The 144,179-nt window shown below is 34.2% G+C and overlaps 1 protein-coding gene across 1 annotated transcript; it reads left to right on the top strand.

The window, feature by feature from the left end:
- The first annotated feature begins 52,880 nt into the window (after nucleotides 1-52,880).
- Nucleotides 52,881-121,119, top strand: LOC139863897 (uncharacterized). The gene is made up of 8 exons (XM_071852499.1): nucleotides 52,881-52,992; nucleotides 53,091-53,170; nucleotides 53,388-53,507; nucleotides 53,677-53,772; nucleotides 119,826-119,915; nucleotides 120,450-120,620; nucleotides 120,705-120,779; nucleotides 120,868-121,119. The coding sequence occupies exons 1-8, from the start codon at nucleotides 52,881-52,883 to the stop codon at nucleotides 121,117-121,119; spliced, it is 996 nt and encodes a 331-aa protein (XP_071708600.1).
- Nucleotides 121,120-144,179: the final 23,060 nt, after the last annotated feature.

Raw genomic sequence — 144,179 nt, 5'->3', positions numbered from 1 at the left:
TCTCCTGGTTCGGGCAATTTCTAATAATGTGGCCCGGTTTTCCACATTTATAACAAACTACATTGGCATAACTTGCTCCGACACTACTTGCTCTGCCATTACTCGTTCCGACACCATTTGTTCCTTTCGTTCTATTAACCCCTGGTCCGTAGACCTCACACTTCACTGCTGTAGTGACCCGAACTTTTCCATGTTTATATATATGAATTGAGATTGATATTACATGATTAAATGTTTCCAACATGTTAAGCAATCAAACTTTTTAAGACTTGATTAATTGAAATATGTTTCATATAGACAATTGACCACCCAAGTTGATCGGTGATTCACGAACGTTAAAACTTGTAAAAACTATATGATGACATATATATGGATATATATATATATATATATAGTTAACATGATACTATGATAAGAAAACATATCATAAAGTATATTAACAATGAACTACATATGTAAAAACAAGACTACTAACTTAATGATTTTAAACGAGACATATATGTAACGATTATCGTTGTAAAGACATTTAATGTATATATATCATATTAAGAGATATTCATACATGATAATATCATGATAATATAATAATTTAAAATCTCATTTGATATTATAAACATTGGGTTAACAACATTTAACAAGATCGTTAACCTAAAGGTTTCAAAACAACACTTACATGTAACGACTAACGATGACTTAACGACTCAGTTAAAATGTATATACATGTAGTGTTTTAATATGTATTTATACACTTTTGAAAGACTTCAATACACTTATCAAAATACTTCTACTTAACAAAAATGCTTACAATTACATCCTCGTTCAGTTTCATCAACAATTCTACTCGTATGCACCCGTATTCGTACTCGTACAATACACAGCTTTTAGATGTATGTACTATTGGTATATACACTCCAATGATCAGCTCTTAGCAGCCCATGTGAGTCACCTAACACATGTGGGAACCATCATTTGGCAACTAGCATGAAATATCTCATAAAATTACAAAAATATGAGTAATCATTCATGACTTATTTACATGAAAACAAAATTACATATCCTTTATATCTAATCCATACACCAACGACCAAAAACACCTACAAACACTTTCATTCTTCAATTTTCTTCATCTAATTGATCTCTCTCAAGTTCTATCTTCAAGTTCTAAGTGTTCTTCATAAATTCCAAAAGTTCTAGTTTCATAAAATCAAGAATACTTTCAAGTTTGCTAGCTCACTTCCAATCTTGTAAGGTGATCATCCAACCTCAAGAAATCTTTGTTTCTTACAGTAGGTTATCATTCTAATACAAGGTAATAATCATATTCAAACTTTGGTTCAATTTCTATAACTATAACAATCTTATTTCAAGTGATGATCTTACTTGAACTTGTTTTCGTGTCATGATTCTGCTTCAAGAACTTCGAGCCATCCAAGGATCCATTGAAGCTAGATCCATTTTTCTCTTTTCCAGTAGGTTTATCCAAGGAAATTAAGGTAGTAATGATGTTCATAACATCATTCGATTCATACATATAAAGCTATCTTATTCGAAGGTTTAAACTTGTAATCACTAGAACATAGTTTAGTTAATTCTAAACTTGTTCGCAAACAAAAGTTAATCCTTCTAACTTGACTTTTAAAATTAACTAAACACATGTTCTATATCTATATGATATGCTAACTTAATGATTTAAAACCTGGAAACACGAAAAACACCGTAAAACCGGATTTACGCCGTCGTAGTAACACCGCGGGCTGTTTTGGGTTAGTTAATTAAAAACTATGATAAACTTTGATTTAAAAGTTGTTATTCTGGGAAAATGATTTTTATTATGAACATGAAACTATATCCAAAAATTATGGTTAAACTCAAAGTGGAAGTATGTTTTCTAAAATGGTCATCTAGACGTCGTTCTTTCGACTGAAATGACTACCTTTACAAAAACGACTTGTAACTTATTTTTCCGACTATAAACCTATACTTTTTCTGTTTAGATTCATAAAATAGAGTTCAATATGAAACCATAGCAATTTGATTCACTCAAAACGGATTTAAAATGAAGAAGTTATGGGTAAAACAAGATTGGATAATTTTTCTCATTTTAGCTACGTGAAAATTGGTAACAAATCTATTCCAACCATAACTTAATCAACTTGTATTGTATATTATGTAATCTTGAGATACCATAGACACGTATACAATGTTTCGACCTATCATGTCGACACATCTATATATATTTCGGAACAACCATAGACACTCTATATGTGAATGTTGGAGTTAGCTATACAGGGTTGAGGTTGATTCCAAAATATATATAGTTTGAGTTGTGATCAATACTGAGATACGTATACACTGGGTCGTGGATTGATTCAAGATAATATTTATTGATTTATTTCTGTACATCTAACTGTGGACAACTAGTTATAGGTTACTAACGAGGACAGCTGACTTAATAAACTTAAAACATCAAAATATATTAAAAGTGTTGTAAATATATTTTGAACATACTTTAATATATATGTATATATTGTTATAGGTTCGTGAATCAACAGTGGCCAAGTCTTACTTCCCGACGAAGTAAAAATCTGTGAAAGTGAGTTATAGTCCCACTTTTAAAATCTAATATTTTTGGGATGAGAATACATGCAGGTTTTATAAATGATTTACAAAATAGACACAAGTACGTGAAACTACATTCTATGGTTGAATTATCGAAATCGAATATGCCCCTTTTTATTAAGTCTGGTAATCTAAGAATTAGGGAACAGACACCCTAATTGACGCGAATCCTAAAGATAGATCTATTGGGCCTAACAAACCCCATCCAAAGTACCGGATGCTTTAGTACTTCGAAATTTATATCATATCCGAAGGGTGTCCCGGAATGATGGGGATATTCTTATATATGCATCTTGTTATTGTCGGTTACCAGGTGTTCACCATATGAATGATTTTTATCTCTATGTATGGGATGTGTATTGAAATATGAAATCTTGTGGTCTATTGTTACGATTTGATATATATAGGTTAAACCTATAACTCACCAACATTTTTGTTGACGTTTAAAGCATGTTTATTCTCAGGTGAATATTAAGAGCTTCCGCTGTTGCATACTAAAATAAGGACAAGATTTGGAGTCCATGTTTGTATGATATTGTGTAAAAATTGCATTCAAGAAACTGATTTCGATGTAACATATTTGTATTGTAAACCATTATGTAATGGTCGTGTGTAAACAGGATATTTTAGATTATCATTATTTGATAATCTACGTAAAGCTTTTTAAACCTTTATTTATGAAATAAAGGTTATGGTTTGTTTTAAAAATGAATGCAGTCTTTGAAAAACGTCTCATATAGAGGTCAAAACCTCGCAACGAAATCAATTAATATGGAAAGTTTTTAATCAATAAGAACGGGACATTTCAGTTGGTATCCGAGCGTTGGTCTTAGAGAACCAGAAAATTTGCATTAGTGTGTCTTATCGAGTTTGTTAGGATGCATTAGTGAGTCTGGACTTCGACCGTGTTTTCTTTAAAAATGATTGCTTAACATTTTTGTTGGAAACTATATATTTTTAACATATGAATATTATGTGATATATTAATCTCTTAACGTGTTTGATATTATGTGATAGATGTCTACCTCTAGAACAAGTTCCATTGACTCACCTAATAATAATGAAGAGTCAAATGTAAATTGGAATGATTTGTGGACTGATTCACAAGTTCCCGAAGAAGAACCGGAAGAAGAGTCGGAACCGGAAGAAGAATCGGAACCGGAAGAAGAATCGGAACCGGATGAAGAAATAGAACCGGTGGGGGAAATAATAAAACGGTTAAGTAAAAGAAAATCCTCAACCAACCGACCAAAGTTAATTATGGTCAATGGTGTTTCCGCCAAGGAAGCAAAATATTGGGAGGATTACCAATTCTCCGATGAATCGGATTCCGATGAGAATTCCGATGATGTTATAGAAATTACCCCAACTGAATTTAAAAAGGCAAAAGAAAATAATAAGGGAAAGGGCATAAAAATAGAGAAATCTAATTCCAACCCCGATGAACTTTATATGTATCGTCAACCCCCGAAGTCCTTAAGTTGTAACAATGACCCGGGAACCTCTAAACCACCAGGTTTTTCTAAACCAATGTGGACAACGACGGCTCGTATTAGGGGAACATCATATATCCCTAGAAACTTGGCAAAACGAACCAAAACCGAAGAAGAAGAAACGAGCGAGTCGGAATAAGATAGTTGTATTCGTGTGGTGTAATATATGTAATATAGTGTTCTTATGCTTTATGATATATGTAAAAATTGCTTGTATTAATAAGTATTTTTTTTATGAATCTAACTCTTGTCTATTTTACAGTTTAAAAACACAAAATGGATAGACAACCCAATATTTTAAGAGACCTACCCGGAGACATGATTGATGAAATCTTGTCTAGAGTCGGCCAGAATTCTTCGGCACAACTATTTAAGGCGAGATCAGTTTGTAAGACATTCGAAGAACGTTCCAAGAATGTCTTGGTTTATAAGAGACTTTCGTTTGAAAGATGGGGGATATCACATTGGGAAACCCATAAGTTACGATGTGTTTACTTTGACGCATATATTGCGGGGAACCCAAATGCTATTTTACGCAACGGGTTAAGAAATTATTTTGACTCAATATATCCGAATATTGGACTTCGTGATTTAGAAAAAGCGGCTAACATGCAACATAAAGAAGCATGTTATGCTTACGGATTAGTAATGTTCGCTTCTCACCAAAGTGAGAACAAGAACATCGGGCTACAACTATTAAACAAAAAGTTTCCACAAGTGACGGAGTCGGTAATTGGGGTAAGAAATGAGGTTTTTAGATTATTACGGGACTGTTGGACATTACGTAACCCTCGTCCCTTTGATGACGTTACAACACGCTGTCTTATCAACGGCCATAACGGTTATGTTGCACAAGACCAAGGATGGGAAGTAGTCCTAGTAAAACCAGAATGCATGACTTGTTTCTGGACGTATGAATTACGTGTCTTTATTGCCTTTGCTGAACGACTTGTGTACTAGCTAGAATTGTCTTCACAACTATCTTGTATCAAAGTTATTGTGTGCTATATTTCATGCTTTATGTAAAATAAGCGGTATTGTAAGTTTGTAAAATATTGTATAAAAGTTTGAACGCGAAATATTATTATAATCAGTTTTTCATATAGAATTGTAGTAGTTGAATTGTATATTAGCTACTAAGTATGAACTTAACGGGTAGGTACTACCCGAATTTAAACTTATAAAACGCTAATATGAAGAAAAAGCTTTTATAAATGAGTTCATATTATGCTACGAAATACTATTAACTACTCTTAATATTCTGTATGATTAACTTGTTCCATTTAACTATTTTGAAGGAAATGGCACCGACTACTCGACACACCGTGAATATGAATGAAGAGGAATTCCGTACTTTTCTAGCTTCAAACATAGCCGCAGTACAGGCTGCGCTACATACCAACAATAACCTTGGATCTAGCAGTACAGGAAATCGTGTAGGATGCACCTACAAAGAATTCACTGCCTGCAAACCTTTGGAATTTGATGGAACCGAAGGACCGATCGGATTGAAACGGTGGACCGAGAAGGTTGAATCGGTGTTTGCCATAAGTAAGTGTACTGAAGAGGACAAAGTGAAGTACGCTACGCATACATTCACAGGTTCTGCGTTAACATGGTGGAATACCTATCTAGAGCAAGTGGGACAAGATGATGCGTACGCGCTACCGTGGTCAGCATTCAAGCACTTGATGAACGAGAAGTACCGTCCCAGAACCGAGGTCAATAAGCTCAAGACAGAACTTAGAGGGTTACGAACCCAAGGATTTGATATTACCACGTACGAAAGACGATTCACAGAATTGTGCCTATTGTGTCCGGGAGCATTCGAAGATGAGGAAGAGAAGATCGACGCGTTTGTGAAAGGATTACCGGAAAGAATCCAAGAAGATATAAGTTCACACGAGCCCTCCTCCATACAACAGGCATGTAGAATGGCTCACAAACTAGTGAACCAGATTGAAGAAAGAATTAAAGAACAGACTGCTGAAGAGGCCAATGTGAAGCAAGTCAAAAGAAAGTGGGAGGAAAACGGTGATAAGAATCACCAATACAACAACAACAACAACAACAACAGCAATTACAACAATAATCGCAACAATTATCCCAACAATCGCAGCATCAATCGCAACAACCACAAACGGCCCAACAACAACAACAACAACAACAGCAACTACAACAATCATCCCAACAACAATAATAACCGCAACAACAACAACAATCAGAAGCAGCTATGCCAAAGGTGTGAAAAGAATCACTCGGGGTTCTGCACCAAATTTTGCAACAAGTGTAAAAGAAATGGTCATAGCGCGGCGAAGTGTGAGGTCTACGGACCAGGGGTTAATAGAACGAAAGGAACAAATGGTGTCGGAACGAGTAATGGCGGAGCAAGTAGTGTCGGAGCAAGTTATGCCAATGTAGTTTGTTATAAATGTGGAAAACCAGGCCACATTATTAGAAATTGCCCGAACCAGGAGAACACGAATGGACAAGGCCGTGGAAGAGTTTTCAATATTAATGCGGTAGAGGCACAGGAAGACCCGGAGCTTGTTACGGGTACGTTTCTTATTGACAATAAATCTGCTTACGTTTTATTTGATTCGGGTGCGGATAGAAGCTATATGAGTAGAGATTTTTGTGCTAAATTAAGTTGTCCATTGATGCCTTTGGATAGTAAATTTTTACTCGAATTAGCAAATGGTAAATTAATTTCAGCAGATAATATATGTCGGAATCGAGAAATTAAACTGGTTAGCGAAACATTTAAGATTGATTTGATACCAGTAGAATTAGGGAGTTTTGATGTGATAATCGGTATGGACTGGTTGAAAGAAGTGAAAGCGGAGATCGTTTGTTACAAAAATGCAATTCGCATTATACGAGAAAAAGGAAAACCCTTAATGGTGTACGGAGAAAAGGGCAACACGAAGCTACATCTTATTAGTAATTTGAAGGCACAAAAACTAATAAGAAAAGGTTGCTATGCTGTTCTAGCACACGTCGAGAAAGTACAAACTGAAGAAAAGAGCATCAATGATGTTCCCATTGCAAAAGAATTTCCCGATGTATTTCCGAAAGAATTACCGGGATTACCCCCACATCGATCCGTTGAATTTCAAATAGATCTTGTACCAGGAGCTGCACCAATAGCTCGTGCTCCTTACAGACTCGCACCCAGCAAGATGAAAGAACTGCAAAGCCAATTACAAGAACTTTTAGAGCGTGGTTTCATTCGACCAAGCACATCACCGTGGGGAGCTCCTGTTTTGTTTGTCAAGAAGAAAGATGGTACATTCAGGTTGTGTATCGACTACCGAGAGTTGAACAAACTTACCATCAAGAACCGCTACCCACTACCGAGAATCGACGACTTATTTGATCAACTACAAGGCTCGTCTGTTTATTCAAAGATTGACTTACGTTCCGGGTATCATCAAATGCGGGTGAAAGAAGATGATATTCCAAAGACTGCTTTCAGAACACGTTACGGTCATTACGAGTTTATGGTCATGCCGTTTGGTTTAACTAATGCACCAGCTGTGTTCATGGACCTTATGAACCGAGTGTGTGGACCATACCTTGACAAGTTTGTCATTGTTTTCATTGATGACATACTTATTTACTCAAAGAATGACCAAGAACACGGTGAACATTTGAGAAAGGTGTTAGAAGTATTGAGGAAGGAAGAATTGTACGCTAAGTTTTCAAAGTGTGCATTTTGGTTGGAAGAAGTTCAATTCCTCGGTCACATAGTGAACAAAGAAGGTATTAAGGTGGATCCGGCAAAGATAGAAACTGTTGAAAAGTGGGAAACCCCGAAAACTCCGAAACACATACGCCAGTTTTTAGGACTAGCTGGTTACTACAGAAGGTTCATCCAAGACTTTTCCAGAATAGCAAAACCCTTGACTGCATTAACGCATAAAGGGAAGAAATTTGAATGGAATGATGAACAAGAGAAAGCGTTTCAGTTATTGAAGAAAAAGCTAACTACGGCACCTATATTGTCATTGCCTGAAGGGAATGATGATTTTGTGATTTATTGTGATGCATCAAAGCAAGGTCTCGGTTGTGTATTAATGCAACGAACGAAGGTGATTGCTTATGCGTCTAGACAATTGAAGATTCACGAACAAAATTATACGACGCATGATTTGGAATTAGGCGCGGTTGTTTTTGCATTAAAGACTTGGAGGCACTACTTATATGGGGTCAAAAGTATTATATATACCGACCACAAAAGTCTTCAACACATATTTAATCAGAAACAACTGAATATGAGGCAGCGTAGGTGGATTGAATTATTGAATGATTACGACTTTGAGATTCGTTACCACCCGGGGAAGGCAAATGTGGTAGCCGATGCCTTGAGCAGGAAGGACAGAGAACCCATTCGAGTAAAATCTATGAATATAATGATTCATAATAACATTACTACTCAAATAAAGGAGGCGCAACAAGGAGTTTTAAAAGAGGGAAATTTAAAGGATGAAATACCCAAAGGATCGGAGAAGCATCTTAATATTCGGGAAGACGGAACCCGGTATAGGGCTGAAAGGATTTGGGTACCAAAATTTGGAGATATGAGAGAAATGGTACTTAGAGAAGCTCATAAAACCAGATACTCAATACATCCTGGAACGGGGAAGATGTACAAGGATCTCAAGAAACATTTTTGGTGGCCGGGTATGAAAGCTGATGTTGCTAAATACGTAGGAGAATGTTTGACGTGTTCTAAGGTCAAAGCTGAGCATCAGAAACCATCAGGTCTACTTCAACAACCCGAAATCCCGGAATGGAAATGGGAAAACATTACCATGGATTTCATCACTAAATTGCCAAGGACTGCAAGTGGTTTTGATACTATTTGGGTAATAGTTGATCGTCTCACCAAATCAGCACACTTCCTACCAATAAGAGAAGATGACAAGATGGAGAAGTTAGCACGACTGTATTTGAAGGAAGTAGTCTCCAGACATGGAATACCAATCTCTATTATCTCTGATAGGGATGGCAGATTTATTTCAAGATTCTGGCAGACATTACAGCAAGCATTAGGAACTCGTCTAGACATGAGTACTGCCTATCATCCACAAACTGATGGGCAGAGCGAAAGGACGATACAAACGCTTGAAGACATGCTACGAGCATGTGTTATTGATTTCGGAAACAGTTGGGATCGACATCTACCGTTAGCAGAATTTTCCTACAACAACAGCTACCATTCAAGCATTGAGATGGCGCCGTTTGAAGCACTTTATGGTAGAAAGTGCAGGTCTCCGATTTGTTGGAGTGAAGTGGGGGATAGACAGATTACGGGTCCGGAGATTATACAAGAAACTACCGAGAAGATCATCCAAATTCAACAACGGTTGAAAACCGCCCAAAGTCGACAAAAGAGCTACGCTGACATTAAAAGAAAAGATATAGAATTTGAAATTGGAGAGATGGTCATGCTCAAAGTTGCACCTTGGAAAGGCGTTGTTCGATTTGGTAAACGAGGGAAATTAAATCCAAGGTATATTGGACCATTCAAGATTATTGATCGTGTCGGACCAGTAGCTTACCGACTAGAGTTACCTCAACAACTCGCGGCTGTACATAACACTTTCCACGTCTCGAATTTAAAGAAATGTTTTGCTAAAGAAGATCTCACTATTCCGTTAGATGAAATCCAAATCAACGAAAAACTTCAATTCATCGAAGAACCCGTCGAAATAATGGATCGTGAGGTTAAAAGACTTAAGCAAAACAAGATACCAATTGTTAAGGTTCGATGGAATGCTCGTAGAGGACCCGAGTTCACCTGGGAGTGTGAAGATCAGATGAAGAAGAAATACCCGCATCTATTTCCAGAAGATTCGTCAACACCTTCAACAGCTTAAAATTTCGGGACGAAATTTATTTAACGGGTAGGTACTGTAGTGACCCGAACTTTTCCATGTTTATATATATGAATTGAGATTGATATTACATGATTAAATGTTTCCAACATGTTAAGCAATCAAACTTTTTAAGACTTTATTAATTGAAATATGTTTCATATAGACAATTGACCACCCAAGTTGATCGGTGATTCACGAACGTTAAAACTTGTAAAAACTATATGATGACATATATATGGATATATATATATATATATAGTTAACATGATACTATGATAAGAAAACATATCATAAAGTATATTTACAATGAACTACATATGTAAAAACAAGACTACTAACTTAATGATTTTTAAACGAGACATATATGTAACGATTATCGTTGTAAAGACATTTAATGTATATATATCATATTAAGAGATATTCATACATGATAATATCATGATAATATAATAATTTAAAATCTCATTTGATATTATAAACATTGGGTTAACAACATTTAACAAGATCGTTAACCTAAAGGTTTCAAAACAACACTTACATGTAACGACTAACGATGACTTAACGACTCAGTTAAAATGTATATACATGTAGTGTTTTAATATGTATTTATACACTTTTGAAAGACTTCAATACACTTATCAAAATACTTCTACTTAACAAAAATGCTTACAATTACATCCTCGTTCAGTTTCATCAACAATTCTACTCGTATGCACCCGTATTCGTACTCGTACAATACACAGCTTTTAGATGTATGTACTATTGGTATATACACTCCAATGATCAGCTCTTAGCAGCCCATGTGAGTCACCTAACACATGTGGGAACCATCATTTGGCAACTAGCATGAAATATCTCATAAAATTACAAAAATATGAGTAATCATTCATGACTTATTTACATGAAAACAAAATTACATATCCTTTATATCTAATCCATACACCAACGACCAAAAACACCTACAAACACTTTCATTCTTCAATTTTCTTCATCTAATTGATCTCTCTCAAGTTCTATCTTCAAGTTCTAAGTGTTCTTCATAAATTCCAAAAGTTCTAGTTTCATAAAATCAAGAATACTTTCAAGTTTGCTAGCTCACTTCCAATCTTGTAAGGTGATCATCCAACCTCAAGAAATCTTTGTTTCTTACAGTAGGTTATCATTCTAATACAAGGTAATAATCATATTCAAACTTTGGTTCAATTTCTATAACTATAACAATCTTATTTCAAGTGATGATCTTACTTGAACTTGTTTTCGTGTCATGATTCTGCTTCAAGAACTTCGAGCCATCCAAGGATCCATTGAAGCTAGATCCATTTTTCTCTTTTCCAGTAGGTTTATCCAAGGAAATTAAGGTAGTAATGATGTTCATAACATCATTCGATTCATACATATAAAGCTATCTTATTCGAAGGTTTAAACTTGTAATCACTAGAACATAGTTTAGTTAATTCTAAACTTGTTCGCAAACAAAAGTTAATCCTTCTAACTTGACTTTTAAAATTAACTAAACACATGTTCTATATCTATATGATATGCTAACTTAATGATTTAAAACCTGGAAACACGAAAAACACCGTAAAACCGGATTTACGCCGTCGTAGTAACACCGCGGGCTGTTTTGGGTTAGTTAATTAAAAACTATGATAAACTTTGATTTAAAAGTTGTTATTCTGGGAAAATGATTTTTATTATGAACATGAAACTATATCCAAAAATTATGGTTAAACTCAAAGTGGAAGTATGTTTTCTAAAATGGTCATCTAGACGTCGTTCTTTCGACTGAAATGACTACCTTTACAAAAACGACTTGTAACTTATTTTTCCGACTATAAACCTATACTTTTTCTGTTTAGATTCATAAAATAGAGTTCAATATGAAACCATAGCAATTTGATTCACTCAAAACGGATTTAAAATGAAGAAGTTATGGGTAAAACAAGATTGGATAATTTTTCTCATTTTAGCTACGTGAAAATTGGTAACAAATCTATTCCAACCATAACTTAATCAACTTGTATTGTATATTATGTAATCTTGAGATACCATAGACACGTATACAATGTTTCGACCTATCATGTCGACACATCTATATATATTTCGGAACAACCATAGACACTCTATATGTGAATGTTGGGGTTAGCTATACAGGGTTGAGGTTGATTCCAAAATATATATAGTTTGAGTTGTGATCAATACTGAGATACGTATACACTGGGTCGTGGATTGATTCAAGATAATATTTATTGATTTATTTCTGTACATCTAACTGTGGACAACTAGTTATAGGTTACTAACGAGGACAGCTGACTTAATAAACTTAAAACATCAAAATATATTAAAAGTGTTGTAAATATATTTTGAACATACTTTAATATATATGTATATATTGTTATAGGTTCGTGAATCAACAGTGGCCAAGTCTTACTTCCCGACGAAGTAAAAATCTGTGAAAGTGAGTTATAGTCCCACTTTTAAAATCTAATATTTTTGGGATGAGAATACATGCAGGTTTTATAAATGATTTACAAAATAGACACAAGTACGTGAAACTACATTCTATGGTTGAATTATCGAAATCGAATATGCCCCTTTTTATTAAGTCTGGTAATCTAAGAATTAGGGAACAGACACCCTAATTGACGCGAATCCTAAAGATAGATCTATTGGGCCTAACAAACCCCATCCAAAGTACCGGATGCTTTAGTACTTCGAAATTTATATCATATCCGAAGGGTGTCCCGGAATGATGGGGATATTCTTATATATGCATCTTGTTATTGTCGGTTACCAGGTGTTCACCATATGAATGATTTTTATCTCTATGTATGGGATGTGTATTGAAATATGAAATCTTGTGGTCTATTGTTACGATTTGATATATATAGGTTAAACCTATAACTCACCAACATTTTTGTTGACGTTTAAAGCATGTTTATTCTCAGGTGAATATTAAGAGCTTCCGCTGTTGCATACTAAAATAAGGACAAGATTTGGAGTCCATGTTTGTATGATATTGTGTAAAAATTGCATTCAAGAAACTGATTTCGATGTAACATATTTGTATTGTAAACCATTATGTAATGGTCGTGTGTAAACAGGATATTTTAGATTATCATTATTTGATAATCTACGTAAAGCTTTTTAAACCTTTATTTATGAAATAAAGGTTATGGTTTGTTTTAAAAATGAATACAGTCTTTGAAAAACGTCTCATATAGAGGTCAAAACCTCGCAACGAAATCAATTAATATGGAACGTTTTTAATCAATAAGAACGGGACATTTCAACTGCGCTATGACCATTTCTTTTACACTTGTTGCAAAATTTGGTGCAGAACCCCGAGTGATACTTTTCACACCTTTGGCATAGCTGCTTCTGATTGTTGTTGTTGTTGCGGTTGTTATTATTGTTGGGATGATCGTTGTAGTTGCTGTTGTTGTTGTTGTTGTTGTTGGGCCGTTTGTTGTAGTTGCGATTGATGTTGCGATTGTTGGGATAATTGTTGCGATTATTATTGTAATTGCTGTTGTTGTTGTATTGGTGATTCTTATCACCGTTTTCCTCCCACTTTCTTTTAACTTGCTTCACATTGGCCTCTTCAGCCGTCTGTTCTTTAATTCTTTCCTCAATCTGGTTCACTAGTTTGGGTGCCATTCGACATGCCTGTTGTATGGAGGCGGGCTCGTGTGAACTTATATCTTCTTGGATTCTTTCCGGTAATCCTTTCACAAACGCGTCGATCTTCTCTTCCTCATCTTCGAACGCTCCCGGACACAATATGCACAATTCTGTGAATCGTCTTTCGTACGTGGTAATATCAAATCCTTGGGTTCGTAACCCTCTAAGTTCTGTCTTGAGCTTATTGACCTCGGTTCTGGGACGGTATTCTCGTTCATCAAGTGCTTGAATGCTGACCACGGTAGTGCGTACGCATCATCTTGTCCCACTTGCTCTAGATAGGTATTCCACCATGTTAACGCAGAACCTGTGAAGGTATGCGTAGCGTACTTCACTTTGTCCTCTTCAGTACACTTACTTATGGCAAACACCGATTCGACCTTCTCGGTCCACCGTTTCAATCCGATCGGTCCTTCGGTTCTATCAAATTCCAAAGGTTTGCAGGCAGTGAATTCTTTGTAGGTGCATCCTACACGATTTCCTGTACTGCTAGATCCAAGGTTATTGTTGGTATGTAGCGCAGCCTGTACTGCGGCTATGTTTGAAGCTAGAAAATTATGGAATTCCTCTTCATTCATATTCACGGTGTGTCGAGTAGTCGGTGCCATTTCCTTCAAAATAGTCAAATGGAACAAGTTAATCATACAGAATATTAAGAGTAGTTAATAGTATTTCGTAGCATAATATGAACTCATTTATAAAAGCTTTTTCTTCATATTAGAGTTTTATAAGTTTAAATTCGGGTAGTACCTACCCGTTAAGTTCATACTTAGTAGCTAATATACAATTCAACTACTACAATTCTATATGAAAAACTGATTATAATAATATTTCACGTTCAAACTTTTACACAATATTTTACAAACTTACAATACCGCTTATTTTACATATAGCATGAAATATAGCACACAATAAATTTGATACAAGATGGTTGTGAAGATAATTCTAGCTAGTACACAAGTCGTTCAGCAAAGGCAATAAAGACACGTAATTCATACGTCCAGAAACAAGTCATGCATTCTGGTTTTACTAGGATTACTTCCCATCCTTGGTCTTGTGGAACATAACCGTTATGGCCGTTGATAAGACAGCGTGTTGTAACGTCGTCAAAGGGACGAGGGTTACGTAATGCCCAACAGTCCCGTAACAATCTAAAAACCTCATTTCTTACCCCAATTACCGACTCCGTCACTTGTGGAAACGTTTTGTTTAATAGTTGTAGCCCGATGTTCTTGTTCTCACTTTGGTGAGAAGCGAACATTACTAATCCGTAAGCATAACATGCTTCTTTATGTTGCATGTTACCCGCTTTTTCTAAATCACGAAGTCCAATATTCGGATATATTGAGTCAAAATAATTTCTTAACCCATTGCGTAAAATAGCATTTGGGTCCCCCGCAATATATGCGTCAAAGTAAACACATCGTAACTTATGGATTTCCCAATGTGATATCCCCCATATTTTGAACGAAAGCCTTTTATAAACCAAGGTATTCTTGGAACGTTCTTCGAATGTCTTACAAACTGATCTCGCCTTAAATAGTTGTGCCGAAGAATTTTGACCGACTCTAGACAAGATTTCTTCAATCATGTCTCCGGGTAGGTCTCTTAAAATATTGGGTTGTCTATCCATTTTGTATTTTTATACTGTAAAATAGACAAGAGTTAGATTCATAAAAAAAAAATACTTATTAATACAAACAATTTTTACATATATCATAAAGCATAAGCACAATATATTACATATATTACACCACACGAATACAACTATCTTATTCCGACTCGCTTGTTTCTTCTTCTTCGGTTTTGGTTCGTTTTGCCAAGTTTCTAGGGATATATGATGTTCCCCTAATACGAGCCGTCGTTTTCCACATTGGTTTAGAAAAACCTGGTGGTTTAGAGGTTCCCGGGTCATTGTTACAACTTAAGGACTTCGGGGGTTGACGATACAAATAAAGTTCATCGGTGTTGGAATTAGATTTCTCTATTTTTATGCCCTTTCCCTTATTATTTTCTTTTGCCTTTTTAAATTCAGTTGGGCTAATTTCTATAACATCATCGGAATTCTCGTCGGAATCCGATTCATCGGAGAATTGGTAATCCTCCCAATATTTTGCTTCCTTGGCGGAAACATCATTGACCATAATTAACCTTGGTCGGTTGGTTGAGGATTTTTTTTACTTAACCGTTTTATTATTTCCCCCACCGGTTCTATTTCTTCATCCGGTTCCAATTCTTCTTCCGGTTCCGATTCTTCTTCCGGTTCCGACTCTTCTTCCGATTCCTCTTCGGGAACTTGTGAATCAGTCCACGAATCATTCCAATTTACATTTGACTCTTCATTATTATTAGGTGAGTCAATGGGACTTGTTCTAGAGGTAGACATCTATCACATAATATCAAACGCATTAAGAGATTAATATATCACATAATATTCACATGTTAAAAATATATAGTTTCCAACAAAATTTGTTAAGCAATCATTTTTTTAAGTAAACACGGTCGAAGTCCAGACTCACTAATGCATCCTAACAAACTCGATAAGACACACTAATGCAAAATTCTGGTTCTCTAAGACCAACACTCGGATACCAACTGAAATGTCCCGTTCTTATTGATTAAAAACGTTCCATATTAATTGATTTCGTTGCGAGGTTTTGACCTCTATATGAGACGTTTTTCAAAGACTGCATTCATTTTTAAACAAACCATAACCTTTATTTCATAAATAAAGGTTTAAAAAGCTTTACGTAGATTATCAAATAATGATAATCTAAAATATCCTGTTTACACACGACCATTACATAATGGTTTACAATACAAATATGTTACATCGAAATCAGTTTCTTGAATGCAGTTTTTACACAATATCATACAAACATGGACTCCAAATCTTGTCCTTATTTTAGTATGCAACAGCGGAAGCTCTTAGTATTCACCTGAGAATAAACATGCTTTAAACGTCAACAAAAATGTTGGTGAGTTATAGGTTTAACCTATATATATCAAATCGTAACAATAGACCACAAGATTTCATATTTCAATACACATCCCATACATAGAGATAAAAATCATTCATATGGTGAACACCTGGTAACCGACATTAAGAAGATGCATATATAAGAATATCCCCATCATTCCGGGACACCCTTCGGATATGATATAAATTTTGAAGTACTAAAGTATCCGGTACTTTGGATGGGGTTTGTTAGGCCCAATAGATCTATCTTTTAGATTCGCGTCAATTAGGGTGTATGTTCCCTAATTCTTAGATTACCAGACTTAATAAAAAGGGGCATATTCGATTTAGATAATTCAACCATAGAATGTAGTTTCACGTACTTGTGTCTATTTTGTAAATCATTTATAAAACCCGCATGTATTCTCATCCCATAAATATTAGATTTTAAAAGTGGGACTATAACTCACTTTCACAGATTTTTACTTCGTCGGGAAGTAAGACTTGGCCACTGGTTGATTCACGAACCTCAAGTTCCTTGGATAAACCTACTGGAAATGAGAAAAATAGATCTAGCTTCAAAGGATCCTGGGATGGCTTGAAAGTTCTTGTATTATAAAGATAACCTACTTTAAGTAACAAAGGTTTCTTGATCTTGGATGATTACTTGGAATGGATTTAGAAAACTTGGAAGTAAACTTGCAATCTTGGAAGTATTCTTGATTTTATGAAACTAGAACTTTTGGAATTTATGAAGAACACTTAGAACTTGAAGATAGAACTTGAGAGAGATCAATTAGATGAAGAAAATTGAAGAATGAAAGTGTTTTTAGGTGTTTTTGGTCGTTGGTGTATGGATTAGATATAAAGGATATGTAATTTTGTTTTCATGTAAATAAGTCATGAATGATTACTCATATTTTTGTAATTTTATGAGATATTTCATGCTAGTTGCCAAATGATGGTTCCCACATGTGTTAGGTGACTCACATGGGCTGCTAAGAGCTGATCATTGGAGTGTACATACCAATAGTACATACATCTAAAAGCTGTGTATTGTACGAGTACGAATACGGGTTCATACGAGTAGAATTGTTGATGAAACTGAACGAGGATGTAATTGTAAGCATTTTTGTTAAGTAGAAGTATTTTGATAATTGTCTTGAAGTCTTTCAAAAGTGTGTGAATACATATTAAAACACTACATGTATATACATTTTAACTGAGTCGTTAAGTCATCGTTAGTCGTTACATGTAAATGTTGTTTTGAAACCTTTAGGTTAACGATCTTGTTGAATGTTGTTAACCCATTGTTTATTATAAAAAATGAGATGTTAAATTGTTATATTATCATGATATTATGATATATAATATATCTTAGTATGATATATATACAGTTAAATGTCGTTACAACGATAATCGTTACATATATGTCTCGTTTCGAAATCATTAAGTTAGTAGTCTTATTTTTACATATATATTTCATTGTTAATACACTTAATAATATATTTACTTATCATTTAACATAATTAAACAAGTGTATCAATATCTTAATATGATTCATATGTACCTAGTAAGACGTTGTTATAACGATAATCGTTATATATATCGTTTTCGAGTTTCTTAAATTAATAGTCTCATTTTTATGTATATAACTCATTGTTAAAATACCTAATGAGATACATACTTATAATAAAATCATGTTAACTATATATATAACCATATATATGTCATCGTATAGTTTTTACAAGTTTTAACGTTCGTGAATCACCGGTCAACTTGGGTGGTCAATTGTCTATATGAAACATATTTCAATTAATCAAGTCTTAACAAGTTTGATTGCTTAACATGTTGGAAACATTTAATCATGTAAATATCAATCTCAAGTAATATATATAAACATGGAAAAGTTCGGATCACTACAGTGTACATTACTAAGCTCAGAGGGTAGTTCTAATCGATAAGCCACGGGACCAATTCTTTCAGTAATCTTGAAAGGCCCAACAAAACGCGGACTTAGTTTGATTCGTTTACCAAAACGAATGACACCTTTCCAAGGGGATACTTTCAACATGAATTTATCACCAACTTGAAATTCTAAATCTTTCCGACGATTATCAGCATAGCTCTTCTGTCGGCTGCGGGCAGTTTCTAATCGTTTCTTAATCTGAACGATCTTTTCAGTAGTTTCATGAATGATTTCAGCACCAGTTAATTGTCTGTCCTCTAGTTCATCCCAGCACATTGAGGATCTACATTTTTGTTCGTACAAGGCTTTAAAAGGTGCAGCCTTAATACTCGAATGATAACTGTTATTGTAAGAAAATTCAGCTAAAGGCAAGTGTCTATCCCAACCTTTGCCGAAATCGATAACACAAGCACGAAGCATATATTTTTACGTTTGAATGGTTCGTTCACTTTGACCATGTGTTTGCGGGTGATAAGCAGTACTCATGTCGAGTTGAGTTCCAAGAGCAGATTGTAAAGTTTTCCAAAATCTAGAAATGAATCGACTGTCGCGATCAGAAATGATTGATATAGGGACTCCGTGACGAGAGACAATCTCTTTGATATAAAGTTGTGATAATTTCTCCATCTTGTCGGTTTCTTTTATCGGTAAGAAGTGTGCAGATTTAGTAAGACGATCCACTATGACCCAAATAGTATCGTTGTCATTTGAAGTCTTGGGCAACTTAGTAATAAAATTCATAGTGATACATTCCCACTTCCACTGCAGAATATCCGGCTGTTGAATTAAACCAGACGGCTTTTGATGCTCGGCCTTAACTTTCAAACAAGTAAGGCACTTGCTCACATAATTAGCAATGTCAGATTTCAAATTAGGGCACCAATAAAATTCTTTCACATCGTGATACATTTTACTAGAGCCTGGGTGAATAGAATACCTAGTCTTATGTGCTTCATCCAAGACTAGTTCTCGAAGATTTCTGAATATTGGGATCCAGATTCGGTTATTGAAATACCTTATTCCTTTTCCCTTGAGTTCAAGTTGCTTTTCGAGACCTTTAAGTCGCTCGAGTTGGACATTCTCTTCCTTCAATGCCTCAAGTTGTGCTTCACGGATTTGAGATGTAAGATTAGTACGAATACGTATATTTAAAGCTCGGACTCGGATCGGTTTGGCACGATCCTTTCTACTAAGGGCATCAGCAACTACATTAGCCTTACCAGGATGATATCTAAGCTCACAGTCATAGTCATTTAATAACTCGACCCAACACCTTTATCTCATGTTCAGTTGCTTCTGGTCAAATATATGTTGAAGGCTCTTATGATCGGTAAACACCATGAATTTTATCCCGTAGAGATAATGTCTCCACATCTTCAGTGCAAATACCACAGCTCCTAACTCCAGATCATGCGTGGTATAGTTCTTCTCATGTTTCTTCAATTGTCTAGATGCATAAGCTATGACTTTGTTACGTTGCATTAAGACACATCCTAAACCTTGATTCGAGGCATCACAATAGACTACAAAATCGTCGGTGCCATCGGGTAGTAATAGAATCCGGGTTGTGGTTAATTTATCCTTTAGAACCTTAAAAGCAGATTCCTGTTCTTCAGACCACTCAAATTTCTTCCCCTTATGAGTTAGCTTGGTGATAGGTTTGGCTAGAATAGAAAAGTCTTTGATAAACCTTCGGTAATAACCTGCAAGTCCCAAAAATTGGCGAATATGTTTTGCACTCTTAGGCACTTCTCAATTTCGAATAGTAGTGATTTTCGTCGGATCGACATGTATTCCTTCACTATCAACTACATGTCCGAGAAATTATACGGTTAAGAGCTCTAAAATCAATTGCAAGTGTTGCTCATGCTCTTTCTCGTTCTTGGAATAGATTAGAATATCGATGAAAACGATCACGAATTTATCAAGATAAGGTTTGCATACACAATTCATAAGATCCATGAATACAGCAGGAGCATTGGTTAATCCAAAAGGCATGACAAGAAACTCATAATGTCCGTAACGAGTTCAGAAAGCAGTCTTAGAAACATCAGCTTCCTTGACTCTTAGTTGATGATAACCCGACCTAAGATCAATCTTTGAATAAATACTTGACCCTTGCAATTGGTCAAATAGGTCATCAATACGCGGGAGTGGATAACGATTCTTGATGGTTAGCTTGTTGAGTTCACGGTAATCAATACACATTCTCAACGTGCCATCTTTCTTATTAACAAATAGAACAGGTGCTCCCCACAGTGACGAGCTAGGACAAATGAAACCTTTCTCCAAAAGTTCTTGGAATTGGTTGGATAATTCCTTCATTTTGGATGGAGTTAATCGGTATGGTGCCTTTGTAATAGGTGCAGTACCGGGAGTCGAATCAATTTGAAACTCAACCTCTCATTGGGGAGGGAGTCCAGGGAGTTCTTCGGGAAATACTTCAGGAAAGTCTCTAACCACCGGTACATCTTCAATGCGTTTCTCTTTCGGTTCGAATTTCTTAACATGAGCCAAGATGGGTTGATATCTCTTCATTAGATACTTGCGGGTTTTGATACAAGAGATGATATTAAGTTTAGAACCACTCGTCTCTCCTTGAACGATTAGGTTTTCACCATTTTCAAGAGGAATATTAACGGTTTTCTCATAGCACATGATTGCAGCTCTTAATGGACGTAACCAATCCATCCCTACGACTACATCAAAGCTTCCTAACTCAACTGGCAATAGGTCGATCTTAAAGTGTTTGTCGGCTAGAATCAGATCACAGTTTTTATACACGTTGTCCACTTTCATAACCTTACCATTTGCTACTTCTACAAGACGCTTAATTTTTAAGGATTGTGGCTTTTCAGTGAATAAGGCACAAAATTCAGTAGACACATAACTTCTATCAGCACTAGAATCGAATAAAACAGTAGCATAGAAGTTGTTAACAAGAAATGTACCCGTTATCACTTCATCATCCTCACGGGCTTCTTCAGCAGTCATCACAAAGGCACGGCTCTTAGCATTACCATTATTACCCTTGTTCTTTGGACACTGATTGCGGAAATGTCCTACTTCTCCACAACCATAGCAAGTTGGAGTAATCGTGTTTGACTTTGTAGCAGGATTGACGGGAACTCTACAATACTTAGCTATATGACCCACCTTCTTGCACTTGGTGCACTCGGCCATACACTTCCCATAATGATGCCTATCACAGCAACTACATTGTGGTTTTGTCCCAGCATAACCACTTCTAGAACTATCAGCAGCTTTCTAATTTGAACCCTGGTTTGAACCTTGAGCTGGTTCAAACTTTCTCTTTCCCTCACTAGACTTAACCTCGGCTTGTTTATTAGCCGTGGTCTTTCTCCTCTTAGCCATCTTCAAGTTTTGAGCTATAAGTATCACCCCATCTAAGGTCTCTTTACTAGCAGCAATAACATTTCCCTGAATCTCGTCAGGAAGTCCTTCTATGTACCTCTCAATCTTCTTTTGTTCATTTGGTACCATATCCGGGCACAATGAAACCAACTCTATAAATTTGTTGGTATAAGCTTCAATATTGGTACCTTTGACCTTCAATTCCAAAAACTCTACTTCTTGCTTTTGGATTTGGTTCCTCGGGCAGAACTTATCAGTCATCATCCGTTTTACAACAGCCCATGGAATAGCATTAGCAGCATCTAGCCCCACAGTTTGGGCATAAGCATGCCACCAAGTCAAAGCAAGACCACTTAGTGTGTGAGTGGCATACTTCACTCGGTTGACATTCGCACAGTTACAGATACGAAAGATTGATTCGAGTTTTTCGAACCAACGAGTTAATTCGACTGCTTCCTCCTTTCTGTTGAAGGTTGGAGGCTTACAGTTCATAAACTCCTTGTAGGTACATGATGTAGGTGGATTTCCTCAGTTGTTCCCTTGGTTATTGTTGCTTTGAGCAGCAGCAAGCAGTTGTTGAAATTGTACGGGAGTGAAAGTAACATATGGAAGAGCGTTATCACCATGAGTTGATTGACCCATTGATCTTCAATACACAAAAAAGTATTAGTTAAAGAGTTTATGATGTTACTAAGTTATAAGTTTGCTTAATAAATGCACAAATTTCACACAACGTGTAAAAAGGAACATAGATATGAGAAAACAACGAGATGTATTAAAAACACTTCAATTTTATTAAACATCACCAAGATAACTAACATATTTTATTAAACATGAAACGAAACTAGAATAAACACGATACGAAACAAGAATAGTAGTTTTAGGCAAAGCCTTTACAATGAATGGAAAACACTAATACGAAAATGGAAAACATATGCTAGGAGAACAAGTATCTAAAGACTCCATTCGATGAAATCTTCAAAGTCTTTATTCTTCTTATCTTGAAGCGCCTTCATGTCGGCCACCGTCTTCCCCAATTTGTCTTGACTCTCCTCGACCTTAGCCAATCGGGCATGAACAGATGCTTGCTCCTTATCCCAACGGATATCTTGAGCAAACTTCATAAACCCTTCAATCACTTTATTCTTTTGCTTTTGGTCCTTGATAAAAATAGACACGGCATCAAATATGCTCTCTTGTTCCTTTGCCAACCTATCTTGGCGTTCAATGAACATTGCCAAGTCGGGGGTGTCTTGTTTCTTGGAAGGACCGGGAGCATCATCAGTGGGGGTCTCGGGCTCTTTTCTCTTTAAAGAGGGGGGTAAGACAACAGAGGACTCGAATTTGGATTCTTCCTCGGGTTCTTCCTCGAAAGGCTCCTCCTCCACTTCTTCCTCAATCATCTCTTCCACAAACTCTTCCTCCTCGTCATCCCCATCATAGTTAACATTAGTGTGGGATTCTTCCATAGGAGGGGAGTGTGGTGGAGTAGCGGGCATGTAGACCGGTGATGCAGGTGGAGTAGCGGGTGCATAAACCGGTGAGTTAACGGATCCTTCGAACTCGTTATCGGAGATGATGATCGGGTTAAGGCGATACATCCTAAAAGACACGAAAGAAAGAAGTTAGGTAGGTTCTAAGGAAGACGCAAAAGTACGAATAAGATGTAAAGGAAAAGTGCTTAAAAATCGAGACAGGAAAGGTTATAGACCTAAAGATCGCTAAGGCACCCTAACTAACACATAAGGCACACATAAAATGCAATCCTGGTTCTCTATAACAACCTAGTTCTGATACCAATCTGTCACACCCCCTAAATGGGACCGGGGGTCATATGTGACTAACCAATATCAAAACACAAGTGTAAAGTGAGAACGACTCTAAATGAGACGTTTTTATTAAAAACCAAAGTATTTTAAAGCAGCGGAACTAAATAGTCATTACAAATGTAAATCCAAAATGTAAATGTAAATATAAATGTTTTAGTGCAATAAACTAAAATGCGGACTCTAAAGCATCAAAGTCCAAATAGTAAACAATCTCTAGCAATCTTCACCTAAGATAAAACATGCTTAAAGTGTCAACAAAAAAATGGTTGAGTGAACAACATAGGTTTATAATTGTTTTTACATCACAAGATTTAGTTATCAAGTTTGATGTAGCAACATCGTTCAAAAGTAGTGCTGAAGTTATGATATTGAACTAAACAAAGTTACCCTATGACACCTTGAACTGTCAGTGTCGTTGAAATCATTATTATGTAACCAAAGACCAACGGTCAACTGGTTAGAGACGTGCTCTCAATAGGCCTACTCATAATAACTAAGTTTGTGTTTCAAAGTAGTAATTAACGATATCATGGCAGGGATTTAGCATGAAACAAAGCATGGTAGCACAGTTATACCTTTTCGAGTACTTGTGTCTAAGCGTAAAACAGTTTTAAAAGCAAGCATGTGTCTCACCCCAAAGTTTAAAATAAGTAAATAGATAAAGTTAAAAAGTGGGGCTATGAAGTTCACCTTAGTAGCAACTAAGTTATTCCACGCAAGAAGTATGCACGGAGTATGTAATCGGAGATCTCAACCTAGAGATATAATCTTTGATTAGTTAATATCTAACAGACATAATGTATGTTTATTAATATAGCAACTATATTTACAGTGACGGTTTTCGAGAAAAGTTCCTATTTCTCAAAAGTTTCTAATTTCAAAAACTTACTATTTATGGAGAGCTTCCACTTAAAGTAAGTTTCTAGTTTTAGTATGTTCGGGTTATAATCCTTCACAAAGACGTTGTACAACCTTTCCCAAACCTCGTTGCTATCAGATAAGTCAGTCTAATGATCTGTTGTTACCGGGCGCCCAGGACTCTTGAACAGAATCTAAGTCTTGGCATTTGAGATCCACAAGCGAGTCCCATATGGCAACAAGGACCACCCTAGGCCGTAAGTAGCGGTGAGGTTCGTAATAAGTGCATGTTATCTTTCGATTATAACCTTCACGTTATAAGTTTATACACACAACGAATTATTAATGTACTTAATAATTATATATATGTTAATATAACTTAATGTACTTAAGGTGTAACCATATAGATAAGTTTACATGTTATAGTAATAATATTATTACCCTAATTACTTTTAATCAATCAATCTTAATGAAATTTTATCATGTTTTGTACATACCTATACTTATACATGTAATATATATATATATATATATATATATATATATATATATATATATATATATATATATATATATATATATATACACACACATACTTACATGATACATACATATATTCTTTATTATTACCATTCATGTATAAGTTCATAACTATATGATATATATGTATATATTCTATGTATGTGTTACATATAAATAAAAAGGTGATACATATATATACACATACTGTTACTTATCAACTTTTATAATTACCTATAATATATTTACGATACATATACACATGCTCATACATACACACACACGTACATATACATACATATATACACATGCATATACACGCATGTATATATATACATATATACACACGAATATATCTACAACATATACGTGTACATACGTACGCATGTATGCATGCATGCATGCACGTGTATTATTATCATTATTATCTTCGAAACCACTTTCAAATATTACTAAACATATTCAAGTTCATAACCTCTTTAATCACAATAATTAATCATAATCTAATAACTTTTTAACCTATATCATAATCATTATTAATATTCATAATCTTTTAACATTAACATCTTCATACACAATATTCATAATCATACTTAATCTTGTTAACTAGTTCATAACTTTTTAATTATTCATACAACATAAACTTTTTAACCATGGTAATTAAAATAATTAAAGAGTATAATTAACTAGGGTTTAGGGATACCTTAAGAAGATTATAACCAAGAAAAAAAAAAGTGGCGATGGAGACCCAAAACATAAACTGATTTTACAGCAGCAAAAATGATCCAAACCAAGGGTTTTTGGGACTGTTTTCGTTGCACAGGAACAGCAGAAAACAAGTAGCAATAAGAGCACTTTGGGGGGGCTGTTTTGATGGTGAATTGCAGCAAGAAAAAGTGATGATGATTGACTGAAATCAACAGCAAAGAAACTGCAAAAATAGACGACAAATGGGCTGTTAGTGGTATCGACTTAAAGCAGGATAAAGGCTGTAAAAAGTGGCGAATAAGGGCTGTTTGGGCTACTGCAGAAGCTACAGGAGGAAGCAGTTTAAATGGCTGTGATGGGTGGTCAAATTGCAGCAAGAGAGGGGCTGTTTTGGATGGTGTTTGAGTGTCGATGGTTGTGGTTTAATGTGTGATGCCAATTATGGAAAAACATGAGGCCTTTTATAGTTGAGTTTTAGAGTCCTAATTACAATATAGTTACTTGGAGATTAAGGATTAAGAGTTAGGATTAGGCTAGAATTAATAGTTACTTAGGGATCAAGTTTGTTTTCTTTTCTTTTTTTATTAAACAAGGCCGATTTTTTTTTATAAATATTGTTGGTACCTTGATAAACAACATGAGTATTGTAGAGGGGGGAGGGTGAATACAATTCGTTTTAATTAACTTAACAGTTAAACACAATTTAGTAGTCAAACAAGTAAATTAAATAGAGTCAAAGGTAATTTTTCAACGGTTATTCTTTATTGATTAAATCACAAAGAATTACAACTATCCTTGGCAGAATGATAGTTGGTTGATACAGATTTACCTAAGTATAGCTACAGAGTGTGTTCAAAGCTTTTACACATTTTGGACTCTAAAAAAAAAACTCACACCACTAGTTGTTACAATAGTGGATACATCAATTTATACTAGTCCTATTATCCGTGTAATTGTTCTATTATCCACTGGTACATAGGATGTCTGTACTTGTGGAGACAACTGCATCAAAGAGCGTGCTCTCCTCTTTCCTCTTTGGTAGCTGATAATGCTAAAAACGAACATATATTTCATAGCATTATTCCTCAAGAAAGACAAGCTTTTAGTTGCAATTGTTCTATTTACAAGTGATATTCGTTTAAATAATAAAATGTGAAGACAAAAGACAGATTCGACGAATTGAAGACGCAAACGACCAAAAAGCTCAAAAGAACAAAAGACAATCAAAAAGGTTCCAATTATTGATAAGAAACGTCTCGAAATCACAAGAGTACAAGATTCAAAACGCAAAGTACAAGATATTAAATTGTACGCGAGGACGTTCGAAAAACCGGAACCGGGACCAGAGTCAACTCTTAACGCTCGACGCAACGGACTAAAAATTACAAGTTAACTATATATATAAATATAATATAATATATAATTAATTATATTAATTATATATATATTATATATATATATTTAAAACCGTCGGCAGCAGGAAACTCCAAGGGTGTAAACTGAAAATACCTCTCCGCGACTCGCGGAGTTTGAAGGCCATTTTGCCGCGAGTCGCGGAGCCCCAAAATTCACTTCTGGCTATAAAGCCAACCGAATTCTGATCGAATTTTACATCATATTTTCATCTCTCTCTCAATATATACGAGTAATATATATTTATATTTATATTTTAATTTTAATTATAATTCTAATAATAAGGGTATGTTAGCGAATGTTGTAAGGGTGTAAGTCGAAATTCTGTCCGTGTAACGCTACGCTATTTTTAATCATTGTAAGTTATGTTCAACCTTTTTACATTAATGTCTCGTAGCTAAGTTATTATTATGCTTATTTAAAACGAAGTAATCATGATGTTGGGCTAATTACTAAAATTGGGTAATTGGGCTTTGTACCATAATTGGGGTTTGGACAAAAGAACGACACTTGTGGAAACTAGACTATGGGCTATTAATGGGCTTTATATTTGTTTAACTAAATGAAAGTTTGTTAATGTTAATATAAAGATTTACAATTGGGCGTCCCTATAAATTACCATATACACTCGATCGGACACGATGGGCGGGGTATTTATATGTACGAATAATCGTTCATTTAACCGGACACGGGAATGGATTAATAGCCACTAGAATAATTAAAACAGGGGTGAAATTACATTCAAGGGTAATTGGTGTAATTGTTAACAAAGTAGTAAAACCTTGGTTTACACGCAGTCGATAACCTGGTGTATTCATTAAACAAAGTATTAAAACCTTGTTACAATTCGAATCCCCAATTAGTTGGAATATTTATCTTCGGGTATAATAATAATTTGACAAGGACACTTGCAATTTATATTTATGACTGATGGACTGTTATGGACAAAAACCAGACGGACATATTGAATAATCCAGGACAAAGGACAATTAACCCATGGGCATAAAACTAAAATCAACACGTCAAACATCATGATTACGGAAGTTTAAATAAGCATAATTCTTTTATTTCATAGTTAATTTTCTTTATTTTATATTTAATTGCACTTCTAATTATCGCACTTTTATTTATTGTTATTTTATTTAATCGCACTTTTAATTATCGTACTTTTAATTATCGCAATTTAATTTTATCGCATTTTTATTATTCGCAATTTCATTATCGTTATTTACTTTACGCTTTAATTTAAAGTCTTGTATTTATTTTATATTTTACATTAGGTTTTAACTGCGACTAAAGTTTTAAAATCGACAAACCGGTCATTAAACGGTAAAAACCCCCCTTTATAATAATAATATCACTTATATATATATTTGTATTTTTATAAAAGTAAACTAATATAGCGTTGAGCTTTGTTTAAAGATTTCCCTGTGGAACGAACCGGACTTACTAAAAACTACACTACTGTACGATTAGGTACACTGCCTATAAGTGTTGTAGCAAGGTTTAAGTATATCCATTCTATAAATAAATAAATATCTTGTGTAAAATTGTATCGTATTTAATAGTATTTTCTGCTAAAATTTAATAGTATTTTATACCCCTCTGCTTTGACATCAAGTATTTTTGGCGCCGCTGCCGGGGAAATAATATCTTAAAAGCCGGAAGCGCAACGCTAATATAAAAAAAAAAAAAAAAAATTTTAGTTACTTTTATTAAAAATTCGCTCTTGTAAAAATACGTTTTAATTATTCAAAAATATAAAAAGAAAAACAAAAATATTAGTATTTTTAAGATTTTGTAAATATTTAAGTTTTATAAGTTTCTTTATTTTTATTTTAGTTTATAAAAATATAAGTTTTAATTTTAATATCTTTTAATTATTTTAAAAAAACAGAAAACAGAAAAAAAAAAAAAAAAAAAAATAAAGAAAAACGCGTAAAAACAAAAGCTGTCAACTGAATTCCTGAACCCCGCGACTCGCGGGGTTTTCCTCTTTATTTGCCGCGACTCGCGGAGACCCTCTGACACACGGACAAAACCCTAATCACGGGTTATAATTTATTATTATTATTATTAAAACCTAATTATTATTATTATTATTATTAGTTTTATTTTACTTTTTACTTTTTATTTATATATTTTAGTTAAATTAGTTTTTATTAAATTGTAAAATTAATAGTTTAGTAAAATAAATAATATAAAAATAATATTTTTATAAAAATTGTACTTTTTACAACTTTTTGTATATTTTTATAATTTGTACCTTTTTAATCGTTGTAGCGTAACTTTTGTATTTTTAGCTCATAATTAATTTTAAACTTAGTTTTTGCTATAGTTATTTTTACTCCTATATTTTTAGGCTTTGCCGTAGAATTCCTTAAGTGCCTTTTCTTTAGACTAAGATTTAGGTGCTTTAGAATTTTGCGACGCCTTTTTAAGTTTTAGTTTCTTTTTAAGTTATTTCCATTTGGGATTTAGTTTTTCCTGTAAGCTTTAATATTTTTAGACCTTTTACTATGTATCAATTATCATTCCAATTAGTAATTTCAATTTGCGATTATAATTTTAAGTTAGTTGTAGTAATAAGGTTAAATTAGTTAAGTATTTTTAAGTTTTGATAAGTTTCTTTTATTTTTCCGTCACCTTTTATTTTTCAACCATTTTTTTTTTTTTTCTTTTTCGACATTTTTCGACGCGCAATCTTTTTCTCTCTTATTTCTCGCTATTCTAGTTTTAGGACATAGAATTTTTATTCTACTTCTTATCTAAATTTCTAAAAATTACGAAAATTTATTTTGAGTGGTTAAATTGATAGACATCAAAATTTTCTGGTTCGTAGTAATAGTTGGATTTGTACGTGGACCGGGTTATTGGAGCCAAACAGTCCTCAATTATATTGAGACCAAACGAATCCTGCCCCTCTGCTGCATCTTTTGGCTATTCGAAACGTGGGCAAAATCAGAAAAGTCTATTGATTGGATAACTTATTATAATTTTTCTTTCCTTTTAAAAACTAATAGAATATTCAGTGAATGCACCGAGCAAGACGTTCACCACCTTTTGTACGTTCACCACCTGTAACTCGATCAAGACATCGTTTAACAAATATAACCGCCGTTGATTTTTCTTTAGAATCGTCATCCAGTCGACCAAGTACTTCAGTTCAAATTTCCGATAATCCATTTTTTGAACCCGACCTCACAATTGAGAATCCAGAAAATATTCAGGAACGGTTCATAGATCCTGAACCATTAAACTTTCCTCCGGAACCACCAATCATTCAAACAGAGATTGTTGAGGAACGAACCATTAAATCAGAATCATCTAGTGATACCGATTCAACAAATTCAATTATGGAGAATCTGGAACCTTTAAGTATGGAAGACCGAATGAGAGCTAAACGCACTGGCCAAGGTCACGCAATTACTCATCCAGACATTAATGCGCCAGATTATGAAATCAAAGGACAAATTCTACACATGGTGACTAATCAATGCCAATTTAGTGGTGCGCCGAAGGAAGATCCAAATGAACATCTACGTACCTTTAATAGGATCTGCACACTATTTAAAATCCGAGAAGTGGAGGATGAACAGATATATCTCATGTTATTTCCCTGGACTTTAAAGGGAGAAGCCAAAGATTGGTTGGAATCGTTACCCGAAGGGGCGATTGATACATGGGACGTTTTAATTGACAAATTTCTTAAACAATTCTTTCCTGCATCTAAAGCCGTAAGACTTCAAGCAGAAATTGTTACGTTCACACAAAAGCCAAATGAAACTCTATATGAGGCGTGGACAAGATATGGAAAGTTATTAAGAGGATGTCCGCAACATGGTTTAGACACTTGTCAAATAGTACAAATATTCTACCAAGGATGCGACATCACTACAAGAAAAGACATAGATATAGCAGCTGGTGGTTCGATTATGAAGAAAACCGAAACTGATGCTTACAAAATTATTGATAATACTGCTTCCCACTCACATGAGTGGCACCAAGAAAAAGATATCATTAGATCATCTAAAGCAGCTAGAGCCGATTCTAGCCATGACTTAGATTCCATTTCCGCAAAGATAGATGCTTTCGAGAGACGAATGGAAAAGATGACTAAGGATATTCATGCTATACGAATTAGTTGTGAGCAGTGTGGAGGACCACATTTGACAAAAGATTGTCTCAGTATTGAATTAACAATGGAACAAAGAGAGAATATTTCATACATAAACCAAAGGCCTGGAAATAATTATCAGAATAATTATCAACCGCCAAGACCGATTTACAATCAAAACCAGAATTATAACCGAAATATTCCATACAACAACCAACAAGGTCCTAGCAATCAACAAGTATCCAATAATACTTATAATCAGCAAAGACCGAATTTTCAAAACAAACCACCACAACAAACCGATGATAAAAAGCCGAATTTAGAAGATATGATGACGAAGCTAGTTGAAACTCAAACGCAGTTTTTCACATCTCAAAAACAAACAAATGAACAAAATGCTCAAGCATTTAGAAATCAACAAGCTTCTATTCAAAATCTGGAACAAGAAGTAAGTAACCTAGCAAGGTTAATAGGTGAAAGAAAACCGGGAAGTCTACCAAGTGATACAAATGCTAACCCCCGGAATGAAACAGCTAAAGCTATTACCACAAGAAGTGGTACAACACTTAAACCACCTGAAATACCTGTAACTTCTGATGAAACTATTCCTACTCCACAAGAACCACAACCTGATCAGGATAAGGAAAAAGAACCGGTAGTTGAAAAGGTTAATAAAGATAACACAGTTAAGGATAAACCTTATGTTAAACCATACCAACCACCACTTCCTTACCCGAGTAAAATGAAGAAAGAAAAACTTGAAGCCGAGCAATCCAAATTCTTGGATATGTTTAAACAGATAAATGTAAATCTTCCTTTCATTGATGTGATTTCAGGAATGCCAAGGTATGCTAAATTCTTGAAAGATCTAATCACGAATAGAAAGAAAATGGAAGAACTCTCGGCTGTTACTATGAATGCTAATTGTTCAGCAGTGCTGTTGAATAAGATACCAGAAAAACTATCTGATCCAGGAAGTTTCACAATTCCATGTTTTCTGGGTAGCCTTAGTTCAATAGAAGCATTGGCAGATTTAGGTGCTAGTATAAATCTAATGCCGTATTCACTATACGCTAAACTAGACCTTGGAAAATTGAAACCAACAAGAATAAGCATACAACTAGCCGATAGATCAATAAAATATCCTAGAGGGATAATGGAGAACATGCTAGTTAAAGTTGGTACTTTAGTATTTCCAGTAGATTTTGTTGTTTTAGACATGGAAGAAGATTCTCAAGTTCCTCTCATATTAGGAAGACCATTCTTAAACACGGCTAAAGCAATGATAGACGTGTTCGGTAAGAAACTGACCCTAAGTATAGAGGATGAGAGTGTTACCTTTTCAGTTGATAGAGCAATGCAACAACCACAATCTGCAGATGATACATGTTATTATATTCAAACTATAGATGCACATGCAGAATTATTAGAAGAATTTCCAGAATTACAAGGAACAGGAGAATGTTCTTTAGGAGAAGGAAATGAACCAATTGATGAAGCTGAAATGTTAGCTACACTTATAGCTAATGGATATGAACCAACAACAGAAGAAATTCAAATGCTAAAAGAAGAAGACAGATATCGATATAAATCATCAATAGAAGAACCTCCGAAATTAGAGTTAAAGCCACTTCCAAACCATTTGGAATACGCTTATTTACATGGTGAATCTGAATTACCTGTAATAATATCGTCTTCTCTTACTGAAAATGAGAAATCACAACTCATTTCTGTGTTGAAAGCTCATAAATCAGCCATTGCATGGAAGATTCATGATATTAAAGGAATAAGTCCTTCGTATTGCACACATAAAATCCTTATGGAAGAAGGTCATAAAACGTATGTGCAACGCCAACGAAGACTAAATCCTAATATGCAAGATGTAGTTAAGAAAGAGATTATTAAGCTGCTAGATGCAGGTTTGATATATCCAATTTCTGATAGTCCATGGGTAAGCCCAGTTCAATGCGTGCCTAAGAAGGGTGGCATGACTGTCATCACAAATGAGAAAAATGAGCTTATTCCTACTAGGACTGTAACAGGATGGCGTGTGTGTATTGATTATAGAAAATTAAATGACGCCACCAGAAAAGATCACTTTCCCTTACCTTTCATAGATCAAATGTTGGAAAGATTAGCCGGAAATAGTTACTATTGTTTTCTAGATGGATTTTCCGGATATTTTCAAATTCCAATAGCACCCGAAGACCAAGAGAAAACCACATTCACGTGCCCTTATGGTACTTTTGCTTACAAACGCATGCCATTTGGACTTTGTAACGCCCCTGCAACCTTTCAAAGGTGTATGATGGCGATTTTTCATGACATGATAGAAGAATGCATGGAAGTATTCATGGATGACTTTTCAGTCTTCGGTGATACATTTAAATCATGTCTAGTTAATCTGGAACGAATGCTAATTAGATGCGAAAAATCAAATCTAGTACTTAATTGGGAGAAATGCCATTTTATGGTTAAAGAAGGCATCGTTCTTGGACATAAAATTTCAAAAGAAGGAATTGAAGTGGATAGAGCTAAAGTAGATGTAATTGCTAAACTTCCACATCCCACCAATGTTAGAGGAGTTAGGAGTTTTCTAGGGCATGCCGGTTTTTACCGACGTTTCATAAAAGATTTTTCTAAAATTGCCACTCCTATGAATAAACTCCTAGAAAAGGATGCGCCATTCATCTTTTCAGATGAATGTATCAAATCTTTTAATATTCTTAAAGAAAAACTCACTAATGCGCCGATCATGATAACACCAAATTGGAATCTACCATTTGAACTAATGTGCGATGCAAGTGATTTTGCAATGGGAGCCGTTTTAGGACAAAGGATTGAAAAACGATTTCAACCTATATATTATGCTAGTAAGACATTACAAGGAGCACAAACAAACTATACAACTACTGAAAAAGAACTCCTTGCTATTGTCTTTGCTTTTGACAAATTTCGATCATATCTCGTTCTAGCAAAAACGGTGGTCTATACCGACCATTCTGCTCTTAGATACCTATTTTCAAAACAAGATGCTAAACCAAGATTAATCCGTTGGATCTTACTCTTACAAGAGTTTGATATTGAAATCCGAGATAAAAAAGGAGCAGAAAATCTCGCCGCTGATCATCTTTCTCGTCTTGAAAATCCCGAATTAGAAGTTCTGAATGAATCGGCCATACAAGACAACTTTCCTGATGAATATCTATTGAAGATAGATTATAAAGAAATCCCATGGTTTGCAGACTATGCAAACTACTTAGTTTGTGGATTCCTTGAAAAAGGATTATCGTACCAAAGACGAAAGAAATTCTTCAGTGATATAAAACACTATTTCTGGGAAGATCCACATCTGTTTAAAAGTTGTCCCGATGGAATAATACGCCGATGTGTATTTGGAGATGAAGCTAGTAAAATTTTAAACCATTGTCACACAGGACCAACAGGAGGGCATTATGGGCCTCAACTAACAGCAAGAAAAGTTTATGAGGCTGGATTCTATTGGCCTACAATTTACAAAGACGCACACCTTCTTTGCAAATCCTGTGATGCATGTCAAAGGGCCGGAAAAATAAGTCAACGTGATGAAATGCCACAAAATGTCATCCAAGTATGTGAAGTATTTGACATTTGGGGTATTGACTTTATGGGTCCATTTCCAAAATCTCATAATAATCTATATATACTCGTAGCCATTGATTATGTATCTAAATGGGCGGAAGCACAAGCTCTTCCAACTAACGATGCACGAGTTGTAGTCAACTTTTTAAAACGTCTTTTTGCAAGGTTTGGAACACCGAAAGCTTTAATAAGTGATCGGGGTACTCATTTCTGTAATAATCAACTTGAGAAAGTTCTTAAAAGATATGGAGTAACTCATAAAATCTCCACCGCATATCATCCACAAACAAGTGGACAAGTTGAAAATACCAACCGAACTTTAAAACGTATTCTAGAGAAAACCGTAGGATCAAATCCGAAGGAATGGTCCATTAAATTGGAGGATGCACTCTGGGCTTTTAGAACAGCCTACAAAACTCCAATTGGAACCACACCTTTTAGACTTGTGTATGGAAAAGCATGTCATCTTCCAGTAGAAATTGAACACAAAGCATTTTGGGCTTTGAAGACATGTAATCTTGATTTACATGAAGCCGGACGTCTACGATTAAGTCAACTAAACGAATTAGAAGAATTAAGACATGAAGCATACGAGAATTCGTTAATCTATAAAGAAAAAACGAAGAAATGGCATGATAAAAAAATCAGAAGTTCAAAAGAATTTAAAGAAGGAGACAGAGTTCTTCTTTTCAATTCAAGATTCAAGCTATTTCCTGGAAAATTGAAATCAAGATGGTCTGGACCATTCATAGTCAAAAGAGTTTTCCCATACGGAACGATAGAATTGATAAATTCAAATGGGATTGAATTTAAAGTTAATGGTCACAGAGTTAAACATTACATACATGGTCCGATGGAAGTCGACAACGAAGTTAATCACAATTTCGACACCACAGCTAACTAAGTGTGGGGAGAATCAAGTCTTTAAAGGATAATATGTATTTCTGTTAGAGTTAGATTGTCTGTTTTCGTGTAGTTCTCGAAAATGGAACACATATGGTCTTTCCCTAGCAGACCCTAAAGAACTAGTCTTCTCCCCCCATTCTGAATTTTTATTTTTTTTAGGTTTTTACGAAATGAAGACTGCCTGTGAACTAAACCATGGTCTAATGCTACACGCTTTGATCACTAAACGTAATAATGACATACTCCCGAGTGAAATAGTATCAGTAATCAGAGAAAGAATGGACGGAGTTAGAAAAGGATCCAGATGCGAAGATAATAAGTTACAATTTGGTAAAGGAAAATCAAAATCCGCAGCGAAAAGAAGAGCACGACACCTAGAAAAATGTCACAAATGCGGAAAATGGTCACATGGAGGTAAATGTTCAAATAATCAAACCTATTCAAATACCGAATTTGTTACTTTATGCAGAGACGGACCGTTCATATGTTTAGAAGAAAAGACAATGAATGCTCGAGGTTACGCCTATGCAGCCATGGAAGACCAATTAAACCGACTATCTTATGAATATAATAGATCATATAACTAAGAAATCTATTTCACAGGTATGTCTGTATAGTTTTTATTTTTATTTTTATTTTTAACCTTTTGATAATAAACGCTAATTTGTTCGCTAAAAAGTATTAAATTGGTATTAAATAAAATTAGGTTTGGCGACCGAAATTATTGATATCCTTAAAAAAATTTATTACATCACTGCGAAATTTAACGTTTATTCTTAAGGTATAAATATCTTTAATCAATCAACCCAAAATATTTCAAAAATTCGTCATGAGTTAAATTAGGTCTTGGAACCGAAATTACTTTACCGAAAAGAGGGGCGCATATTTTTGATAATATTTGATTGATTAAAGTGGGATAAAAAGACAAAAAGATTTTTAATTTTATTTTTACCATGTTTTTAAAAATTAATATTTAAATCTTAAATTAATGTTGTAAACTTTGTAAAAACAACATATTTAAAATTGTAAATATTTGAAAAATTAAATTAAGTTTGGTGTGAATTTTTAATTTTTAAAATATGAATTTTAATTTTATGCATTTTAAATTTTGAGTTTGGTGTGAATTTTTAATTTTAATTTTGAATTTTATATTTATGTTGTGTGAATTTAAAAACAAAAATTTACTTTATCTCATTAAGTTAAGAATATGATTTTTAAAATTCGTCGTAAGTTGAAGACTAGGTCTTTGAACCGAAATTGCTTTACCCGAGGGAGGGACGAGAACTTTTATTATCATTATTTTTAATCTTATTGAATTAAAGTATGCCAAAAACATTGAAAAAACCCAAAAATCTTAGCTTTTAAAACAATCGCTACAAAAAGACAAATTTTAAAATTTTGTCGAGGGACGGACTAGGACATTGATCCGAAACGACCTCGTCCTAAATAACAAGGGAAACAAAATTTTAAAATTAATTTCTTAATTGTTTTATAAGTTAAGGTTTACAAAAAAAAAAAAAAAAAAAAAAAAAAAAAAAAAAAAGGGTAACTCCGCGACTCGCGGAGTTTTCAGTGAAAACCTCCGCGACTCGCGGAGGGACCAAAATACAAAAAAAAAAAAATAAAAGGAACGAGCTGGAACAGAAAAACACACACACATACTGCACTTCGAAAAAAAAACCCGAGAAAACCCACGAAAATCATCCCAAAAACTCGATTTTTCACCGTTAATCTTCAAATTTTTCACTACAATCATGTTAAGGAGGATCTTATCTAAGAATTACTCAAGAAAACAGGTACAATTACACCCCAAATCACCTTTAAATCCGAATTTTAGTGTGTTCTTGAGCATATTTTCATAATTTGAATTTTGTTAATTTTTAGTGTAATTAGTGTTAAATTGTTAGTATATTATGCATGTATAACCTAGATTGATGCTTGTTAACATGATTTGAAGCCAAAAACTTCAAAATCTTTAGAATCTAGGGTTTGTGTTCTTGAGCAATTTGGGGCTTTTTGATATAAACAGGTTATGGCCGATTTTTGTCATGAATTGTTGCTAAATTGAGTAGTGTAACATGTCTAGGTAGTTAAATGATCCAAACTTTGGGCCTAAACATGATTTTGAGAATTAAAGTGGACTTTTTCAAGTCCAAAATTCATGAACTTGATTTTTGAAAGATAATGCCATTTGAGACTTGTTTGATTGCTAGTAATGATTATTTTGACATATTATTTGAGTTGAATGCTTATGAACTTGGCGAAAATTTTCGTATATGCTTATTTGAAAAAGTGTAGATTTGATAAAAATGTGGAAATAAGCTTAAGTTTGATATAAATTGATAATGTCATTGTAATTATTTTGATTGATGATTTTGCTGACACTAATGCATATTTGGATGCACAAAATTTGTGTTTGATGTGTTTTGCAGAATGAAAGGGGTGAATCTTCATCCCAAGCCCGTCATGCTCCTGCTGAGAACTTGGAACAACAGGAGGTAGATAACTACTACAAGCAGGATGTACCTCATCCAGTCATGACCTTTTCAGATATGCACTTGGAACAGTTGCACCCGAACCTGCGATTTGACAGACTTTGGATAGATTATCCAAAATATCAACGGGGTTTGCATACTCTTCACTCTAAGGTTGTTGAGGTACCGAGGGTCATAGAATGGGGACCCTTGGAAGCTGTAGAATTGGCCGGGCCAATTAGGGAATTACTGGTACAGAGGTATGGTAATTCTTATTTTAATGACTGGATATGTTTATTCACCATACGCAGACCTGTATATAAAGTATGGTGTGAAGAGTTGTTATGTAGTATAGAGTTGAATGATCGGGTAGCTAGTTTAACCGATCGTTCTTTTATTAGATTTTTGTTAGGCGGTTCGATGCGCCACATGTCTTTACTGGACATGGCTCAGGCTTTACGTATATATACGCCTGAGGAATTAGCGTCTGCCGATTGTAGAGGATTGATACTAAACGGTAGGAAAATAGATGAGAATTTTGATACACACGGTGTGTGGAGTCAAATGACAAGCCATCACCGTTTCAAAGGGGGAAACTACTCTTATTTGGATATAGATAGAGCCGAATTAAGAGTAATACATAGGTTTTTAGCTAATTCGATTACACAAAGGGGTAAAAACAAAGAAAAGGTAAATGAACAAGATTTGTTTTACCATATGTGTATTCGAGACCCACACAGCGCTGTAAGTATACCATATTGTGTGGGTTATTATTTATCAGCTATGGTTCGAGGGATGCGTCCACATAGCATAATAGGAGGTGGTATTTTTATTACTTTGATTGGTGAATATCTCGGTGTGGATATAAGTCGGGGGGGATTATTAGTAGAAGAGCCGGAACCCCGCGACACTATAGGTTTAAATGTATACCATGGTGCGAAAGTGTTGAAGCGGCGAAATAACGCCGCAGTACGATACAATGGTAGACATCCACAGGTAGAGAGAAACCAGGAACAAGGTAATGTAGGAGGGGGGAATGAGATGCATAGGTTTATAGCTTCTCAGGAATACGAAAATGCTAGACAGAGAGCATTTGAAGATTGGCAAGTTCATCAGAACCAGATCATAGCGCATTGCCAACATATAGGTAGAAACTATATTCCTACACCGAAGCCCGTCTTCCCTCCTTGGTCGATAGAGATGCAGCCACCATATCCTACGTATGACCCTGCCGAAGCATTCTATAGCACTTATGGTTATGCGTGGAACCCCTATTGGTACCAATATCATCCTTAGTTTACTTATTTTTTTTTATTATTATGTAATTTGTAATTATTGATGTATTTAATATTTTTGTTAATATTGTAATCATTTTTATAATCATCTAACTTTTATTCTTAGATTTTAATAATTTTTGAATGTGGGGTAATAAACCAAACTTCAAAAATATGTATATATGTTTGCAGTTTATCTTATGTAAACAACAGGGTAAAACAACGCATTTTCAAAGACTGGCATTAAGTTCAGCAAAAGCAAGTAATTTTGACGACAATGATGCAAAATATATGTGAAATAACAACAAGACGGAATGAACAAATGATGTGCACCATTTATCATTCAGCAAACAAACGCCAATATATTTGGAAACTTTGGTAAAAATTTACTCATTTTCACACTAATCACCCTCAATAATTTAAATTGTTACTGATTTCTTGCAAATGAGGGCATTGCAAGATCTTAAGTGTGGGAAGGGATTAAATTCTTTCGGATTTTAAAATTTTTTTACTTTATACACTTGGTTACCATTAAGAAAAAATACTAGTAAAGCAGTAGTTGTATTAGAATCTAGTGCTCTCTGATAAAAAAAGAACAGCCCTAGTCTTATATACTGACTATCCAATTCTAGTAAAATTTTTCAAAATTTTCAATTAAATGAATTCAAATCATGTTTATACATATTTATGAACGATAAAACTAGGTTTTAACACCGAAATTATTGTTACCTCGGAAAGGACATAAATTGAGAAACAAACTAAAATGTTAAAATTCATTTAAAATGGAATAGAGGACGATAAAAAGAAAAATAAAAAGCCAAGTGTGGGAAAATTTACCAAGTTATTTTAAACATATGTCACATATATCTGTAACAAATAACTGAAAATACTTTTGCTTTGAACTAAACTAAACTGTTTTACCCGATGAAAGAAAAGAAGAGATGGATCTACACGATGAATCAATTCCATCATTAAAAGGAAGTAAAGTCTTCCGAAAAAGACACGCGCTTCTTGATTTAGGTCATGAAGTTGTCGTTCAGACCAGCTGTAGGTTGACGAAAAATCTAGAAAAGTCATCACTAAAATCAGCAGAAAATCCACGGACCTCAGCATTAAACAGGGTCGTCAAGTGGTCAGATTTATCCTAACCATGAGAAGGATTTATCTCGTACAATGGGGAGGCACCGTGCAATTTAGCTGGATAAGACTAATGAATCAGATCCCCAGAAAGGATAATCTCCTTAAAGATTAAAAATCAGCTTTTAAGACTGATATTACTCAATCCTAGAGATTGACCTTAAAGATTGAGAATTCAAACTCATGGAATTCAATGATATCTAAACTCGAGCTTAAACGAAAAAATATTTTGATCAAAATTATAAACCGATTTGTTTTCTGAAAACCCTATTTTCAATGCGTTCATTACCATTGAACGTAAAATCCTAGGAATTCACCTGGAATTCATTAGGTCACCTGAATCAAATCGGGTGTCAACCGTAAGAACGGTGGTTGCATAGCATGGTCAAAGACAGGACCTTGTGCCAGACCGACAAATTATAAGGGTGAGCTTTACTATTGCTCCTACCAAGGATAGTAATTGCGTCCGACACGTTATAGACCATAATCAAAAGCATGTCACGGGACATTGCCTTAAACAGTTGCTTGTTCAACGCTTTCCTTTACAACCGGACGGTAGTTTGCCGAAAGGTAATATACGGAACAAGTAAACTGGACGTGTTGCTTTCCAAATACAAGGTTAGCAAGTGGGTGACACAAAACCGCAAGTTTTGAGCTAAAATTTTCAAATCTGAAACCCACCAAACCCACAAAAATATTTTGCAAACACCGGTAAAGGGTTATTCCGGAAAACTTATCTAGGGTAAAAACTAGATTTAATTTTCAAAAGATCAAATGTTTTCATAAAGATCCAATTTCCTTAATGGATCTAAATTTTTATAGTCATGTGGGACTGTAAACCATATCGTTACTACCATTGTTTATACCGCCGTATAGAAATCACTGATGTACAAAGTGTGAAGAATAAAGAAGTGATTCTAGTATTTCAAGACAATATTGCTTGAGGACAAGCAACGCTCAAGTGTGGGAATATTTGATAATGCTAAAAACGAACATATATTTCATAGCATTATTCCTCAAGAAAGACAAGCTTTTAGTTGCAATTGTTCTATTTACAAGTGATATTCGTTTAAATAATAAAAGGTGAAGACAAAAGACAGATTCGACGAATTGAAGACGCAAACGACCAAAAAGCTCAAAAGAACAAAAGACAATCAAAAAGGTTCCAATTATTGATAAGAAACGTCTCGAAATCACAAGAGTACAAGATTCAAAACGCAAAGTACAAGATATTAAATTGTACGCGAGGACGTTCGAAAAACCGGAACCGGGACCAGAGTCAACTCTTAACGCTCGACGCAACGGACTAAAAATTACAAGTTAACTATATATATAAATATAATATAATATATAATTAATTATATTAATTATATATATATTATATATATATATTTAAAACCGTCGGCAGCAGGAAACTCCAAGGGTGTAAACTGAAAATACCTCTCCGCGACTCGCGGAGTTTGAAGGCCATTTTGCCGCGAGTCGCGGAGCCCCAAAATTCACTTCTGGCTATAAAGCCAACCGAATTCTGATCGAATTTTACATCATATTTTCATCTCTCTCTCAATATATACGAGTAATATATATTTATATTTATATTTTAATTTTAATTATAATTCTAATAATAAGGGTATGTTAGCGAATGTTGTAAGGGTGTAAGTCGAAATTCTGTCCGTGTAACGCTACGCTATTTTTAATCATTGTAAGTTATGTTCAACCTTTTTACATTAATGTCTCGTAGCTAAGTTATTATTATGCTTATTTAAAACGAAGTAATCATGATGTTGGGCTAATTACTAAAATTGGGTAATTGGGCTTTGTACCATAATTGGGGTTTGGACAAAAGAACGACACTTGTGGAAACTAGACTATGGGCTATTAATGGGCTTTATATTTGTTTAACTAAATGAAAGTTTGTTAATGTTAATATAAAGATTTACAATTGGGCGTCCCTATAAATTACCATATACACTCGATCGGACACGATGGGCGGGGTATTTATATGTACGAATAATCGTTCATTTAACCGGACACGGGAATGGATTAATAGCCACTAGAATAATTAAAACAGGGGTGAAATTACATTCAAGGGTAATTGGTGTAATTGTTAACAAAGTAGTAAAACCTTGGTTTACACGCAGTCGATAACCTGGTGTATTCATTAAACAAAGTATTAAAACCTTGTTACAATTCGAATCCCCAATTAGTTGGAATATTTATCTTCGGGTATAATAATAATTTGACAAGGACACTTGCAATTTATATTTATGACTGATGGACTGTTATGGACAAAAACTAGACGGACATATTGAATAATCCAAGACAAAGGACAATTAACCCATGGGCATAAAACTAAAATCAACACGTCAAACATCATGATTACGGAAGTTTAAATAAGCATAATTCTTTTATTTCATAGTTAATTTTCTTTATTTTATATTTAATTGCACTTCTAATTATCGCACTTTTATTTATTGTTATTTTATTTAATCGCACTTTTAATTATCGTACTTTTAATTATCGCAATTTAATTTTATCGCATTTTTATTATTCGCAATTTCATTATCGTTATTTACTTTACGCTTTAATTTAAAGTCTTGTATTTATTTTATATTTTACATTAGGTTTTAACTGCGACTAAAGTTTTAAAATCGACAAACCGGTCATTAAACGGTAAAAACCCCCCTTTATAATAATAATATCACTTATATATATATTTGTATTTTTATAAAAGTAAACTAATATAGCGTTGAGCTTTGTTTAAAGATTTCCCTGTGGAACGAACCGGACTTACTAAAAACTACACTACTGTACGATTAGGTACACTGCCTATAAGTGTTGTAGCAAGGTTTAAGTATATCCATTCTATAAATAAATAAATATCTTGTGTAAAATTGTATCGTATTTAATAGTATTTTCTGCTAAAATTTAATAGTATTTTATACCCCTCTGCTTTGACATCAGTAGCCACTATAAGAAAACTGTTATCTTAGGACCCCTCGTCTGGGACCCTACTGAAAAAGCATTCTAAGAAAGCATAAATTGGGATGGGGCAATTCTGGGAATCCCATAAGATATATGCAAAAGTAGTGGTGTCCTAAGCCACATTACGCTTATAAAGTGGGGTCCTAAAAAGTTATAGAATAAGACATATGAATTTTGGGTCATATTATTAGATACGCTCATAATCTTGGTTCTAAAAAGTTATTTAATATGACACATTATTTGTTGGGGTCCTATTATTCAAACGTTTTATAGGACACTTAGAAGGTGAGTCACACTATGATATGATTGTATAAACTGGTGTAATAAAATCTATATTATAGGACACATAATTTTTTGGTCATATTATAATAGGACACTTGAGTCATTTATTTGATATAGATGTTCATAATAATAGGACGCTCGGTACTTAAGGTCCTAATTATCATAGGATCCTTAAATTATGGTTGCATAAAAATGTACTTATTAGGACATTATCTTGTTGGCGTCTCATAATAAGTGACCAACAAGATAATAAGGTTATAACAATACAACGCTTGGGCATTTAAGGTATTAATGATTATAGGACCCTTAATATGTGGTTGCATAAAAATCGACTTCTTAGGACATTATCTTGTTGGTGTCGCACAATAAGTGACCAACAAGATATAAGGTCATAAGACTAGGACGCTTGGGTATTTAAGGTCATAATTATCATAGGACCCTTAAATTGTGGTTGCATAAAATTGGACTTATTAGGACATTATCTTGTTAGTGTCTTAAAATGAATGACCAACAAGATATATGATCATAACAATACGACGCTTGGGTTATTTAGCTCTTAATTATCACAGGACCCTTAAATTTTGGTTGCATAAAAATGGAATAATTAGGACGTTATCTTGTTGGTGTCTCATAATGAGTGACCAACAAGATATAAAGTCATAATAATAGGTCACTTGGGTATCTAAAGTCGTAACTATCATAGGACACTTAAATTGTGGTTGTGAAAAAAAATACGTATTAGGACATTATCTTGTTGGTGTCTCATAATGAGTGACTAACAAGATAATAAGGTCATAAAAATAGGACGCTTGGGTATTTAAGGTCTAAATTGTCATAGTACCCTTAAATTGTGGTTGCGAACAAATGGAGTTATTATGACATTATCGTGTTGGTGTCTCATAATGAGTGACCAACAAGATAATAAGGTCATAAAAATAGAACGCTTGAGAATTTAAGGTCCTAATTAGCATAAGACCCTTAAATTGTGGTTGCGCAAATATGAACTTATGACATTTACTATTTAAGTCGTATTATTTCACTTTTGTTAAAAAAATGATTCAACTTATATAATTGAACTTCCATTCAATAATCAAAAGCATTGATAGTCTAGTCGTTTATGTGTGACCTTTTCAACTGATATACCTGGGTTCAAATCCCTTTTTTGTCATTTTTGTTTCAAAAATTAAAAATTTTTGTATAACAGATCGGACTTTCAGCTGGGAACTGTGGTTGGGCCATATTTAATGAAATAATTATTTACTTGTTTGGCCCAAACAACATGGCCCAAAAACATGATCGTCGATCAATAGTTAAAGCAATTGTTATCTTTTTTTATTTACTCAGTACTTATCAAACCTAGCTAACTCAAGTCTCAACACGAATCCATTGCCAGGAAGAAAATATTGTGATTGTGGGTATCAAGTATATCATATAATGATGGACTTGCATGGACTCGAGCAAACCCAAGAAGAAGATTCGTCGGGTGTCCAGTATTTGTAAGTGCTCAATTTGCCCTAATTTTAAGTTTTTAATTTTTTCCTCAATTGATTGTTTCTTTTGGACTTGCATGGACTCGAGCAAACCCAGGAGGAGGATTCGTCGGGTGTCCAGTATTTGTAAGTGCTCATTTTGCCCTAATTTTAAGTTTTTAATTTTTTCCCCCAATTTATTGTTTCTTTTGCAGGATAAACAAAGAGAGTGTAAATTTTTTATGTTTTTTGATGATGAGATTCCAAACCAACATTACAAAGATATGCTATACAAAATGCATTTGGAAATTAATAAATTGAACCCTCGAATTCATGATCTTGAGATTCGAAACTCACAGAAGACTTAGCTATTTCCAAGAAAAAGCTGTAAGTTTATGATAAGTTGTTTTTAACTATGATAGTAATTGTGGTTGTCTTGTGTGTATTAGTTGCTATTTTGATAGTTAGATGAATGTATGTCACTGTTCTTTTTATGTCTTTTGGCTTCAAATTAAGTGTTTCAATTTGACAATTAGTGCAGAAATTGGTTACAACAAGATGAAACTAAGATAAGGTTTGCAATTCTTTCAATGCGTATTTATTGTATATTCAGTTTACATTGCAAAGTAACTCACCCAAAATTTTAACTATGATAGCAATTGTGGTTGTCTTGTGTGTATTAGTTGCTATTTTGATAGTTAGATGAATGTATGTGACTGTTATTTTTATGTCTTTTGGCTTCAAATTATGTGTTTCAATTTGACAATTATTGCAGAAATTGGTTACAACAAGATGAACTAAGATAAGGTTTGCGATTCTTTCAATGCGTATTCATTGTACATTCAGTTTACATTGCAAAGAAACTTACCCAAACAATACAGAAAAGTAACTCACCCATATTTAATGATGTATTTGATGATGTTAGTTAATGATCTAATGATTCAAATTGAATACTACCCATTATCACATTACTTAATTTTGATAGAATTAATTACCATATTGAACTCTGCATTTTTAGAAAATAAAAAATACTGTATTACGTACTATAGTAGACTGAACATAAACAAATAAAACAAATGGAATCCTTCCTTTTAAGGTTGTTAAAGTTTCGATCAGAAGAAAGTGTTCTCCATCATATATCAAAATATAGAAAGGGACTAATGGTGACAGTTTTAAGCAACATCGAGTCAACAGCAAAGTGCAGACCAACATACAACCACATAATACAAAGGAAAAATGGAAGCAATATAATCAACTGATCATAAGTAATAGCAATTACTACTAACATTTACATTAATTAACTGGGTAACATTTATTCAAAATCTAAAAAATACCAACATAAATCTAGGTTTTTTTTCTACTAATATTTACATTAACCGGGTAACATACCCAAATCGGTATGCAAAAACACCCAACTCGTAGGCCCAAAAACACGACATGCATTCTGGTATCCTCATTTCAAACCCACTCCCTCGGATGTGTGGAAAATAACCTTTATGGCCGGAGATAGGGCAACGCGTTGCCAAGTCATCAAAAGGACGGCGGTTATGTAACCATAATTCATGCAACAAATGAAAAACCTTGGTTCTCACCGCAACCACCAAGTCCGGCACTAGTGGGAATGTTTTATTCAAAACTTGTAATCCGACATGCTTTGCTTCTATTTGGTGAGAGGCAAACATGATCAAACCATAAACATAAACCGCCTCTATAATTTGGCTATTCGCAGCTTCTTCTAAAAGACGAAGCCCTAACTCGGTGTAAGATTTATCAAAATAATTTATCAAACCCATGCGAAAAATCGCATTAGGGTTTCCAAAAAAATAACAACGTTCGATAATATGTGCCATCTTAGGTTTTCTCCAAGGTACGAGATCCCACCTATCTAAGGATATCCTTTTACAAACCAAAGGATCGTCGGAAAGATTCAAAAAGCATTTGCAAACCAACTTGAGTATGAACAACTGCTTGATGATTCCTGACCAACTTGAGATAAAATTTCCACAAGCATATCTTGTGGAAGAGTTTCGAGTATGTTCGCTTGAGTTACTTCTTCCATTATTGTATTCTTTAAAAAATAAAAAAGGATTTTTTAAGTTTTTGTGTTTGGTGTACTTGAGAGAAGACTGTACTAGAGAAAATACTCAACCTTTTGTCTGCCATGTTAACCTTTAAAGGAGATTTTTGGTGATACTGATTCAACGTGCATTTAATGCACTCGTTTTATTTTATTTAAAGATAAAATATTTGCCAATATTACGAAATATTTGCCACTTAAGGTGAATAATTTTTGAAATCTCATATTATCCCACTTAAGTTGAAAATTGTTTTAATGTCTAAGAGTAACATATTTAAGTGAGTAAATATGTAATTTTAAAGGTTAAGAGGGTATCTATGATAAAAAGTTAAAAACTCTATGAGATATACTTATATAGATTGAAATCTAATTTTTGAATTTAAATTTCAAGATAATAATGAGAATGGTTAGATTACAACATTTGTATTTTGCTTCTTCTCACTTGTTCTAGTGACACCTATAATAATATGATGTCAAAAAAATTGAAGTGTCAAAAAATATGGTGTCAAAAATTGAAGTGTCAAAAAATATATTGTCAAAAAAATATGAAGTATTAACTTTTTGACACTTTTAAAGTGTCAAAAAGTTTTCTTTTGGCAATTTTAAGTGTAAAAAAAGAGAATTTTTTTAATAAGATTAATAATGTGCATTTAAAAAAAATAATGAGAATTGTTTTTTTTATAAATTTCAAGATAATAATGAGAGTGGTTATCTAGTGACTAAATCCAACAAATAAAGAAATATTTTGTATGTGTTGTAACTTGTAATTTACTTTATAGATAACAGTAAGTTATCTACTATCATGGCCTATTATGCAGGTAATGCTGACCTATTATGTAGGTAATAATCTAAACTCATGATTATTTTACTTTCCACTCACTATTATATATTACAGTATTACTTAACATAGATTATAAAAATACAGTAACATCACAAACGTACTAGTACTCCGTAATTAACATATAACACCGTAAATGGAAATAAACTGATATATGATAGTAGTAATAGACATAATTAGTAATATTTACATTAACTGATGAGTAAAATTTATACAAAATCTAAAATATAGAAAACATAAAGTACTAACAAATCTAGTTAAACCCAAATCGTTGAGCAAAAACACGTAACTCATAGGACCAAAAACAAGACATGCATTCTGGTTTAGTCAATATAATTTCCCACCCATGGTCAAGTGGAAAATAACCATTGTGGACCTTGATAGTGCAGCACGTTGCGACATCATCAAAAGGATGGTGGTTAAATAATACCCAACAGCTTCGCAACAAATCAAAAACCTTGGTTCTCACCTCAACCACCAAATCCGGCACCGGTGGAAATGTTTGATTAAGAATTTGTAATCTGATGTCCTTATTCTCTATTTGGTGAGAGGCAAACATGACCAAACCATAAACATAACATGCCTCTTTAAGTTGCATATTCGAAGCTTTTTCTAATAAATGAAGCCATACATCGGGGTATTTAGAATCAAAATAAGCCCTCAAACCATAGCGAAAAATCGCATTACGTTTCCAAAATACATAGAAGAAATGAAAATATCTGCCAACTTATGGTTTCCCTAAGGTGAGATACACCACCTATCAAAGGAAAGCCTTTTATAAACCAAAGCATCATCGAAAAGCTTCCAAAATGCTTTGTAAACCAACTTCACCATGAACAATTGAGCGGATGAATTCTGACCAACTTTAGACAAGATTTCCACAAGCATATCTTGTGGAAGATCTTCTAGAATGTTCACATGTCTAACCCTAACATCCATTTATTTTTGTATTTTGTTTAAAAGATATTGTAAAAGAGATGAAAATTGTGGTTAGGTTTGTAGAAGATGATGATGATGGGAAATAACAAGACACAAAAGGCAACTTGCCGTCTGCCCACGTCCTTTTAAAGTTGATTTTTGGTATACTCAACCCAAAAGTTCCAAGTGTGCACTTAATGATGATTTAGAGTATAAATAAAATTAAAATATACAGTATATATATATATATATATATATATATATATATATATATATATATATATATATACACTTCTAATCTTCTAATTTTTATTAATCATGCCAATGTCATAATCTTCTAATTAAAATTAAAATTTTATTTTAAAAAAAAAATGATCCTAAATTAATGGAGCTTTTTTCGTAATTAATAGATTATTATCAATTCAAAGATGCAAATAAGAAAATTAAATCAGCAGATTTGAGCTTAATAAATAACGACTTTTAAAAAAACATGGAATACAGAAATAAATATATAAATATACTAGATGCAGATTTCCTAAAATCTATTTCAAATTTATCTCATGTTGACTAATAAGTAAGTTTTTGATAATTATTTAAGAAATTACAAATTAAATTTTACAACAATAACAACAGAAAATTTATAGTTATATCAATTTCGAAGAAAAGGGAGATTGTTTGGCTTACGTGGATCAACAACCTGAATTTGTATCTTAGTCGTGTATAATAATTATGTTTAGTTGTGAGTAGTTTTGGTTTGCCATACTCGCAAACCGTAGTCGTGTAATTTGTATTGGGCCTTTCTTTTTCATGTCCATTGTAAAACTTGGTTGTGTTTTTTAATATAATGCCTTGCTTTTAAAAAAAAAAAATTCCTTCCCTTACTAAAATACTTATTGATTTCCTAAAATCTGGATTTTAGTTCGCTATTATATTAACATATTATTATTGGAAATTTTGACAAAATCTACAATATTCATAAATTTCTTATATAGGACTTACATAAAATGCATCCTCGTTCATTTGTTAAGTAAACATACGAAGGATTTTAAACATAGTTGGATAATAAACATAGTTGAGATAGGTTTTTTTATCATATACTATCAGCTTATTAATTTTTGAAATCTAAGGTGAATAAATAAAATCAAAATGATTTATAAAATAATAAAAGTAATCAAACGGGTGTGCATGTGGTGTTGTTTAATTTCAAAACCATGTTTTGGTGTTACAAAAACGTACTTAATCTATCTATCTACATCTATCTATCTATATAATCTAATAAACCTCTAAAATGATAATGTCATCATTAAGCTAAATTACCCTTTACTTTTCATATTGATGATGTCATAATTATATATGAATTTAAATAAAAAATAATACAAAATGTTTTATAAAAGAAAATATTAATCTCTCCTAAATTGTAATTTTATTTTTCTAAAAAAATGTAAAAGTCATTAATTATTATTAATAATTATTATGGAGTATTATTATTAAAAATATAAATATAAATATTCAACTTTGAGCGAACTTTATGTTTGTAACATCAATGACACGTTTCTTAGTCGGAATTCGTGGTTCCACAGGTCAATAAACTAAATGACTTTAACATTTACATTCACTTAATACCTAAAACATATCATTAAATTGTTTCGTTTAAACAAACCCGTGTTTTCACGGGTCATTTCACTAGTTTTCTATTAAAATCCTATGATGATGTCATTATTAGGCTAATTTCTTTGTTAAAAAATTTAAAAAACAAAAAAAAAAAAATCTAAGCATGGTGGGTGATGTCATTACTGTAAAAAATTTTGAATTAAAATTAAATGTTATTAATTAATTATTATTAACAAATCTTATTAATAATTAATTTAAATATTAAAATTAAATATTTTTGAATTATTGTAATTAATTATTATGAATTGAGTACGAGAAGGTAAAAAAGCTAGACAGAAGGAAACAAATTCTAAATTTATATTTTAATTTACACTTTTAAAATAAAAATATGGAATGTTTAATATTCATTTTAGGTGTTTGATGAAATGTTCAGCTGACGAGTTTCTTAGTCGGACTCTGTGGTTCCACGGGTCATTAAACTAAATGACTTTAGTAAGCAGAAGAAAGAAATTAACCTTGTTCAATAAATTTGTCAAGTTTTCGATGATCGCAATTAACTTATGTCTTCAATTTCGTACAACTAGTATTAACTTAATTAGAGTGACGTATAATTATAACATCGACTTGGACAAGCTTAAAGCTAGCTATAATATACAACACTAATGATTTAGGGTTTTGGGTTATTAATTTGTTTATGGTTTAATGTAATGTTTAGGGTATATATATATATATATATATATATATATATATATATATATATATATATATATATATATATATATATATATATATATATATGCATGGTCCAATTATTATTGTATGTTCATGCTAATTAGGGATTAGGGTGCGTGTAGGGTTTGGGGTATATGCGGGTTTAGGTTTTAGGGTTCAGGGTTTAGGGTTTAGGTATAGGCCGGGTTTGGGGTATATGTAGGGTTTAGGCCGATACTTTAGGGTAGGGTTTAGGGTATAAATGTTCACATGCTCACAACATACCTGTACGTACATACATACGAGAAATTATATATATCTAATATTTATATGGCTATTATATATATATATATATATATATATATATATATATATATATATATATATATATATATATATATGTTTTTTATTTTTATTTTTTGGTTAAATCTTAATTACTATCCGGCCATTAACATTTACATGTGAATTGAATCAAGTCGATCACGTGATGTCACCAATTGAAATTAAATGGTTCTCGCAGTTTTCCCCATTAATTTGTATGGTTTTTGTTTGAACTTTTAGCTAGGGATTGGGTTTATGGTTTAGTGTTTGGGGTTTAAGGTTTATGGTTTAATGACTAGGGTACGTAATTTAGGGTTAAAGGTTTAGTGTTTGGGGTAGGGTTTATGGTTTAGGGTTTAAGTCGGGTTTAGGGTTTAGGGTTTAGGGTGTAGGGTGTACGGTTTTAGGGTTTAGGGTTTATAGGTTTAATTTATTGTGAATAGAGAGAGGGAGGAATTTCTCTACGTACTCTAGGTGAGTGTTTCACTCGGGGTAGAGAAATGATTTCTCTTTATTCTAGGATATGATAGAGGTATAGTAGGATTGTCTACGTCTCACTTCCCCATACCTCACACATGTGATATTGGGTTTATGGTTTAATGACTAGGGTACGAAATTTAGGGTTAAGGGTTTAGGGTTTGGGGTAGGGTTTATGGTTTAGGGTTTAAGTCGGGTTTAGGGTTTATGAAGCCAACAATGGTATTTACGATGGTTACGTATATGGAAATGAATATTATGATGATTTTGAAGACCACCAACGAGAAACCACACAACAACTAGAAGGTTTATTTGTTATATATTGCTTGATTCTTTTTATTATGTTAAAGAATGTATTCTAACTTTCAGTATCCTTTTTATTATGCGAGTAAAGAAGTAAATGCGAGTACTCAACCTGTGATGAATGTTGATCAGCAAACCACCCAACTAGCAGATGAATCAGGTTATTTTTTGTTTTTCTAATTTGTTTTGTTTATTTGATTTATATTGTTGATTGTTTAGTAGTATATCAGTTGTAAATCAAGTGCTCATATTTTGTAGATAAAGGCGACAGAGTTCGAGGACCGGCACTTATGCGAAAAATCTGGAAACAGAATACATCTGTTCGAATTCCAATTTCTGTTAATGAACATGGACAGCTGATTTGCAAAAACAGTAGTAAACTCACCCATTTTCTTGGTAACTTATAGACCGTGGAATCAAGTTAAAACACAAAAAAAAAAAAAAAAAAAAAAGATAAGCTGCTCAACTTCTTAAGGGTACGTATTTTAAAATCTGTGTGATAATAAGCCTTCTTTACCTCTCATGTGATATGTTTTCTCTTTTTATAATTTGTAGACAAAGTTTGATTATCCACAAACTGCTGATTCTTGGATACTCCGGTCATATGGTCAAAAAATGAAAAATTGGAGGGCGAGAATAAAGGAAGCCTACTTTGATCCGTCTTTATCAATGGAGGTTCAACTGAATTCACTACCTGAAGAATTGACCAAAAGACATTGAAGAAGACTTCTTGAATACTGGAGTAAAGAAAGGGTGAAGGTATGAAATAATCTTACACTTGGTGTAACTTTTTTTATATTATATTATTTTCATATTAGAATATTTAATATATTTTCTTTTTTAGGCGATGTCCGACAAAAATAAAGCCAATAGGGCTAACAAGAAGTTGACACAATTGACCGGGAAAAAAAGTTTTACAAGAATCCGTGAAGAACTGAAGGTAATATTGTAGTAACCCGAACTTTTCCATGTTTATATATATTAATTGAGATTGATATTTACATGATTAAATGTTTCCAACATGTTAAGCAATCAAACTTGTTAAGACTTGATTAATTGAAATGTGTTTCATATAGACAATTGACCACCCAAGTTGACCGGTGATTCATGAACGTTAAAACTTGTAAAAACTATACGATGACATATATATGGTTATATATATAGTTAACATGTTTTTATTATAAGTATGTATCTCATTAGGTATTTTAACAATGAGTTATATACATAAAAATGAGACTATTAATTTAAGAAACTCGAAAACGATATATATAACGATTATCGTTATAACAACGTCTTACTAGGTACATATGAATCATATTAAGATATTGATACACTTGGTTAATTATGTTAAATGATAAGTAAATATATTATTAAGTGTATTAACAATGAAATACATATGTAAAAATAAGACTACTAACTTAATGATTTCGAAACGAGACATATATGTAACGATTATCGTTGTAACGACATTTAACTGTATATACATCATACTGAGATATATTATATATCATAATATCATGATAATATAACAATTTAACATCTCATTTGTTATAATAAACAATGGGTTAACAACATTCAACAAGATCATTAACCTAAAGGTTTCAAAACAACATTTACATGTAACGACTAACGATGACTTAACGACTCAGTTAAAATGTATATACATGTAGTGTTTTAATATGTATTCATACACTTTTGAAAGACTTCAAGACACTTATAAAAATACTTCTACTTAACAAAAATGCTTACAATTACATCCTCGTTCAGTTTCATCAACAATTCTACTCGTATGCACCCGTATTCGTACTCGTACAATACACAGCTTTTAGATGTATGTACTATTGGTATATACACTCCAATGATCAGCTCTTAGCAGCCCATGTGAGTCACCTAACACATGTGGGAACCATCATTTGGCAACTAGCATGAAATATCTCATAAAATTACAAAAATATGAGTAATCATTCATGACTTATTTACATGAAAACAAAATTACATATCCTTTATATCTAATCCATACACCAACGACCAAAAACACCTACAAACACTTTCATTCTTCAATTTTCTTCATCTAATTGATCTCTCTCAAGTTCTATCTTCAAGTTCTAAGTGTTCTTCATATATTTTACAAGTTCTAGTTACATAAAATCAAGAATACTTTCAAGTTTGCTAGCTCACTTCCAATCTTGTAAGGTGATCATCCAACCTCAAGAAATCTTTGTTTCTTACAGTAGGTTATCATTCTAATACAAGGTAATAATCATATTCAAACTTTGGTTCAATTTCTATAACTATAACAATCTTATTTCAAGTGATGATCTTACTTGAACTTGTTTTCGTGTCATGATTCTGCTTCAAGAACTTCGAGCCATCCAAGAATCCGTTGAAGCTAGATCCATTTTTCTCTTTTCCAGTAGGTTTATCCAAGGAACTTAAGGTAGTAATGATGTTCATAACATCATTCGATTCATACATATAAAGCTATCTTATTCGAAGGTTTAAACTCGTAATCACTAGAACATAGTTTAGTCAATTCTAAACTTGTTCGCAAACAAAAGTTAATCCTTCTACTTGACTTTTAAAATTAACTACACACATGTTCTTTATCTATATGATATGCTAACTTAATGATTTAAAACCTGAAAACACAAAAAACACCGTAAAACCGGATTTACGCCGTCGTAGTAACACCGCGGGCTGTTTTGGGTTAGTTAATTAAAAACTATGATAAACTTTGATTTTAAAGTTGTTATTCTGAGAAAATGATTTTTATTATGAACATGAAACTATATCCAAAAATTATGATTAAACTCATAGTGGAAGTATGTTTTCTAAAATGGTCATCTAGACGTCGTTCTTTCGACTGAAATGACTACCTTTACAAAAATGACTTGTAACTTATTTTTCCGACTATAAACCTATACTTTTTCTGTTTAGATTCATAAAATAGAGTTCAATATGAAACCATAGCAATTTGATTCACTCAAAACAGATTTAAAATGAAGAAGTTATGGGTAAAACAAGATTGGATAATTTTTCTCATTTTAGCTACGTGAAAATTGGTAACAAATCTATTCCAACCATAACTTAATCAACTTGTATTGTATATTATGTAATCTTGAGATACCATAGACACGTATACAATGTTTCGACCTATCATGTCGACACATCTATATATATTTCGGAACAACCATAGACACTCTATATGTGAATGTTGGAGTTAGCTATACAGGGTTGAGGTTGATTCCAAAATATATATAGTTTGAGTTGTGATCAATACTGAGATACGTATACACTGGGTCGTGGATTGATTCAAGATAATATTTATCGATTTATTTCTGTACATCTAACTGTGGACAACTAGTTGTAGGTTACTAACGAGGACAGCTGACTTAATAAACTTTAAACATCAAAATATATTAAAAGTGTTGTAAATATATTTTGAACATACTTTGATATATATGTATATATTGTTATAGGTTCGTGAATCAATCAGTGGCCAAGTCTTACTTCCCGACGAAGTAAAAATTTGTGAAAGTGAGTTATAGTCCCACTTTTAAAATCTAATATTTTTTGGGATGAGAATACATGCAGGTTTTATAAATGATTTACAAAATAGACACAAGTATGTGAAACTACATTCTATGATTGAATTATCGAAATCGAATATGCCCCTTTTTATTAAGTCTGGTAATCTAAGAATTAGGGAACAGACACCCTAATTGACGCGAATCCTAAAGATAGATCTATTGGGCCTCACAAACCCCATCCAAAGAACCGGATGCTTTAGTACTTCGAAATTTATATCATATCCGAAGGGTGTCCCGGAATGATGGGGATATTCTTATATATGCATCTTGTTAATGTCGGTTACCAGGTGTTCACCATATGAATGATTTTTATCTCTATGCATGGGATGTGTATTGAAATATGAAATCTTGTGGTCTATTATTATGATTTGATATTTATAGGTTAAACCTATAACTCACCAACATTTTTGTTGACGTTTTAAGCATGTTTATTCTCAGGTGATTATTAAGAGCTTCCGCTGTCGCATACTTAAATAAGGACGAGATTTGGAGTCCATGCTTGTATGATATTGTGTAAAAACTGCATTCAAGAAACTTATTTTGTTGTAACATATTTGTATTGTAAACCATTATGTAATGGTCGTGTGTAAACAGGATATTTTAGATTATCATTATTTAATAATCTACGTAAAGCTTTTTAAAACCTTTATCTATGAAATAAAGGTTATGGTTTGTTTTAAAAATGAATGCAGTCTTTGAAAAACGTCTCATATAGAGGTCAAAACCTCGCAACGAAATCAATTAATATGGAACGTTTTTAATCAATAAGAACGGGACATTTCAGTTGGTATCAGAGCGTTGGTCTTAGAGAACCAGAAAATTTGCATTAGTGTGTCTTATCGAGTTTGTTAGGATGCATTAGTGATTCTGGACTTCGACCGTGTTTTCTGTAAAAATGATTGCTTAACATTTTTGTTGGAAACTATATATTTTTAACATATGAATATTATGTGATATATTAATCTCTTAACGTGTTTGATATTATGTGATAGATGTCTACCTCTAGAACAAGTCCCATTGACTCACCTAATAATAATGAAGAGTCAAATGTAAATTGGAATGATTCGTGGACTGATTCACAAGTTCCCGAAGAGGAACCGGAAGAAGAGTCGGAACCGGAAGAAGAATCGGAACCGGAAGAAGAATCGGAACCGGTGGGGGAAATAGAACCGGTGGGGGAAATAATAAAACGGTTAAGTAAAAGAAAATCCTCAACCAACCGACCAAGGTTAATTATGGTCAATGGTGTTTCCGCCAAGGAAGCAAAATATTGGGAGGATTACCAATTCTCCGATGAATCGGATTCCGACGAGAATTCCGATGATGTTATAGAAATTACCCCAACTGAATTTAAAAAGGCAAAAGAAAATAATAAGGGAAAGGGCATAAAAATAGAGAAATCTAATTCCAACCCCGATGAACTTTATATGTATCGTCAACCCCCGAAGTCCTTAAGTTGTAACAATGACCCGGGAACCTCTAAACCACCAGGTTTTTCTAAACCAATGTGGATAACGACGGCTCGTATTAGGGGAAAATCATATATCCCTAGAAACTTGGCAAAACGAACCAAAACCGAAGAAGAAGAAACAAGCGAGTCGGAATAAGATAGTTGTATTCATGTGGTGTAATATATGTAATATAGTGTGCTTATGCTTTATGATATATGTAAAAATTGCTTGTATTAATAAGTATTTTTTTATGAATCTAACTCTTGTCTATTTTACAGTATAAAAACACAAAATGGATAGACAACCCAATATTTTAAGAGACCTACCCGGAGACATGATTGATGAAATCTTGTATAGAGTCGGTCAGAATTCCTCGGCACAACTATTTAAGGCGAGATCAGTTTGTAAGACATTCGAAGAACGTTCCAAGAATGTCTTGGTTTATAAGAGACTTTCGTTTGAAAGATGGGGGATATCACATTGGGAAACCCATAAGTTACGATGTGTTTACTTTGATGCATATATTGCGGGGAACTCAAATGCTATTTTACGCAATGGGTTAAGAAATTATTTTGACTCAATGTATCCGAATATAGGACTTCATGATTTAGAAAAAGCGGCTAACATGCAACATAAAGAAGCATGCTATGCTTATGGGTTAGTAATGTTCGCTTCTCACCAAAGTGAGAAAAAGAACATCGGGCTACAGCTATTAAACAAAATGTTCCCACAAGTGACGGAGTCGGTAATTGGGGTAAGAAATGAGGTTTTTAGATTGTTACGGGACTGTTGGACATTACGTAACCCTCGTCCCTTTGACGACATTACAACACGCTGTATTATCAACGGCCATAACGGTTATGTTGCACAAGACCAAGGATGGGAAGTAGTCCTAGTAAAACCAGAATGCATGACTTGTTTTTGGACGTATGAATTACGTGTCTTTATTGCCTTTGCTGAACGACTTGTGTACTAGCTAGAATTATCTTCACAACTATCTTGTATCAAAGTTATTGTGTGCTATATTTCATGCTTTATGTAAAATAAGCGGTATTGTAAGTTTGTAAAATATTGTATAAAAGTTTGAACGCGAATGTAACGACCCGCACTTTTTCAATCATACTATACTTATAAGATTAATATTTACATAAATTAAACCTTGCCAACATGATAAGCAATCCAAATTGTCGAGACTTATATTTCCGAAAAGAGTTTTACACAACGTTTGACCGTCTAGTTTGACCGATGATATCACGAACCATATAATATATGATAATTATACGTTTGTGTATATATATGTATATATACATATTTAACATGATTAAGGAATGTTTTAATACCTCATTTTATATTAATAACAACAAGTTATATGTGTATTTTGAAACTACTAACTTAAGTTTTCAAAACGATAACTATACGTAACGTTATTTGACATAAATACTTAAGACATATAATGTTTATACATATATTGTATAAGTAATGTATTTAATCACTTTTAAGAACTTAAATACATAAAATCATATAAGTGTATTCACAAAAGATAGCTATATTTGAATCCTCATTCCATTTTTCACAAAATTTCTATACGTATACCTAGAGTATTTGTACTCGTATCATACCAAGCTTCTATACGTATTTACTATTGGTATATACACATCAAATCACCACCTAACCAGCCATTATTCATGCCTTATGTATAAGGTAATTACTTTTGAATCATTGCAAGACTAATTACAAAAATACAAACTAAAATTTTGTCATGTTATCCTTAAAGATCACATTTTTAGGAGTATATATGTATCATCATTTTTGATTCATTTTTACTTCAATCTCTTAACTAAAAACACACACTCTTTCTTACTCTCTAAACTCCATAACAATCCAGCAAAGTTCCATAAAGATCTAGCTTCAAAAACCATACTAAAACACCATAAGAAAACCATACAAAAACACTTCAAGAAAACCCTCTAAGAACACCAACTTACTTCCAATCTTTCATCCACCTCTAGTACCCTTTTGATTCTAGCTTCTTACTTCTCTTTTACAGCAACTTCATCCAAGGAACTTGAGGTAGAATCTATGTTCATAACCTTATTCGATTTATATATATATAGCTATCATATTTTGTGGTATACAAGTTTAACAACAAGAACATAGTTTGAATGTTTTCAAACTTGTTTGCAAACTAAATAGATCCTTCTAACTTAACTTTTAAAATACTTCAAGACCTGTAATATAACTTATGTATATGCTAATTTAACAAGGTAAAACTTGGTTTTTCAAAGTATAAGTATTTTTAGAAAAATGGTCATTAAATGATTTTGTTGTAACAAAAATGTTTAACTTCATATGTTTCACTAATGTTTCACTTATGCCGTATGATTTTGAATACAAACCAAGGTATTTACAGTTCATAGTCTTAAAGAAGAACTCGATCCAAGAAGATGGCAATTTGAATCAACGAAAACGGATTTGTAACGAAGAAACTATGACCAAAACAAAATTGGTTATCCTAGATCATTTCAACTACGGGATCAATTGGAAAAAAAAGATATAAATCACATATTTCTAAGATAACATGATATTTTATATATATGTACTTATAATTCAATTTTATATGGTTCAGGATCACCCGTAAACAATACGAGAAGATTAATCATAAGATCCCATGATTGTACGCAACACGTCATTTGACAACACCGGTACTTTATGTACGCAACACGTCATTTGACAACACCGGTACCATGGGTCAAGATTAATCTCGACCAATACATATACGAGGGGGTTTTATTTATTTCGTTGGGGGTTTTATTTATTTCATTGCGGGTATATTAAACATCTAAAAATGAACCATTAAAATTGAATTACTAACATCGGACTGCTAACTACGGACTAAGGAATTATTCAAAGTATTAAAAGTATAACAAGTATATATTTATAACGTTTGTTTAAAAATGAAAACATATTGATATATTATATATGGATAGGTTCGTGATATCAACCGGAAGACCGAGTCAAATTATTTATATCATCAAGACAAGAGTGAGTATATAGTCCCACTTTTAAACTCTAAATATTTCGGGATGAGAATACATGTATTTTATGTTTTACGTTATGGACACAAGTAACTGAAAATATATTCTACGTTGAGTTGTACCACTGGCATACTTCCCTGTAGCTTGGTAACTGTTATTTACAGCGGTATTGTAAACGCGAATCCTGTTGATAGATCTATCGGGCCTGACAACCCCAACCGGACTGGACGACCAGTATTCAACGGTTGCACAGTACTTCGTTTCGTGACTACACTTGGTACGGTGTAGTAAGATTTCATAATAAAGGGAATATGCGACGTGATTAAATGTTAAGTATGGTTACCAAGTGCTCAACCACTTAGAACATTTTTATTAAACTGTTTATATACGAAATCTTGTGGTCTATATATATATTGCTGCCGGCACTAAACCTATATCTCACCAACTTTATGTTGACCTTTTAAAACATGTCTATTCTCAGGAGATTACTAAAGCTTCCGCTGCATTATGTTGAATCTAAGCAGGATCATGCGTACTCATATTTGTGTCAAAAATAAAACTGCATATCCGAGGACGTGTGTTGTAAAATATGCTAGAAATCGTGTTGTTATTATCATTTGTAAAGTTTGTAAGTCGAAGATTATCGTTAAACGATAATCATCTTTTTATTGTCTAAAGCTTGTAACAAAAATAATGGTTTGGTTTGTAATGTATAATATATGCAGTTTTCCTTTTTAAAAATGTCGCATATAGAGGTCAATACCTCGCAATGAAATCATACGTTATCTAACACGTTCTTATGGTTAAGGACGGGTTATGACATGTGGTATCAGAGCGTTGGTCTTAGCGAACCAGGTTTGCATTAGTGTGTCTAACCAAGAAGTCGTTAGGATACATTAGTAAAGTCTGGACTTTGACCGGGTCTGATTTTAAAAACCATTGCTTATCATTGTTGGTTAAAATTTATATGTAAATATTATGTAGTACTAATGGGTTAGTTGTTGTATGATAGATGTCGGGCTCAAAACTTGTTATCACATTCAGCGACTCCGAACCAGAATCTTCAGATGGTGTTCCAGTCATTAACCTATCCGATGACGAAAATAATATCTTTGGGGAAGACTCACAAATTCCGGATGAACCGACTATAGAGAACCCGGAAAGTGAACCCGAGGAGGAAAGTGAACCCGAGGAGGAAAGTGAACCCGAGGAGGAAAGTGAACCCGAGGAGGAAAGTGAACCCGAGGAAATTACGAAAGAAAAGTTTGATCAAGGAAAGAAACGAAAAGCGAATGAATTAGAAAATCCAAATCCCGAGTTTAATGAGAATGATGTGGCACCAATTCCACTCAACACTACCACCCCTATCCCCGCTATTCCTATTAGTGCTATCCCCGCATCTAGTTCTTCGGCTCCTCAGCCAAAACGTAGGGAGACAGCTAGGATTCGCGTTGGGGGATTCCCTGGACATAAATGTTTTGGGAAATAGACCAAACGATGCGCTGCCAAATTAAACCATGGAATCAAATAATGTTTTGTATAATATTATTAGTGTGGTTTGTTTAATGTTCGATGTAAGATAAGCATATGTAAAATAGCGAAGTATGAAATGCAATAATTTTCCATGGTTAAGTATTATTTAGATTGTAGTAATTGGTTCTGTACTAAGCTATTAAGTATGAACATTAACGGGTAGGTACTACCCTAGATATAATTATAAAACGCTAATAAGAAGAAAAGGCTTTTATAATAATACCTGGTTCATATTATTAACAAGCTATAATGTACTATAAATACACACTACATCTATAATAATCCATGTGAATAATTATTTTCTTTCATTAGGAAATGGCGCGATTGAACCGAATGACGGAACAAGAAGTCGAGAACTTCATCAACCAGCGAGTCAACGATAGAATGCTATGGGTCGAAGCTGCAAGAGCTACTGCAGTTAATCCAAATCCTCGTGTAGGATGCTCCTACAAGACGTTTCAAGCTTGCAAGCCTTCATCATTCAGTGGAACGGAAGGGCCGATCGGTTTAACCCGATGGATAGAAAAGATGGAGACGGTGTTTAAAATCAGTGGTTGTGATGAAAAAGACATGACCAAGTTTGCATCGTGCACTTTACAAGATAGTGCACTCACATGGTGGAAGAATTATGTGAAGGCGGTAGGAGGAGATGTAGCTTATGATACTCCATGGGAAGAATTCAAAGCAATAATAATCACCGAGTATTGTCCAAGGAATGAGGTTATTAAGTTAGAAGATGAGTTACGAAGTTTGAAGGTGGTTGGTACTGAAATCACCAACTACAACCAGCGATTCATGGAATTAGTTTTGCTATGTCCTGAATTGGTTCCAACCGAAGAACGGAAGATTGAAATGTACAAAGCTGGTTTGCCCAAAAAGGTCAAGGCAAATGTTACAGCATCGAAACCTAAGACAATTCATGAAGCTATAACCATGGAAAACGAGCTAATGGATCAGGTCATCATGGATAAGAAAGTATCCAATACTGATGTGAAGGTATCAGGTAACAAAAGAAAGTGGAATGGAAATTATGATCGAGGTAACCAACAACAATCTTTTAAGAAACAAGAAAACACGCAAGGTGCGGGTAGTGGTTTAAGCTTTGGTTATAAAGGACAAAATCCTTTATGTAACCGATGCCACAAACATCACTCTGGCTACTGTAATGTGGTATGCAACAAATGTAATCGAAAGGGTCATCTTGCTGAAGATTGTAGGGCTCTCGTTACAAATACAAATGGTAACAAGACTCCTGCCACCAACGCAAATAGAACTGCTTTGGCTACCATTACTTGTTTTGGTTGTGGAAAACAAGGTCACTATAAGAGTCAGTGCCCGAATCAGAATGGCGGACCTGCACGTGGAAGAGCGTTTGTTATTAATGCTAGAGAGGCACGAGAAGACCCGGAGCTTGTTACGGGTACGTTTACCATTAATAACTTATCAGCATCTATTTTATTTGATACTGGCGCCGATAGAAGTTACGTGTGTATAAATTTTTACACTAAATTGAATTGTTCATCATTACCTTTAGATGCTAAGTACTTGATTGAGTTAGCTAATGGTAAACTAATTGAAGCCGATAAAATTTGTCGTGATTGTGAAATAAATTTAGCCGGAGAAACGTTTAAAATCGACTTAATACCCGTAGAATTAGGAGGTTTTGATGTAATAGTCGGCATGGACTGGATGTCCAAAATAGGAGCGGAAGTTGTTTGTGCTAAGAAGGCAATTCGTATTCCTGGTAAGGATAAAATACCGGTGATGATTTATGGAGAGAAGGGTAATTCAAAGCTAAAACTCATTAGCTGTTTGAAAGCCAAGAAGTGTTTAGAAAAGGGATGTTACGCTATTTTAGCACATGTTAATAAAATCGAAAAGAAAGAAAAGTGCATCAACGACGTGCCTGTGGCAAGAGATTTTCCTGAAGTTTTTCCGGAAGAATTGCCGGGATTACCTCCATTTAGATCGGTAGAATTTCAAATAGATTTAGTACCAGGAGCTGCACCAGTGGCTCGTGCGCCATATAGACTTGCACCGTCCGAATTAAAAGAACTTCAAAGTCAGTTAAAAGAATTATTGGACCGTGGATTCATACGACCGAGTACTTCACCGTGGGGAGCTCCAATTTTGTTTGTTAAGAAGAAAGATGGATCTTTCAGGATGTGTATAGATTATCGTGAATTAAATAAGTTAACTATCAAGAATCGGTATCCATTACCGAGAATTGATGACTTATTTGATCAATTGCAAGGATCATGTGTTTATTCGAAAATCGACTTGAGATCGGGCTATCATCAACTACGCGTCAAAGAAGAGGATATTCCGAAAACTGCTTTTCGGACACGTTATGGTCATTATGAATTTTTGGTTATGCCGTTTGGATTGACGAATGCGCCAGCTGTATTCATGGACCTCATGAATCGAGTTTGTAGTCCATATTTAGATAAGTTTGTTATCGTTTTCATTGATGATATTCTTATCTATTCCAAGAGTGAGCAAGAACATGAAGAGCATTTAAGGTTGATATTAGAATTGTTGAGAAAAGAACAACTTTATGCTAAATTTTCTAAGTGTGCTTTCTGGTTGAAAGAAGTGCAATTTCTTGGCCATGTTGTTAATAGCGAAGGAATTCAGGTTGATCCAGCAAAAATTGAAGCCATTGAAAAATGGGAGACTCCTAAGACACCAACGCAAATACGCCAATTTTTGGGTTTAGCCGGTTATTATAGAAGGTTTATTCAAGATTTTTCCCGAATAGCTAAGCCGTTGACAGCGTTAACGCAAAAAGGGAAGAAATATGAATGGACCTCGGAGCAGGAGAACGCATTTCAAATACTGAAGAAGAAGTTAACTACGGCGCCTATATTATCGTTACCAGAAGGGAACAATGATTTTGAAATATATTGTGACGCTTCGCGACAAGGTTTTGGTTGTGTTCTTATGCAACGGAAGAAAGTTATTGCATTCGCATCCCGACAATTGAAGATTCACGAGCGAAATTATACGACGCATGATCTAGAATTAGGAGCAGTCGTGTTTGCATTGAAGATGTGGAGACACTACTTGTATGGGGTTAAATTCACTGTGTTTACTGATCATAAAAGCCTTCAACATATTTTCGATCAAAAACAGCTGAACATGAGGCAACGTAGGTGGGTCGAGCTGATAAACGACTATGATTGTGAAATTCGTTATCATCCCGGGAAGGCGAACGTGGTGGCCGATGCTCTAAGCAGAAAGGAACGAGAACCAATTCGAGTACGAGCGATGAACATAAAAATTCGCATGAATCTCAACTCACAAATCAAAGAAGTTCAACGAGAAGCACTTACTAAAGAAAATATAGGAAATAAAATAATGAAGAAGTATGAGAAGCAACTCGTTATGCGGGAAGATGGAATTCGATATTTTGCAAATCGTATTTGGGTACCGAAGTTGGGTGGATTAAGGAAGTTGATATTGAACGAGGCACATAAGACAAGATATTCGATACATCCTGGAGTTGGAAAGATGTACCAAGATCTTAAGACGCATTATTGGTGGCCTAATTTAAAAACAGACGTTGCAACATATGTTGGGGAGTGTTTAACTTGTTCCAAGGTTAAAGCAGAACACCAGAAGCCGTCAGGGTTACTTCAACAACCAGAAATTCCAGAATGGAAATGGGACGGTATTACCATGGATTTCATCACGAAGTTACCAAAGACTGCCTGGGGATACGACACCATTTGGGTAATTGTTGATCGTCTCACCAAGTCTGCACATTTCTTGCCTATAAAGGAAACAGATAGAATGGAGAAACTATTACGATTGTATATAAAGGAAGTTGTTTCAAGGCATGGAATACCTATTTCCATTATATCCGATCGTGATAGTAGATTTACCTCAAAGTTTTGGCAATCACTACAGGAGGCACTAGGAACTCGTTTGGATATGAGTACCGCATATCATCCGCAGACCGATGGGCAGAGTGAAAGAACAATTCAGACTCTTGAAGATATGCTCAGGGCATGTGTGATCGATTTTGGAAACGGATGGGATAAGTATCTACCGTTAGCAGAATTCTCGTATAATAATAGTTATCATGCGAGCATTGGAGCTGCACCATTCGAAGCATTGTATGGAAGGAAGTGTAGATCTCCTATCTGTTGGAATGAAGTAGGAGATCGGCATTTAACTGGTCCCGAGATCATACATGAAACGACTGAGAAGATAGTGCAAATCAAGGAGAGATTGAAAACAGCCCGTAGTCGCCAAAAGAGCTACGCCGATGTCCGAAGGAAACCATTAGAGTTTCAGGTCGGGGACATGGTTATGCTAAAGGTGTCACCTTGGAAAGGTGTGATACGGTTCGGCAAAAGGGGTAAACTGAACCCAAGGTACGTAGGCCCGTTCAAGATCATCGAACGCATTGGACCGGTAGCTTATCGACTCGAGTTACCGCAACAACTCGCCGGAGTACATAATACCTTTCACGTCTCAAATCTTAAGAAGTGTCTTGCAAAGGAAGACCTCACCATTCCTCTTGAAGAAATTCATGTCGACGAGAAACTACAATTCGTCGAAGAACCAATCGAAATCATGGACCGTGAAGTTAAACAGCTCAAACAGAGTAATATACCGATTGTTAAGGTTCGTTGGAATGCTAGAAGAGGTCCCGAGTTTACTTGGGAACGAGAGGATCAGATGAAACGAAAGTATCCGCATTTGTTTCTCGATGACGCAAAATAGGTACAATTTTAAAATTTCGGGACGAAATTTATTTAACGGGGAGGTAATGTAACGACCCGCACTTTTTCAATCATACTATACTTATAAGATTAATATTTACATAAATTAAACCTTGCCAACATGATAAGCAATCCAAATTGTCGAGACTTATATTTCCGAAAAGAGTTTTACACAACGTTTGACCGTCTAGTTTGACCGATGATATCACGAACCATATAATATATGATAATTATACGTTTGTGTATATATATGTATATATACATATTTAACATGATTAAGGAATGTTTTAATACCTCATTTTATATTAATAACAACAAGTTATATGTGTATTTTGAAACTACTAACTTAAGTTTTCAAAACGATAACTATACGTAACGTTATTTGACATAAATACTTAAGACATATAATGTTTATACATATATTGTATAAGTAATGTATTTAATCACTTTTAAGAACTTAAATACATAAAATCATATAAGTGTATTCACAAAAGATAGCTATATTTGAATCCTCATTCCATTTTTCACAAAATTTCTATACGTATACCTAGAGTATTTGTACTCGTATCATACCAAGCTTCTATACGTATTTACTATTGGTATATACACATCAAATCACCACCTAACCAGCCATTATTCATGCCTTATGTATAAGGTAATTACTTTTGAATCATTGCAAGACTAATTACAAAAATACAAACTAAAATTTTGTCATGTTATCCTTAAAGATCACATTTTTAGGAGTATATATGTATCATCATTTTTGATTCATTTTTACTTCAATCTCTTAACTAAAAACACACACTCTTTCTTACTCTCTAAACTCCATAACAATCCAGCAAAGTTCCATAAAGATCTAGCTTCAAAAACCATACTAAAACACCATAAGAAAACCATACAAAAACACTTCAAGAAAACCCTCTAAGAACACCAACTTACTTCCAATCTTTCATCCACCTCTAGTACCCTTTTGATTCTAGCTTCTTACTTCTCTTTTACAGCAACTTCATCCAAGGAACTTGAGGTAGAATCTATGTTCATAACCTTATTCGATTTATATATATATAGCTATCATATTTTGTGGTATACAAGTTTAACAACAAGAACATAGTTTGAATGTTTTCAAACTTGTTTGCAAACTAAATAGATCCTTCTAACTTAACTTTTAAAATACTTCAAGACCTGTAATATAACTTATGTATATGCTAATTTAACAAGGTAAAACTTGGTTTTTCAAAGTATAAGTATTTTTAGAAAAATGGTCATTAAATGATTTTGTTGTAACAAAAATGTTTAACTTCATATGTTTCACTAATGTTTCACTTATGCCGTATGATTTTGAATACAAACCAAGGTATTTACAGTTCATAGTCTTAAAGAAGAACTCGATCCAAGAAGATGGCAATTTGAATCAACGAAAACGGATTTGTAACGAAGAAACTATGACCAAAACAAAATTGGTTATCCTAGATCATTTCAACTACGGGATCAATTGGAAAAAAAAGATATAAATCACATATTTCTAAGATAACATGATATTTTATATATATGTACTTATAATTCAATTTTATATGGTTCAGGATCACCCGTAAACAATACGAGAAGATTAATCATAAGATCCCATGATTGTACGCAACACGTCATTTGACAACACCGGTACTTTATGTACGCAACACGTCATTTGACAACACCGGTACCATGGGTCAAGATTAATCTCGACCAATACATATACGAGGGGGTTTTATTTATTTCGTTGGGGGTTTTATTTATTTCATTGCGGGTATATTAAACATCTAAAAATGAACCATTAAAATTGAATTACTAACATCGGACTGCTAACTACGGACTAAGGAATTATTCAAAGTATTAAAAGTATAACAAGTATATATTTATAACGTTTGTTTAAAAATGAAAACATATTGATATATTATATATGGATAGGTTCGTGATATCAACCGGAAGACCGAGTCAAATTATTTATATCATCAAGACAAGAGTGAGTATATAGTCCCACTTTTAAACTCTAAATATTTCGGGATGAGAATACATGTATTTTATGTTTTACGTTATGGACACAAGTAACTGAAAATATATTCTACGTTGAGTTGTACCACTGGCATACTTCCCTGTAGCTTGGTAACTGTTATTTACAGCGGTATTGTAAACGCGAATCCTGTTGATAGATCTATCGGGCCTGACAACCCCAACCGGACTGGACGACCAGTATTCAACGGTTGCACAGTACTTCGTTTCGTGACTACACTTGGTACGGTGTAGTAAGATTTCATAATAAAGGGAATATGCGACGTGATTAAATGTTAAGTATGGTTACCAAGTGCTCAACCACTTAGAACATTTTTATTAAACTGTTTATATACGAAATCTTGTGGTCTATATATATATTGCTGCCGGCACTAAACCTATATCTCACCAACTTTATGTTGACCTTTTAAAACATGTCTATTCTCAGGAGATTACTAAAGCTTCCGCTGCATTATGTTGAATCTAAGCAGGATCATGCGTACTCATATTTGTGTCAAAAATAAAACTGCATATCCGAGGACGTGTGTTGTAAAATATGCTAGAAATCGTGTTGTTATTATCATTTGTAAAGTTTGTAAGTCGAAGATTATCGTTAAACGATAATCATCTTTTTATTGTCTAAAGCTTGTAACAAAAATAATGGTTTGGTTTGTAATGTATAATATATGCAGTTTTCCTTTTTAAAAATGTCGCATATAGAGGTCAATACCTCGCAATGAAATCATACGTTATCTAACACGTTCTTATGGTTAAGGACGGGTTATGACAGCGAAATATTATTATAATCAGTTTTTCATATAGAATTGTAGTAGTTGAATTGTATATTAGCTACTAAGTATGAACTTAACGGGTAGGTACTACCCGAATTTAAACTTATAAAACGCTAATATGAAGAAAAAGCTTTTATAAATGAGTTCATATTATGCTACGAAATACTATTAACTACTCTTAATATTCTGTATGATTAACTTGTTCCATTTGACTATTTTGAAGGAAATGACACCGACTACTCGACACACAGTGAATATGAATGAAGAGGAATTCCGTACTTTTCTAGCTTCAAACATAGCCGCAGTACAGGCTGCGCTACATACCAACAATAACCTTGGATCTAGCAGTACAGGAAATCGTGTAGGATGCACCTACAAAGAATTCACTGCCTGCAAACCTTTGGAATTTGATGGAACCGAAGGACCGATCGGATTGAAACGGTGGACCGAGAAGGTCGAATCGGTGTTTGCCATAAGTAAGTGTACTGAAGAGGACAAAGTGAAGTACGCTACGCATACCTTCACAGGTTCTGCGTTAACATGGTGGAATACCTATCTAGAGCAAGTGGGACAAGACGATGCGTACGCACTACCGTGGTCAGCATTCAAGCACTTGATGAACGAGAAGTACCGTCCCAGAACCGAGGTCAATAAGCTCAAGACAGAACTTAGAGGGTTACGAACCCAAGGATTTGATATTACCACGTATGAAAGACGATTCACAGAATTGTGCCTATTGTGTCCGGGAGCATTCGAAGATGAGGAAGAGAAGATCGACGCGTTTGTGAAAGGATTACCGGAAAGAATCCAAGAAGATATAAGTTCACACGAGCCCGCCTCCATACAACAGGCATGTAGAATGGCTCACAAACTAGTGAACCAGATTGAAGAAAGAATTAAAGAACAGACTGCTGAAGAGGCCAATGTGAAGCAAGTCAAAAGAAAGTGGGAGGAAAATGGTGATAAGAATCACCAATACAACAACAACAACAATCGCAACAATTATCCCAACAATCGCAACATCAATCACAACTACAACAAACGGCCCAACAACAACAACAACAACAACAACAACAGCAGCAACTACAACAATCATCCCAACAACAATAATAACCGCAACAACAACAACAATCAGAAGCAGCTATGCCAAAGGTGTGAAAAGTATCACTCGGGGTTCTGCACCAAATTTTGCAACAAGTGTAAAAGAAATGGTCATAGCGCAGCGAAGTGTGAGGTCTACGGACCAGGGGTTAATAGAACGAAAGGAACAAATGGTGTCGGAACGAGTAATGGCGGAGCAAGTAGTGTCGGAGCAAGCTATGCCAATGTAGTTTGTTATAAATGTGGAAAACCGGGCCACATTATTAGAAATTGCCCGAACCAGGAGAACACGAATGGACAAGGCCGCGGAAGAGTTTTCAATATTAATGCAGCAGAGGCACAGGAAGACCCGGAGCTTGTTACGGGTACGTTTCTTATTGACAATAAATCTGCTTACGTTTTATTTGATTCGGGTGCGGATAGAAGCTATATGAGTAGAGATTTTTGTGCTAAATTAAGTTGCCCATTGACGCCTTTGGATAGTAAATTTTTACTCGAATTAGCAAATGGTAAATTAATTTCAGCAGATAATATATGTCGGAATCGAGAAATTAAACTGGTTAGCGAAACATTTAAGATTGATTTAATACCAGTAGAGTTAGGGAGTTTTGATGTGATAATCGGTATGGACTGGTTGAAAGAAGTGAAAGCAGAGATCGTTTGTTACAAAAATGCAATTCGCATTATACGAGAAAAAGGAAAACCCTTAATGGTGTACGGAGAAAAGGGCAACACGAAGCTACATCTTATTAGTAATTTGAAGGCACAAAAACTAATAAGAAAAGGTTGCTATGCTGTTCTAGCACACGTCGAGAAAGTACAAACTGAAGAAAAGAGCATCAATGATGTTCCCATTGCAAAAGAATTTCCCGATGTATTTCCGAAAGAATTACCGGGATTACCCCCACATCGATCCGTTGAATTTCAAATAGATCTTGTACTAGGAGCTGCACCAATAGCTCGTGCTCCTTACAGACTCGCACCCAGCGAGATGAAAGAACTGCAAAGCCAATTACAAGAACTTTTAGAGCGTGGTTTCATTCGGCCAAGCACATCACCGTGGGGAGCTCCTGTTTTGTTTGTTAAGAAGAAAGATGGTACATTCAGGTTGTGTATCGACTACCGAGAGTTGAACAAACTTACCATCAAGAACCGCTACCCACTACCGAGAATCGACGACTTATTTGATCAACTACAAGGCTCGTCTGTTTATTCAAAGATTGACTTACGTTCCGGGTATCATCAAATGCGGGTGAAAGAAGATGATATTCCAAAGACTGCTTTCAGAACACGTTATGGTCATTACGAGTTTATGGTCATGCCGTTTGGTTTAACTAATGCACCAGCTGTGTTCATGGACCTTATGAATCGAGTGTGTGGACCATACCTTGACAAGTTTGTCATTGTTTTCATTGATGACATACTTATTTACTCAAAGAATGACCAAGAACACGGTGAACATTTGAGAAAGGTGTTAGAAGTATTGAGAAAGGAAAAATTGTACGCTAAGTTTTCAAAGTGTGCATTTTGGTTGGAAGAAGTTCAATTCCTCGGTCACATAGTGAACAAAGAAGGTATTAAGGTGGATCCGGCAAAGATAGAAACTGTTGAAAAGTGGGAAACCCCGAAAACTCCGAAACACATACGCCAGTTTTTAGGACTAGCTGGTTACTACAGAAGGTTCATCCAAGACTTTTCCAGAATAGCAAAACCCTTGACTGCATTAACGCATAAAGGGAAGAAATTTGAATGGAATGATGAACAAGAGAAAGCGTTTCAGTTATTGAAGAAAAAGCTAACTACGGCACCTATATTGTCATTGCCTGAAGGGAATGATGATTTTGTGATTTATTGTGATGCATCAAAGCAAGGTCTCGGTTGTGTATTAATGCAACGAACGAAGGTGATTGCTTATGCGTCTAGACAATTGAAGATTCACGAACAAAATTATACGACGCATGATTTGGAATTAGGCGCGGTTGTTTTTGCATTAAAGACTTGGAGGCACTACTTATATGGGGTCAAAAGTATTATATATACCGACCACAAAAGTCTTCAACACATATTTAATCAGAAACAACTGAATATGAGGCAGCGTAGGTGGATTGAATTATTGAATGATTACGACTTTGAGATTCGTTACCACCCGGGGAAGGCAAATGTGGTAGCCGATGCCTTGAGCAGGAAGGACAGAGAACCCATTCGAGTAAAATCTATGAATATAATGATTCATAATAACCTTACTACTCAAATAAAGGAGGCGCAACAAGGAGTTTTAAAAGAGGGAAATTTAAAGGATGAAATACCCAAAGGATCGGAGAAGCATCTTAATATTCGGGAAGACGGAACCCGGTACAGGGCTGAAAGGATTTGGGTACCAAAATTTGGAGATATGAGAGAAATGGTACTTAGAGAAGCTCATAAAACCAGATACTCAATACATCCTGGAACGGGGAAGATGTACAAGGATCTCAAGAAACATTTTTGGTGGCCGGGTATGAAAGCCGATGTTGCTAAATACGTAGGAGAATGTTTGACGTGTTCTAAGGTCAAAGCTGAGCATCAGAAACCATCAGGTCTACTTCAACAACCCGAAATTCCGGAATGGAAATGGGAAAACATTACCATGGATTTCATCACTAAATTGCCAAGGACTGCAAGTGGTTTTGATACTATTTGGGTAATAGTTGATCGTCTCACCAAATCCGCACACTTCCTACCAATAAGAGAAGACGACAAGATGGAGAAGTTAGCACGACTGTATTTGAAGGAAGTCATCTCCAGACATGGAATACCAATCTCTATTATCTCTGATAGGGATGGCAGATTTATTTCAAGATTCTGGCAGACATTACAGCATGCATTAGGAACTCGTCTAGACATGAGTACTGCCTATCATCCACAAACTGATGGGAAGAGCGAAAGGACGATACAAACGCTTGAAGACATGCTACGAGCATGTGTTATTGATTTCGGAAACAGTTGGGATCGACATCTACCGTTAGCAGAATTTTCCTACAACAACAGCTACCATTCAAGCATTGAGATGGCGCCGTTTGAAGCACTTTATGGTAGAAAGTGCAGGTCTCCGATTTGTTGGAGTGAGGTGGGGGATAGACAGATTACGGGTCCGGAGATTATACAAGAAACTACCGAGAAGATCATCCAAATTCAACAACGGTTTAAAACTGCCCAAAGTCGACAAAAGAGCTACGCTGACATTAAAAGAAAAGATATAGAATTTGAAATTGGAGAGATGGTCATGCTTAAAGTTGCACCTTGGAAAGGCGTTGTTCGATTTGGTAAACGAGGGAAATTAAATCCAAGGTATATTGGACCATTCAAGATTATTGATCGTGTCGGACCAGTAGCTTACCGACTTGATTTACCTCAACAACTCGCGGCTGTACATAACACTTTCCACGTCTCGAATTTGAAGAAATGTTTTGCTAAAGAAGATCTCACTATTCCGTTAGATGAAATCCAAATCAACGAAAAACTTCAATTCATCGAAGAACCAGTCGAAATAATGGATCGTGAGGTTAAAAGACTTAAGCAAAACAAGATACCAATTGCTAAGGTTCGATGGAATGCTCGTAGAGGACCCGAGTTCACCTGGGAGCGTGAAGATCAGATTAAGAAGAAATACCCGCATCTATTTCCAGAAGATTCATCAACACCTTCAACAGCTTAAAATTTCGGGACGAAATTTATTTAACGGGTAGGTACTGTAGTGACCCGAACTTTTCCATGTTTATATATATTAATTGAGATTGATATTTACATGATTAAATGTTTCCAACATGTTAAGCAATCAAACTTGTTAAGACTTGATTAATTGAAATATGTTTCATATAGACAATTGACCACCCAAGTTGACCGGTGATTCACGAACGTTAAAACTTGTAAAAACTATATGATGACATATATAAGGATATATATAGTTAACATGATACTATGATAAGTAAACATATCATTAAGTATATTAACAATGAACTACATATGTAAAAACAAGACTACTAACTTAATGATTTTTAAACGAGACATATATGTAACGATTATCGTTGTAAAGACATTTAATGTATATATATCATATTAAGAGATATTCATACATGATAATATCATGATAATATAATAATTTAAAATCTCATTTGATATTATAAACATTGGGTTAACAACATTTAACAAGATCGTTAACCTAAAAGTTTCAAAACAACACTTACATGTAACGACTAACGATGACTTAACGACTCAGTTAAAATGTATATACATGTAGTGTTTTAATATGTATTTATACACTTTTGAAAGACTTCAATACACTTATCAAAATACTTCTACTTAAGAAAAATGCTTACAATTACATCCTCGTTCAGTTTCATCAACAATTCTACTCGTATGCACCCGTATTCGTACTCGTACAATACACAGCTTTTAGATGTATGTACTATTGGTATATACACTCCAATGATCAGCTCTTAGCACCCCATGTGAGTCACCTAACACATGTGGGAACCATCATTTGGCAACTAGCATGAAATATCTCATAAAATTACAAAAATATGAGTAATCATTCATGACTTATTTACATGAAAACAAAATAACATATCCTTTATATCTAATCCATACACCAACGACCAAAAACACCTACAAACACTTTCATTCTTCAATTTTCTTCATCTAATTGATCTCTCTCAAGTTCTATCTTCAAGTTCTAAGTGTTCTTCATAAATTCCAAAAGTTCTAGTTTCATAAAATCAAGAATACTTTCAAGTTTGCTAGCTCACTTCCAATCTTGTAAGGTGATCATCCAACCTCAAGAAATCTTTGTTTCTTACAGTAGGTTATCATTCTAATACAAGGTAATAATCATATTCAAACTTTGGTTCAATTTCTATAACTATAACAATCTTATTTTAAGTGATGATCTTACTTGAACTTGTTTTCGTGTCATGATTCTGCTTCAAGAACTTCGAGCCATCCAAGGATCCATTGAAGCTAGATCCATTTTTCTCTTTTCCAGTAGGTTTATCCAAGGAACTTAAGGTAGTAATGATGTTCATAACATCATTCGATTCATACATATAAAGCTATCTTATTCGAAGGTTTAAACTTGTAATCACTAGAACATAGTTTAGTTAATTCTAAACTTGTTCGCAAACAAAAGTTAATCCTTCTAACTTGACTTTTAAAATAAACTAAACACATGTTCTATATCTATATGATATGCTAACTTAATGATTTAAAACCTGGAAACACGAAAAACACCGTAAAACCGGATTTACGCCGACGTAGTAGCACCGCGGGCTGTTTTGGGTTAGTTAATTAAAAACTATGATAAACTTTGATTTAAAAGTTGTTATTCTGAGAAAATGATTTTTATTATGAACATGAAACTATATCCAAAAATTATGGTTAAACTCTGTAACACCCCAGCTTAACATGACCACAATATTGTCCGCTTTGCCCGCAGGCGCACGGCTTTTTCTTGGCGACCACACACGAGAAGCACTTTCCCAGGAGGTCACCCATCCTGGTAGTGCTCTCGCCCGAGCACGCTTAACCACAACGTACTCGCACTTCTACTCAGCCTGTGATCCCAAAACGCGTTGTGTCATTTAAGCGTGAGTATTACCTTATAATCCCATGATCACTCATGTTCGTGGGCGATGTGGGATTTGCCTAGGGTGTTACATTCACCCCCCCTTAGGGACTCATCGTCCTCGATGAGGTTTGCCCCACCACTCCCAACGGCACATGAGTGGCTCTGATACCATTCTGTAACACCCCAGCTTAACATGACCACAATATTGTCCGCTTTGCCCGCAGGCGCACGGCTTTTTCTTGGCGACCACACACGAGAAGCACTTTCCCAGGAGGTCACCCATCCTGGTAGTGCTCTCGCCCGAGCACGCTTAACCACAACGTACTCGCACTTCTACTCAGCCTGTGATCCCAAAACGCGTTGTGTCATTTAAGCGTGAGTATTACCTTATAATCCCATGATCACTCATGTTCGTGGGCGATGTGGGATTTGCCTAGGGTGTTACATTATTGTAACGACCCAGAAAATTTCGACCAAATTTAAACCTTAATCTTTATATGTTTCCGTCACGATAAGCAAAGTCTGTAATGTTGAGTCTAGAAAGTTTGAAATCTATATTTAGGTAATCAAATACCCTTTGGCTATTTTCGACGATTCACGAACATTGATTTGTAAATAAATATTTATATATATATATATTATATGAGTATAATTATAAGAACATATATGATATTTTGAATTGATAAAATATACTTTAATTAATTAAAATTTGTGTTGTTAAAATAAACATATATATTTATATACATACAATTATATAAAATATAGTTATATACAAAAATCTAAACTAATATAAGATAAAATTCAGATATTTATGTAAATAATAGATAAATAATACGGATATAAAACTGATTTATAGCTTTGGATTCTGTTTTCATTTTGTTTGCTGTTCAGCTCGTGAACTAGGGTCGTAGTCACTTTTCAAATTTCTTTTCTATTTATTCCTTGTTTCATTTATATCCACAAATGAATTTCATAAGTATGCATATAACTACTACTATCTTAGTGCTTATTTCCTATTCGAAGTTGTCAAAGATCAAATTGCCATTTAATTACGTTATAATAACCGTTCTTTTCATTCCTCTTTACCTATTAACCAAACCAAAACTTAAGGATCATTTTCTTCTATCTCTTTCTACTTGCATTCGAATACCATATTTACAGAACCTTTATCTAAAGATTTCACTTCATCATCATCACCACAATAACCCTAGCAAGCTACAACACCGGTTTCTTTTCCTGATTAACATCAAACCCGTTTTAAACACCGCCATCTATTATCATTATTTTGTTCCTTCATATTCCTGTTTGAAAACCGGAACACCACCAATCACCCACAACTATAAACGATCACCACATCTCTTTATCCCTCTTGCTTCGACAACCCACAACCCATCGGCAAACACCCATAACCCATCAAAACCCCTCACAACCAAGCCGAACCATTCTACTCCAACAGTAACATGAACTTCTAGTTATGGTACTGTTATGCAAAACCCATTTAAACACCACCATTTCATCACCCTACCATCGCCACCATAAATCACCATAACCCTACACCACTTTCATCACCACCTATGATCAACACCCACTTCAATCGATCACCACCACACTTCCCACCTCACCACTCGTGATCACCACAAACCACCACCTTGACCATAGAGACTATCGAGAGTGCTACTACTCTAGACCATCTTCACCGTGTAAACCCATCACCATCGTGAACCATAAACCACCATTTTTTTTCATTGCTCGAACCACTAAACCATCATCTTCTCCATGAAATCACCCCTTCTTCAACCATGAACCGTCACCTTAACACCTGCAGTTTCGTTACTGTTTCAGTTCAAAATACCACCAAACCATCCTTGTTTCTATTACTCGTTTCCTTGGTACCACTACTCGTTAACTGCTATTGCAGTTGTTACTGTTAATAGCTGATTTAAACAGCCTGCAAACCACCATCGAACCTTGTTAATTGTTTCTGTTTTGCTGCACATCGCTACTATGTTTATATTTTTCTCGAGCATAATTAATAAGGCTTGTGAAAATGCAAAGATGTTGGTAAAGTAAAGGTGATAAGAAACAATGATATTAAATGATATGATAGTGAGCTGTAAAGTAGAACATGATGTGTTTGTTGTGTATATCTTCAAACGAACCCCACATACACAATCAATTATTTCTGACTTCTTCAAATACAACTTTAAATAATTTAACTTGAGTCACTTTCGGGCTTCTGTTTTATTTTTGTCGAGCAACCTGAGGAAACCAAACAGCCCACGAGACTTAATTTGGATGTTAATTGGTTTACCGAATTGGGTTTCCTAAACTGTTAAAACATGGGCCATAACATACAAGCCAAAAATCGTTTTCTGGTTCCTTCTTGGCAACGACAACAAACACGCCACATTAAATTGTTGTTGATGGCATTATATTAATGTGATGATGATGGGTTATAGTGATAATCATGATACATGATAAGCAAGATGATGATAGTTAAGATGATGGTGATGAGGAGGTTGTGATATGATAATAACGGGTTAAAAGAATAAATGGTATGAATTAAAACAGAAAATAAGTAACGAGGCTTTAGTTTCGGAGTATTATCGGGGTTAATGGGACGTCGTGGGTTCGAGTCCCTGTTTGTCAAATTCTTTTTGGAAAAGCTGTTAAAGGTAGAATACTCATTATTTTTATTACTACTATTATTATTATTATTACTAGTATTATCATAAAATTATCATTCTTTATAAAAATTATCATTTTTTTTAATTATTATTATTAAAAAAAAATATTGTTATTAAAATTACCACTTTTATAAATATTATCATTAAAAATATTATTTCAATATTATTATTATTTTTAACCTTATTATTATTATTGTCATTATTATTATAATTACTATTATTAGTAGTATTATTATTATTATCATAAAAGATACAACTTCTCATTTATTATTTAATAATATTATTTTATCAAATAACTACACTTAATACATAAAACTGAACTATATTTCTATTTAACATACATAAATTTAATATTTATGAAACATATGAGTTATTAACACAAAGAAAATAAAAATATATAAATTATTCTATTTCAATTATATGTGTTAATATATATACTTGATATAGGTTCGTGAATCCGAGACCCACCCTATATTTGTTCAATGACGATATATGTATTTTTACTACAAAATACATTAGGTGAGTATATAGATCCCTTTTAAGCTCTAAATATTTTTGGTCTGAGAATACATGCGCTATTTTTATAAATGATTTACGTTATGGACACAAGTGATCAAAAATAAATTCTACGTTGAGTTGTACCATGGCATATCTCTTTATACTTGGTAACTGCTAATTACGTGAGGAGCGTAAACGCGAATCCTGTTGATAGATCTATCGGGCTGACATCCCCAACCGGGCTGGACGACCAGCATTTAACGGTTGCACAGTACTTCGTTCTCGTTACTACACTTTGGTACGGTGTAGGGTTTATTTAAGAGTATGCTGCTGTGACTTTTAGTTAAGTATGGTTACCAAGTGCTCAACGACTTTTCCATACACGAGGAGTGTATTATGTATAAACATGAAATCTTGTGGTCCATAGTTATAACACTGCTAGCATCAAACCTATATATCTCACCAACTTTATGTTGACGTTTTAAAGCATGTTATTCTCAGGTACGAATTAAGTCTTCCGCTGTGCATTTGCTCATATTAAGGACGTTACTTGGAGTCGATCATCGCAATAGAACCAAATGTTGAAGACTTTGTCCAGGAGGATAAGGACGGGTCCTCACAGGTGGTATCAGAGCGGTGGTCTTAGTGAACCAGGTCTCCCATTAGTGTGACTAACTGGTAGTTGTTAGGATACATTAGTGAGTCTGGACTTCGACCGTGTCTACATGTCAAAAGTTTTGCTTATCATTTCTAGTCGGAAACCATCTGCTTATCATCCTTAGGGAATTGTCTGCTTATCATTCATAAGTCTAGACACGTCTTACTGCATTTACTGCATCGATAGTGTATAGACAAAATTCATATCTTAGCGTATCTGATAATTCCTATCTTAGCGCATCTGTAGATTTGCCTGACATATGCCGTAAATTCCTCCGTAGCCTACAAAATCTTTAGTACTATATACATAGATATTCTATGAAATTAGAATATCATCCTATATTCGAAAATCATTTCACGACGAAGATCCTTTCCACCTACCGAATTGCTCTCTTGGCAATGAACCTGAAGCGCTTACCGGCGAACCTGTTCGAGAAACCATTTTCTCTCCCCTTTCGAGTACCTCGTCATGATTACATATTATCCCATATTTCATCCGCTCGCTCCAACCGCCAATCATCCCGATGTACTAGCAAAAGTTAACGAACTTCGCGCTCGTGTGACGCCTTTGGAGAACATGGTGCGAAGGTTGCAAACACCAGCAGCATCACCAGCAGCATAATCCGTACCACCATCATCAACGCCGACAGTACCCTTATCATCCCTAACCACAACCGCGTCGTAACCCTCAACATCATAATATGTGCCTCGGATATCAACATCACACGCTTCAATATCACCATCTATACTTCGAGTATGATCTTTGTTCTACATATCGTTCTACATCGATTATCTTCGCTTTACATATCGTTCTACCTCATTTATCTTCGTTCGACATGGTGATTATGAAATCTCTAATGTTTTAGAGATCATGTAATCCAGTATTAACGATAAATCAAATGAGTTTAATATCTTATTGACTCATTAAATCCATAATTACATCCGATGAAAATATATATGCAAGTATATTTTCATAAATATTGTAATTAAAAATTCTTTCGTACAAACTGTTAATGATGAAAATATTTTAACGGGTGGGTAGTACCCGATGAATATTTAGATTTCACATTAATAAGTTACAATGTACATTCTTCGAATCTGATTCAACGGCCATCTAGTATCCTACTTACAACCACCGACATTCGTATTCGCTCACCCCAGAATAACCATTTCCATTCAAACTTCATATTCGGATTTTGACCTATCAGAATCCAACAAGTGGCATAAAGAAGAAAACATTGGACAAAATAAAATTTGTTAGAAACAGACCAATTAACTAATTGAAATATTGTTAGGAATCCACGCTAACTGTTTCTAGCTAACTGTTCTCGGCTAACATTTAATTTATCGCAATTTACATTCTCGCAATTTTATTTATTGTTATTTAATTTCTGCACTTTACATACCATCGGGATACATGTACAACAATACGTCGGATTAATTCTGAGACAACACGTTGTATAATGGGTCATGATATATATTTATTTATTTTATGCACTTTAAATAACGGGACACGTATACAAGGTTTCGACTTATCATATTGACCCATCTATATATATATTTCGGAACAACCATAGACACTCTATATGTGAAGGTGGGAGTTGACTATACAGGGTCGGAGTTGATTCCAAAATATATATATATACTTTGAGTTGTGATCAATACTGAGACCGGTGCACGGGTCATAATACGTATTATTTAATTCGAATATTATATATTAAATTATATATGAATCAGTGAACTATTGAACTATTGGACTATCGGACTATTGGACTGCTAACTTTGGACAATTAAAATGAATTAAAATATTGATTATAACATATGTAACTAAACAGTTCTTCAAGTTTGCCACTTGATTTCATCCTAAATCTCATTTGTATCTCGACAATTTCAATCCGCGTTCAAACCTTTCATGACTCTTGAAAACACCTCAATCGAGAAATTTAACCAACTGCATCTCATCTATGGAAGAAAAGATTCTTGCATATAGTTATGCACTCGAAAACTCTCGAATTTAAATTCATAGTTTGACACATACCGTGTTGAATCCTTTGCCATTTATTAGCGAAAACAACCCTACAATTCCTTTTCAAGAAGCTAATTTTGTCACAGCTCCACTTCGACTTCTCAGTGAGACTACTCCTACTATAACCTCAACATTTATACCTTGTCCTTTCGCCGTCATTACTGGAGAACCTTTTATATCCCATCATATTACCATCAGCGTTTAATCATCTAAAAAAAAAAATAATACAATTTTCCTGAAACCATCTTGGTTTGATAACCGATGACCCAGATCTGATAATTTTGAGAATGCTGATGAAGCAGCATGTTGTTGATGGTCTTAATGGCCAAAAGTTGATGATAAAGAATGAAGTATTGGAAACACTCAATAGAAAATCTAGTACCAAAAAGCGGATTGTGCGAAATTATGAAGGAAACTATGAACAAATCACAAAGAATAAGTTTGACTTCAAAGAATTCAAATAATTCAGTGCCCGCTGAAATCATTAGCAAAAACCTTACCCCTCATTCTAAACCTTCACAGACAAATCTTCTTTATTATCCATAGATGATAGAAAATCTAAGATATCATCGTGCCTTTCATTATAAATATCCTCGATATTTCTGAAGATATTTTCATAATTGTTCTCATCTGAAAGTATTTATCTCTTCACAATACCTGCGATTCAACATAAAAGAAACTGTGTTAGTTTCTAAATTCTGAAACCTTCGAGTTTAAAATAGGAATGTTCTGAAGCAGTGTTGGAAATTGATGCATGAATTAGTATAATATAATGAAACTTGATCAACTTCATTATATTACAGTAAGTCATGTTGAGTTTCTAATGAAATGTGATGATTCACAGTACCATCATCATGTATCATGTTACACGGCTCTTACATTCCATCTAATCTCTAAACATGACAAGAAAATATTTTCTTGATGATTCGGTCTTTCCCAGGATATTCTAGTAATTTGACAAATCAAAATCGTGCCATTACCATTTCCTTCTGAGAGCATTAGCTATATTCATTCCGAATCTCATACATACGAATTCTGGACCATTACTCGCTTGACTCGAAGTCGGGAAGAGAAAACAGAAGCATGAAGCTCCAAAAAACAATAAAGAATATAAAGCTCGATAATAACCCCGAAATTACAAACCGTGTATATCAATGCATATAGCAATATAAAGACACGGGAGAACTAGAAACACTATGAACACAAGAGTATAGTAGAAGTAAATAGATTCTTCTGGCGGTAGATGAAAAAGAAGAATTACAGATATGAAAGTTAAGAGTATAATAAGAATCAAAACGGGATGGAGCATATTAAGGAATGATTAGAGGGAAGAAGAATAAAAGGTGTGAGTTGTAAGGAAACGAAGGGGGTGAATTTATAGTGAAGTATCTGACAAGGAAATCGAAACAGATTGCTGCATTAAATCAAAGAAGATCCTGATCGCCGAAGAACCAAATCTTATTACGTAAAATTTTCTTTAAATCCCTTAAATCCCGGAAGTCAATAATAACTACATCATCGGTTGAAATGAATATATATATATATTTACTCATTTCACTCTCTTGTGATAGCTTCACTCGTACGCTTCACATGATCGAATCGTTTTATCTATATCTCTCAATAATGATAAAACTCCATTATCACCTCATATTTGTCATGAAAACATCCTTATCGTTATCCATGACGACCTCTACCAAATTTCGGGGACGAAATTTCTTTAACGGGTGGGTACTGTAACGACCCAGAAAATTTCGACCAAATTTAAACCTTAATCTTTATATGTTTCCGTCACGATAAGCAAAGTCTGTAATGTTGAGTCTAGAAAGTTTGAAATCTATATTTAGGTAATCAAATACCCTTTGGCTATTTTCGACGATTCACGAACATTGATTTGTAAATAAATATTTATATATATATATATTATATGAGTATAATTATAAGAACATATATGATATTTTGAATTGATAAAATATACTTTAATTAATTAAAATTTGTGTTGTTAAAATAAACATATATATTTATATACATACAATTATATAAAATATAGTTATATACAAAAATCTAAACTAATATAAGATAAAATTCAGATATTTATGTAAATAATAGATAAATAATACGGATATAAAACTGATTTATAGCTTTGGATTCTGTTTTCATTTTGTTTGCTGTTCAGCTCGTGAACTAGGGTCGTAGTCACTTTTCAAATTTCTTTTCTATTTATTCCTTGTTTCATTTATATCCACAAATGAATTTCATAAGTATGCATATAACTACTACTATCTTAGTGCTTATTTCCTATTCGAAGTTGTCAAAGATCAAATTGCCATTTAATTACGTTATAATAACCGTTCTTTTCATTCCTCTTTACCTATTAACCAAACCAAAACTTAAGGATCATTTTCTTCTATCTCTTTCTACTTGCATTCGAATACCATATTTACAGAACCTTTATCTAAAGATTTCACTTCATCATCATCACCACAATAACCCTAGCAAGCTACAACACCGGTTTCTTTTCCTGATTAACATCAAACCCGTTTTAAACACCGCCATCTATTATCATTATTTTGTTCCTTCATATTCCTGTTTGAAAACCGGAACACCACCAATCACCCACAACTATAAACGATCACCACATCTCTTTATCCCTCTTGCTTCGACAACCCACAACCCATCGGCAAACACCCATAACCCATCAAAACCCCTCACAACCAAGCCGAACCATTCTACTCCAACAGTAACATGAACTTCTAGTTATGGTACTGTTATGCAAAACCCATTTAAACACCACCATTTCATCACCCTACCACCGCCACCATAAATCACCATAACCCTACACCACTTTCATCACCACCTATGATCAACACCCACTTCAATCGATCACCACCACACTTCCCACCTCACCACTCGTGATCACCACAAACCACCACCTTGACCATAGAGACTATCGAGAGTGCTACTACTCTAGACCATCTTCACCGTGTAAACCCATCACCATCGTGAACCATAAACCACCATTTTTTTTCGTTGCTCGAACCACTAAACCATCATCTTCTCCATGAAATCACCCCTTCTTCAACCATGAACCGTCACCTTAACACCTGCAGTTTCGTTACTGTTTCAGTTCAAAATACCACCAAACCATCCTTGTTTCTATTACTCGTTTCCTTGGTACCACTACTCGTTAACTGCTATTGCAGTTGTTACTGTTAATAGCTGATTTAAACAGCCTGCAAACCACCATCGAACCTTGTTAATTGTTTCTGTTTTGCTGCACATCGCTACTATGTTTATATTTTTCTCGAGCATAATTAATAAGGCTTGTGAAAATGCAAAGATGTTGGTAAAGTAAAGGTGATAAGAAACAATGATATTAAATGATATGATAGTGAGCTGTAAAGTAGAACATGATGTGTTTGTTGTGTATATCTTCAAACGAACCCCACATACACAATCAATTATTTCTGACTTCTTCAAATACAACTTTAAATAATTTAACTTGAGTCACTTTCGGGCTTCTGTTTTATTTTTGTCGAGCAACCTGAGGAAACCAAACAGCCCACGAGACTTAATTTGGATGTTAATTGGTTTACCGAATTGGGTTTCCTAAACTGTTAAAACATGGGCCATAACATACAAGCCAAAAATCGTTTTCTGGTTCCTTCTTGGCAACGACAACAAACACGCCACATTAAATTGTTGTTGATGGCATTATATTAATGTGATGATGATGGGTTATAGTGATAATCATGATACATGATAAGCAAGATGATGATAGTTAAGATGATGGTGATGAGGAGGTTGTGATATGATAATAACGGGTTAAAAGAATAAATGGTATGAATTAAAACAGAAAATAAGTAACGAGGCTTTAGTTTCGGAGTATTATCGGGGTTAATGGGACGTCGTGGGTTCGAGTCCCTGTTTGTCAAATTCTTTTTGGAAAAGCTGTTAAAGGTAGAATACTCATTATTTTTATTACTACTATTATTATTATTATTATTACTAGTATTATCATAAAATTATCATTCTTTATAAAAATTATCATTTTTTTTAATTATTATTATTAAAAAAAAATATTGTTATTAAAATTACCACTTTTATAAATATTATCATTAAAAATATTATTTCAATATTATTATTATTTTTAACCTTATTATTATTATTGTCATTATTATTATAATTACTATTATTAGTAGTATTATTATTATTATCATAAAAGATACAACTTCTCATTTATTATTTAATAATATTATTTTATCAAATAACTACACTTAATACATAAAACTGAACTATATTTCTATTTAACATACATAAATTTAATATTTATGAAACATATGAGTTATTAACACAAAGAAAATAAAAATATATAAATTATTCTATTTCAATTATATGTGTTAATATATATACTTGATATAGGTTCGTGAATCCGAGACCCACCCTATATTTGTTCAATGACGATATATGTATTTTTACTACAAAATACATTAGGTGAGTATATAGATCCCTTTTAAGCTCTAAATATTTTTGGGGTGAGAATACATGCGCTATTTTTATAAATGATTTACGTTATGGACACAAGTGATCAAAAATAAATTCTACGTTGAGTTGTACCATGGCATATCTCTTTATACTTGGTAACTGCTAATTACGTAAGGAGCGTAAACGCGAATCCTGTTGATAGATCTATCGGGCTGACATCCCCAACCGGGCTGGACGACCAGCATTTAACGGTTGTACAGTACTTCGTTCTCGTTACTACACTTTGGTACGGTGTAGGGTTTATTTAAGAGTATGCTACTGTGACTTTTAGTTAAGTATGGTTACCAAGTGCTCAACGACTTTTCCATACACGAGGAGTGTATTATGTATAAACATGAAATCTTGTGGTCCATAGTTATAACACTGCTAGCATCAAACCTATATATCTCACCAACTTTATGTTGACGTTTTAAAGCATGTTATTCTCAGGTACGAATTAAGTCTTCCGCTGTGCATTTGCTCATATTAAGGACGTTACTTGGAGTCGATCATCGCAATGGAACCAAATGTTGAAGACTTTGTCCAGGAGGATAAGGACGGGTCCTCACAAACTCAAAGTGGAAGTATGTTTTCTAAAATGGTCATCTAGACGTCGTTCTTTCGACTGAAATGACTACCTTTACAAAAACGACTTGTAACTTATTTTTCTGACTATAAACCTATACTTTTTCTGTTTAGATTCATAAAATAGAGTTCAATATGAAACCATAGCAATTTGATTCACTCAAAACGGATTTAAAATGAAGAAGTTATGGGTAAAACAAGATTGGATAATTTTTCTCATTTTAGCTACGTGAAAATTGGTAACAAATATATTCCAACCATAACTTAATCAACTTGTATTGTATATTATGTAATCTTGAGATACCATAGACACGTATACAATGTTTCGACCTATCATGTCGACACATCTATATATATTTCGGAACAACCATAGACACTCTATATGTGAATGTTGGAGTTAGCTATACAGGGTTGAGGTTGATTCCAAAATATGTATAGTTTGAGTTGTGATCAATACTGAGATACGTATACACTGGGTCGTGGATTGATTCAAGATAATATTTATCGATTTATTTCTGTATATCTAACTGTGGACAACTAGTTATAGGTTACTAACGAGGACAACTGACTTAATAAACTTAAAACATCAAAATATATTAAAAGTGTTGTAAATATATTTTGAACATACTTTGATATATATGTATATATTGTTATAGGTTCGTGAATCAACCAGTGGCCAATTCTTACTTCCCGACGAAGTAAAAATCTATGAAAGTGAGTTATAGTCCCACTTTTAAAATCTAATATTTTTGGGATGAGAATACATGCAGGTTTTATAAATGATTTACAAAATAGACACAAGTACGTGAAACTACATTCTATGGTTGAATTATCGAAATCGAATATGCCCCTTTTTATTAAGTCTGGTAATCTAAGAATTAGGGAACAGACACCCTAATTGACGCGAATCCTAAAGATAGATCTATTGGGCCTAACAAACCCCATCCAAAGTACCAGATGCTTTAGTACTTCGAAATTTATATCATATCCGAAGGGTGTCCCGGAATGATGGGGATATTCTTATATATATGCATCTTGTTAATGTCGGTTACCAGGTGTTCACCATATGAATGATTTTTATCTCTATGTATGGGATGTGTATTGAAATATGAAATCTTGTGGTCTATTGTTACGATTTGATATATATAGGTTAAACCTATAACTCACCAACATTTTTGTTGACGTTTTAAGCATGTTTATTCTCAGGTGATTATTAAGAGCTTCCGCTGTCGCATACTTAAATAAGGACAAGATTTGGAGTCCATGCTTGTATGATATTGTGTAAAAACTGCATTCAAGAAACTTATTTTGTTGTAACATATTTGTATTGTAAACCATTATGTAATGGTCGTGTGTAAACAGGATATTTTAGATTATCATTATTTGATAATCTACGTAAAGCTTTTTAAACCTTTATTGATAAAATAAAGGTTATGGTTTGTTTAAAAATGAATGCAGTCTTTGAAAAACGTCTCATATAGAGGTCAAAACCTCGCAACGAAATCAATTAATATGGAACGTTTTTAATCAATAAGAACGGGACATTTCATACGGACCAGGGGTTAATAGAACGAAAGGAACAAATGGTGTCGGAACGAGTAATGGCGGAGCAAGTAGTGTCGGAGCAAGTTATGCCAATGTAGTTTGTTATAAATGTGGAAAACCGGGCCACATTATTAGAAATTGCCCGAACCAGGAGAACACGAATGGACAACGCCGCGGAAGAGTTTTCAATATTAATGCGGCAGAGGCACAGGAAGACCCGGAGCTTGTTACGGGTACGTTTCTTATTGACAATAAATCTTCTTACGTTTTATTTGATTCGGGTGCGGATAGAAGCTATATGAGTAGAGATTTTTGTGCTAAATTAAGTTGTCCATTGACGCCTTTGGATAGTAAATTTTTACTCGAATTAGCAAATGGTAAATTAATTTCAGCAGATAATATATGTCGGAATCGAGAAATTAAACTGGTTAGCGAAACATTTAAGATTGATTTGATACCAGTAGAGTTAGGGAGTTTTGATGTGATAATCGGTATGGACTGGTTGAAAGAAGTGAAAGCAGAGATCGTCTGTTACAAAAATGCAATTCGCATTATACGAGAAAAAGGAAAACCCTTAATGGTGTACGGAGAAAAGGGCAACACGAAGCTATATCTTATTAGTAATTTGAAGGCACAAAAACTAATAAGAAAAGGTTGCTATGCTGTTCTAGCACACGTCGAGAAAGTACAAATTGAAGAAAAGAGCATCAATGATGTTCCCATTGCAAAAGAATTTCCTGATGTATTTCTGAAAGAATTACCGGGATTACCCCCACAGCGATCCGTTGAATTTCAAATAGATCTTGTACCAGGAGCTGCACCATTAGCTCGTGCTCCTTACAGACTCGCACCCAGCGAGATGAAAGAACTGCAAAGCCAATTACAAGAACTTTTAGAGCGTGGTTTCATTCAACCAAGCACATCACCGTGGGGAGCTCCTGTTTTGTTTGTCAAGAAGAAAGATGGTACATTCAGGTTGTGTATCGACTACCGAGAGTTGAACAAACTTACCATCAAGAACCGCTACCCACTACCGAGAATCGACGACTTATTTGATCAACTACAAGGCTCGTCTGTTTATTCAAAGATTGACTTACGTTCCGGGTATCATCAAATGCGGGTGAAAGAAGATGATATTCCAAAGACTGCTTTCAGAACACGTGACGGTCATTACGAGTTTATGGTCATGCCGTTTGGTTTAACTAATGCACCAGCTGTGTTCATGGACCTTATGAACCGAGTGTGTGGACCATACCTTGACAAGTTTGTCATTGTTTTCATTGATGACATACTTATTTACTCAAAGAATGACCAAGAACACGGTGAACATTTGAGAAAGGTGTTAGAAGTATTGAGGAAGGAAGAATTGTACGCTAAGTTTTCAAAGTGTGCATTTTGGTTGGAAGAAGTTCAATTCCTCGGTCACATAGTGAACAAAGAAGGTATTAAGGTGGATCCGGCAAAGATAGAAACTGTTGAAAAGTGGGAAACCCCGAAAACTCCGAAACACATACGCCAGTTTTTAGGACTAGCTGGTTACTACAGAAGGTTCATCCAAGACTTTTCCAGAATAGCAAAACCCTTGACTGCATTAACGCATAAAGGGAAGAAATTTGAATGGAATGATGAACAAGAGAAAGCGTTTCAGTTATTAAAGAAAAAGCTAACTACGGCACCTATATTGTCATTGCCTGAAGGGAATGATGATTTTGTGATTTATTGTGACTCATCAAAGCAAGGTCTCGGTTGTATATTAATGCAACGAACGAAGGTGATTGCTTATGCGTCTAGACAATTGAAGATTCACGAACAAAATTATACGACGCATGATTTGGAATTAGGCGCGGTTGTTTTTGCATTAAAGACTTGGAGGCACTACTTATATGGGGTCAAAAGTATTATATATACCGACCACAAAAGTCTTCAACACATATTTAATCAGAAACAACTGAATATGAGGCAGCGTAGGTGGATTGAATTATTGAATGATTACGACTTTGAGATTCGTTACCACCCAGGGAAGGCAAATGTGGTAGCCGATGCCTTGAGCAGGAAGGACAGAGAACCCATTCGAGTAAAATCTATGAATATAATGATTCATAATAACCTTACTACTCAAATAATGGAGGCGCAACAAGGAGTTTTAAAAGAGGGAAATTTAAAGGATGAAATACCCAAAGGATCGGAGAAGCATCTTAATATTCGGGAAGACGGAACCCGGTATAGGGCTGAAAGGATTTGGGTACCAAAATTTGGAGATATGAGAGAAATGGTACTTAGAGAAGCTCATAAAACCAGATACTCAATACATCCTGGAACGGGGAAGATGTACAAGGATCTCAAGAAACATTTTTGGTGGCCGGGTACGAAAGCCGATGTTGCTAAATACGTAGGAGAATGTTTGACGTGTTCTAAGGTCAAAGCTGAGCATCAGAAACCATCAGGTCTACTTCAACAACCCTAAATCTCGGAATGGAAATGGGAAAACATTACCATTGATTTCATCACTAAATTACCAAGGACTGCAAGTGGTTTTGATACTATTTGGGTAATAGTTGATCGTCTCACCAAATCAGCACACTTCCTGCCAATAAGAGAAGATGACAAGATGGAGAAGTTAGCACGACTGTATTTGAAGGAAGTCATCTCCAGACATGGAATACCAATCACTATTATCTCTGATAGGGATGGCAGATTTATTTCAAGATTCTGGCAGACATTACAACAAGCATTAGGAACTCGTCTAGACATGAGTACTGCCTATCATCCACAAACTGATGGGCAGAGCGAAAGGACGATACAAACGCTTGAAGACATGCTACGAGCATGTGTTATTGATTTCGGAAATAGTTGGGATCGACATCTACCGTTAGCAGAATTTTCCTACAACAACAGCTACCATTCAAGCATTGAGATGGCGCCGTTTGAAGCACTTTATGGTAGAAAGTACAGGTCTCCGATTTGTTGGAGTGAAGTGGGGGATAGACAGATTACAGGTCCGGAGATTATACAAGAAATTACAGAGAAGATCACCCAAATTCAACAACGGTTGAAAACCGCCCAAAGTCGACAAAAGAGCTACGCTGACATTAAAAGAAAAGATATAGAATTTGAAATTGGAGAGATGGTCATGCTTAAAGTTGCACCTTGAAAAGGCGTTGTTCGATTTGGTAAACGAGGGAAATTAAATCCAAGGTATATTGGACCATTCAAGATTATTGATCGTGTCGGACCAGTAGCTTACCGACTTGAGTTACCTCAACAACTCGCGGCTGTACATAACACTTTCCACGTCTCGAATTTGAAGAAATGTTTTGCTAAAGAAGATCTCACTATTCCGTTAGATGAAATCCAAATCAACGAAAAACTTCAATTCATCGAAGAACCCGTCGAAATAATGGATCGTGAGGTTAAAAGACTTAAGCAAAACAAGATACCAATTGTTAAGGTTCGATGGAATGCTTGTAGAGGACCCGAGTTCACCTGGGAGCGTGAAAATCAGATGAAGAAGAAATACCCGCATCTATTTCCAGAAGATTCGTCAACACCTTCAACAGCTTAAAATTTCGGGACGAAATTTATTTAACGGGTAGGTACTGTAGTGACCCGAACTTTTCCATGTTTATATATATTAATTGAGATTGATATTTACATGATTAAATGTTTCCAACATGTTAAGCAATCAAACTTGGTAAGACTTGATTAATTGAAATGTGTTTCATATAGACAATTGACCACCCAAGTTGACCGGTGATTCACGAACGTTAAAACTTGTAAAAACTATACGATGACATATATATGGTTATATATATAGTTAACATGTTTTTATTATAAGTATGTATCTCATTAGGTATTTTAACAATGAGTTATATACATAAAAATGAGACTATTAATTTAAGAAACTCGAAAACGATATATATAACGATTATCGTTATAACAACGTCTTACTAGGTACATATGAATCATATTAAGATATTGATACACTTGGTTAATTATGTTAAATGATAAGTAAATATATTATTAAGTGTATTAACAATGAAATACATATGTAAAAATAAGACTACTAACTTAATGATTTCGAAACGAGACATATATGTAACGATTATCGTTGTAACGACATTTAACTGTATATACATCATACTGAGATATATTATATATCATAATATCATGATAATATAACAATTTAACATCTCATTTGTTATAATAAACAATGGGTTAACAACATTCAACAATATCATTAACCTAAAGGTTTCAAAACAACATTTACATGTAACGACTAACGATGACTTAACGACTCAGTTAAAATGTATATACATGTAGTGTTTTAATATGTATTCATACACTTTTGAAAGACTTCAAGACACTTATCAAAATACTTCTACTTAACAAAAATGCTTACAATTACATCCTCGTTCAGTTTCATCAACAATTCTACTCGTATGCACCCGTATTCGTACTCGTACAATACACAGCTTTTAGATGTATGTACTATTGGTATATACACTCCAATGATCAGCTCTTAGTAGCCCATTTGAGTCACCTAACACATGTGGGAACCATCATTTGGCAACTAGCATGAAATATCTCATAAAATTACAAAAATATGAGTAATCATTCATGACTTATTTACATGAAAACAAAATTACATATCCTTTATATCTAATCCATACACCAACGACCAAAAACACCTACAAACACTTTCATTATTCAATTTTCTTCATCTAATTGATCTCTCTCAATTTCTATCTTCAAGTTCTAAGTGTTCTTCATATATTTTACAAGTTCTAGTTACATAAAATCAAGAATACTTTCAAGTTTGCTAGCTCACTTTCAATCTTGTAAGTTGATCATCCAACCTCAAGAAATCTTTGTTTCTTACAGTAGGTTATCATTCTAATACAAGGTAATAATCATATTCAAACTTTGGTTCAATTTCTATAACTATAACAATCTTATTTCAAGTGATGATCTTACTTGAACTTGTTTTCGTGTCATGATTCTGCTTCAAGAACTTCGAGCCATCCTAGAATCCGTTGAAGCTAGATCCATTTTTCTCTTTTCCAGTAGGTTTATCCAAGGAACTTAAGGTAGTAATGATGTTCATAACATCATTCGATTCATACATATAAAGCTATCTTATTCGAAGGTTTAAACTCGTAATCACTAGAACATAGTTTAGTCAATTCTAAACTTGTTCGCAAACAAAAGTTAATTCTTCTAACTTGACTTTTAAAATTAACTACACACATGTTCTATATCTATATGATATGCTAACTTAATGATTTAAAACCTGAAAACACGAAAAACACCGTAAAACCGGATTTACGCCGTCGTAGTAACACCGCGGGCTGTTTTGGGTTAGTTAATTAAAAACTATGATAAACTTTGATTTTAAAGTTGTTATTCTGAGAAAATGATTTTTATTATGAACATGAAACTATATCCAAAAATTATGATTAAACTTAAAGTGGAAGTATGTTTTCTAAAATGGTCATCTAGACGTCGTTCTTTCGACTGAAATGACTACCTTTACAAAAACGACTTGTAACTTATTTTTCCGTCTATAAACCTATAATTTTTCTGTTTAGATTCATAAAATAGAGTTCAATATGAAACCATAGCAATTTGATTCACTCAAAACGGATTTAAAATGAAGAAGTTATGGGTAAAACAAGATTGGATAATTTTTCTCATTTTAGCTACGTGAAAATTGGTAACAAATCTATTCCAACCATAACTTAATCAACTTGTATTGTATATTATGTAATCTTGAGATACCTTAGACACGTATACAATGTTTCGACCTATCATGTTGTCATAACCCGACCTTAACCATAAGGACGAATACAATAACATATGATTTCATCGCGAGGTATTGACCTCTATATGCGACACTTTTCAAAAACTGCTTTTGTTTTTACAATACAAACCATAGCTTTTATTACAAATACAAGGTTTAAACAACTTAATAAGGATTATCGTTTAGCGATAATCTTAGACTTACAAACTTTACATGTGATAATAACAATACGACCTCCAACATATTTTACATTACAAATCCTCCGATATGTAGTTTTATTTTTGACACAAATATGCATACTCAAGATCTTGCTTAAATTCAACATGTTGCAGCGGAAGCTTTTAGTTATCACCTGAGAATAAACATGCTTAAAACGTCAACATAATGTTGGTGAGATATAGGTTTAATGCCGGCAGCAATATATATATATATAGACCACAAGATTTCATATATAAACATTTTAATAAAAATATTCTAAGTGGTTGAGCACTTGGTAACCATACTTAACATTTAATCACGTCGCATATTCCCTTTATTATTAAATCTTACTACACCGTACCAAGTGTAGTCACGAAACGAAGTACTGTGCAACCGTTGAATACTGGTCGTCCAGTCCGGTTGGGGTTGTCAGGCCCGATAGATCTATCAACAGGATTCGCGTTTACAATACCGCTGTAAATAGTAGTTACCAAGCTACAGGGAAGTATGCCAGTGGTACAACTCAACGTAGAATATATTTTTCAGTTACTTGTGTCCATATCGTAAAACATAAAATACATGTATTCTCATCCCGAAATATTTAGAGTTTAAAAGTGGGACTATATACTCACTTTTGCCTTGAAGATATATATATTTTGACTTGGTCTCCGGTTGATATCACGAACCTATCCATATATAATATATCAATATATTTTCATTTTAAACAATCGTCACGTATATATACTTATAATACTTTTAATATCTTCTTAGTCCGTAGTTAGCAATTCAATTTTAATGGTTCATATTTAGGTGTTTAATAAATAAATAAAACCCCCATCGAAATAAATAAAACCCCCATCGTATTCGTATTGGTCGGGATTAATCTTGACCCATGGTACCTATATTGTCAAGAAGACGTATTGCGTACAATCATGGGATCTTATGATTAATCTTCTCGTATTGTTTACGGGTGATCCTGAAATATATAAAATTAAATTATGAGTACATATATATAAAATATCATGTTATTTTAGAAAGATGTGATTTATTTAATTTTTCTCCAATTATTTTCGTGGCTAAACTAGTTTTGGATATCCGATCTTGTTTTAGTCATAGTTTCTTCGTTACAACTCCGTTTTCGTTGTTCCTTGGATCGAGTCCTTCTTTAAGAATATGAACTGTAAATACCTTAGTTTGTATTCGAAATCACAGGTCATAGGTCAAACTTTGGTGAAACTTATGAAGTTGATCATTTTCCATCATGTAAACAACCTTAAATGATTATTTTTCTAAAAATACTTATACTTTGAGTTAAATCATGAAATTTTTATGTGTTATCATATTCATAGTAAATATCATTTTTCCAGAAAATAAACCTCCAATTCAAGGTTCAAAATAGTTTTTAATTATCCAACCCAAAACAGCCCCCGGTTGCACTCCGACGTCGTAAATTCAGTTTTTAAGGTGTTCTTTGAAAAACCAAGTTATACCTTGTTAAATTAGCATATATTTATGATATATTACAGGTCTTGAAGTATTTTAAAAGTTAAGTTAGAAGGATCTATTGTGACAACCCGGAAATTTCCAACCAAATTTAAACTTTAATCTTTATATGTTTCCGACACGATAAGCAATATTTGTTAAGTTAAATTTCAAGAATTTTAAACTATGTTCATACATTCATTCAACCTCGACCAAGTTCCAACGATTCACGAACCATTAAACGAATATGATTATATATGTATATGTGTATATATATTATAACTTGAAACGTAAACAAAATATTAGATTAAATACTTTATATGATTGTATCTGTTACAAAATGTTTATCAATGGAATTAGAAGATAAGATCAAATGATTGAATTATCAGATATATTGAATTATGATTACAAGTCTCTGTTGAAAGGCTCACGTTGATTTGAGAAATCTTTCCATTTTAACAATATTCGGAAAATGGTAAAGTGATTTATAAATAAGAACAAATTGTCAATCATTGAAAACTAGACAAAGGATAGTGGAAGATTGAATCTCATAAAGACTCGATTGATCTATTTAGTTTCAAACGTACAAAAACGTTTTCAGTTTAAAAAGAACTTTATTATTAAAACGTATATAACTTTTATAAATATCTAGAACCACTTTTGACAACTCATTACTTAACTAGTATGATAAAGATAACGATATTTATATTTTATTTTATTAAACGATTTAAATTAATATTATATATATTTATACGCGTATTATACGTACATAGTTTTATACTTTTACTATACTTAAACTTTACCTCTACTTTATTTTTACTTTACTTTAACTTTAATAATTCACTTTAATAATTCATACTTTAATAATTCACTTTAATAATTCACTTTAATAATTCATACTTTAATAATTCACTTTAATAATTCAAAAATCTATTATAAATAGAATTCATTAGGTTTCATTATTTCATAGAAACTTGAAAATATTTTTCTCTAAACTCTCTCAATCGATTTACATATATATATTTACTCCGTATTATTTCAAGATATTATTAGTATACATAAAATATTACGACGGAGTGCTGTCCGAGTGATTTCGAAATTGTTTTTCGAGTAGGAGAGGATTAAGGAAATTATGGGTTATAGCTATGGAGGTGATTGAGTATGGTTCATGGGTATGCTCGTGAGGTCAATATAGTGTTTATCATTTCCGTTGCGTCTACGTACCTTTCCTGCAATATTGAATCTCAATATTGATACGTGAGTACTCATAATTTAACTTTTACATACTAATAGTGTATCCCTGACTAATGCTCGAGTATTTAGGATTATGCATGCTTGTACTTTTAATATTGCCCTTAGACAGGTTAGGTTGAATCTTGAATTAGTTACACTTGCGGTTGAGATAAGGTATAAGATATGCATGTCCTTGGAAAGCTAGCGAAAAATTAAGAACTTTTCCTTTAGATATCGAATGGTTTCGATGAACGGATTAGAAGTTATAATCAATTGAATTTTCGATATTTTTATTAAAAATGATTATTATTATCGTCGTTCTAGTTTTATGTTATTATTATCATTATTATTATCTTTATCAATAAAAGGGATTTATCATTAAAAATTGTTATTTTTTTTATTATTACTATCGTTATTATCGTTAAAGTTATAATTAGTATTATTATTATTATCTAATTATTATTATTATTATTATTAGTATTATTATTATTATTATCATTATTAATATATATATCATTATTTAAAAATGGTTATTGTTATTGTTATTATTATTATTACTATATTATCATTAAGATAATTATTAGTATTATCGTTAATAATGTTATAGTAACTATCATTATTAATATTAGTGTAATTAAAACAAATATTTGTAACACCTAATTATTTTGATTACTATTATTATCATTATTATGAACACGATATAAAAGACGATTAAAAGCTATTAAACGAAACGATTAGGAAATAATGAGTAAGAGTATCATGATGAAATTAAAATATTATAAGATATTGATTTAGATAAAATTATCGTTCTTATTATTTTTATCATTACTATTATTATTAAAAGTATCGTTAGTATTAAAACTATCATTTTAACAAAAATTATCATTTTAATAGAAATGTCATTGTTACTATAAAATATTATTATTATTATTATTTTAAATAGAATTATTATTTTAAAGATAATATTAAAAATTATCGTAAATATTAAAGTTATCATAATTAGAATTATCGTTTTATCATAATGTCATCTTAGTAATTATAAATATTGATATTTTTATAATAATAATTATTATTACAAAATAATACAACTTTTACTTACTATCATTATAGATATTATTTTATCAAATAAATATGTGATACAAACATATTTTACTACGTGTAATAACTTACTTTAATAATACCTATCATATTATCTTTATGATATTAAATGAACCTGGCCTATAAATTTTATTACTTAATATATATAAAAGTATATTTTATTATATAAATTTAATATAAAATTTTATTTATTAATAAATAAATTATATTATTTACTCTAATAAATCTTTTAAAAATATTTAAAAATATAAAACGACGATATTTAAACTATATATTAATCATGTATAGATTTTTGGAAATTATTTTGAGTCAAATTTACTTTTGTTGACTTTTGCATATTAGTCTCGAGCATTAGGATTGTGGTACACTATGACTTGACCTAATTTGTTAGACAAATATTGACCAACACATAAATATATATAATTAATTTAGGTTCGTGAATTCGAGGCCAACCTTGCACTTGTTCAATGACGTTATATGTATTTTTACTACGAAATACAGTATGGTGAGTTTCATTTGTCTTTTTACCCTTTATATTTTTGGGACTGAGAATACATGCGCTTTTATAAATGTTTGACAAAATAGACACAAGTAATTGAAACTACATTCTATGGTTGAATTATCGAAATCGAATATGCCCCTTTTTATTAAAGTCTGGTAATCTAAGAATTAGGGAACAGACACCCTAATTGACGCGAATCCTAAAGATAGATCTATTGGGCCTAACAAACCCCATCCAAAGTACCGGATGCTTTAGTACTTCAAAATTTATATCATGTCCGAAGGAGGATCCCGGAATGATAGGGGATATTCTTATATGTATCTAGTTAATGTCGGTTACCAGGTGTTCACCATATGAATGATTATTTTTGTCTCTATGCATGGGACGTATATTTATGAGAACTGGAAATGAAATTCTTGTGGTCTATTAAAATGATGGAAATAAATGATTATGATAAACTAATGAACTCACCAACCTTTTGGTTGACACTTTAAAGCATGTTTATTCTCAGGTGTTAAAGAAATCTTTCGCTGTGCATTTGCTCATTTTAAAGATATTACTTGGAGTCTTTCATAGCATATTTCGAAGAACGTTGTATTCGAGTCATTGAGTTCATCAAAGATTATTATTAAATCAATTTATAGTTGGATAGTGGATATTATGAAATGGTGTGCATGCCTGTCAATTTTCGATGTAAAGAAAGTTTGTCTTTTAAAAACGAATGCAATGTTTGTAAAATGTATCATATAGAGGTCAAATACCTCACAATGTAATCAACTATTGTGAATCGTTTATAATGTATATGAACGGGTCATTTCAGTTGGTATCAGAGCGTTGGTCTTAGCGAACCAGGTCTGCATTAGTGTGTCTAACTGATAAGTCGATAGGATGCATTAGTGAGTCTGGACTTCGACCATGTCTGCATGTCAAAAGTTTTGCTTATCATTTTGTGTCAAAAATTAACTGCTTATCATCCTCAGGAAATTACCTGCTTATCATTTTTAGTCTAAGACACGTCTTGCTGCATTGATTGCATGAATAGTGTATAGACAAAAATTCATATCTTAGCATATCTAGTAAATCATATCTTATCGTATCTGTTACTTTAAACTTTGCCTGACATATCCCGCAAAGTCCTCCGTAATCTACGAAATCTTTTGATCTATATATATATATATATATATATATATATATATATATATATATATATATATATATATATATATATATATATATATATATTCTATGTAATTAGAATACCATCCGTTAGCCAAAATCATTTCATATCAAAAAAAAAAAAAAAAAATCCTTTATCCAATCGTACGAAATGGAATTCGTCATCAGTTCAAGTCACTCAGATTCCGAAATAGAATCCCATTCAAGCTCCGAAAGTAGTGTGACCGGAATAGATCAACCAATCAGTCATCACCTACTCTGGATGAATTGGGGATGGGTTCGTAGCCTCCTCAATCATTGGAGACAAGAAGAAGGTGATCCTTTCCATCCACCACATTGCCCTCTTGACAAAGAACCTGAAGCACTTACCGGCGAACCTGTCCGAAACACCATTTTCTCGCTCATTTCCAGAGTATCTCGTCACGATTATATATTACATCAAATTTTAGATTTTATTTATCCGCTCGTCCGAACCGACAATCACCCCGGTGTAATAGAAGAAGTCAACGAGCTTCGCGCTCGGGTAGTGGCTTTGGAGAATATGGTGCAGAGATTATAAACACCAGCAGCAGCATCAGCATCATAACTAGTACCACCATCATCAACGCCAACAGTACCATTACCACCTCCAACCACAACCGCGTCGTAAACCTCAACTTCACAATCTGTCCCATGAGCATCAACGTCATACGCACCATAGATACCAAGGAGTACCAACAACAATAACTGACAAAATATTAATTCATAACTTCATTGGAGAAACATTCCGCGGCGATTATGTAATCTCTAAAGTCTTAGAGATTATCTAATCTAGCCCTAACCATAAATCAGTTAAGCAAACCAAAATGATAGAAGGAAGAGTAGAAACCCTGACAAAAATGGTGTGTGATTAACAAGCTAAACTTGCTTTACCAACAGCATCAACAGTACCGTCAGCGTTACCAGCATCGTCAGTACAGTCAACATCCGAATCAACAACACCGATAACATCACAAACTCCGTCAGTTCAAGAATCACTGTGGACATGATTACGAATCAATAACGTGTATATTGTATCAACGAGTTATGAAGAATTAACTCATTCCCTCTAAAGAAATTATATGTATATGTATATTATATTATATTATATATATATATATATATATATATATATATATATATATATATATATATATATTTTGAAATAAATCTTTCCGTGCTAAGCTATTGTGTGTGAATCTTAACTACTCGGTTAATTCATATTACAAATATTCAATAATGTACGTCCTTCGGCCGCAACTTAACCAGCGTTAACTACAATCTCTGTTGCAATTCAACAAATTCCAATTCATAATAAATCAAGTATATATTTGATTTTACACTTTCATCATCGATGTACCCGAAACTTTTCAGATAACATCATTCGTACTTTGCGAAATTCACAAGAATTCCACGAACCGAACATCATACATCAACAAATAACGAAGTATTGATTCATAATTTCAATGTCATTAAAGAAATACTGCGTAAAAGTTATGTACTTTTTAAAGCCTTTAGGGATTATTCAATTCTAGTTTCAACCGTAAATAAAATGAGTTTAATTTAACATTAACTCATTAAATTTATGTTACATCTGAAGAAAATATACATATATATATTTTTATAAAGACTGTAATAAAATTCTTTTGTACAAAATATTAATTGTGAATTTTTTTTAACGGGTAGGTAATACCCGAGAGATATATAAATTCACAATTAATATGTTACATTCTTCGAATCTGATTCAGCAAATCATCCATTATACTCCCTACTTTCACAACAATATACATTCTTTTATAGAAATCAAAACAACCATACTCATTCAAAATTTAATTACATATTCTTATTTTTAAATCTCAAAATTCAACTTGAGATATGACCAAAATCATCACTCTTAGATCCTTACATCTTTCACAAGCTATATTTTGACTTCAAAACTGTGTTAGAATATCAAATGTATGTTAACGATTACAATCTGTGTTCAAACCCTTCGAAAATTTCTGAAGACACTTCGAATGATGAGCAATCGAGATGATGAACCAACCACATGTTACCCACAGTTATGTACCCGAAAAACTCTTAAAACCAAAGTAAAAGTTTAAACAACGTATCCGCGTCAGATTCTTTGGCATTTATTAGCAAAAATAACTTTGCGACTCCTATTCAAAGTAGCCAGTTTTGTCACAGCTCCAGCAAGACAACTTCGACTTTTCAGTCAGACTAACCTTATTATAACCTTGAGATATACACCATCGTTACCAGGGAACCTTTTACATTCCACCACATTATTAGCAGATGTACCAACAACTTCATTACCCTTTGACTTTAGCCTCTCCAAAAAGTCATTATAATTATTCATTGAAACCCCATCATTTACTCATTCGCATCTTGTAATGAGAATTGCCATACGAATCATTGGGAATTAGCAATCAGTATTTTGAAATCTCGCAGCATGTCTACGCCAACAGTTATATGTGTATATATAACGTCTATCTTCTGGACTTAATTTGAATGTGAAGTTTCTGAAAAACACTCCGAACTACGAATTGGTTCTCCAAAAATGGGAAAAAAAAATGATGATGAAGCAGCAAAAACTATAAACGACTTTAAATGGTAAAAGCTGGATGATAATGATGAAGTGTACTGGCAAAGCGCAGAAAAATAGAAGTTTTGGAACTGGAAAACGGATTGAGCAAAGTAGGAAGGAGGCTGTGGACAAATTATAAAGACTGAACCTGACTTCAAAGGATCCAAATGATTCAGTACCTACTGAAGTCATTAATGAATACCTTGCTCCTGACTCTAAACCCCTGCGGACAATATTCTTCATCATCCTATGATATTAGAAATTCTAAAATATCATCATATCTTTCATTATAAATATCCTCCATATTTCTGAAGATATTTTCTTAATTTTTCTTATTTGAAATCATTTATCTCTTCGCGCTATCTGTATTACATCATAAAAGAAACTATTTTAGTTTCTAAATTCTGAAACATTCAAGTTTAAAATAGGAATATTTTGAAGTAGTGTTGGGAACTGAAGCATGAATTAGTATAATATAATGATACTTGATCAATGTGATTATATTACAGTAAGTCATGCTGAGTTTCTAAATGGAACGTGATGATTCACAGATCATAACATCATCATGTGCCATGTTATATGACTCTTGTATTCTATTTAACCTCTAAAATATCAAGAAAATATTTCTTGATGATTCGGCCTTTTCCAAGGTATTCTAGTAATTTGACAAGTCAAGATCGTGCCATCACAATTTTCTTCCTAGAACATTAACAATGTTCATTCCGAAATTCATATCTGTGAATTCTGGACCATTACAAGCGGTGCTTAATCGCAAGAAGAAGAAACGAAAGGACAAAACTCCGAAATAGAAATTGGGGTATAAATTGCAGCAAATAAAAGAGAGCATTAACTGTGAATGATAATGATTATAGAAGACAGAAGCAGAGACTTTGAAATATAAGGGAACATATAAAGCCCAACGACAAACCAGAAATTATAAACCATATATATCGATGCATATAGCAATATAAAGACACGGGAGAACTAGAAACACTATAAACCCAAGAGTATAGTAGAAGTAAATAGATTCTTTCGGCGGTAGATGAAAAAGAAGAATGACCGATATGAAAGTTAGAAGAATATTGAGAATCAGAACTGGATGGAGCATATTGATGAATACTTTAAAATATGAGTTGAGGGGGAAAGAATAGAAGATGATGAAACATGACTAGGAACTTAGAAATCAATAGATTTAACTCACACAATGGCGGAATAAGTGAATCAAACCCTCTAGTGAATAGGTTAAGTTTTTTTTTTTTGATTAATTTAGTCAAACCACAACTAAATCAAGTGTGATTAGATCAACACCTAGAGCTATTATTCACCACCTGGGTGATTTGGACTGAGAGAGAGAATCGGAGGAGCTCACTAGATCTGAGTGTGTGTAACAAATGAGAGGCTTAACCTAAAATGAAGAGCATAAGACTTTATATACCCCTGCTGTTGACTCACCCATACGATTCATTCATCACACGTACGTGTTGGCTTCATCAGCCGTACGGGTGATCACTCACTCATGTCTTCTCATTTAGGTTGTAATTGTGACTTAGCTCAGCATCAACCGTGCGTATGAGCTTGTCAGCCGTACTAGTGAGGCTTCACTCGTACGTCTGACTAAGTCTAACATAGTCAAACATCTAAATCTCGTTCCTGCAGTTCCTGTAACCACATACAAACACGGATAGGATAATAACGAGAAATCATGGTACCTGCAATGGACGTGGGTAGATGTCTAGGGACTTGCATAAAATGCATCAACAGAAGGTGTGAGTTGTAAGGAAACGAAGGAGGTGAATTTATAAGAAAATCTCCGAAAGAACAATTAAAATTGACGATCACATTTAAAGAGGATCCTAATTCCCTTGAGTACCGGAGAGTCAAATCTTATTAAGAAGATTTTCTTCAAATCCCTTAAAATCTAGGAATCAATCATATCTACGTCAAATGATAAGATGAATCTACACTTACTCATTTCACTCTTCTATGTTAGCTTCATTCGTACTCTTCATATAAATGGATTGTTTATCCAAATTATTCGCTGATGATAAAACTCTAATTTTCAGCCCGTATGCATCATGAAAACATACTTATTTATCATTCACGACCTTTCCACTCAAATTTCGGGACGAAATTTCTTTAACGGGTAGGTACTGTGACAACCCGGAAATTTCCAACCAAATTTAAACTTTAATCTTTATATGTTTCCGACACGATAAGCAATATTTGTTAAGTTAAATTTCAAGAATTTTAAACTATGTTCATACATTCATTCAACCTCGACCAAGTTCCAAAGATTCACGAACCATTAAACGAATATGATTATATATGTATATGTGTATATATATTATAACTTGAAACGTAAACAAAATATTAGATTAAATACCTTATATGATTGTATCTGTTACAAAATGTTTATCAATGGAATTAGAAGATAAGATCAAATGATTGAATTATCAGATATATTGAATTATGATTACAAGTCTCTGTTGAAAGGTCCACGTTGATTTGAGAAATCTTTCCATTTTAACAATATTCGGAAAATGGTAAAGTGATTTATAAATAAGAACAAATTGTCAATCATTAAAAACTAGACAAAGGATAGTGGAAGATTGAATCTCATAAAGACTCGATTGATCTATTTAGTTTCAAATGTACAAAAACGTTTTCAGTTTAAAAAGAACTTTATTATTAAAACGTATATAACTTTTATAAATATCTAGAACCACTTTTGACAACTCATTACTTAACTAGTATGATAAAGATAATGATATTTATATTTTATTTTATTAAACGATTTAAATTAATATTATATATATTTATACGCGTATTATACGTACATAGTTTTATACTTTTAATATACTTAAACTTTACCTCTACTTTATTTTTACTTTACTTTACTTTAACTTTAATAATTCACTTTAATAATTCATACTTTAATAATTCATACTTTAATAATTCACTTTAATAATTCATACTTTAATAATTCACTTTAATATTTCAAAAATCTATTATAAATAGAATTCATTAGGTTTCATTATTTCATAGAAACTTGAAAATATTTTTCTCTAAACTCTCTCAATCGATTTACATATATATATTTACTCCGTATTATTTCAAGATATTATTAGTATACATAAAATATTACGACGGAGTGCTGTCCGAGTGATTTCGAAATTGTTTTTCGAGTAGGATAGGATTAAGGAAATTATGGGTTATAGCTATGGAGGTGATTGAGTATGGTTCATGGGTATGCTCGTAAGGTCAATATAGTATTTATCATTTCCGTTGCGTCTACGTACCTTTCCTGCAATATTGAATCTCAATATTGATACGTGAGTACTCATAATTTAACTTTTACATACTAATAGTGTATCCCTGACTAATGCTCGAGTATTTAGGATTATGCATGCTTGTACTTTTGATATTGCCCTTAGACAGGTTAGGTTGAATCTTGAATTAGTTACACTTGCGGTTGAGATAAGGTATAAGATATGCATGTCCTTGGAAAGCTAGCGAAAAATTAAGAACTTTTCCTTTAGATATCGAATGGTTTCGATGAACGGATTAGAAGTTATAATCAATTGAATTTTCGATATTTTTATTAAAAATGATTATTATTATCGTCGTTCTAGTTTTATCTTATTATTATCATTATTATTATCTTTATCAATAAAAGGGATTTATCATTAAAAATTGTTATTTTTTTATTATTATTATCGTTATTATCGTTAAAGTTATAATTAGTATTATTATTATTATCTAATTATTATTATTATTATTATATTATTATTAGTATTATTATTATTATTATCATTATTAATATATATATCATTATTTAAAAATGGTTATTGTTATTGTTATTATTAATATTACTATATTATCATTAAGATAATTATTAGTATTATCGTTAATAATGTTATAGTAACTATCATTATTAATATTAGTGTAATTAAAACAAATATTTGTAACACCTAATTATTTTGATTACTATTATTATCATTATTATGAACACGATATAAAAGACGATTAAAAGCTATTAAACGAAACGATTAGGAAATAATGAGTAAGAGTATCATGATGAAATTAAAATATTATAAGATATTGATTTAGATAAAATTATCGTTCTTATTATTTTTATCATTACTATTATTATTAAAAGTATCGTTAGTATTAAAACTATCATTTTAACAAAAATTATCATTTTAATAGAAATGTCATTGTTACTATAAAATATTATTATTATTATTATTTTAAATAGAATTATTATTTTAAAGATAATATTAAAAATTATCGTAAATATTAAAGTTATCATAATTAGAATTATCGTTTTATCATAATGTCATCTTAGTAATTATAAATATTGATATTTTTATAATAATAATTATTATTACAAAATAATACAACTTTTACTTACTATCATTATAGATATTATTTTATCAAATAAATATGTGATACAAACATATTTTACTACGTGTAATAACTTACTTTAATAATACCTATCATATTATCTTTATGATATTAAATGAACCTGGCCTATAAATTTTATTACTTAATATATATAAAAGTATATTTTATTATATAAATTTAATATAAAATTTTATTTATTAATAAATAAATTATATTATTTACTCTAATAAATCTTTTAAAAATATAAAACGACGATATTTAAACTATATATTAATCATGTATAGATTTTTGGAAATTATTTTGAGTCAAATTTACTTTTGTTGACTTTTGCATATTAGTCTCGAGCATTAGGATTGTGGTACACTATGACTTGACCTAATTTGTTAGACAAATATTGACCAACACATAAATATATATAATTAATTTAGGTTCGTGAATCCGAGGCCAACCTTGCACTTGTTCAATGACGTTATATGTATTTTTACTACGAAATACAGTATGGTGAGTTTCATTTGTCTTTTTACCCTTTATATTTTTGGGACTGAGAATACATGCGCTTTTATAAATGTTTGACAAAATAGACACAAGTAATTGAAACTACATTCTATGGTTGAATTATCGAAATCGAATATGCCCCTTTTTATTAAAGTCTGGTAATCTAAGAATTAGGGAACAGACACCCTAATTGACGCGAATCCTAAAGATAGATCTATTGGGCCTAACAAACCACATCCAAAGTACCGGATGCTTTAGTACTTCGAAATTTATATCATGTCCGAAGGAGGATCCCGGAATGATAGGGGATATTCTTATATGTATCTAGTTAATGTCGGTTACCAGGTGTTCACCATATGAATGATTATTTTTGTCTCTATGCATGGGACGTATATTTATGAGAACTGGAAATGAAATTCTTGTGGTCTATTAAAATGATGGAAATAAATGATTATGATAAACTAATGAACTCACCAACCTTTTGGTTGACACTTTAAAGCATGTTTATTCTCAGGTATTAAAGAAATCTTTCGCTGTGCATTTGCTCATTTTTAAGATATTACTTGGAGTCTTTCATAGCATATTTCGAAGAACGTTGTATTCGAGTCATTGAGTTCATCAAAGATTATTATTAAATCAATTTATAGTTGGATAGTGGATATTATGAAATGGTGTGCATGCCTGTCAATTTTCGATGTAAAGAAAGTTTGTCTTTTAAAAACGAATGCAATGTTTGTAAAATGTATCATATAGAGGTCAAATACCTCGCAATGTAATCAACTATTGTGAATCGTTTATAATGTATATGAACGGGTCATTTCAACTATTTAGTTTGCAAACAAGTTTGAAATCATTCAAACTATGTTCTTGTTGTTAAAATTGTATACCATAAAATAAGATAACTATATATATATGAATCGAATAAGGTTATGAACAAAGTTACTACCTCAAGTTACTTGGACAAGATTGCTGTAAAAGAGGAGTAAAAATCTAGAACCAAAAGAGTGATGGAGTTGGATGAAAGATTGGAAGAAACTTAAAACATAAACTTGAAATGAAAGTTGTATTTTTGTAGTGTTTTTGTTTGATCTTGTTATGGTGGTGTTTAAGGTAATTCTTGAGAGGATATTTTCTGTAGTTCTTAGAGATACATGAAGCTAGTAAGTATGTGTTCCTAACTAGAGAAGTAATGTGGTAAAAATTGAAAATGGATGGAAGTATTTAAGGTGGTGGTGGCGTGATTTATGGTATACAAGGACAAGTTCACATGTTGTAATCTTATGTAATTAGTCATACAATCATACAAAAGTAATTACCTTATACATAAGGCATGAACAAGGGCTGGTTGGTGGTGATTTGATGTGTATATACTAATAGTAAATATGTATAGAAGCTAGGTATGTTACGGGTACATATACCGTAGATATACGTATAGAAATCTTGTGAAAATGGAACGAGGATTCAAATATAGTTATCTTTTGTGAATATACTTATATTGTTTTATGTATTCAAGTTCTTAAAAAATGATTAAATACGTTACATATACGATATATGTATAAACATTATAGGTTATAAGTATTTATATCAAAGAACGTTACGTATGGTTATTGTTTTGAAAACTTAAGTTAGTAGTTTCAAAATATACATATATCTTATTGTTATTAATACAAAATGAAATATTAAAACATCCTTAGATTATGTTAAATATGTATATATACATATATATATACAAACGTATAATTATCATATATTATATAGTTCGTGATATCATCGGTCAAACTAGACGGTCAAACGTTGTGTAAAACTCTTTTCAAAAACATAAGTCTCAAAAATTTGGATTGCTTATCATGTTGGTAAGGTTTAATTTATGTAAATATTAATCTTATAAGTATAGATCAATCGTAAAAGTCTGGGTCATTACAGTACCTACCCGTTAAATAAATTTCGTCCCGAAATTTTAAAATTGTACCTATTTTGCGTCGTTGGGAAACAAGTGTGGATACTTTTGTTTCATTTGATCCTCTCGCTCCCAAGTAAGCTCGGGACCTCTTCGTGCATTCCAACGAACTTTAATGATCGGTATGTTGCTCTGCTTGAGCCGTTTAACTTCACGGTCCATGATCTCGATTGGTTCTTCTATGAATTGTAGTTTCTCGTCAACTTGAATTTCTTCAAGAGGAATGGTGAGGTCTTCCTTTGCAAGACACTTTTTAAGGTTCGAGACATGAAATGTATTATGTACTCCGGCGAGTTGTTGCGGTAACTCGAGTCGATAAGCTACAGGTCCGATGCGTTCGATAATTTTGAACGGGCCTACATACCTTGGGTTTAGTTTACCCCTTTTTCCAAAACGTATTACACCTTTCCAAGGTGACACCTTTAGCATAACCATGTCACCGATCTGAAACTCTGATGGTTTCCTTCGGACATCGTCGTAGCTCTTTTGGCGACTACGGGCTGTTTTCAATCTCTCCTTGATTTGTACTATCTTCTCAGTCGTTTCGTGTATGATCTCGGGACCAGTTAATTGTCGATCTCCTACTTCATTCCAACAGATAGGAGATCTACACTTCCTTCCATACAGTGCTTCGAATGGTGCAGCTTTAATGCTCGCATGATAACTATTATTATACGAGAATTCTGCTAACGGTAAATACTTATCCCATCCGTTTCCAAAATCGATCACACATGCCCTGAGCATGTCTTCAAGAGTCTGAATTGTTCTTTCACTCTGCCCGTCATTTTGAGAATGATATGCGGTGCTCATATCTAAACGAGTTCCTAGGGCCTCTTGTAGTGATTGCCAGAACTTTGATGTAAATCTACTATCACGATCAGATATAATGGAAATAGGTATTCCATGCCTTGAAACTATTTCCTTTATATATAATCGTAATAATTTCTCCATTCTATCCGTTTTCTTTATAGGCAAGAAATGTGCAGACTTGGTGAGACGATCAACAATCACCCAAATGGTGTCGTATCCCCAGGCAGTCTTTGGTAACTTCGTGATGAAATCCATGGTAATACCGTCCCATTTCCATTCTGGAATTTCTGGTTGTTGAAGTAACCCTGACGGCTTCTGGTGTTCTGCTTTGACTTTGGAACAAGTTAAACATTCCCCAACATATGTTGCAACGTCTGTCTTTAAATTAGGCCACCAATAATGCGTCTTAAGATCTTGATACATCTTTCCAACTCCAGGATGTATCGAGTATCTTGTCTTATATGCCTCATTCAATATTAACTTCCTTAATCCACCCAACTTTGGTACCCAAATACGGTTTGCAAAATATCGAATTCCATCTTCCCGCATAATGAGTTGTTTCCCATACTTCTTCATTATTTCATTTCCTATGTTTTCTTTAGTAAGAGCTTCTCGTTGAGCCTCTTTGATTTGTGAGTTGAGATTCATGCGAATTTTTATGTTCATTGCTCGTACTCGAATTGGTTCTCGTTCCTTTCTGCTTAAAGCGTCGGCCACTACATTCGCTTTCCCGGGATGATAGCGAATCTCACAATCGTAGTCGTTTATCAGCTCGACCCACCTACGTTGCCTCATGTTCAGCTGTTTCTGATCGAAAATATGTTGAAGACTTTTATGATCAGTAAACACAGTGCATCTAACCCCATATAAGTAATGTCTCCATATCTTCAACGCAAACACGACTGCTCCCAGTTCTAGATCATGCGTCGTATAATTCCGCTCGTGAATCTTCAATTGTCGGGATGCGTATGCAATAACTTTCTTTCGTTGCATAAGAACACAACCAAAACCTTGTCGCGAAGCGTCACAATATAGTTCAAAATCATCGTTCCCTTCAGGTAACGATAAAATAGGCGTCGTAGTTAACTTCTTCTTCAGTAATTGAAATGCGTTCTCCTGCTCCGAGGTCCATTCGTATTTCTTCCCTTTTTGCGTTAATGCTGTCAACGGCTTAGCTATTTGGGAAAAATCTTGAATAAACCTTCTATAATAACCGGCTAAACCCAAAAATTGGCGTATCTGCAATGGTGTTTTAGGAGTCTCCCATTTTTCAATGGCCTCAATTTTAGCTGGATCAACCTGAATTCCTTTGCTACTAACAACGTGACCAAGAAATTGCACTTCTTTCAACCAGAAAGCACACTTAGAAAATTTAGCGTATAGCTGTTCTTTTCTCAATAACTCTAATATTAACCTTAAATGCTGCTCATGCTCTTGCTCACTCTTGGAATAGATAAGAATGTCATCAATGAAAACAATAACAAACTTATCTAAATATGGACTACAAACTCGATTCATGAGGTCCATGAATACAGCTGGCGCATTCGTCAATCCAAACGGCATGACCAAAAATTCGTAATGACCGTAACGTGTCCGAAAAGCAGTTTTCGGTATATCTTCTTCTTTGACGCGTAATTGATGATAGCCCGATCTTAGGTCAATTTTCGAGTACACACATGATCCTTGGAGTTGATCAAATAAGTCGTCAATTCTCGGTAGTGGATACCGATTTTTGATAGTTAACTTATTTAATTCACGATAATCTATACACATCCTAAAACATCCATCTTTCTTTTTAACAAATAGAATCGGAGCTCCCCACGGTGAAGTACTTGGTCGTATGAATCCACGATCCAGTAATTCTTTTAACTGACTCTGAAGTTCTTTTAACTCGGACGGTGCAAGTCTATATGGAGCACGGGCAACTGGTGCAGCTCCTGGTACTAAATCTATTTGAAATTCTACAGATCTAAATGGAGGTAATCCCGGCAACTCTTCCGGGAAAACTTCAGGAAAATCTCTTGCCACAGGCACGTCGTTGATGCACTTCTCTTTTTCTTTCTTTTCAACTTTATTAACATGTTCTAGAATAGCATAACATCCCTTTTCTAAACACTTCTTGGCTTTCAAACAGCTAATGAGTTTTAGCTTTGAGTTACCCTTCTCTCCATAAATCATCACTGGCATTTTATCCTTACAAGGAATGCGAATTGCCTTCTTGGCACACACAACTTCAGCTCCTACTTTGGACATCCAGTCCATGCCGACTATTACATCAAAACTTCCTAATTCTACGGGTATCAAGTCAATTTTAAACGTTTCTCCGGCTAAATTTATTTTACAATCACGACAAATTTTATCGGCTTTAATTAGTTTACCATTAGCTAACTCAATCATGTACTTAGCATCTAGAGGTAATGATGAACAATTCAATTTAGTGTAAAAATTTCTACACACGTAACTTCTATCGGCACCAGTATCAAATATAATAGATGCTGATAAGTTATTAATGGTAAACGTACCCGTAACAAGCTCCGGGTCTTCACATGCCTCTCTAGCATTAATAATAAATGCTCTCCCACGTGCAGGTCCGATATTCTTCTCAGGATTCGGGCACTGGCTCTTATAGTGACCTTGTTTTCCACACCCATACCAAGTAATGGTAGCCAAAGCAGTTCTATTTACATTGGTGGCAGGAGTCTTGGTACCATTTGTATTTGTAACGAGAGCCCTACAATCTTCAGCAAGATGACCCTTTCGATTACATTTGTTGCATACCACATTACAGTAGCCAGAGTGATGTTTGTGGCATCGGTTACATAAAGGATTTTGTCCTTTGTAACCAAAGCTTAAACCACTACCCGCACCTTGCGTGATTTCTTGTTTCTTAAAAGATTGTTGTTGGTTACCTCGATCATAATTTCCATTCCACTTTCTTTTGTTACCTGATACCTTCACATCAGTATTGGATACTTTCTTATCCATGATGACCTGATCCATTAGCTCGTTTGCCATGGTTATAGCTTCATGAATTGTCTTAGGTTTCGATGCTGTAACATTTGCCTTGACCTTTTTGGGCAAACCATCTTTGTACATTTCAATCTTCCATTCTTCGGTTGGAACCAATTCAGGACATAGCAAAACTAATTCCATAAATCGCTGATTGTAGTTGGTGAATTCAGTACCAACAACCTTCAGGCTTCGTAATTCATCTTCCAACTTCCTAACCTCGTTCCTTGGACAATACTCGTTGATTAACATTATTTTGAATTCTTCCCATGGAGTATCATAAGCTACATCTCCTCCTACAGCCTTCACATAATTTTTCCACCACGTGAGTGCACTATCTTGTAAAGTGCACGATGCATACTTGGTCATGTCCTTTTCAACACAACCACTGATTTTAAACACAGTCTCCATATTTTCTATCCACCGGGTTAAACCGATCGGTCCTTCTGTTCCACTGAATGATGAGGGCTTGCAAGCTTGAAAAGTTTTGTAGGTGCATCCTACACGAGGATTTGGGTTAACTGCAGCAGCTCTTGCAGCCTCGACCCATAACATTCTGTCGTTCACTCGCTGGTTGATGAATTCCTCGACTTCTTGTTCCGTCATTCGATTCAATCGCGCCATATTCTTCTATAAGAATGAAAAGAAAATAATTATTCACATGGAATATTATAGATGTAGTGTATATTTACAGTACATTATAGCTTATTAATAATATGAACCAGGTATTATTATAAAAGCCTTTTCTTCTTATTAGCGTTTTATAATTATATCTAGGGTAGTACCTACCCGTTAATGTCCATACTTAATAGCTTAGTACAGAACCAATTACTACCATCTAAATAATACTTAACCATGGAAAATTATTGCATTTCATACTTCACTATTTTACATATGCTTATCTTACATCGAACATTAAGCAAACCACACTAATAATATTATACAAAACATTATATGATCCCATGGTTTAATACGGCAGCGCATCGTTTGGTCTATTTTCTAGGACGTTTAGGTTCAAAGAATCGCTTAACGCTTATCCTGGCTGTCTGCCTATATTTTGGCGGTGTCTCCTATATTTTGGCTGTGGGGCTGAAGAACTGGATGCCGGGATAGAATGAATAGGAATAGCGGGAATAGGGGTGGTAGTGTCTAGTGGAGTTGGTGCCACATCATCCTCACTAAACTCAGGATTTGAATTTTCTAATTCATTAGCCTTTCGTTTCTTTCCTAGTTCGAACTTGTCTTTTGTAATTTCCTGTATTTCTTCCTCGGGTTCACTTTCCTCCTCGGGTTCACTTTCCTCCTCGGGTTCACTTTCCTCCTCGGGTTCACTTTCCTCCTCGGGTTCACTTTTCGGGTTCTCTATAGTTGGTTCATCCGGAATTTGTGAGTCTTCCCCAAAGATATTATTTTCGTCATCGGATAAGTTAATGACTGGAACACCATATGAAGATTCTGGTTCGGAGTCGCTGAATGTGATAACAAGTTTTGAGCCCGACATCTATCACACAACAACTAACCCATTAGTACTACATAATATTTACATATGAATTTTAACCAACAATGATAAGCAATGGTTTTTAAATCAGACCCGGTCAAAGTCCAGACTTACTAATGTATCCTAACGACTTATCAGTTAGACACACTAATGCAAACCTGGTTCGCTAAGACCACCGCTCTGATATCACATGTCATAACCCGACCTTAACCATAAGGACGAATACAATAACATATGATTTCATCGCGAGGTATTGACCTCTATATGCGACACTTTTCAAAAACTGCATTTGTTTTTACAATACAAACCATAGCTTTTATTACAAATACAAGGTTTAAACAACTTAATAAGGATTATCGTTTAGCGATAATCTTAGACTTACAAACTTTACATGTGATAATAACAATACGACCTCCAACATATTTTACATTACAAATCCTCCGATATGCAGTTTTATTTTTGACACAAATATGCATACTCAAGATCTTGCTTAAATTCAACATGTTGCAGCGGAAGCTTTTAGTTATCACCTGAGAATAAACATGCTTAAAACGTCAACATAATGTTGGTGAGATATAGGTTTAATGCCGGCAGCAATATATATATATATAGACCACAAGATTTCATATATAAACATTTTAATAAAAATATTCTAAGTGGTTGAGCACTTGGTAACCATACTTAACATTTAATCACGTCGCATATTCCCTTTATTATTAAATCTTACTACACCGTACCAAGTGTAGTCACGAAACGAAGTACTGTGCAACCGTTGAATACTGGTCGTCCAGTCCGGTTGGGGTTGTCAGGCCCGATAGATCTATCAACAGGATTCGCGTTTACAATACCGCTGTAAATAGTAGTTACCAAGCTACAGGGAAGTATGCCAGTGGTACAACTCAACGTAGAATATATTTTTCAGTTACTTGTGTCCATATCGTAAAACATAAAATACATGTATTCTCATCCCGAAATATTTAGAGTTTAAAAGTGGGACTATATACTCACTTTTGCCTTGAAGATATATATATTTTGACTTGGTCTCCGGTTGATATCACGAACCTATCCATATATAATATATCAATATATTTTCATTTTAAACAATCGTCACGTATATATACTTATAATACTTTTAATGTCTTCTTAGTCCGTAGTTAGCAATTCAATTTTAATGGTTCATATTTAGGTGTTTAATAAATAAATAAAACCCCCATCGAAATAAATAAAACCCCCATCGTATTCGTATTGGTCGGGATTAATCTTGACCCATGGTACCTATATTGTCAAGAAGACGTATTGCGTACAATCATGGGATCTTATGATTAATCTTCTCGTATTGTTTACAGGTGATCCTGAAATATATAAAATTAAATTATGAGTACATATATATAAAATATCATGTTATTTTAGAAAGATGTGATTTATTTAATTTTTCTCCAATTATTTTTGTGGCTAAACTAGTTTTGGATATCCGATCTTGTTTTAGTCATAGTTTCTTCGTTACAACTCCATTTTCGTTGGTTCAACTTGCCACTTCCTTGGATCGAGTCCTTCTTTAAGAATATGAACTGTAAATACCTTAGTTTGTATTCGAAATCACAGGTCATAGGTCAAACTTTGGTGAAACTTATGAAGTTGATCATTTTCCATCATGTAAACAACCTTAAATGATTATTTTTCTAAAAATACTTATACTTTGAGTTAAATCATGAAATTTTTATGTGTTATCATATTCATAGTAAATATCATTTTTCCAGAAAATAAACCTCCAATTCAAGGTTCAAAATAGTTTTTAATTATCCAACCCAAAACAGCCCCCGGTTGCACTCCGACGTCGTAAATTCAGTTTTTAAGGTGTTCTTTGAAAAACCAAGTTATACCTTGTTAAATTAGCATATATTTATGATATATTACAGGTCTTGAAGTATTTTAAAAGTTAAGTTAGAAGGATCTATTTAGTTTTCAAACAAGTTTGAAATCATTCAAACTATGTTCTTGTTGTTAAAATTGTATACCATAAAATAAGATAACTATATATATATGAATCGAATAAGGTTATGAATAAAGTTACTACCTCAAGTTACTTGGACAAGATTGCTGTAAAAGAGGAGTAAAAACCTAGAACCAAAAGAGTGATGGAGTTGGATGAAAGATTGGAAGCAACTTAAGACATAAACTAGAAATGAAAGTTGTATTTTTGTAGTGTTTTTGTTTGATCTTGTTATGGTGGTGTTTAAGGTAATTCTTGAGAGGATTTTTGCTGTAGTTCTTAGAGATACATGAAGCTAGTAAGTATGTGTTCCTAACTAGAGAAGTAATGTGGTAAAAATTGAAAATGGATGGAAGTATTTAAGGTGGTGGTGGCGTGATTTATGGTATACAAGGACAAGTTCACATGTTGTAATCTTGTGTAATTAGTCATACAATCATACAAAAGTAATTACCTTATACATAAGGCATGAACAAGGGCTGGTTGGTGGTGATTTGATGTGTATATACTAATAGTAAATACGTATAGAAGCTAGGTATGTTACGGTACATATACCGTAGATATACGTATAGAAATCTTGTGAAAATGGAAAGAGGATTCAAATATAGTTATCTTTTGTGAATATACTTATATTGTTTTATGTATTTAAGTTCTTAAAAAAATGATTAGATACATTACATATACGATATATGTATAAACATTATAGGTTATAAGTATTTATATCAAAGAACGTTACGTATGGTTATTGTTTTGAAAACTTAAGTTAGTAGTTTCAAAATATACATATATCTTATTGTTATTAATACAAAATGAAATATTAAAACATCCTTAGATTATGTTAAATATGTATATATACATATATATACACAAACGTATAATTATCATATATTATATAGTTCGTGATATCATCGGTCAAACTAGACGGTCAAACGTTGTGTAAAACTCTTTTCAAAAACATAAGTCTCAACAATTTGGATTGCTTATCATGCTGGTAAGGTTTAATTTATGTAAATATTAATCTTATAAGTATAGATCAATCGTAAAAGTCCGGGTCATTACACATGTCGACACATCTATATATATTTCGAAACAACCATAGACACTCTATATGTGAATGTTGGAGTTAGCTATACAGGGTTGAGGTTGATTCCAAAATATATATAGTTTGAGTTGTGATCAATACTGAGATACGTATACACTGGGTCGTGGATTGATTCAAGATAATATTTATCGATTTATTTCTGTACATCTAACTGTGGACAACTAGTTGTAGGTTACTAACGAGGACAGCTGACTTAATAAACTTAAAACATCAAAATATATTAAAAGTGTTGTAAATATATTTTGAACATACTTTGATATATATGTATATATTGTTATAGGTTCGTGAATCAACCAGTGGCCAAGTCTTACTTCCCGACGAAGTAAAAATCTGTGAAAGTGAGTTATAGTCCCACTTTTAAAATCTAATATTTTTTGGGATGAGAATACATGCAGGTTTTATAAATGATTTACAAAATAGACACAAGTATGTGAAACTACATTCTATGGTTGAATTATCGAAATCGAATATGCCCCTTTTTATTAAGTCTGGTAATCTAAGAATTAGGGAACAGACACCCTAATTGACGCGAATCCTAAAGATAGATCTATTGGGCCTCACAAACCCCATCCAAAGAACCGGATGCTTTAGTACTTCGAAATTTATATCATATCCGAAGGGTGTCCCGGAATGATGGAGATATTCTTATATATGCATCTTGTTAATGTCGGTTACCAGGTGTTCACCATATGAATGATTTTTATCTCTATGTATGGGATGTGTATTGAAATATGAAATCTTGTGGTCTATTATTATGATTTGATATTTATAGGTTAAACCTATAACTCACCAATATTTTTGTTGACGTTTTAAGCATGTTTATTCTCAGGTGATTATTAAGAGCTTCCGCTGTCGCATACTTAAATAAGGACGAGATTTGGAGTCCATGCTTGTATGATATTGTGTAAAAACTACATTCAAGAAACTTATTTTATTGTAACATATTTGTATTGTAAACCATTATGTAATGGTCGTGTGTAAACAGGATATTTTAGATTATCATTATTTGATAATCTACGTAAAGCTTTTTAAAACCTTTATCTATGAAATAAAGGTTATGGTTTGTTTTAAAAATGAATGCAGTCTTTGAAAAACGTCTCATATAGAGGTCAAAACCTCGCAACGAAATCAATTATTATGGAACGTTTTTAATCAATAAGAACGGGACATTTCAAATATCATGGGGAAATTATTAATATAGTATAGCTTTTGAATATACATTGTTAATAGTTACCTCGTTTTTACTCATTGCAGACGAGTTTCGGAAGAGAACCTACTCGAGTCGATATGTTTAAGAAATGTTTTACAAATGGAAGTGCTGATGGTGAAGCTGCAACTGTACTCGTAAGTAATTTTACAAACACTATTATGATGTATGAAAGAATCAAAAGTGGATCAAATATATCCTACACATGATATCAGTAGATGAATATTTATATGTTAATCACCATAAACCACCTATGAGGTTTTTATTGCATTTGAAGTAGATTTTAGTGACTTTTACCTTTGTGATATGTTCTTGTGCTTCAGTTGGGTTATTTTATCTTTTAAGTTAATTAGTTGTATATTTATATGTTAATCACCATAAACCACTTGATAATCTTCTAGCCAATTTATTTGAGGTGAATATTAATAGAGTCTTAAATTGATAGTCACCACTTGCTTTTCATTATGTATTAATGTCGAAATCCCAAAATCCTAGTCTAGCATTAATACGTTAAGCATTGGATATATATCGAATATCTGGGTGTGATTGGGCTATACTTTGATTGGGCATTGCATATATCAAATACCAGAGTAGAATCATTTCTGTCATACTGAAATATGTTGCATGACATATATTTATATGTCTGTTTAAATATTAATTTTTTTATGCAGAAACAAATGAAAGAACTTACGGACAAACTTGTGGATGGTCAAACTGATACACCTGGACCAGACGATGTTTTTTCCCAGGTAATGGGGCCCAATAATTCTGGTTCTGCCCAAACGTATGGACTTGGCGTTCGTGCTAAAGACTTGTGGGGCGTAGTACCTGGTCGATCAGCCGTTCGTAAGGAGAATGCTTAACTCAAGTCTGATAAGGCAGAACTTGAAAATGAAAATTCAAGGTTAAAAGCCTAGTTGGCTCAGAAGAATAATGGTTCTGGTGTTGAGAATGAAGGTTTGGGTCATCAGGATAATGGTTCAGTTGTTAAACGTTTAAAGGTATGTTTCAATTTAATAGCTTACCTTACTATTTTTCTACCCTTTTAGCCTTCATAAATGTTTTTTTTTTTTTGAAACTAAATTTTAGGTGAGAGATGAAGTGTATGTGAAAAGCATTACAAAAAACAAGGTAGCAAGAGGAAAGTCGGTAAGCATGAATCCAACTACGGTTGTTTTGCAGACAGAACTTGGAGCTGGTTGGTGTGAGGTAGAGCTTCAAGTGTCCATCGAAAGAAATGAAGTTTTGTTTAGGCCGTATGAGCATATGAGATACATTCATGACGTCATTGGTACATCTACTGCTTGGCCTACTGCGTTGATCGAGGTATGTCTTTGTTAATTTTGTACTAAAATTATGAATTCATTTTTATAACGTGCACCTTTATGCTTATACGTGGATGGTTTATTTGTAAGTGGCAGATTTTGATGAATGATCAAGATAGATTGATGACTAAAATTATGAATTCATTTTTATAACGTGCACCTTTTGAGCTTTCTTTTTAACAGCAGCAATAAGAGCAGTATCATCTGTTTTAGAAGATTTTGAAGTGGTGGGGGCAGACTTAAAGTTTTCTTTCAAGTTTAGTTCAAGTTTAGCTTCTGCCTTCTCATGGTTTCAAAGTGTACCATAGAGAGAAGACATGTTAAAGTTCTTTAAGGTCTGGGTGGTTCTTAGAGTGTCAGTCACTGGTTTCCATTTAACAGACAATGAGTCAATGAATTTGTTTACTTGTTCAAAATCAGTATATATGATTTTCAAAGTAAGCAGGTCAGCAACTAAGGATTTAAACCTAATGAAGGTTTGCTTAAGGGTCTCATTCTTATTGGCAAAGAACATTTCATACTCTCTTTTCAAAGCAATAATCTTGTTCTGCCTAACCTCATCCACGCCTTCATAAGTAACATCTAGATAGTCTAACATAAGCTTAGCATTTAGTTTTCGCTTAATCAGTTTGAACAGGTGGTTAGGTAAAGTTATAGCTAACAGAGTTCTGATCTTAGGGTCAAGTCCAACACGACGTTTATTTTATTAAACAAGGCCGATTTTTTTTTATAAATATTGTTGTTCCCTTGATAAACAACAGGAGTATTGTAGAGGGGGGTGAATACAATTCTTTTTAATTAACTTAACAGTTAAACACAATTTAGTACTCATGCAAGTAAATTAAATAGAGTCAAAGGTAATTTTTCAACGGTTATTCTTTATTGATTAAATCACAAAGAATTAGTTGGTTGATACAGATTTACCTAAGTATAGCTACAGAGTGTGTTCTAAGATATTACACGTTTTGGACTCTAAATAAACAAACTCACACCACTAGTTGTTACAATAGTGGATACATCAATTTATACTAGTCCTATTATCCGTGTAATTGTTCTATTGTCAACTGGTACATAGGATGTCTATACTTGTGGGGACAACTGCATCAGAGAGCTTGATCTCCTCTTTTCTCGTTGGTAGCTATTTGCAGGAACACCCCAATTCGGTTTGGCACCACTATTTGTTTAAACAAATAGAATATTGTGTTCCCTAGGCATTGACAAAGTATAACACATGTCTACACATGCGTTAAACTTCTGCATTCCCACGTGGTCTTGTAAGGTCACTTGTCAGCCGCCGACGTGTGTCCTTTTCTGTTAAACTTTGTCTTTGACTTCTGTTGAATAGTACGATTGATGTAGACCACTCAAAAAACCACTATGCTTGTAATGGAGCATAGCTGTCTTGTGTAGTAAGCTGCATTCTAGCTATGCTGGTTCTTCATTGCTGAGTCACTTGATATTCTTGAATTGCTGAGTACACATCCTGTGCTTAATTGAAGAATACTGTCTACCTTTTGCTGGTAGACTAGGCAGCAAACTAAACACTCGACACAGCAATATCTGGTGTCTATATATAAACAAACTTGTGCTGGTTGCACATAACATTTTAGTTTAAATAAATTACAGTTTTGTCATCATTAAATCCTTAATTATTTTAGGGACTCAACAATCTCCCCCTATTTGATGATGACAAAACCTATGACATAAAGAGAAAACACTAAAGCCAGTACTAAGGGACCTAATGAAAAATAGACAGTAAATTTGTCCCTTTTAGGTTTGTTTTGGGATCTTTTGCTGAGTTATCTATATCTTATAAATTGATATAATTTTGAAGATAAACTCATTTCATTTTCATTACAGCAGAGTATATACAAACATTTACAGAGCAGTATAATGAAAAATGAAATAACAAAAGATACAATTAAATCACTAGAAGGCTATCTGTCTTTATCTTTGTCTTTCTCTTGTTCATCACCAGATAGCTCTTCTTATTTTACTTTGAGGGCTGCCCAGGCTTCAGGAAATAAGTAAGGCACTTCAGCAGGATCGAATACTAATATCTGAGGGGGTAGTATGATGGGATCTCTTCTGTGTGGGCCATCACCAGTAGATTTCTTTCCTTTAGGCTTTTGAGAGACAACTTCTTCTACATTCACTACTGGTGCATTCCCATACTTTACTGCTTTGTTGAAAAGTTCTTGAAGTTCAGGTTTTAGCGTATCTTTAATACCACTTTTACCTTTGCCAATAAAGTACTGCAGTATCTCCATCCACTCACTGAACCCTAAGGTTCTTAGTTCAGTGTAGTCTATCCTCTCCTGAACATTACCTTCCCTGCTGACAGAGAAAGCCCTTTTTGTGCCTTTGTGCACCTTGATGATCTTACTAGGGTTTGATCTCCTGGTTAGCAAATCACCATATTTGCTCATATAGTAATGATCAGATAACTCTATTGTTCATTCAGTTTCTATAGGGGCAGCAGCAGGTGCTTTCTCAGCAGCTTCTAATTCATCGAATGCCTTGTCCTGTTCCTTAACAATGGCTTTGGCTAACTTGAGGGACTCAGCCTCTTGTTTTCTATCAGCAGCCAACTTAGCTTCTTCTTCCTGAAGCCTCAGCCTCTCAGCATATTCGGCATCATCATCCTCCCTTCTTTTCTTTTCAAGTTGAACACTCAAAAGATAATCATTGGCAGTAATGTTGAGGGATTTTGCTGTAGCAATCAACTGTCTGCCTTTATCAGCAGTCATGGCATCACATTATTGCTTTAGATCCATGTCCAGTTGTAGAGCCTCATAATATAGAGCTTTCTCTGCATCAGTATGTAGCCTTTGACCACTGTTGTATAGATACACACCAACTTCAATGCCGAATTCCAAAGCATTGATGTAGAATTGCTGATCAAGTGGATGATACAGCAATCTGATGTGGCATATCCTTTCAGGTATAGTTGTTGCTCGTTGTTCAAGCAGTTCTAGAACAGTGATCTCCAGCCTGTAAGCCTCTCTTTCGTCTGGATTCATCTTTCTTATGTCTAGCTTACCCTGTGTAGCTGGATCATCTTCCCAAGTAGTGTGTTTATCATGACGTTTTGGGGAAGATAGAGGATACATACGTGATTCTGCTATGCCAGATGAACCCACTGAATAAAAGTTAATACGTTCATCCAGTGTCCTGTCAAAGTAAGCAAGAGTCCGGGCAGGAATAGGTGATTGGATAAATGTTGAACTCCCTCTGCCCCAGACTGTGAAATCAGCAGTGTCAACAGAATCAGCATCTTTGTTAGCACCCAGCTCATCCACCTTTGCTGGGTCTTCATCACTTGTTACACCCAGCCGCACACTTCTGGCTGGGTCTTCACTCACAGCACTCCTTGCTGTGTCTTCAGTACCAGCTAACTGATTAGTATCAGCTGGCACAACTGCCACAGTATCTTCATCAGCTGCCTCAAATAAGGGCTCTTTCCTTAGGGGCTGATTGTCCCTAGGGGCAGATTTTACCCTTTGTTTATCAATTGGCATGGGTTCAGCTGATGGTTCTTGTGGAGGCAGATAGGGAGTGATAGAAAGATACTCCCCCTGAACATCATCATCATCATCAAGGTTAATGGTTTCTTCTGGCTGGAATTGTGTAGCTGGCTGAGCAGTAGATGCAGATCGAGAGGATTGGCTGGTTTCTAATATAGAATCTAGCCACTTCATGAATACATCAGCTCTAACTCCTCCTGACTCAGTTGAAGCCAAGTAATCTTGCATCTCTTCAGGTGTCATCTTCTTAATTCTGTCTGCTCGCTCAGCATACAGCTTTGCCTTCTTCTTGTCATATTTCACCATGAACTTAGCATTTTGTTTTCTAGCATCTCTTTTGTATTTATTTAGGCTAATCAGTTCATCTTGAATATCCATCTTCTCAGGGTGTAGGCTTCTTCTATGCTCAATTCTATGTCGTTTACGAGCAACATAGGCCTCCCATTTAGCATTAAAGGCATCATTCAATTCCTGCTGCCTCTTCCGATGTCTCTCCATTTTTCTTTTCATTTTCCTTTCAATAGATTGAGAAACAACAAAAGATTCAGCAACAGCCAGTTCAAAAACATCACTGGGCTTACTGCCAGAACCAATATCATCCACAGATATGGCAGACACACTGGGTTGAGATTCACCAGCAGTCTTGACACCTGCTTCAGTATGAGCGTTGCTGGGCTTAGTGCCAGTACCTTGATCAGTACCATCACCATCTCTCCTTTGCTGCTTTGGAGCCTTCTCATGCTCATGCTCCCCTTTAGTTTGTTTTCTATTTTTATGCTTTTTAGATTTCTTCTCCCCCTTTTTGTCATCAGCAGGGGCAGAAGGATGGTCTGTGGAAACATGTGCATCAAGGTCACTATCTGACTCTGGAACAGAAAAAGAAAATTTGTTCCAATCAGCATCAGTAGGAGAAAGATAAGTACCAGGATCCACGCCATATTGTCTGAGGCATAGGTTTGAAGTACGAACTTCATTCCTTGCAACACCCATGGCCATTTGATTTACATTGGCCCTGACATCATCTTGAAGAGCAGCCATGCGTTGCATCACCTCCACCATTTAAACATAAGTAGAGGCAGGAACCATTGTAGCCATTTGCTGTTCCTACGAATCCAACCTCTGTTCCAATACCCTATTCTCCTCATTAAGAAAAATAATTCTTCGATTAGCAGCATCATGATCAGGTTGAAGACGGGCAATATGATCAGCATATTTATTGTGAGAGATGATTCCCCTTTTAAGGTCCTCCTCTTCCTCATGGTGTTGGATAATGGCATCCACTGCGAGATCTGCAAAAGCACATACCTGCTTGAGCTGGGCTTCAATTGTGGAAGTTGTAACATCCCCAGCCCTGCGTATGGCTTCAGTCATTCGATTAGTAATAGTATCTCAGATGGATCTTTGGATGTCTAGTGTGATTCTGGATACAGTACAATAAACAGCCAGAGTGGAAATGGCAGCCACCTCAGTAGGATCAAAACTACTGGTTGAGGGGCGATCACTAGCAGTGACAACAGGGGTACCACCGTGGGGTGGTGGAGGTGGAAGGTCAGAATCTGACTCATCACCATGATCACCACCATTTTTACCTTCACCCGAAGGTTTAGAACCACTTGTAGCCTTGTCAACATCATTATCAGCATCATCGGTAAGATCCACTAGTGTGTCTTTGAAACCAGTCACATTATCATGAATGACTGGCTCGTCCTTACCAGTACCTTTATCAGCATCATCATCAGATGAAGAAGATAATGAGGAAGAAGCTGATGAGTCAGAAGGTACTGGCGAATCAGGAACATTTTGCATAACACATTTACCAGTAGCAGGATCGATGATGAACTTGAGAGGCCTCCATGTACCAGGCCATGAAGAAGCAGCTGGAGCCATACCAAAGTAATGGTAGTATGGCTACTCATTGACTTGTTGTAAAGTGGCCAGCCTCTCATAAACCTCTTCTCTTGCTGGTCGATCAAGCTAAGACAGTAGTTCAATCAGCTCTTCCTGTGGTAGCTTGCTGGCTGAGACTAAAGCACTTTGAGGATCAATTGTCAGCTGATCCACCAGCAAGGCAATCTTGGGGGTGATAGAGGCTCCCTTATATATGAAGTTGGGCACAAATTCATCTGGATCTGGTACTTGGCACACATACTTGGGCTTTTCACCAGAAACAGAAGCCTGAGTAGTGTCAGTAGTAGTAGCAGTGGAGGTACCAGCATCCAAAGTGGGTTCCGTGAAACCAGTGACATGTGCAGAATAGGCAGCATTTGCTGCAATAAGCTCATCGGTAAGCACCACGTCACCTTGGTCACCACCTGTAGAAATTTCCTCAGTAGCATCAGTTGGATCAGTGGTTGAAGTAGCAATACGAAGACAGCAGGAGGAGCAGCATAAATATCAGCAGTAGCTAACTCCTCATTAACTGTAAGGTCAGTGGAACCAGCATCCACAATCTCTCTAGTAGTATCAGCAGCAGTAGAGGTAACAGTACGAGTATCAGTACCACTAGTAGGCAAATCAGTAGTACCAACACCAGTAGCAGAAACACAGAGCTCATCAGTAGAAACAATAACATTTTTTTCTTGCTCCCCCTCTGCCGGTTCATCTACCCTTCTATGAACTGAAAAAAAGCACATTTTATGTAAACAACTGTAAAACCAAATAAATTTGACTCAATAATTGCATCTGTTGTTGGTCTCTGGGGACAGACTGGTGATTTAGTCAGCCCTTTGATTGAGACAGAGTAAGGTGTCTGTAAGTGCAGCTATGACTCTGATGACTCATTAAAAACACATGTTGACCCAGACTGTGTAAGAGTTATGGCTGGTAATGATGTAGGAGTGTGACTCTTATCAAGATCCAAGTAACAAGTAGGTTGTGCAGTAGCCTGAGCTGACTCAACACGATGAGGAGCCAGCTCAAGTCTGCTTTGGGGGTCAGTTATGTTCTCTACTGGTTGTACTGTCAGCAGAGGATATTTCTTGAAGGATAATTTTGAAAAATGTGGAAGTGCCTGGATAGAAGAGTATGGGATGCTACTCTTCTTAACACTAATTTTAAAACCAGTCAGCTTGGGAGTCAAGGTTGTACCTTTAACTCCACTTTCATTTTTCAAGTCAGCAGTTAAAATAGTTTTCATTAAGCTAGAGATTTCTGCTGTTTGGTCTAGAGACACACCAGGTTCCATAGCAGCCTTCTTTTCAGAAGTAGCAGTTGAGACTGGGGCAATCTCCCCAGTGGTTTGTTTGGAGCCAGCTTTAGCTCGTTTGGATTTTCCTGTTACCAAGAAATAGATAAGCAATGGATTCCAATACTAGAAATGGGTATTCAGTATATAAGACTAGGGCTATTCTTTATTATCAGAGAGCACTAGATTATAATACAACTACTACTTTACCAGTATATGAGATGGTGGCTGTACTAGTTGAGGTAGCTGGCTTCTTCCTTTTAATAGTAGGGTTGCGCTGAGGTCCCTCCCCCTCAGCTGGTGCAACACTAGAGGCAGTCGATTGGTGAACTCCACCCCAAGCAGCAAGATACTCGAGCATGCCTGGCGTCAAGGCAGCATATGGAGCAGTAGGAGCATCTTTGGTCACTCCCCCTTATTTCACGGGCATGTCGACTGATTCATCAGTAATCTGCTGGTAAGCATCACCCAGCTCATTTTTAAACACAAGGCTCAAAAACCTTGGAAAGGGGATTAAGTGTGTTCTTTTGGGTTCAAGCACCATTTCCCTTTGCCTCAAGAAGATTTCACCGGTATAATCAATATTTTGGTTGAACAGTAACCCATGACCAATCTTAAACTCAATATCTGAGCATTGGTCAAAACTACCAGACTTCAGGCTGATGCATTCTGTCAGCAATCCAAAGAAGTAATACCAAAGAGGTGGCATATGCTTCCTTATAGGCGTATGAGCCACTGGTTGATTAAACCCAATAATTTCAAGGACCTCCCTTCTGAATTCATCACTTGTTGGTGAATCAACAAATGGTCCACTTAACAGTTGAAGGGCTCGTCGAATGGCATCAACGGTGATTGAACAGTTTAGGGTTTCAGTAACCATGCCATGAATACATGGAGCACTCTCTTGAGTGGTGGCCATGGTGGCAGTGTACCAGAATCTGGCTAAGCAGGCTGGATACAGACAAGAGGGAACACTAGTAATTGCTCGAGCCAGAGGTAATTCCCTTATGTAATTGATGAGTGTGTCATAACCCATGTTGGCTTTGGATTTTGGAATTGAAAGAGCATGAGCAGCATTTCCTCTGGATAGGCGAATGAGTGCAGGATCTAGTGCATTATCAGCCCTGATCAGGTTCGGGTGAAGATTGAACAATGGTCCCTGTTCAACCTGTTCCTCTATGACTGGAGGCGGTTGCTGTTCTGGTTGTTGTTACTGTAGTTGTTGTTCCTCCAGTTGGTTCTCGATGGGTGATGATTGTTGTTGGTCTGCCATTGATGATTTTGTTGAAGATGAATGTATGAATGATTTGAAAATTTGGGGATTTAGAGAGAATAGTGTGTTTTTGAAAGGTAAATTGAAGAGTTAATAACCGAAGGTTATTATGAGAAATGAATTGTCTTATTTAACCTTTCGGATTGGTGGAAAAAGTACAGGAGAGAGAAAGATGGCAACTGTCATCTACAGGCGCATGGGCAGATGTGACAGACTGGCACGTTTTCGAGGGGACACAGACTGTTGACATGACATATAATCATCTTGAGCACTCATATCTCCCATTAAGCATTAAATGCAGCAGGTTTTAATTCAAAATGAAGTTAAAGACCACAAAATAAAGTTTGTATAAAATACAAATATTCTTTGTTACATTTAATATGTTATGAATTTAATTGTAAAATCATTGGGAGTAAATGAGTTTCTGTTTTAAGGTATCATTTAATGTTGTGAGCTATTTATTATTTCATTTTAGACATTGAGTAACCATGATATAAAAGACCTTGTTGTGCTGATTGTTTGACATGTAGGCAGTAAGTAAAGAATTTGTGACTTACTGGGTTGCCCTACATGTTGTAGAACCAGCACACCAATAAAGTTGTCTTTTTATTTTAAAGTTCAAGCATACCCAGCTCAGAGATGAGATAGTTAAAACATTTCTCATCTAAGGGCTTTGTGAATAGATCTGCTAACTGCTGGTCTGTTGAAATAAAATGTAGCACCAAATCTCCTTTTTGAACATGCTCCCTTATGAAGTGATATCGAACATCAATGTGCTTTGTCCTTGAATGCATCACAGGATTGTTGATAATAGAAATTGCACTTGTGTTGTCACAGTAGATTGGAGTTTTTATAACATGAACACCATAGTCCTTCAGCTGGCTTTACATTCACAGCACTTGAGCAGTACAACTACCAGCAGAAACATATTCTGCCTCAGCAGTAGATGTGGACACAGTATTTTGCTTTTTGCTCGTCCAGCTGACTAGCCTACCACCCAGTAACTGGCAACCACCAGTAGTACTTTTCCTGTCTATTTTACACCCTACAAAATCAGCATTTGAATACCCGATTAGCTCAAAGTCCTGGTCTTTGGGATACCAAAGACCATGTTTAGCAGTACCTTTCAGATACCTAAATATCCTTTTTACTGCTAGCAAATGTGACTCTTTAGGGTCAGCTTGATATCTGGCACAGAGACAAGTGGCAAACACAATATCTGGTCTGTTGGCTGTGAGATAAAGTAGGGACCCAATCATACCTCTATATTCAGTGATATTGACTGGTTCACCATTGGAATCAGCATCGATTTTGATAGATGCTACCATTGGAGTCCCTATATCTTTTAAACAAGTCAGAACAAATTTCTTTAACATATCTTTGATATATTTATCTTGACTTATAAAAATTCCATCATCAAGTTGTTTAATTTGCAATCCTAAAAAGTATTGCAAATCTCGTTGTAAGCTCATTTCATATGTCTTTGACATAAGTTTTGAAAAATCTTGACAATGTTCTTCATTTTTAGATCCACAAATAATATCATCCATATAGATCTGTACCAGCAAGAGATCACCATCTATCACTTTTGAGAATAGAGTGGTATCAATTGTTCCAACTTTAAAACCTATACCAGTGAGATACACATGAAGTGTCTCATACCATGCTCTTGGTGCCTGTTTGAGGTTATAAAGAGCTTTGTCTAACTTGTAGACATGGTCTGGATATTTACTGCTTACAAAACCAGGAGGCTGTTTGACATAAACTTCTTCTTGCAGCTTCCAATTTAGAAATGCAGACTTAACATCCATCTGTAATACCCTAAAGTTCATCTTAGCAACATATGCCAAGAACAATCTGATAGCTTCCATCCTAGCCACTGGAGCATATGTCTCTTCATAATCCAATCCTTCTTCCTATTTGAAACCTTGAGCTACCAATCTAGCTTTGTTTCTTATCACAATCTCATCTTCATCCATCTTATTTTTGAAAACCCACTTGGTACCAATGATCTTTTTAGTTTCATCATCAGGTTGAGGTACCAATGTCCAAACCTTATTCCTATCAAACTGGGAGATCAATTCTTGTATAGCTCCTGCCCAGCTTGGATCTTTGATTGATTCTTCAGGACATGTAGTTTCAATGGTAGATACAAAGTTTACATGCATACAAAAATTGCTGGTTACATGTCTTCTTGTTTTAACACCACTGGCCAGATTACCAATAACTTGTTCAATTGGATGCTCCTTTGTCCATCTAGTGTTATGAACGGGTGAGCTTGTTATGGAACACACAGTATCTTGATCATCAGCTGGCTCAGAGGAATGAGCAGCAATGGGAGACAGCTATTCATTATGAGTGTAACCAGTACCAGCTTGAGATCCTTCAGAACCAGTAGACCTATGCTCAAGTTGTAAAACTTCAGTAGAGCCAGAAGGTCTACCTGGTTTAGACACAGATGGAACAGAGTGTTCCATCTCATCATCAGAGAACCCAGCAACATGGATTGGTGAGGGATTTGCTGCTGGTTCTTCTTCATCATCTAGAGCTTACTGAGTTGGCTCTTTAAACAGTAACTCCTCATCTTCTTGACCAGAAGATGAAGTAGGGGCAGTTTCATCAAATGTAACATTAAAAGATTCTTCAAAATAACCTCTTCTTTTATTGAAAACCTATATGCCTTTGACATGTTGGAATATCCAAGAAATATACCTTCATCGGCCTTAGCATCAAACTTGCCTAGCTGATCCCTATTGTTTAGAATGAAACAGGGAGTGCCAAATACATGAAGAAATAAAATTGAGGGCCTTCTGTGTCATAACCCGTCCTTAACCGTAAGAACGTGTTAGATAACGTATGATTTCATTGCGAGGTATTGACCTCTATATGCGACATTTTTAAAAGAAAAACTGCATATATTATACATTACAAACCATGATTCTTATTTTTGATACAAGCTTTGGACAAAATAAAGATGATTATCGTTTAGCGATAATCTTCGACTTACAAACTTTACAAATGATGATAACAACACGATTTCTAGCATATTTTACAACACAAGTTCTTGGATATGCAGTCTTATTTTTGACACAAATATGCGTACGCAAGATCCTGCTCAAATTCAACATAATGCAGCGGAAACTTCTAATTATCACCTGAGAATAAACATGTTTAAAACGTCAACATAAAGTTGGTGAGATATAGGTTTAGTGCCGGCAGCAATATATATATAGACCACAAGATTTCATATATAAACAGTTTAATAAAAATATTCTAAGTGGTTGAGCACTTGGTAACCATACTTAACATTTAATCACGTCGCATATTCCCTTTATTATGAAATCTTACTACACCGTACCAAGTGTAGTCACGAAACGAAGTACTGTGCAACCGTTGAATACTGGTCGTCCAGTCCGGTTGGGGTTGTCAGGCCCGATAGATCTATCAACAGGATTCGCGTTTACAATACCGCTGTAAATATTAGTTACCAAGCTACAGGGAAGTATGCCAGTGGTACAACTCAATGTAGAATATATTTTTCAGTTACTTGTGTCCATAACGTAAAACATAAAATACATGTATTCTCATCCCGAAATATTTAGAGTTTAAAAGTAGGACTATATACTCACTTTCGTCTTGAAGATATGTAATTTCGACTTGGTCTCCGATTGATATCACGAACCTATCCATATATAGTTTATCAATATATTTCTATTTTAAACAATCGTCACATATATATACTTTTTATACTTTTAATAGTTTTAATAATTTCTTAGTCCGTAGTTAGCAGTCCGATGTTAGTAATTCAATTTTAATGGTTCATTTTTAGGTGTTTAATAAACCCCCAATGAAATAAATAAAAACCCCCATCGTATATGTATTGGTCGAGATTAATCTTGACCCATGGTACCGGTGTTGTCAAATGACGTGTTGCGTACATAAAGTACCGGTGTTGTCAAATGACGTGTTGCGTACAATCATGGGATCTTATGATTAATCTTCTCGTATTGTTTACAGGTGATCCTGAACCATATAAAATTAAATTATGAGTACATATATATAAAATATCATGTTATTTTAAAAAGATGTGATTTATTTAATTTTCTCCAATTATTTTCGTAGCCAAACTAGTCTTAGATATCCGATCTCGTTTTGGTCATAGTTTCTTCGTTACAACTCCGTTTTCGTTGATTCAACTTGCCACTTCCTTGGATCGAGTCCCTCTTTAAGACTATGAACTGTAAATACCTTAGTTTGTATTGGAAATCACAGGTCATAGGTCAAACTTTAGTGAAACTTATGAAGTTAATCATTTTTCATCATGTAAACAACCTTAAATGATTATTTTTCTAAAAATACTTATACTTTGAGTTAAATCATGAAATTTTTATGTGTTATCATATTCATAGTAAAAATAATTTTTCCAGAAAATAAACCTCCAATTCAAAGTTTAAGATGGTTTTTAATTATCCAACCCAAAACAGCCCCCGGTTGCACTCCGACGTCGTAAAAACAGTTTTTAAGGTGTTCTTTGAAAAACCAAGTTATACCTTGTTAAATTAGCATATTTTTAAGTTATATTACAGGTCTTGAAGTATTTTAAAAGTTAAATTATAAGAATCTATTTAGTTTGCAAACAAGTTTGAAAACATTCAAACTATGTTCTTGTTGTTAAAATTTTATACCACAAAATAAGATAGCTATATATATATGAATCGAATAAGGTTATGAACATAGTTACTACCTCAAGTTCCTTGGACAAGGTTGCTGTAAAAGAGGAGTAAAAAGCTAGAACCAAAAGGGTGATGGAATTGAATGAAAGATTGGAAGTAAGTTTGTGTTCTTGGAAGGATTTCTTGAAGTGTTTTTGTAAGGTTTTCTTATGAGGTTTAAGTGTTGTTTTTGAAGCTAAATGATGGGGAAAATGCTTAGAGATGATCAAGTATGAAGTTAAGAGTATTTTGAGAGAGAAATGGAAGTGTAAGTATGAGAAAATGGGGTGAAGAAATGGTGTGCATGCATAAAAACGTTTTTAGGTTATAAAGGAAAAAAAAAATACCTAACTTTGTTTTCTTGCTAAATAATTCATGCTACTTGACAAATGGTTGGTTCCACATGTTTCTTAATCATTTAAGGCTGCTAAGGAGCAGATTTTTATTGGTATATACTAATAGTAAATACATCTAGAAGCTGCGTATGATACGGGTACATATACCCTAGGTATACGTATAGAAATCTTTGAGAAAACGGAACGAGGATTCAAATATAACTATCTTTTGTAAATATACTTATATTGTTTTATGTATTTAAGTCTTTAAAAGTGATTAAATACATTACTTATACGATATATGTATAAACATTATAGGTCATAAGTATTTATGTCAAATAACGTTACGTATGGTTATCGTTTTGAAAACTTAAGTTAGTAGTTTCAAAATATACTTATAACTTATTGTTATTAATACAAAATGAGATATTAAAACATTCTTAGATCATGTTAAATATGTATATATACATATATATACACAAACGTATAATTATCATATATTGTATAGTTCGTGATATCATCGGTCAAACTAGACGGTCAAACGTTGTGTAAAACTCTTTTCGAAAACATAAGTCTCAACAATTTGGATTGCTTATCATGTTGGTAAGGTTTAATTTATATAAATATTAATCTTATAAGTATAGAACGATCGAAAAAGTGCGGGTCATTACAGTACCTACCCGTTAAATAAATTTCGTCCCGAAATTTTAAAATTGTACCTATTTTGCGTCATCGGAAAACAAGTGTGGATATTTTTGTTTCATTTGATCCTCTCGTTCCCAAGTAAACTCGGGACCCCTTTGAGAATTCCAACGAACCTTAACGATCGGTATGTTGCTCTGCTTGAGCCGTTTAACTTCACGATCCATGATTTCGATTGGTTCTTCGATGAATTGTAGTTTCTCGTCGACATGGATTTCTTCAAGAGGAATGGTGAGGTCTTCCTTTGCAAGACACTTCTTAAGGTTTGAGACGTGAAAGGTATTATGTACTCCGGTGAGTTGTTGTGGTAACTCGAGTCGATAAGCTACCGGTCCAATGCGTTCGATAATCTTGAACGGGCCTACATATCTTGGGTTCAGTTTACCCCTTTTTCCGAAGCGTATTACACCTTTCCACGGTGACACCTTTAACATAACCATGTCACCGATCTGAAACTCTAATGGTTTCCTTCGAACATCGGCGTAGCTCTTTTGGCGACTACGGGCTGTTTTCAATCTCTCCTTGATTTGTACTATCTTCTCAGTCGTTTCGTGTATGATCTCGGGACCAGTTAATTGTCGATCTCCAACTTCATTCCAACAAATAGGAGATCTACACTTCCTTCCGTACAATGCTTCGAATGGCGCAGCTTTAATGCTCGCATGATAACTATTATTATATGAGAATTCTGCTAATGGTAGATATTTATCCCATCCGTTTCCAAAATCGATCACACATGCCCTGAGCATGTCTTCAAGAGTCTGAATCGTTCTTTCACTCTGCCCGTCGGTTTGCGGATGATACGCGGTACTCATATCCAAACGAGTTCCTAGGGCCTCCTGTAGTGATTGCCAGAACTTTGATGTAAATCTACTATCACGATCGGATATAATGGAAATAGGTATTCCATGCCTTGAAACAACTTCCTTTATATACAATCGTAATAGTTTCTCCATTCTATCTGTTTCCTTTATAGGCAAGAAGTGTGCAGACTTGGTGAGACGATCAACAATCACCCAAATGGTGTCGTATCCCCAGGCAGTCTTTGGTAACTTCGTGATGAAATCCATGGTAATACCATCCCATTTCCATTCTGGGATTTCTGGTTGTTGAAGTAACCCTGACGGCTTCTGGTGTTCAGCTTTGACTTTGGAACAAGTTAAACATTCCCCAACATATGTTGCAACGTCTGTCTTTAAATTAGGCCACCAATAATGTGTCTTAAGATCTTGGTACATCTTTCCAACTCCAGGATGTATCGAGTATCTTGTCTTATGTGCCTCATTTAATATCAACTTCCTTAATCCACCCAACTTCGGTACCCAAATACGATTTGCAAAATATCGAATTCCATCTTCCCGCATAACGAGTTGCTTCTCATACTTCTTCATTATTTCATTTCCTATATTTTCTTTAGTAAGTGCTTCTCGTTGAACTTCTTTGATTTGTGAGTTGAGATTCATGCGAATTTTTATGTTCATCGCTCGTACTCGAATTGGTTCTCGTTCCTTTCTGCTTAGAGCGTCGGCCACCACGTTCGCTTTCCCGGGATGATAACGAATTTCACAATCATAGTCGTTTATTAACTCGACCCACCTACGTTGTCTCATGTTCAGCTGTTTCTAATCAAAAATATGTTGAAGGCTTTTATGATCAGTAAACACAGTGCATTTAACCCCATACAAGTAGTGTCTCCATATCTTCAATGCAAACACGACTGCTCCCAGTTCTAGATCATGCGTCGTATAATTCCGCTCGTGAATCTTCAATTGTCGGGATGCGTATGAAATAACTTTCTTTCGTTGCATAAGAACGCAACCAAAACCTTGTCGCGAAGCGTCACAATATATTTCAAAATCATCGTTCCCTTCTGGTAACGATAAAATAGGCGCCGTAGTCAACTTCTTTTTCAGTAACTGAAATGCACTCTCCTGCTCAGAAGTCCATTCATATTTCTTCCCTTTTTGCGTTAACGCTGTCAACGGCTTAGCTATTCGGGAAAAATCTTGAATAAACCTTCTATAATAACCGGCTAAACCCAAAAATTGGCGTATCTGCATTGGTGTCTTAGGAGTCTCCCATTTTTTAATGGCTTCAATTTTTGCTGGATCAACCTGAATTCCTTTGCTACTAACAACGTGGCCAAGAAATTGCACTTCTTTCAACCAGAAAGCACATTTAGAAAATTTAGCATATAGCTGTTCTTTTCTCAACAACTCTAATATCAACCTTAAATGCTGCTCATGCTCTTGCTCACTCTTGGAATAGATAAGAATATCATCAATGAAAACGATAACAAACTTATCTAAATATGGACTACAAACTCGATTCATGAGGTCCATGAATACAGCTGGCGCATTTGTCAACCCAAACGGCATGACCAAAAATTCGTAATGACCATAACGTGTCCGAAAAGCAGTTTTCGGAATGTCCTCTTCTTTGACACGTAATTGATGATAGCCCGACCTTAAGTCAATTTTTGAGTACACACATGATCCTTGGAGTTGATCAAATAAGTCGTCAATTCTCGGTAGTGGATACCGATTCTTGATAGTTAACTTATTTAATTCACGATAATCTATACACATCCTAAAAGATCCATCTTTCTTTTTAACAAATAGAATCGGAGCTCCCCACGGTGAAGTACTTGGTCGTATGAATCCATGATCCAGTAATTCTTTTAACTGACTCTGAAGTTCTTTTAACTCGGACGGTGCAAGTCTATATGGAGCACGAGCCACTGGTGCAGCTCCTGGTACTAAATCTATTTGAAATTCTACAGATCTAAATGGAGGTAATCCCGGCAACTTTTCCGGAAAGACTTCAGGAAAATCTCTTGCCACAGGCACGTCATTGATGCTCTTCACTTTTTCCTTTGTTTCGACTTTATTAACATGTGCTAAGATAGCATAGCACCCTTTCTTCAAGCACTTTTGAGCTTTCAAATAACTAATGAGTTTTAGCTTTGAGTTACCCTTCTCTCCATAAATCATTACTGGCGTTTTATCCTTACGAGGAATGCGAATTGCCTTCTTGGCACACACAACTTCAGCTCCTATTTTGGACATCCAGTCCATGCCGACTATTACATCAAAACTTTCTAATTCTACGGGTATCAAGTCAATTTTAAACGTTTCTCCGGCTAAATTTATTTTACAATCACGGCAAATTTTATCGGCTTTAATTAGTTTACCATTAGCTAACTCAATCATGTACTTAGCATCGAGAGGTAATGATGAACAATTCAATTTAGCGTGAAAGTCTCTACACACGTAACTTCTATCAGCACCAGTATCAAATATAATAGATGCGGATAAGTTATTAATGGTAAACGTACCCGTAACAAACTCCGGGTCTTCACATGCCTCTCTAGCATTAATAACAAACGCTCTCCCACGTGCAGGTCTGATATTCTTCTCTGGATTCGGGCACTGGCTCTTATAGTGACCTTGTTTTCCACACCCAAAACAAGTAATGGTAGCCAAAGCAGTTCTATTTGCATTGGTGGCAGGAGTCTTGGTACCATTTGTATTTGTAACGAGAGCCCTACAATCTTCAGCAAGATGACCCTTTCGATTACATTTGTTGCATACCACATTACAGTAACCAGAGTGATGTTTGTGGCATCGGTTGCATAAAGGATTTTGTCCTTTATAACCAAAGCTTAAACCACTACCCGTACCTTGCGTGTTTTCTTGTTTCTTAAAAGATTGTTGTTGGTTACCTCGATCATAATTTCCATTCCACTTTCTTTTGTTACCTGATACCTTCACATCAGTATTGGATACTTTCTTATCCATGATGACCTGATCCATTAGCTCGTTTGCCATGGTTATAGCTTCATGAATTGTCTTAGGTTTCGATGCTGTAACATTTGCCTTGACCTTTTTGGGCAAACCATCTTTGTACATTTCAATCTTCCGTTCTTCGGTTGGAACCAATTCAGGACATAGCAAAACTAATTCCATGAATCGCTGATTGTAGTTGGTGATTTCAGTACCAATAACCTTCAGACTTCGTAACTCATCTTCCAACTTCCTAACCTCGTTCCTTGGACAATATTCGTTGATTAACATTGTTTTGAATTCTTCCCACGGAGTATCATAAGCTACATCTCCTCCTACAGCCTTCACATAATTTTTCCACCACGTGAGTGCACTATCTTGTAAAGTGCACGATGCGTATTTGGTCATGTCCTTTTCAACAAAACCACTGATTTTGAACACAGTTTCCATCTTTTCTATCCACCGGGTTAAACCGATCGGTCCTTCTGTTCCACTGAATGATGAGGGCTTGCAAGCTTGAAAAGTTTTGTAAGTGCACCCCACACGAGGATTTGGGTTAACTGCAGCACCTCTTGCAGCCTCGACCCATAACATTCTGTCGTTCACTCGCTGATTGATGAGTTCCTGGATTTCTTGTTCCGTCATTCGGTTCAATCGCGCCATATTCTTCTATAAGAATGAAAAGAAAATAATTATTCACATGGAATATTATAGATGTAGTGTATATTTACAGTACATTATAGCTTATTAATAATATGAACCAGGTATTATTATAAAAGCCTTTTCTTCTTATTAGCGTTTTATAATTATATCTAGGGTAGTACCTACCCGTTAATGTCCATACTTAATAGCTTAGTACAGAATCAATTACTACCATCTAAATAATACTTAACCATGGAAAATTATTGCATTTCACACTTCACTATTTTTACATATGCTTATCTTACATCGAACATTAAGCAAACCACACTGATAATATTATACAAAACATTATATGATCCCATGGTTTAATACGGCAGCGCATCATTTGGTCTATTTTCTAGGACGTTTAGGTTCAGAGAATCGCTTAACGCTTATCCTGGCTGTCTGCCTATATTTTGGCTGTGGGACTGAGGAACTGGATGCCGGGATAGAATGAATAGGAATAGCGGGAATAGGGGTGGTAGTGTCTAGTGGAGTTGGTGCCACATCATCCTTATTAAACTCAGGATTTGAATTTTCTAATTCATTAGCCTTTCGTTTCTTTCCTAGTTCGAACTCTTCTTTTGTAATTTCCTGTATTTCTTCCTCGGGTTCACTTTCCTCCTCGGGTTCACTATCCTCCTCGGGTTCACTTTCCGGGTTCTCTATAGTCGGTTCATCCGGAATTTGTGAGTCTTCCCCAAAGATATTATTTTCGTCATCGGATAGGTTAATGACTGGAACACCATCTGAAGATTCTGGTTCGGAGTCGCTGAATGTGATAACAAGTTTTGAGCCCGACATCTATCACACAACAACTAACCCATTAGTACTACATAATATTTACATATAAATTTTAACCAACAATGATAAGCAATGGTTTTTAAATCAGACCCGGTCAAAGTCCAGACTTACTAATGTATCCTAACGACTTACCAGTTAGACACACTAATGCAAACCTGGTTCGCTAAGACCACCGCTCTGATACCACATGTCATAACCCGTCCTTAACCGTAAGAACGTGTTAGATAACGTATGATTTCATTGCGAGGTATTGACCTCTATATGCGACATTTTTAAAAGAAAAACTGCATATATTATACATTACAAACCATGATTCTTATTTTTGATACAAGCTTTGGACAAAATAAAGATGATTATCGTTTAGCGATAATCTTCGACTTACAAACTTTACAAATGATGATAACAACACGATTTCTAGCATATTTTACAACACAAGTTCTTGGATATGCAGTCTTATTTTTGACACAAATATGCGTACGCAAGATCCTGCTCAAATTCAACATAATGCAGCGGAAACTTCTAATTATCACCTGAGAATAAACATGTTTAAAACGTCAACATAAAGTTGGTGAGATATAGGTTTAGTGCCGGCAGCAATATATATATAGACCACAAGATTTCATATATAAACAGTTTAATAAAAATATTCTAAGTGGTTGAGCACTTGGTAACTATACTTAACATTTAATCACGTCGCATATTCCCTTTATTATGAAATCTTACTACACCGTACCAAGTGTAGTCACGAAACGAAGTACTGTGCAACCGTTGAATACTGGTCGTCCAGTCCGGTTGGGGTTGTCAGGCCCGATAGATCTATCAACAGGATTCGCGTTTACAATACCGCTGTAAATATTAGTTACCAAGCTACAGAGAAGTATGCCAGTGGTACAACTCAACGTAGAATATATTTTTCAGTTACTTGTGTCCATAACGTAAAACATAAAATACATGTATTCTCATCCCGAAATATTTAGAGTTTAAAAGTGGGACTATATACTCACTTTCGTCTTGAAGATATGTAATTTCGACTTGGTCTCCGATTGATATCACGAACCTATCCATATATAGTTTATCAATATATTTCTATTTTAAACAATCGTCACATATATATACTTTTTATACTTTTAATAGTTTTAATAATTTCTTAGTCCGTAGTTAGCAGTCCGATGTTAGTAATTCAATTTTAATGGTTCATTTTTAGGTGTTTAATAAACCCCCAATGAAATAAATAAAAACCCCCATCGTATATGTATTGGTCGAGATTAATCTTGACCCATGGTACCGGTGTTGTCAAATGACGTGTTGCGTACATAAAGTACCGGTGTTGTCAAATGACGTGTTGCGTACAATCATGGGATCTTATGATTAATCTTCTCGTATTGTTTACGGGTGATCCTGAACCATATAAAATTAAATTATGAGTACATATATATAAAATATCATGTTATTTTAAAAAGATGTGATTTATTTAATTTTCTCCAATTATTTTCGTAGCCAAACTAGTCTTAGATATCCGATCTCGTTTTGGTCATAGTTTCTTCGTTACAACTCCGTTTTCGTTGATTCAACTTGCCACTTCCTTGAATCGAGTCCCTCTTTAAGACTATGAACTGTAAATACCTTAGTTTGTATTCGAAATCACAGGTCATAGGTCAAACTTTAGTGAAACTTATGAAGTTAATCATTTTTCATCATGTAAACAACCTTAAATGATTATTTTTCTAAAAATACTTATACTTTGAGTTAAATCATGAAATTTTTATGTGTTATCATATTCATAGTAAAAATCATTTTTCCAGAAAATAAACCTCCAATTCAAAGTTTAAGATGGTTTTTAATTATCCAACCCAAAACAGCCCCCGGTTGCACTCCGACGTCGTAAAAACAGTTTTTAAGGTGTTCTTTGAAAAACCAAGTTATACCTTGTTAAATTAGCATATTTTTAAGTTATATTACAGGTCTTGAAGTATTTTAAAAGTTAAGTTATAAGAATCTATTTAGTTTGCAAACAAGTTTGAAAACATTCAAACTATGTTCTTGTTGTTAAAATTTTATACCACAAAATAAGATAGCTATATATATATGAATCGAATAAGGTTATGAACATAGTTACTACCTCAAGTTCCTTGGACAAGGTTGCTGTAAAAGAGGAGTAAAAAGCTAGAACCAAAAGGGTGATGGAATTGAATGAAAGATTGGAAGTAAGTTTGTGTTCTTGGAAGGATTTCTTGAAGTGTTTTTGTAAGGTTTTCTTATGAGGTTTAAGTGTTGTTTTTGAAGCTAAATGATGGGGAAAATGCTTAGAGATGATCAAGTATGAAGTTAAGAGTATTTTGAGAGAGAAATGGAAGTGTAAGTATGAGAAAATGGGGTGAAGAAATGGTGTGCATGCATAAAAACGTTTTTAGGTTATAAAGGAAAAAAAAAATACCTAACTTTGTTTTCTTGCTAAATAATTCATGCTACTTGACAAATGGTTGGTTCCACATGTTTCTTAATCATTTAAGGCTGCTAAGGAGCAGATTTTTATTGGTATATACCAATAGTAAATACATCTAGAAGCTGCGTATGATACGGGTACATATACCCTAGGTATACGTATAGAAATCTTTGAGAAAACGGAACGAGGATTCAAATATAACTATCTTTTGTAAATATACTTATATTGTTTTATGTATTTAAGTCTTTAAAAGTGATTAAATACATTACTTATACGATATATGTATAAACATTATAGGTCATAAGTATTTAAGTCAAATAACGTTACGTATGGTTATCGTTTTGAAAACTTAAGTTAGTAGTTTCAAAATATACTTATAACTTATTGTTATTAATACAAAATGAGATATTAAAACATTCTTAGATCATGTTAAATATGTATATATACATATATATACACAAACGTATAATTATCATATATTGTATAGTTCGTGATATCATCGGTCAAACTAGACGGTCAAACGTTGTGTAAAACTCTTTTCGAAAACATAAGTCTCAACAATTTGGATTGCTTATCATGTTGGTAAGGTTTAATTTATATAAATATTAATCTTATAAGTATAGAACGATCGAAAAAGTGCGGGTCATTACATTCTGCCTTTGAGAACTTCATAAGCAGTTTTCTGATGTCTTTTCACTATTAAAGATCTATTCTGGGTAAAACAAGTAGTGTTCACAGCTTCTGCCCAGTATGAATTTTTCAGTGTAACAACCCAAACCAATAACCAATTGATTTCGCGAAACAAATTTTTTTTTTATATACAGAGGAGTGCGCCACGCGCACCACCATAGGGTGCGCGGTGCGCACAGGCCCCAATTCAGTTCGGTCCAAATTTGCAAATTTTCAAATAAAGATCTCCCACTTCCCGAAATAATTAGACGAAACGCTTTTCACAACATGTTCTAATATGGAAAACTCATACGATTCAAACATAAAATGAGTTTTACAAAACGGGGCCCACATCAACCGTTTTACGAGTTTCATACAAAAGTTCGAGTTTCGACCACACTAGTTTAAATTCCAAACGACACTATGAGCATGGTGTTTGGGATTAAACTACCCAAATCTCGGTCAAACTCCAAAAGCTATCACATCCCAAAAGCGTCCCCTAAACAACAAGCGGGATCTCTAATCCAATCGAAGGCCCTTACCCTTGTCAACGCCGGAGCCTATAAAAAGATAAACAACGAGAGGGTAAGCAAAGCTTAGTGAATGCAATAATTATACCCATATATATATAACATACCTACTTGCAATCACTTACACATATAGCGCATACACGCTAGCAATACATTTAGCATACCATCTCAAGTACAAAGCTAATAATCTCTAACAAACCGCAACTAGCGTAATCAATAACATATAATCGACATAATATAATATGCTACAAAACAAAATACACAACCATGATTAACCATTCTCGCGTCATGGTGCTACCGGCTCTTTGGTTCACACCATACGCATTTGTCATGATGCTACCGGCTCTTTGGTTCACATCACAACTCGAGTCATACTCACGCTAGAGTGCTACCGGCTCTTTGGTTCACACTCTAACAACGCTAAGGTGCTA

Source organism: Rutidosis leptorrhynchoides, chromosome 8 (genome assembly GCF_046630445.1).
Source record: "Rutidosis leptorrhynchoides isolate AG116_Rl617_1_P2 chromosome 8, CSIRO_AGI_Rlap_v1, whole genome shotgun sequence".
In the NCBI taxonomy this organism is placed as follows: domain Eukaryota; kingdom Viridiplantae; phylum Streptophyta; class Magnoliopsida; order Asterales; family Asteraceae; genus Rutidosis; species Rutidosis leptorrhynchoides.
The sequence above is the reverse complement of the archived record's forward strand: the minus strand, read 5'-3'. Positions and strand labels throughout refer to the sequence as shown.

Bases quoted from the DNA above. Each gene is read 5' to 3' on its own strand.
- LOC139863897 (XM_071852499.1), top strand. From the start codon at position 52,881: ATGTATTCTAACTTTCAGTATCCTTTTTATTATGCGAGTAAAGAAGTA. The intron at 53,508-53,676 runs GTTCAACTGAAT...TTTCTTTTTTAG, and splicing joins ATCCGTCTTTATCAATGGAG to GCGATGTCCGACAAAAATAA. The intron at 53,773-119,825 runs GTAATATTGTAG...TACTCATTGCAG, and splicing joins GAATCCGTGAAGAACTGAAG to ACGAGTTTCGGAAGAGAACC.